The 144,179-nt window shown below is 44.7% G+C and overlaps 4 protein-coding genes across 8 annotated transcripts; 1 reads left to right on the top strand and 3 right to left on the bottom strand.

Moving 5' to 3' along the window:
- Positions 1–7,277: 7,277 nt before the first annotated feature.
- Positions 7,278–17,443, bottom strand: nrros (negative regulator of reactive oxygen species). Of its 2 annotated transcripts, XM_038973176.1 has the most exons (3): positions 17,341–17,443; positions 15,699–15,819; positions 7,278–9,380 (listed from the first exon to the last, which is right to left on the bottom strand). In XM_038973176.1, exons 2-3 carry the CDS (start codon positions 15,804–15,806, stop codon positions 7,428–7,430), a joined length of 2,061 nt encoding a protein of 686 aa, XP_038829104.1. In that variant the 5' UTR covers positions 15,807–15,819; positions 17,341–17,443; the 3' UTR covers positions 7,278–7,427. The 2 variants fall into 2 exon arrangements, with proteins under 2 accessions (XP_038829104.1, XP_038829105.1); XM_038973177.1 differs by lacking the exon at positions 17,341–17,443 and having other exon boundaries at positions 15,699–16,058.
- A 5,461-nt stretch (positions 17,444–22,904) lies between these two features.
- Positions 22,905–25,547, bottom strand: fbxo45 (F-box protein 45). 2 transcript variants are annotated; one of them, XM_038973156.1, is made up of 3 exons: positions 25,122–25,547; positions 24,320–24,676; positions 22,905–23,923 (listed from the first exon to the last, which is right to left on the bottom strand). In XM_038973156.1, exons 1-3 carry the CDS (start codon positions 25,437–25,439, stop codon positions 23,717–23,719), a joined length of 882 nt encoding a protein of 293 aa, XP_038829084.1. In that variant the 5' UTR covers positions 25,440–25,547; the 3' UTR covers positions 22,905–23,716. The 2 variants fall into 2 exon arrangements, with proteins under 2 accessions (XP_038829084.1, XP_038829086.1); XM_038973158.1 differs by having other exon boundaries at positions 22,905–23,902.
- Positions 25,548–28,313: 2,766 nt separating this feature from the next.
- Positions 28,314–38,990, top strand: LOC120027988 (myelin-associated neurite-outgrowth inhibitor-like). Of its 2 annotated transcripts, none has more exons than XM_038973089.1 (7): positions 28,314–28,443; positions 28,998–29,092; positions 29,239–29,322; positions 33,542–33,684; positions 37,802–37,988; positions 38,136–38,248; positions 38,547–38,990. In XM_038973089.1, the coding sequence occupies exons 2-6, from the start codon at positions 29,017–29,019 to the stop codon at positions 38,234–38,236; spliced, it is 591 nt and encodes a 196-aa protein (XP_038829017.1). In that variant the 5' UTR covers positions 28,314–28,443; positions 28,998–29,016; the 3' UTR covers positions 38,237–38,248; positions 38,547–38,990. The 2 variants fall into 2 exon arrangements, with proteins under 2 accessions (XP_038829017.1, XP_038829016.1); XM_038973088.1 differs by having other exon boundaries at positions 38,108–38,248.
- Positions 38,991–48,963: 9,973 nt separating this feature from the next.
- Positions 48,964–123,275, bottom strand: LOC120027954 (rho guanine nucleotide exchange factor 4-like). 2 transcript variants are annotated; one of them, XM_038973047.1, is made up of 13 exons: positions 120,032–123,275; positions 118,551–118,829; positions 116,109–116,238; positions 65,509–65,660; positions 55,358–55,537; positions 54,735–54,935; positions 54,187–54,366; positions 52,047–52,279; positions 51,680–51,809; positions 51,334–51,465; positions 50,702–50,945; positions 50,019–50,096; positions 48,964–49,683 (listed from the first exon to the last, which is right to left on the bottom strand). In XM_038973047.1, exons 1-13 carry the CDS (start codon positions 121,790–121,792, stop codon positions 49,526–49,528), a joined length of 3,858 nt encoding a protein of 1,285 aa, XP_038828975.1. In that variant the 5' UTR covers positions 121,793–123,275; the 3' UTR covers positions 48,964–49,525. The 2 variants fall into 2 exon arrangements, with proteins under 2 accessions (XP_038828975.1, XP_038828976.1); XM_038973048.1 differs by lacking the exons at positions 116,109–116,238; positions 118,551–118,829; positions 120,032–123,275 and adding exons at positions 109,913–110,032; positions 110,063–110,461.
- Between the last annotated feature and the right edge of the window lie 20,904 nt (positions 123,276–144,179).

Below are 144,179 nucleotides of genomic sequence, written 5' to 3'. Positions count from 1 at the left end.
CTTCTGGATAGCCTGAGTGCACTTATTTCTCATTTGCCTGAACGATAGCCAGTCAGCTTGAGTATGCGTGTGCCGAGCCTTTCGCCAAATGCAATTCTTGAGGTGGAGCAACTCTGCAAGATCACGGTCAAACCAGGGGCTGAACCTGTTTTTAATTCTGATTTTCTTTATGGGGGAGTGTTTGTTAACAATACCACTGAAAATATCAAAAAAGAAGGTCCAAGCGTCTTCGACAGAGGGGATCAAGCTGATTCTATACCATTTTACAGAGGCCAGTTCATGAAGGAAGGCTTGCTCATTAAAGTTTTTTAGCAAGAGTATATGACAAATCAGGACAGGTCGTTTCACTGAGCAGCCATTACGAACACAGCCTGTAAAACAGTGTTCACTAAGGTTATTACAGAAAACACCAGACTGGTACCTGTCAGGATTATTTGTGAGGATAACATAGAGGAGAGTGGTGTTTGGAGTCAAAGCTTGTGGGATTGGTGATAATCTGAGAAAGATTTAGGGAGTCCCATTGCTTTAGGACTTGGTCAGGTGGTTTAAGCATGTCGCAGTTTAGGTCACCTAGCAGGACAAATTCAGACTTAGTGTAAGGGGCCATGTTACGTTCCCCAGTTTCTGTGTTGTATTTGAGTGTGTGTGTTTCAGGAGATAGATTCCTGAAAACTCCCCAAGCAGCTGATTGGTCGACCCCAGGCTAATTGATGATTGGAGCTGACCCCGCCCCCTCGTCAAGAAGCAGCTGACTCTAATCACCATTGCCACCAGAAGATATAAAAGCCAGTGTTCTGTTCAGAAGAAGAGAGATCATGAGAAAGATTAGAGAGAGAGAGATTTTTTTTTTGCTGGAGAATTAGATTGTGATATAGGTTTGGTTGTTTAACAGAAAGTGTGGTATGTAATGTGTTAGTTGTTGTTGGTAGCAGCTTTGATATGTTCTGTGTTTGTTGCTTTGTCAAAGCTTCTTTAGTGGCCTGAGTTAGTTTACTCAGTTTTGTTGTAAAGTGTTTGTGAAATTATTAATAATTATTCTGTTTCATTTGTTCCCAGGGGGGAAGGGGAAGGCACTTAGGGAGTGCTTAGGCAAGAGGCCCGAGGGCATACATATACCCGTAGTATATTCAATGTCTAGGCACACTAGGTAAGACCTGGGTGGACCACCCCCTGTATTTTGGTTAGGGCACCAGGTGGTGCTAAGTTAGGTAAGTTAAGTGGGTAGGCAGGTTAGATAGGAGAGGGGGAGCTTTGATATTTACTTTCTTTCCTTTGGTTCCGTCCAGCCCCTTTTCCCCATATTACCGTGTAGGAAATAAATCCTAGTAACGGTAAATTCTGACTTTTGTCATCCTTATTCGCACCTACAGTCCATACCTCTTTCGCTTCACGGGGAGTTGAGTTGCAGCAGGGAGTTGCGTTCCCTCTTTATAGAGGCGTGCGTAACAGGCCATGAGAGAGTTTAGGGCAGGTAGGGTACAGGCCGGTGCTGATGGAGGACGATAGGACCCAGCAACAGTCAACAAAGAGCTATTTGAAAGTTTAATGCTTAAAACCAGCGAATCAAATTGTTTGGGGACAGACTTGGTGGAGACAACCGAGCACTGAAGGTGATCCTTGGTAAAGATTACCACTCCCCCACCTTTGGAAGATCTGTCTTGCCGAAAAAGGTTATAAACAGAAAGGGCCACATCTCAGTAATGACCAACACATCTGAATTGGAGCTGTGAACCCACACTTTCAATTGAACCATTTTTGGTAATAAGCTTCTAGTGTTAACGTGCAGAAAACCCAGGCTTTTATGAGAACAGAAGTCAGTGAAACCGATATCAGAGCACAAGTCAGAATTGTGGCGAGCAACTGTAGATGGGCCAGGGTGTACACGCACGTTTCCAGATATCATCAACAGTAATACAATCAAGGCACAGCACAGGACAGGGAGAGCTCTGCAATGCTGATTTATGACATCTGAGTGTGCATCAGATGGGAACAAGATCATAGTGTACAGCATAATCATCAGGTAACATGAATACAAAGAGGTGGTTAGAATAAGATGGGAGGCCAAAAGTCACTGTAACCAATAGAGAGTCATAGTCCCGAGTGTGGGAACAAACATAGTCTGTCCCACGGTTGGGTAAAGAAAGTTTGTAGTCATCAAAGTATGCAGGAGTCGAGGCAGATAGCAAAATGCACAAGAAAAAAATGATATATATATAAAGACTTGGGGCTAGCCATTGTAAGTTCAGAGTCACTCGCCCCAACAGTGCATGTGTGCTGGAGGCGAGCGAAAGCTCGGGAGAGAGGGGTGAGTGTGGTGGAGGTACCTTTACCAGACAGGGGGAGACAGGCCAGGGCAGACGGTGACCAGATCGCCAGGTGGAATCCAAGCAGCAGTGTAGCAGGCAACGGGAGTAGGTGTCACACCCACTTGGGAGAAGCTTTTATTTCTGGAGGCAGATTTCTTGTAGAAAATGCCAGTGACTGGTCTTTGAACAGCAGGAGGGGGCTTCAGAGGACGCTTCAAAGACTCCTGACACTTGTTGGGACCAAAGGCCTTTTACTTCACACCTTAGTGCTAATTGAATTTGTATCTGTCTCAGTTCCAGGTTGGAATGGTGTCCTCAGTTCTCTGCTGTTTGTTGGCTAGAGCACCCTCTGTATAGCTTGGGGGGAAAAAAACCTTGAAAGCAGTAATCTCTCTGATAAATTTTGGTTAAAATTAGGTTGCAGGTTTGGAGTTTTGATCTGGAGCGAAGGTCATGTTGTGGAGTGTAGCATCCTGCATATGTACCTGCCGAAAAATTAAAGTTTGTCTAACTCCAAATCTATCCTTTTGTAAAAACATGTTGAAAAATATGAGAGCTCACATTAAGCTGTGTCTTAACTTTGGGTATAACTCCAAAGTTGGCAATTTACTGCCACCTGCAGTTATAGAATGTTTGCTCACGAGTATAATTCATTGGCTGATCCCTCCTGGTGACCTGGATGGAATTATGTGATCCTTCTCTAACCCATAGGAAGTACCACCCAGTTGACTACTTCAAAATTGTGAAAGTTTTTAATGGCACTGCCAATGCTAAAATGGGATTTTGGGCACTAGAGTCCTCTATCTATCTCTATGGTTCCAACCACCATGACCTACAGCCACAGCATAACCACAGTGGTAATCTGGTTACGCTCTGGTTAAGCCTTCACTCCACGTCACGGTTGCTCTACACTCCACAGCTCCACACAGCCATCCTGACCGGCACCCAGTACTGCCTGCCTGCCAGTAACCCTGAGGGTCCTGAACTGATACACACACACCAACACTCTACATACCAGAGCTAAGGTAGCTGACTAAACTCAACTCCATGGTGAAGGAAGTTTCTGATGAACTCCACCAACGGAATTGAGCAGAGACCAGGCATTGTGGAATTCAGATCCGCCTACATCGGTCCGCCCAAGGCCAATACTTTAAAATATGTAATTTAGTTCTCTGTAATTGTGTGCCTTTCTTTGTTTGCTGAAATTCATACTTTTACTAAAATGTTAATCAAATACAACCACTGACACAAAAAGATCCCATCATGTCAAACGAACAAATTGTCTGTCGACATAAAGACATATAAGATGCTTTTAGCCCCGTCAGCAACCCTCCTTCCTGTGACAGAAATGTTTGCCATTTTTTATATGATATCTCCTTCTGAGTGAGTCTGACACAATCATTGGGGTCCCCCTGGCCGGTAATTCGACCATGATAACAAGTTTAGATAGCAGGCCTCTAAACTAATTTAGCAATCTAAACAATTTTAGCTGACATGGGCTTATTGACTGATTATCAGTGACTGACATTACAAGAGAAAAACTGATGATGCACAAACATATTTAGAAATGGCATCTTGTGTATTCTACTATTCTAACTCTGAACAGTAAATTGAGACCTCGACTGAGTTCCTTTTTGGGAAATTGATCCAAGGGCCTCCCTGTTTAGTATCATGATGTGAATGTGTCTACTGCTAATACCATATAAAATACCATTGCATTTTAGGTAAGGGGTTGTGAGAAAATACAACAATAATTATTGTCATCAACTATACCAATCAAAAGATCTCATCTTACTGATCAAAATTATTTATGATTAGAAAGCCTTCATGGGGAATGTTGCACAGGTCAATAATCAAAAATGAGTGGCAGCAAGAATATTTAGAATTAGGCCAGAATTTTTTTTTTTCTTGTCAATTCATTTATTTATTTTTATTCATGGATTTAAGCAAAACTTCCCAGGAATGTAGATACACTATTTAGTTGTTACTTTGTGCCCTGTGTTACTTTGTGCCCCGGTCTCCCCTAGATCTATAGGATTCCCTTTTTTTGCCAAGGTTTTTATTCTGTAACTTTGTTTTAAGCAGTTAGGCCTAAGGTCTGTGTGGTGCAGTGATTAAGAAACATAATAATACAGCATTTTCTCGTGTAACTACTTTAGAGGTTTACAACTGTGTGGTTGTTTGGTAAAGTCAAACGTTTAAAGAAAATGTGTGTTGATTCAACTGTCTAAAGGATGAATTCGCTATTTGACTGTAATTCACTGTTCTGATATCTGTTTCATTTTATTTGGTCTTCCAGACCATCTCAAGCTATTTAAGCCGTTCAATAGTTGTTGCCATTTAAACCACTCTTAGTAGCCCTAGGCCTAATTTGGTCCCATTGAGCTGGTTGGTGGCCATTTTGAAAAACTGCTGCCTGTGGAGTAGGCCTAATGCGTAAAATCTGTGTTTATTTAGACTTTTGCTGGCTTTCTATAAAGGTTAAGTGGTCTCATCAAAGGTATTTTGTGAAAATGGGTTTCCCCTCTGCTGGATTCTGCATTTCTATTTAATTATTTGGGTGTCTACTGTCTACATGGCAGGTTGTTTATTTTTTAATAAACAAAAGTCTATGTACTTTCCAATGTAGGCTAAGAACATGAAGAGGATTTTTTATATTCACTGAAATCAACCGGTTGCCCCTATCCCTTCCATTGATTGTTAGCTAGCTGTGGCTAAGGTTAGCTGACGTTTGTAGTGGCTGTGGATTACAGTTTCACCTGGCTCATAGACTACTTTCAGTGTGAGCAAAAATAAAATACTGAACTTTGGCTTTAAATTTGGACTGAAATAATGAACTGGTTAATTTAACCAAACCATTATTTTATTAAATGTACATGTAATTCAATCCATTTCTAATTTGTAATTTCTCCACTCATAGGTTCACTTATGAGGACCAGCTCAGGAGTGACACCGGACTGGAGGAGGAGATTACATCTGCAATGGAGGACAGGCAGCAGTTAAGTCGAAAACATACAGGATATGTTAACGTCGTCACAAATCTGGGACCAGCACCGTTGTTAACTACCAGCACTGTTGCTAACTAGCAAAGCTGGTCCCATTGTTGCAAAGAGCTATGGGATATTAGAATCCTGTTGTCTTAACCTTTGTCATCTTCAACCTAGAGCTATGGAAGACCCACTTTTCATCACATCATGCCCAGATGACCAGATTAAGTTAAAGGTATACGAGCACACACTAAACTAGAGCTGAAGTGAAGAACATGAAGATTAAAGGTATGTGCTGTTTCTTACTTACTTGTATTATTTTTGGCCCATGTGCCGATCGTGAAATGTGGCCCGTGTGCCAGTTGACTGTTTCTTTACTGGGGTGCAGTCCAAAGCAACTTACAGTGTGTGTGTGTGTGTGTGTGTGTGCGCGTGTGTGCGTGTGTGCGTGTGTGCGTGCGTGCGTGCGTGCGTGTGTGCGTGCGTGCGTGCGTGCTGAACGACTGTGTCTCCTGAGATAGGTTGTTAGTGCTTTCTGAGCTGTGTAATTTCTTTCATCAGGTGTTGATTGGTGCTTCACTTTAGGCAGGGTTTGTTTGTACGGAGCATAGTGATTGTCAGTTTTAAACACAGTGAAAGCACAATACTTTTAGGAAATCCCTAACCTTTAACTGCTCTTAGTTCAGTACATAGGACTGAACTGACAACATAGCAAATGTGAAGGATAATGTTGTGCCGTAGTCTAACACACTTTTATACAAAAATTGTACCTTTCAAACCCATATTGCTGGAATACTGGATGTGGTCCCTGTGGCCAATGTTGTAGCTGTGCCTCACAAATGCGACTCGAGGCCAACCCCTCCTTTCTGAGATAAAGAACTGGGCAGTTGCTGCACATCTCAGCAAAACAGGAAATTTCATGTTTCCTCTGCCACTTTTAGCAACAGTTTGCATCACAAGACTTCTGCACACACATACACACATCATGTGCACACAATAGGCCCTTAGAAGCAGGGATTGTGTGAACCAACTACACATTGCGCCATCAGATTATAACAATGCAAAAAGGTCCAGCAAATTTATGGGAAATCCTGACTGGCTTCCGAAAAATGTATAGCACGCAGTTATTTATCACATCTGGTTTATTTTAGCAGGATACGGTATGTTTGTTTTATGTTTCCTCAATATGAGAAATCACCACATGTAGAGGAGAGTGGGGTTACATAATCAGAACTCATTTTTACACTTCATCTCCAAATCATCCTAAAGTATTTGATAATTTAAATGATGTGATTTATAGATGATTTGGATATGAAGCGCAAAAATGCTACTATAGGTACCATTGACTTGCATTGGATATGGTAATATCAGGAGAAAGGTTATAAACCTAACAAAACAACTTCAATTACTAATTTCACTGAACAACCAAATTCACTGAGAATACATTACATAGGATGAAGAAACAATACTCAGAGCCGCAACTCCATACTACACGTCAAACATAGAGAACTGATACTATATACTGATACTGATACTATCGTTGCTGGGTTGGGATTGGTGTGAGGATTTCTCATGTCTTACTCATTGTTAGAAAATAATTTGGTACTATAATTATTGAATATTATAATGAATCCTATAAATTAAAGTGGCCAATTTGGGTGCAATCAATTAGCTTAATTTCTCAGAGATCAAATTATATTTCAACAAAATAATGTTTCCGGAATGCTTATCTTATTTAACTAGGCAAGTCAGTTAAGAACAAATTCTTATTTTCAATGATGGCCTAGGAACAGTTTCTGTAGATAGAAACAGATACGGAGTGGCAGGTAGCCTAGTGGTTGGAGCTGCCTTGTTCAGGGGCAGAACGACAGATTTTTACCTTGTCAGCTCGGGGATTCGATCTTGCAACCTTTCGGTTACTAGTCCAACGCTCCAACCACTAGGCTACCTGCCACCCCCGTATCTGTTTCTAACTACAGAAACGATTTCAGAACAATCTGAGATGGTGGATGTCATGACTTGCTGAAATGACATGGAACGACCCATGTGCAAAACATCACACTTGGACAGAATGTACCATATTGTCTTAATCATTTGACCTTTCATCCACAACACAAGGAAGGTGACTGAAATGTCAGTATGACGTGGGCCTCCGGCATTTATTTTTAATGGCCTTGGGAAGCAGTCTGGGCCTGAAGGTGAGCAGGAAGATGACAGAAATCCCAACCAGGCAGAGGACAGGTACGATAAACAACAGGATGTACCAGTACACAGACTCCTCCTCACTCCCACCACATATTAAAGGGTTTAAAAACACCACTTTGTGTGTATTTTTTGTCATATCCTGACATGAAATGTCTGAGAGGTCGATGATATTGACCGTTTTCGCCCTCTCAAACGTCCTGTACCAGTCCAACTGGCAGCAGTTGAAAGTGTTTCCATTAAGAAAAACAGTCTGTAGTTTCAAGGCTAATGTGTTAGCCTGATCTGAGGGGACAGTGTTCAGTTTGTTGTCCCTCAGGTCCAGCAGCCTCAGCTCAAGGTGTTGCAGTGAAGCAGGGAGCTGAGTAAGAGAGTTTCTGGAAATGTTCAAAGACTTTAAGTGGTGGAAAGGAGAGAAGTCAAAGTCTCTCAGGCCTGTGTTTCCCAATCCTAGATGGTGTAAAGTTCTGCTGAGGCCTACTATCGATATGGGCTCAATGTTGAGTTCTGGGTTGTTAGACAGCTCCAGGTGTGTTAGAGGTGTCCCTGTGAACGCTAACGGTGGCAGTCTCCCCAGGTTGCACCCTGATAGGTGGAGCTGTCTCAGAGAGCTGATGTTTCTCCAAACAACACAGCCACCCCTGTTCCCACCCCCTTCCTCAAGGGAGCATATGCCAACTCTGTTAAAGCTGATATCCACAGAGCTGATGCTGGTAAGAGAGGAGAACAGTCTAGGAGGTAGACTCTGCAGGTCATTCTGGCTCAGGTTGAGATAGCTCAGTTTTCCTAACTCACTTAAACTACCTTGGTCAGCATGGAGCTCCGTCAATCTATTGTTGCTCACATCCAACTCGTACAACGTCCCTGGAAGTTTTTCCAGTGTTAGATTTAAAACCTCGAGACAGTTTGTCTGCATCCTGAGCCTTGCCAGGCTAGGCATTTTGCTGATAAACCCTTGGGGGAAGTAGCCCACCTGATTTCCACTCAGATCCAGCAGGTCCAGAGAGGAGATGTCACCGTGCAGGCTCTCGTCCCACAGCTGGGCTGTGACATTGGTCACGTTGCCCCTCAGGTTGAAGAACTGGACACTGTTGGTCCAGTTTGGGTAGCCAGCGGTGTCTGCCAGGTGTTCATAGAAGCTCAACCTGTTCTGGGAGAGATGGAGGTTCCTCAGGTGGCTCTGGATGGGCAGGAAGGGGAAGAAAAGGAGGTTGTTGTTGGTGAGATCCAGGGTCTCCAGATGGAAAGTTTCCTGGAGGTCCTGGTTGGCTATGAACCACTCAATGTTGTTGTGACTTGCGTTGAGCACCACGAGCTGGGTCATTTCGAAGTCCATCAGGCAGGCCAGGTGGTTGAAGGCCAGGTTTAGTCTCTGCAGCTTGTGCAGGTGGTCGAAGGCATCAACGATCTCAAACAGCATGTTCCTCTGCAGGTCCAGCTCTCTGAGCTGGTGGAGGTCGCTGAAGGAGCTTTCATCCAGCCTCAGCAGGAGGTTCCTGGAAAGGTTGAGGTACTCCAGGGACGTCATATTCTGGAGGAGGACCGAAGCTATGTCGTTTGTAAGCTGGTTTTCTGACAGATCCAGAACTTTGAGTCTAGACAGGGTGAGCAGTGCCCTGCTAGTTTCCTGGTATCCAACGTGAAGTTGATTGGCAGCTAGATTGAGGCTCTCTAGATGAGGTGAGTTGTGAAAGAATTTTGACCCCACTGTCTCCAAGCGGTTTTCTGCACAGCTTAGAGTGCGAAGGGAGATGTAGCGGGAGAGGGAGTCATCTTGTAACATCTGAATGTGGTTATGGGTCAGGTGGAGTTCCTCTATGTTGTCTGGTAGGTCCCTCGGCACAGATGAGATCTCACTATCACTACAGAGAGCAATCTTTTGGGTCTGCAAAGAGAAAGGGAGAGAAATTCAGTGTATGCGAGATCAATACAATTTAAAATACTTCATTTTATATGTTAAAATACTTTAAACAGCAAAGACAAAAAGTATTGTACCACAAATCAGACCAGAGAGTATACGAGGGTATAAAAGTATTTCATGTATGCATGAACGGAAACCCTGAGAACCAGCAGTAGCAGCAGTTTCCATGATAGAATTACCTTTGCTTATATCTATTGTGGTAACTTATGCTCTCTCTTCCCTTCAGAAATCAGAGTGTATGCTGCATTTCTTATGAAAATGTCATCAGAGGCACTTTTTCACAGCTTTCAGTGAGAACCACAAGCTCTGAAATTCATAATTCAAAGGAACTTTCTTTACTTGGTATTGTATGTTTATTATTTTTATTGAGAGTTACAGTGGGGCCTGAAATTATTGACACCCTTTATCAAGATGAACAAAAATGACTGTATGAAATATATATTTCAAATACTGAGCTATGTTGTAGGCTCCAAAAACTGAGCCTTTTTCTGAAATATTTTATGAGTTGGAGAACACATTGGGAGAGATCATAGACCAGGGTTATTCAACCGGGTGTCCGCAGCCCGAGAAACTGCAGGGGGTCCTCAAAAATAGTGCATAAAAAAAGGAATATCGCTAGCAATAATTTTGAATTACATACCTACAGTAGAAAAGAGGAGGATCTTATTTCTAATGATGTCAACTTATTTTTTAAAGTACCAATGCAGCCGCTTTTATCTCAATATCAAATAATTTCTGGGTAACAATTAAGTACCCTACTGTGATTGTTTTAAATTAAAATCATCAAAAAGAATCAAACATTTATTCTTAGCAAAGAGCAATTTCTCAAGCAAGAATTTTGCTAAGAATGTCTGGGAGTGGTTTGAGTGGGGAGAGGAAAACTGAAAATGTGCTGTTATTGGCAGAGAGGCTTGGAACTCTTTCCTATTGGTCAATTAACTAATTAATCGCATGGTGATGTCACCATGGAACGCCAAACTCCCTCCCACCAAAACAGGCAGAAATTTCAGGCGGTCTTTTCAAACAGCTCTTACACTAAAAGGGCATTATCATCATTTTCACAATTTCACAGTATTTTTACAGTTTCCCGTTGTGTATCAAGAATGGTCCACCACCCAAAGGATATCCAGCCAACTTGACAAAACTGTGGGAAGTCAACATGGGCCAGCATATCTATGGAACGCTTTCTACACCTTGTAGTTCATGCCCTGACAAATTGAGGCTGTCTGAGGGCAAAAGGGGGTGCAACTCAATATCAGAAAGGTGTTCCTAATGTTTTGTACACTCAGTGTAAGTAAAACACAGAGAAATCACAATTTTGACTGCACTGGACCTTTAACTCCTAATATTGACCAAATTACACTAATTGGAGCCAATTACACTCACACACCCATGAATAGTCTACCAATGCAGCAAGTGCCGCTGGATGCTGGTAAGTTTCCTTACCTTGGACATACATTTTTGCGAACGCAAGGCTAAACTTTGTTTAACCAGCTAAACAGCTGCAAAAGTGTTTGGAGTAACTTTCTATCTAATAGGCTATGTTAGAGTTGACATTTTAGAGTTGTCTCTTCCAATTATAATGTGGGGGGGGGGGTCAAAATAATGAAAAACTATCTACCAAGTCTATTCATGTTACTTCATTTACTTGATAAGACATTTTTGCTAACGTATGATGGGGGGGGGTCCCTGGGCCGCCGGTTTACCTGGGTACATTCATATTTTACATTATGGGTTTTTTTCTTCTTTTTTTTCTCTCATGTACTCTCATTTTGACGCCAAACTCACCACTGGTGTGCTCTATTTTCATGTCATCTGACCAATGCACCAATTCCTATCCAAGTGCCAATGCTGTTTAGCAAACTCCTGTCGTTTACATCAGAGCTCTTTGGCCAGTTTTGGGTTTGGGGTTTTGTGTCTGCAGGAGCAGAAAATAACCCATAAAATATAGTGGTGGATTTTTGATGTTAGTGGGCTATTTTGCTTCCACTGGTCCTTAGGCTCTTGTTAAGGTCAACGACATCATGAACTATACCCAGTACCAGGATATTTTAGCCAAAAAGCTGGTTGCCTCTGCCAGGAGTGGCTCTTCCAAATAAAATAAATCACATTTTATTGGTCACATACACGTGTTTAGCAGATGTTATTGCGGGTGTAGGAAAATGCTTGTGCTTCTAGTTCAGACAGTGCAGCAATATCTAACAATATCACAACAAATACATAATACACATAAATCTAAGTAAAGGAATGGAATTAAGAATATATAAATATATGGACGAGCAATGTCAGATCGGCATAGACTAAGATACAGTTCATAGTTTAGAATACAGTATATACATATGAGTAATGCAAGATATGTAAACATTATTAAAGTGACATTATTCAAAGTGACTAGTGTTCCATTTATTAAAGTGGCCAATGATTTCCAGTCTGTGTATGTAGGCAGCAGCCTCTCTGTGCCAGTGATGGCTATTTAACAGTCTGATGGCCTTGAGATAGAAGCTGTTTTTCAGTCTCTCAGTCCCAGCTTTGATGCACCTGTACTGACCTCGCCTTCTGGATGATAGCAGGGTGAACAGGCAGTGGCTCGGGTGGTTGTTGTCTTTGATTATCTTTTTGACCTTCCTGTGACATTGGGCGCTATAGGTGTCCTGGAGGGAAGGTAGTTTGCCCCCGGTGATGCGTTGTGGAGACCGCACCACCCTCTGGAGAGCCCTGCGGTTGTGGGTGGTGCAGTTGCCGTACCAGGCGGTGATGCAGCCTGACAGGATGCTCTCAATTGTGCATCTGTAAAAGTTTGTGAGGGTTTTAGTTGACAAGCCAAATTTCTTCAGCCCCCTGAGGTTGAAGAGGCGCTGTTGCACCTTCTTCACCACACTGTCTGTGTGGGTGGAACATTTCAGTTTGTCAGTGATACAGTTGAAGTCGGAGGTTTACATACACTTAAGTTCGAGTCATTAAAACTCGTTTTTCAACCACTCCACAAATTTCTTGTAAACAAACTATGGTTTTGGCAAGTCGGTTAGGACATCTACTTTGTGCATGACACAAGTAATTTTTCCAACAATTGCTTACAGACAGATTATTTCACTTATAATTCACTGTATCACAATTCTAGTGGGTCAGAAGTTTACATACACTAAGTTGACTGTGCCTTTCAACAGCTTGGAAAATTCCAGAAAATTATGTCATGGCTTTAGAAGCTTCTGAAAGGCTAATTGACATAATTTGAGTCAATTGGAGGTGTACCTGTGGATGTATTTCAAAGCCTACCTTCAAACTCAGTGCCTCTTGCTTGACTTCATTGGAAAATCAAAAGAAATCAGCCAAAACCTCAGAAAAAAAATTGTAGATCTCCACAAGTCTGGTTCATCCTTAGGAGCAATTTCCAAACGCCTGAAGGTACCACGTTCATCTGTACAAACAATAGTACGCAAGTATAAACACCATGGGACCACACAGCCGTCATACCGCTCAGAAAGGAGACGTGTTCTGTTTCCTAGAGATGAACGTTCTTTGGTGCAAAAAGTGCAAATCAATTCCAGAACAACAGCACAGTAAAACGACCTTGTGAAGATGCTGGAAGAAACAGGTAAAAAAAGTATCTATATCCACAGTAAAACGAGTCCTATATCGACACAACCTGAAAGGCCGCTCAGCAAGGAAGAAGCCACTGCTCCAAAACCGCCATAAAAAAGCCAGACTACGGTTTGCAACTGCACATGGGGACAAAGATCGTACTTTTTGGAGAAATGTCCTCTGGTCTGATGAAACAAAAATAGAACTGTTTGGCCATAATGACCATTGTTATGTTTGGAGGAAAAAGGGGGAGGCTTGCAAGCCGAAGAACACCATCCCAACCGTGAAGCACGGGTGTGGCAGCATCATGTTGAGAGGGTGCTTTACTGCAGGAGGGACTGGCGCACTTCACAAATAGATGGCATAATGAGGAAGGAAAACTATGTGGATATATTGAAGCAACATCTCAAGACATCAGTCAGGAAGTTAAAGCTTGGTCGCAAATGAGTCTTCCAAATGGACAATGACCCCAAGCATACTTCCAAAGTTGTGGCAAAATGGCTTAAGGACAACAAAGTCAAGGTATTGGAGTGGCCATCACAAAGCCCTGACTTCAATCCCATAGAAAATGTGTGGGCAGAACTGAAAAAGTGTGTGTGAGCAAGGAGGCCTACAAACCTGACTCAGTTACACCAGCTCTGTCAGGAGGAATGGCCCAAAATTCACCCAACTTATTGCGGGAAGCTTGGGGAAGGCTACCCAAAACGTTTGACCCAAGGTAAACAATTTAAAGGCAATGCTACCAAATACTAATTGAGTGTATGTAAACTTCTGACCCACTAGAAATGTGATGAAAGAAATAAAAGCTGAAATAAATAAATTCTCTACTATTATTCTGACATTTCACATTCTTAAAACAAAGTGGTGATCCTAACTGACCTAAGACAGGGAATTTTTACTAGGATTAAATGTCTGGATTTGTGAAAAACTGAGTTTAAATGTATTTGGCTAAGGTGTATGTAAACTTCTGACTTCAACTGTATGTACACCGAGGAACTTAAAACGTTCTACCTTCTCCACATGCTGTCCTGTTGATGTGGATAGGGGAGTGCTCCCTCTGCTGTTTGTTAAAGTCCACGATCATCTTCTTTGTTTTGTTGACGTTGGGTGACAGGTTATTTTCCTGACACCACACTCCCAGAGCCCTCCTCACTGTAGTCTGTCTTGTTGTTGTTGGTAATCAAGCCTACTACTGTTGTGTTGTCTGCAAACTTGATGATTGAGTTGGAGGCGTGCATGGCCACGCAGTCATGGGTGAACAGGGAGTACAGGAGGGGGCTGAGCACGCACCCTTGTGGGGCACCAGTGTTGAGGATCAGCGAAGTGGAGGTGTTGTTTCCTACCTTCACAACCTGCGGGTGGCCTGTCAGGAAGTCCAGGACCCAATTGCACATGGCGGGGTTCAGAACCAGGGCCTAAAGCTTAATGATGGGCTTGGAGGGTACTATGGTGTTGAATGCTGAGCTGTAGTCAATGAACAGCATTCTTACATAGGTATTCCTCTTGTCCAGATGGGATAGGGCAGTGTGCAGTGTGATGGCGATTGCATCGTCTGTGGACCTATTGGGGCGGTAAGCAAATTGAAGTGGGTCTAGGGTGACAAGTCAGGTGGAGGTGATATGATCCTTGACTGGTCTCTCAAAGCACTTCATGATGACAGAAGTGAGTGCTACGGGGCGATAGTCATTTAGTTCAGTTACCTTTGCATTCTTGGGTACAGGAACAATGGTGGCCATCTTGAAGCAAGCCAATAACCCCAAGCACACATCAAAATGCACAAAAATATATTTTTGCAAAGGCCATCTGTCTCCGGATCTGAAACCCGTTGAAAACCTGTGGTTTGAATTGAATAGGGCAGTCCATAAGCACAGATCGAATTATATCAAGGATCTAGAAAGATTCTGTATGGAGGAATGGTCTAAAATCCATCCCAATGTGTTCTTCAACTCATAAAACATTTTAGAAAAAGGCTCAGTGCCCCTAATCCTCGCAAGGTGAAGTATTGAAAGGTATTGTCAATCATTTTAAACAATCTCTTTCTCTGAGCAATTTTATTAGTATAAAACATTTGCTCATCTTTATCAAGGGTGTCAATTTCAGACCCTCACCGTGTACAATTTAGAAACCACTTAGAAAAGCTGTTATTCAATGTGCTACATGCCTATGAGTTTTATTATTGACCTGTGAAATATTCTCCATGTGTCTAAACATATCATTTTTATCAGTAAAATGGGGTATTTTGATTTGTCTAGTTGATGACAATAGTTATTGTATTTTCTCACAAGATTCAGATTAGTATAGGCTCCTATCTTGTAGATACACATTAAATATGAATGTTTGTCAATGTTTGGCATTGTACTTTATTTATTGATTGCATATTTGGATTTCTGTGACTTTCAAAGTCAATCAAATTAATTTGTGACTTTAAAAGTGTGCCACTCAATGTTATTTGTATTATTATTGTTAATAGTATTATTATTTATATTATTCATAATAGAATACATGGGACATAAAAGGTTCCTACAGGATCCTTAAAACCCTAAAAGGTTCCTCAGGGAAAAGGTTCCAGGAGGCACCTTTAGGGGTACCGCTGGTGTTACAATTAGATGAAGCCCTGAAGGTGCCTACAGGAACATTCTTTTTAGAGTGTATATTTTCTCCCTCTACGCTCTAATAAGCTTGTTCAAGAAATGTAGCTCTTACCAGTCTGCAGAGGCTGTGGTGAGGGTGGCAGAGGGCAGGTATTAGCAGGCTCCACAGGGTCCAGATGGTGAGATAGACCAGGGTAGGGAGTAGGCCTTGGATGGGCATCTTAACATCCTCACTGTGGGGGAGAGAAGGGGAGCAGGAGAGGACTGAGACTCAGAAAAGGAGAGGTAATCTATGTCAGGGTTTCCCAAACTCAGTGGTGTGACAAACAAAAAATGTCCAGTCAGCGAAAGTCCTGTGGGCGAAAACAGCTCGTTGATGACAGGTTGAAGGAGAATGACAAGAATAGTGCAAGTTACCAGACGAGCCACAAACAGGCAAATAACGGCATATTACAACAGTGGTGTGCAGAACGACATCTTGGAATGCACAACTCGTCGGTCCTTGTCACAGATGGGCTATTGCAGCAGACGACCACACCGGGTTCCACTCCTATCAGCTGAAAACAAGAAGAAGCGGTTCCATTGGGCACGTGATTGCCAACACTGGACAATTGAGGAGTGGAAAAACATTGCCTGGTCTGACGAATCCCGGTTCCTGTTGCGTCATGCTGATGGCAGTCAGGATTTGGCATAAGCAGCATGAGTCCATGGCCTAAAACCTGCCTGGTGTCAACTGTACAGGCTGGTGGTGGTGTAATGGTGTGGGGAATGTTTTCCTGGCCCACGTTAGTTCCCTTGATACCAATTAAGCAACGTTTCCACGCCACAAAGAATTCAGGCTGTTCTGGAGGCAAGGGGGGGGGGGGTCCGACCTGGTACTAGATGGCTGTACTTAATAAACTAGCCACTGAGTGTATTCCAGACAATATAACACCCACAGTCTCTCAACCATAAAAACAGAATAACAGCTGTATATCTCCATTATCTTTTAACCTTGATAAAGTTTTCAATGAATTATTTTCATACTGTAACCATTAAATCTGATCAATACTGTACTGTAATACTGTATATACCGAGAGTTCAAAAGGTATTCACACTCAAACCATAAGGACTAACCCAAGGAGGCTGAGATACAAAAAGAACATACTTAATTTAATACATGCTTGTCTGAAACGTAAGTTATTTTATTTTTAACACATTTCACTGTCACCCTTTGTATTCTTTTGAGCATTGATTAAATTAAGTAGGCCTAAATCATTTTTGCATCTCAGCCTCCTTGGGTTAGTCCTTATCATGGTTTGAGTGTGAATACCTTTTGAACTCTCCACTACTGTAGTAATCAAATACATTAATTAGGAATAATATATAAATCTACTTATAAATCCAAAATATTGAATTGACATATTACATATCTGAACAGATAATGCACAGTATAATGCTTTACAAGACGTTAACTAAGTGAAATTAACAAATAAGTTTTATCAATTTATAAGCAGATTGAGAAATACAACGAATTAGCATAGACTGTATAACGATAAGGATATTAAGCTACAAAGTAACATTCCTTGACTTAAGAGCATGAATGACAATACATTCAAAGTCACACTTTCTGTTCTGATATTACAAGCACGTACTGAGAAGTGTTCCATTTGCGCTGATGTTATTCATTCATTACTTTGTCAGACGCTGTTGAGTGTAGATAGGTCACGCACAGGTAGAGCAAGTGCACAGTGCACCATGCATCTACTACTTACGCTGGTGGTTAGGTGTGTGTTATTCAAGCCACTGACGGTTGAGCTCCTGACCATATTCTCTGGTTTGTTCGACGCAGCGTCGGTCGGTAAGTCGGGTTCTCATCTATGTGGAGCAGTGTGTGTTCTCTACATAGCGGAGCGGTGCTTTTAGTATTTGCGGAAGCAGGCAAGCAACGGAAACCAAAGTCACATGGACAAGCAAGATCATACATATAGGTTCGCAGGCCTAGGTCAGAGACATGCATGTCCTGTACTGCATTACACATATTCCATTGGAACTAGAAGATTCCCTATATTTTTATGTGATGCATTTCATGCATGCCCATAGTACATAAGTGTCAATTTATGTTATTTGCAGATAATAGACTTACATCAAATGCAACTTTATCACCTATCTGTTTCTATTTGGGAATTCTGGGTTAAAATACCTTTTTCAAAGTATTTTTTTAAATACTGTTGCAATGTGAAGCGCTTCATCCTCTCACAAAAAAACTGGTATAATTGGAAACCTGCCATCCACACCATGATTTGTGTGTGCATGTGTTTGTGTAGGCTTATCTTGTCTACTACGAAAACCTACCGACAAACCCCATTCTCACCTCTCACTCTCCAACTCCTGTTTCTGAACATCAGATACTACAGAGAGGAAACCACTCAACACTCACACCCTTCCTGCCTAGCTGACACTTTTGCAACAGCCAAGGGAACGATTTGATTCTTTGCATTTTGTTCAGCTACTTTGACACGTCATACTGACATTTACACTGTAAATACTCAACCAGCCCTCTCATTTACCATGAACCATTGGAAGAGAAACACAGCTTTTTTTCAGTAGCCTAGTACCTGGTTGTGGTCTTACTGACCATGACATACGAGTTTACCACCAAACAGATTAAAATTGGTGCAGCCCACGTGCTCTCTCTCTCCACACACACACACACATTGAGAAAGTACAGGTAATTACGTTTAATTCTGTGGCCTACAGCGTAGTTTGTGTCATGTATTTTCTCATAGTTCTGGAATTAGAATAGGGAATTAGAATCAGGAAGTGATGGAGCTGCCATCGCAGTGGTGATTTGTTGGGGCTTCCTTCCTGTTTTCATGCAATGAGTCCTCTCCTTTCGTTCTAATTTCTGACTTGATTAAGTGATTGGCAGCTGAAGCCAGCTTTATGCTCAGTTGAATTCATTAATTCAGTTGACATTCATTTTTCATAGGCTTAGCCTCCCTTCAAATATTAAGCCTAGATCTCTTTTCTTCCAATATCCCATTTAGAAAAACACATTTATGCCTGTTTTAAAAACTGTACACAGTACAAACTACACACATAGACATCCCTCATGGGCTCCTGAGTGGCGCAGAGGTCTAAGGTACTGCATCTCAGTGCTAGAGGTATCACTGCAGACACCCTGGTTCGAATCCAGGCTGTATCACAACTGGCTGTGATTGGGAGTCCCATAGGGCGGCGCACAATTGGCCCAGTGTCGTCCGGGTTTGGCCGGTGTAGGCCGTCATTGTAAATAAGAATTTGATCTTAACTGACATGCCTAGTTAAATAAAATACAAAAAATTAAATGCTCCCTCATCAAAAGTGTGTGTGCAGCATTGAGGGAGAACCCCACTGACATGCTAAGCTTTCGTGTGGTTGAAACACACACACACCCAGGAAGCTTGACAAACTGGTACATTATTGTCGCAAACTATACTGAACAAAATTATAAACATATCATGCAACAATTACAGTTCATATAAGGAAGTCAGTCAATTGAAATAAATGTATTAGGCCCAAATCTATGGATTTCACATGACTGGGAATACAGATATGCATCTGTTGGTCACAGATACCCTAGAAAAAGGTAGGGGTGTGGATCAGATAACAAGTCAGTATCTGGTGACCACCAGTTGCCTCAGGCAGCGTGACACATTTCCTTCGCATAGAGTTGAACGTTGTCCTACTCCTCTTCAATGGCTGTGCGAAGTTGATGGATATTGGCGGGATCTGGAACACGCCGTTGATCCAGAGCATCCCAAACATGCTCAATGGGTGACATGTCTGGTGAGTATGCAGGCCATGGAAAAACTAGGACATTTTTAGCTTCTAGGAATTGTGTACAGATTCTTGCGACATGGGGCTGTGCATTATCATGCTGAAACATGAGGTGATGTTGGCGAATGAATGGCACGACAATGGGCCTCAGGATCTTGTCACGGTATCTCTGTCTTTTCACATTGCTATCGATAAAATGCAATTGTGTTCGTTGTCTGTAGATTATGCCTGCCCATACCATAACTCCACCGCCACCATGGGGCATTCTGTTCACAACGCTGACATCAGCAAACCGCTCGCCCACACAACGCCATACACACAGTCTGGCATCTGCCCGGTACAGTCGAAACTGAGATTCATGGCTCTCAGGCTCTGGGCGTGGTCCCCATCCCACCATAGTCAATCCCCGCTTTTTTATCCCCCTCTCAATGACCACCCTCCAAATAACCCCACCTAAATTAAGGGGCATCACCGGGATAAGGAGCAGCACCGGGATAAGGGGCAGCTCCGGACTGAGGGACGGCAGCTCCGGACTGAGGGACGGCAGCTCCGGACTGAGGGACGGCAGCTCCGGACTGAGGGACGGCAGCTCCGGACTGAGGGACGGCAGCTCCGGACTGAGGGACGGCGGATCCTGGCTGGCTGGCTCTGGCGGATCCTGGCTGGATGACGGCTCTGGCGGATCATGGCTGGATGACGGCTCTGGCGGATCCTGGCTGGATGACGGCTCTGGCGGATCCTGGCTGGATGACGGCTCTGGCGGATCCTGGCTGGATGACGGCTCTGGCGGATCCTGGCTGGATGACGGCTCTGGCGGGTCGTGGCTGGATGACGGCTCTGGCGGGTCGTGGCTGGATGACGGCTCTGGCGGGTCGTGGCTGGATGACGGCTCTGGCGGGTCGTGGCTGGATGACGGCTCTGGCGGGTCGTGGCTGGATGACGGCTCTGGCTGGTCGTGGCTGGATGACGGCTCTGGCTGGTCGTGGCTGGATGACGGCTCTGGCTGGTCGTGGCTGGATGACGGCTCTGGCTGGTCGTGGCTGGATGACGGCTCTGGCTGGTCATGGCTGGATGACGGCTCTGGCTGGTCATGGCTGGATGACGGCTCTGGCTGGTCATGGCTCGCTGACGGCTCTGGCTGATCCTGGCTCGCTGACGGCTCTGGCTGATCCTGGCTCGCTGACGGCTCTGGCTGATCCTGGCTCGCTGACGGCTCTGGCTGATCCTGTCTGGCGGAAGGCTCTGGCTGATCCTGTCTGGCGGAAGGCTCTATAGGCTCATGGCAGACGGGCGGCTTTGCAGGCTCATGGCAGACGGGCGGCTTTGAAGGCTCAGTACCGACGGGCAGTTCATGCGACGCTTGGCAGACGGACAGTTCAGACGGCGTTGGGCAGACGGGCAGTTCAGGCACCGCTGGGCAGACGGGCAGTTCAGGCGCCGCTGGGCAGACGGGCAGTTCAGGCGCCGCTGGGCAGACGGGCAGTTCAGGCACCGCTGGGCAGACGGGCAGTTCAGGCACCGCTGGGCAGACGGCAGACTCTGGCCGGCTGAGACGCACTGTAGGCCTGGTGCGTGGTGCCGGAACTGGAGGTACCGGGCTAAGGACACGCACCTTCAGGCTAGTGCGGGGAACAACAACAGGGCACACTGGACTCTCAAGGCGTACTATAGGCCTGGTGCGTGGTACCGGCACTGGTGGTACCGGGCTGAGGGCACGCACATCAGGGCGAGTACGGGGAGAAGGAACAGTGCGTACAGGGCTCTGGATACGCACAGGAGGCTTGGTGCGTGGTGTAGGCACTGGTGGTACTGGGCTGGAGACACGCACCATAGGGCTAGTGCGTGGAGGAGGAACAGGGCTCTGGAGACGCACTGGAAGCCTGGTGCGTGGTGTAGGCACTGGTGGTACTGGGCTGGAGCGGGGAGGTGGCGCCGGAAATACCGGACCGTGCAGGCGTACTGGCTCCCTTGAGCACTGAGCCTGCCCAACCTTACCAGGTTGTATGCTCCCCGTTGCCCGACCAGTGCGGGGAGGTGGAATAACCCGCACCGGGCTATGTAGGCGAACCGGGGACACCATGCGTAAGGCTGGTGCCATGTAAGCCGGCCCGAGGAGACGCACTGGTGGCCAGATGTGTAGAGCCGGCTTCATGGCACTTGGCTCAATGCTCAATCTGGCCCGGCCGATACGAGGAGCTGGTATGTACCGCACCGGGCTGTGCACACGTACAGGAGACACCATGCGCTCTACTGCGTAACACGGTGTCTGCCCGTACTCTCGCTCTCCACGGTAAGTACAGGGAGTGGGCGCAGGTCTCCTACCTGACTTCGCCACTCTCCCTCTTAGCCCCCCCCCCAAGAAATTTTTGGGGTTTACTCACAGGCTTCCTACCGCGTCGTCGTGCTGCCTCCATTCGCCGGTATCCCTCCTCGCACTGCGCCAGAGAATCCCAGGCGGGCTCCGGCACTCGCCCTGGGTCGATCGCCCACCTGTCGATCTCCTCCCACGTAGTGTAGCCCAGATCCTTCTCCTGCTTCCGAGCTAGCTCCTCGAAACGCCGCCTCTCTGCTTTCGCTGCCTCCAGCTCAGCTTTGGGGCGGCGATATTCTCCTGGTTGAGCCCAGGGTCCCTTTCCGTCCAATATTTCCTCCCAAGTCCACGAGTCCTGGTTCTTTGGCCGCTGCTGCTGGTTCCTCTCACGCTGCTTGATCCATGGTTGGTGGGTGATTCTGTAACGGTTGTCCTCCTCCTCTTCGGAAGAAGAGGAGTAGGGATTGGACCAAAGCGCAGCGTGGAAAGTGGACATAATGAAGTTTATTAAAGAAAAGACGAAAACCGAAAACACTTCAACAAACTACAAAATAACAAACTACGTAGACTGACCTAAAACATGTGAACTTACATATAACACGAAGAACGCACGAACAGGTACAGACTACAACAAACGAACGAACAAACCGAAACAGTCCCGTGTGGCGCAACATACACAGACACGGAAGACAATCACCCACAAACAAACAGTGTGAACAGCCTACCTTTATATGGTTCTCAATCAGAGGAAACGTCAAACACCTGTCCCTGATTGAGAACCATATAAGCCTAATTACACCTGACCTAACCATAGAAACAAAAAACATAGAATGCCCACCCCAACTCACGCCCTGACCAACTAAACACATACAAAATTAACAGAAAACAGGTCAGGAACGTGACACAAAAGAGAAATCATTTGATTGTAGAGAAAGGGAGAGTAGAATATGACTAGAGACATTGAAAGGTGGCTTTCAATTTGAGAAATAAGTAAAATAATGTCCTATTTGTACTTATTATGGATCCCCATTAGCTGCTGCCAAGGGGTCCAGCAAAATTAAGGCAGTTTATACAATTTTTTAAAAAACATTACAATACATTCACAGATTTCACAACAAATATCATTGGGTGGTTCTTATTTTATATAGAATATAGAAGTCAATGATTGCCCTCTTGTGGAAGCATTATGAAACACTCAATCAATCATTACAGACTGGCACCAGGTAGACTTTATTTTGAAGGTTCCATGACCTCTTCAATAGTACCACGAATTAAAACCTATAAATAAATATAATGAAATAGTATGATGAATACCACCACAATTAAAATGGATTCACAGTAGCATAGTCTCCTCACTTCTGCTCTCCTATACAATGTATCTGAAGAGAGGAGACGTTTCAGTTTCACTGCAATGACTAGCTTTTCTACTGAAGCAGTCTTTTCCAAGTGTCTCATACGGTATAGTCCTCTGAAGTGTCCCCCTTGCTGTTCCATCCATGGCAGTTACACGTGTACTCTAGAAATGTTACAGCTTGCATTGTCACACATACGTTATGATTTGTGATTTGTCTTTATTTGCCACAGTTCATATTTGGTTTTGCCTCATAGGAACAGACATCATAAAACCGTCCGCATGTACAGGACTCAGTGTTGTTACTTCATAAAATAACAAAAAAATAAGTAAAGTCCTCCCGTACTGTAAATAAAATGGTCCAGCAGCTGAAGTGGATAGGATCCACGTTGTGTCAGAAACACCTTTGAAACAGCCCCCAGTCCCCCACCCTCCATCAATCATCACTTCCCAAAACCCTAGTCAAACCCTCTTGTCCATCAATGATCACTTCCCCCACTCTGGTCAAATTCTCTTGTCCATCAATAGTTCACTCTCATCCATGTTGATTTTGTAGTCCATTCCTGTGGTTGTGGAATGTTGGTTGACACCGAGATGATTCTAAACTATCAGTCATTATCCTTGGCACACCTGATGTGACGTGGCACCAGCTGGTGTTGTGGCGGTGCTACCCATCCAGAGGCTTGCCAAGGTAGACCATGGTCACCTCAGTGTTGCCATAGACAGCTGAGACGGCCGGGAAGAGGCAGGCTTTAGGCAGCCCTCTGAAGGCCACTCCCAGAAACTCAAAGCCTCTCTCGAAGGCCAGGGTCTTGTTATCCATGTCAAGAATCACTCGTATCCTCTCCCCAATCTGTGGACGGACACCATTACACTAGAAAGTAATATAACAATAAGTAACAGCTACAATACAGGGAATGGCTTCTCTTTCACGCTACAATTAAAACATGATTACTGTTGAGAGAACTTCTAATTTAAGGTAGCGTTCTTCTTGACATGCATTCGACCTCACAGGCCTAACTCATCCCACAAATAAATGTTTATAATATTTCAACTAGAATCACTTCATTGGGATGGGTCATCAGCCTAAAACAATGGCTTAGAACTTCAATTGAACATTTTTAGTTCATGCATACAGATATGTTGTCTGTTCCTGTCTGCAGCCTACCCCATGGTGACAAAGTCCCTGAACTCCGGCACTAATCTCACTGCTTAGCTGTCGTTTCCGTTGCAATTATCAATATGACCCAGGAGAAAAACGTTAACCTACCTGGTATTTGGGTGCGTTGTTGCACTGAGGGAAGTTCCCGTTGACCTCCCCATTGTGGAGCAGGTTGTTATCCACCAGATTCCAGCCCCAGCTCTGGTCGTCACTGCCCAGGAGGGCCACATAGCCCTGGCATTGTATGGCAGCACGCTTGGTGGCAATGCCGATCACTGCCACGGTCCCCAGGGGCCCCTCCCACCAGATCTCCCAGGCATGGCGGCCCTCATAGAAGCCGATCTTGCCGCGGGCTCCGTCGGTGCTCTGGGCAATGGGGTTGCGGTGAAGGGTGAAACCGTTCTTCTTCACGTAGACGTTGCGTGAGCAGTCGTGGGAACTCAGAGCGTGCAGGTAGGATTTGAGCTGCAGGAGAGGCAGACAAAGATGTGCTAGGGTTTTGAAGAGGACATAAATCCAAGTGATTGAGAGCAGAATCAACATGCATACCAGCAACCAAAAATCATTGCTATTCCATTTTACTTAAAATATTATCTCATTCAAGGAAATGATTGCACCATGCTTATGGATCGTATTTAATGCTGGCGTTGCTGCATAAATAAACAACTGGGCGTGTGTGTATAGACGGCTAGCCACTAGTCTGTGCATGGCAGACAGGGTGACTCATACCATTGATGAGTAGCCTAGGCTATGATTGAATGGCAAGTTAATGTGTGCTGATTGGGTTTGTGATCTTTCCACAATGTGGTATCTTCTGGATTGAAATCTAAATCTGTAACAACAGCTATAGGCCTTCACTTCGGTCTTCAAATAGTAAACAAACGTTATTAGCTTAGCTAGTAGCTGCTACCTTTCCCTTGTATGTTGTCAGATTGCAAAGAATGTCGGAGCGAAGTGCCTCTTCACTAAGAGAGCGAGCGCACAGACTCCGCCACACCTCGCTGTTCTCATCGGCGAGGCAGTTGTTCCAGTGCCAGCACACAAACGAGCACCGCATCAAGTCATACAAGTCCAGATAGGAGAACACATGGTCCAAAACCCGACTAGGTAGCCTGCCTACTATTCCCACTTCTCCGCCCGCTGCAGCATAGGACGACCCAGCTGAGCTACAACTGGCAGCGGCTGCGCCGATGCAAGAGGACGCCCCTCCGGCGGCCGCTCCCGACATAATTTGCTAAATTGAGAATAACGACCGATGAACAGTGTTTTACAGCATAAATTGTTAACTAAAATGTATTAAAATTGACCATTTCTAAATACTAGCTAAATCACGGCAGTGATATTGTCACGCATTTAATTCGATGGACCCAGACCCGGTTAAAGTGGGAAGACAAACGCGAAATCCAGTCAGGTCCCGGACATTTTTGTATGGCAATGATAAATCATACATTTCTAAATTAAATATTTATTCTGATCCGCCATCTTCAATTATAAAGAAGGAGACAAAAGATAATCCCATGATCAACGTTTTGTCTTAAATTATAATAGGTGTATTTTACTTTGTGTACCTGTTAGGACCTTTGTCGGTCATACAGCGGCCCTCGCAGCTGATCTACAGTCAGTTTAGATTTGTACCTTTTTAGAGTTCATCCTCAAATTTGTAGTATGGTTTACTGATTGATCCTAGATCTGTTCACAGGGTCAATTTCTATTCTGTGGGTTGCCCTAATTAAGTGATAATGCCCTCGAAGGTGTTGTTTGGAGGATATTGGCACGGGTGCCATATCCTCCAAACACCGGCTTCGAGGGCATTATCACTTTTATACAACTGGTTACCAACAAATAATGATTGACAGATGTTCATTAAAAACGTTATTTTGATGAATTTATTCATACTATTTCTTCCTTCCACAAGATATAGTCCAGAAACAAATCTATGGTTGCTACCCAAGCCGGCTGGTCGTGCAATTGGTTCGGTTGCCAGAGACAAAACCCAGAAGTTCAATCTTTTTGTTCTGTATCTATGGACGCGACCCAGTCGTTCGTTCTAAATGTTCCATCGCCATACTGGCTGGTAACGTTCTTATCCCTTGCTCGCCAGCTAGCCAACTACGGCTAACTTCAAACAGTGCAGACAGAATAACAGTAGCTGCATTTGTTTAAACTGTTTTCTAGTGACATTTATTTGGATACATCCATAACAATAAGCTAATGAGGCACGATTTCGCCTGGCATAGAAAATGTGTTTTCTCGTTAGGACACTGTTGTTCAGAGGAGCTAGCCAACAACACAGCTAACACAAACTGAAGCTGGAAAGACCGCAAACTAGTTGCACTTCGTTTCGTTTTACATTTTTTCAATTGACATTTCTTTGTATATATTCATGAAAATGATGCCAGCTGATTCATGGTTTCGACTGGCTGAATGTTAGACTAAAAGAAATGTGATCATGTCTATATGCTTTTTTATAGTGGAGATCAAGTTTATAACTTCCCTGCCTGGGCTGATGAGACAGTCGATTGCACAGTCAGATGGAACAGACTAAATAGGCATTTTAACCTTCCTGTTATGTTCATTTCATGTGAATTAATTCTGTGTTCCCGGTCCAAAATGACCACCCCAGCTATAAATCCATAATAATACATATATTAACACCTAATGTTGTGTTAAATCTTTTTATCAACTGAAGTTATTGTGAACAGTACGGTTTTGAACTTCTATTTGCTATTTATGGCCTGTAGGCCTCATTGACCTGAGCTCATACAACTCGTTTTTGAGTTAAAAAAAGCATAATGTATGGATTATTTTGACTACAACAAATACTCAGATGAAACAAATTGTGCTATTTATCAAAGACTACTTTGTGTCAAAGTTTAACAAGGACTCTCTCCTCCTCACCAGTGTCATGATCAAAGATATGATCAAGAGCCTCACATACAGTAAGTATATCGTTTGGTCATTGTGCCGCTACAGAATTAATTTTGAGCAAGGCCTAAAAAAAGCTTTATATACCAGAGCTGCGAGAAAAGTTCCTTAAACTATTGAAACAATGTTGCGATTGTTTGTGAGAATGTCAACAGGTGTGGTTTCCGTGGGGGAAATATTCTATTGGGGAAAGGTTCCCTTGGGGGTTGCCATGGAAGCCAAGAAGGGGAGTGAGGTGTGTATGTGCTCAAACACACGTTCATGTGGGGGTCTGGGAGAGGAAATGTGTCCATCTGATGAATGGGCATGTGCCTGAACTCAATTTTATACACTAATTGTAGTCTCACCCAATCATTTCTATTGACTGGTCAAAATGACCGGGAACACCACAGGTGTAAAAAAGTTAAATAAAACACCCAAAATGTAATGAAATCATCAAAATGTACTTTGTGTGTTCAGATGCCCTGTGTGGACAAAGTCATGGAACCTTATGAAAATCAGATTAAAATAACTACATTTTTTCAGAGAACTTGTAAATCGGTCCAATTAGACCGGAACACAGCAAGAGGGTTAAGGTCATATATTTAGCCGGTGGTAACTTGTGGAATAGACACCGACTGGAATGCGCTTTTAACCAATCAACATTCAGGATTAGACCCACCCGTTGTATAATACTCATGGTTAGAATTGTTATTCGATGGATGCAAGAATGCTTCTTTCAGGTTTGATACCGAGTTGATGAGTTATATAATGGTGTATAAAATGTTTCACATAAATGCCGTCCCAGACCCAGAGAGACAGTAAAGCGAAAGTCAACATTTTACACAGTACCACATCAGGTGACATGGGCAAGATGAGCTTCATACAGCTTTCAAAACAACTGGGAACTCGGAACTCGTAAATCCCTGAATTACAATATCAATGCTTTCAAGATTTACATTTAGATAAGATAAGATAAGATAACTGGGAACTCGGGAAAAAACGAGCACCGATTGGGAAAAATGGTTTTGAACGGTCATCCAACTCGGAATTCCATGTCGGAAACTCGGGCATCTTTCTAGAGCTCCGACTTTCCGACCTAAAGATCACTAACGTCATGATTGTACCTTGTTTTTCCTGAGATCCCAGTTTTCTTGAAAGCGCCACAAACTGTACTCGGAAGTGACGCCAACTGCTGGATAATTTGTGTCCAGTGAGCCAAGCATAAAAAAGTGTCAACTCAACCAGACAGTGAGAACCAAAATACAATACCCAAAAGTAAAGAGTCGAGCCAAAGAACAGCAGTCGGAAACTGAGAAATTACAACTGTGAGTATCATTGAAAACTAGAGCTAACATCACAGTTGACATCTATTGTTAAACATGTTGCCAATATTGGCAAAGACGAAGAGATAGTTGAAGGGTGACTGGAAGAGCCAGTACAAGATAAATAGAGAACGTTAGATGCTAAACACCCGGCCCTTGTGTTTTTGTGGAGTTACTGCATCGCCTATTGATAAACGCATGTCTGTTAGGTAGCTAGCTAAATTAGTATAGCTACCTGATGGAATTTATCAGCACAGACGGACATGTTTTAAATCTAGTTTGTTTAAATCTAGCTTGCTAGCTACGCATTTTATATTTCGATAACCAACATACATTTAGCTAGCTAACGTTAGCTACTGCTGCGATCAAGGCAAGGGTCCCATTACGTTTAACCACAGGCATCAAGCGAAAGGGCGCCGTATGATGGCTAATTATGAATGACAAAAATCATTGATCAATGTAACGTTAGCTAGTTACTTAGCCACTGAATAATAATAATAATACTTTTTTACAATCTGAATGAATTTTCTCAACAATGTGTCTTGTCTTTGTTGCAGTATCTGAAAGGAGTGCATTATGAACCCAGTCTACAACCCTGCACCGACAGGGGTCCCCTATGTCAACCCTAAGGGACATTTAGTAGGATACCCAGGTAAGCAGTGTAACTAGTGTGTAATGGATTGGGAAATGTATACCACCCAAACAGACCAGTGGGTAATTAACACACACTATTTCTCTAAATGTATGTCTGACGCTTCTGATTTTCTTGTCACTTATATATGACCTTTGACTCTGCAGCTGGATTTCCTGCAGGGTACTCGGCTGGCCCTGCTTACACTCCCAACATGTACCACCCACCCAACCACCCAGCCTTCCCCACAGGTAAGTTATCAGTCCCTCTCAGAGAGCTGCATGTAGCCTACTCTTGTACAGTGAGTGCATAGATTGTTTTTGTATGTGATCCCTAGGAATTGAACCCACAACCTTAGTGTTATGCATGACACAACTCGGAGTGCCTGGATACAGCCCTTAGCTGTGGTATATACTGCCCATATACCACAAGCCCCCAAGGTGCCTTATTGCTATTATAAACTGGTTACCAACGTAATTAGAGCAGTAAAAATACATGTTTTGTCATACCTGTGGTATACAGTAGTACCAGTCAAAAGTTTGGATACACATACTCATTCAAAGGTTTTTCAGCACTCCATCACTCTCCCTCTTGGTCAAATAGCCCTTACACAGCCTGGAGGTGTGTTTTGGGTCATTGTCCTGTTGAAAAACAAACGATAGTCCCACTAAGCGCAAACCAGATGGGATGGCTTATTGCTGCAGAATTCTGTGGTAGCCATGCTGGTTAAGTGTGCCTTGAATTCTAAATAAATCACAGACAGTGTCACCAGAAAAGCACCATCACACCTCCTCCTCCATGCTTCACGGTGGGAACCAAACATGCGGAGATCATCCGTTCATCTACTCTGTGTGTCACAAAGACACGGCGGTTGGAACCAAAAATCTCATATGTACTCCTCAGACCAAAGGCCAGATTTCCACTGGTCTAATGTACATTGCTTGTGTTTCTTGGCCCAGTCAAGTCTCTTCTTCATATTGGTGTTCTTTAGTAGTGGTTTCTTTGCAGCAATTTGACCAGGAAGGCCTGATTCCACGCAGTCTCTGAACAGTTGATGTTGAGATGTGTCTGTTACTTGAACTCTGTGAAGCATTTATTTGTGCTGCAATTTCTGAGGCTGGTAACTCTAATGAACTTATCCTCTGCAGCAGAGGTAACTCTGGGTCTTCCTTTCCTGTGACAGTCCTCGTGAGAGCCAGTTTCATCATAGTGCTTAATGTTTTTTTTGACTGCACTTGAAGAAACTTTGAAAGTTCTTGACATTTTCTGGATTGACTGACCTTGATGTCTTAAAGTACTGATGGACTGTTGTTTCTCTTTGCTTATTTGAGCAGTTCTTGCCATAATATTGACTTGGTATTTTACCAAATAGGGCTATCTTCTGTATACCACCCCTACCTTGTCACAACACAACCGATTGGCTCAAACGCATTAAGAAGGAAAGAAATTCCACAAATGAACTTTTTAACAAAGCACAACTGTTAATTGAAATGCATTCCAGGTGACTACCTCATGAAGCTGGTTGAAAGAAAGCCAAGAGTGTGCAAAGCTGTCATCAAGGCAAAGGGTGGCTACTTTGAAAAATGTCATGTATAAAATATATTTTGATTTGTTTAATACGTTTTTTGATACTACATGATTCCATATGTGTTCATAGTTTTGATGTTTTCACTATTATTCTATGATGTAGAAAATAGTCAAAATAAAGAAAAACCTTGGAATGAATAGGTGTGTCCAAACTTTTGACTGGTACTGTGTGTGTGTATATATTTACATTACATTACAGTTGAAGTCGCAAGTTTACATACACCTTAGCCAAATACATTTAAACTAAAAAATTTCACAATTCCTGACATTTAATCCTAGTAAAAATCCCTTGTCTTAGGTCAGTTAGGATCACCACTTTATTTTAAGAATGTGAAATGTCAGAATAATAGTAGAGAGAATGATTTATTTCAGCTTTTATTTTTTTCATCACATTCCCAGTGGGTCAGAAGTTTACATACACTCAATTGGTAGCATTGCCTTTAAATTGTTTATCTTGGGTCAAACGTTTCATGTAGCCTTCCACAAGCTTCCCACAATAGGTTGGGTGCATTTTGGACCATTCCTCCTGACAGAGCTGGTGTAACTGAGTCAGGTTTGTAGGCCTCCTTGCTCGCACACACTTTCAGTTCTGCCCACACATTTTCTATAGGATTGAGGTCAGGGCTTTGTGATGGCCACTCCAATACCTTGACTTTGTTGTCCTTAAGCCATTTTGCCACAACTTTGGAAGTATGTTTGGGGTCATTGTCCATTTGGAAGACCCATTTGCGACCAAGCTTTAACTTCCTGACTGATGTCTTGAGATGTTGCTTCAATATATCCACATCATTTTCTTCCTCGTGATGCCATCTGTTTTGTGAGGTGCACCAGTCCCTCCTTCAGCAAAGCATCCCACAACATGATGCCACCCCCGTGCTTCACGGTTGGGATGGTGTTCTTCGGCTTGCAAGCCTCCCCCTTTTCCTCCAAACATAACGATGGTCCTTATCTTCTTAAGTATAGGGGCAGTATTTTCGTTTTTGGCTAAAAAACGTACCCATTTGAAACTGCCTATTTCTCAGCCCCTGAAACTAGAATATGCATATAATTGTCAGATTAGGATAGAAAACACTCTAAAGTTTCCAAAACAGTCAAAATTTTGTCTGTGAGTTAAACAGAACTGATATTGCAGGCTAAAACCTGAGGAAAATCCAATCAAGAAGTGCCCTTGTTTTTGAAACCTCTCTGTTCTTATGCATCCCTATTACCCATTTAAAGGGATATCAACCAGATTCCTTTTTCTATGGCTTCCCTAAGGTATCAACAGCCTTTAGACATAGTTTCAGGCTTTTATTTTGAAAAATGAGCGTGAACGACCACATTGCGTAAGTGGATAGGTGGGGGCTCTCAGAGTGAGTTGTGCGCAAAAGAGAAAGGCGGCCATTGTTACTCCCGGTCCTAGTGAAAAACCAACAGTCCTGGTTGATATATTATCAAATAGATATTTGAAAAACACCCTGAGGATTGATTATAAAAAAACGTTTGACATGTTTCTGTGGACATTATGGATATAATTTGGAATTTTTGTCTGCGTTGTCGTGACCGTTCTTTCCGGTGGATTCCTGGGTATAACGCACCAAACGAACGGAGGTATTTGGATATAAAAAATATCTTTATGGAACAAAAGGAACATTTGTTGTCTAACTGGGAGTCTCGTGAGTGAAAACATCCGAAGATCATCAAAGGTAAACGATTCATTTGATTGCTTTTCTGATTTTCGTGACCAAGTTACCTGATGCTAAGTGTACTTAATGTTTTGTCGAGCGATCGATAAACTTACACAAACGCTTGTATTGCTTTCGCTGTAAAGCATAATTTCAAAATCTGAGACAACAGGTAGATTAACAAAAGGCTAAGGTGTGTTTTGCAATATTGCACTTGTGATTTCATGAATATTAATATTTTCTAGTAATATTATTTGACTGTGGCGCTATGCTATTCAGCGTTGCTGATGACAATTATCCTGGATCCGGGATGGGTGGTTCAGAAAGGTTATGGCCAAACAGTTCTATTTTTATTTCATCAGACCAGAGGACATTTCTCCAAAAAGTACGATCTTTGTCCCCATGTGCAGTTGCAACCCGTAGTCTGGCTTTTTTATGGCAGTTTTGGAGCAGTGGCTTCTTCCTTGCTGAGCGGCCTTTCACGTTATGTCGATATAGGACTCGTTTTACTGTGGATATGGATGCTTTTGTACCTGTTTCCTCCAGCATCTTCACAAGGTCCTTTTTTTCTGAGGTCTTGGCTTATTTCTTTTGATTTTCCCATGATGTCAAGCAAAGAGGCACTGAGTTTGAAGGTAGGCCTTGAAATATATCCACAGGTACACCTCCAATTGACTCAAATGATGTCAATTGACTCAAATGATGTCAATTAGCCTATCAGAAGCTTCTAAAGCCATGATATCATTTTCTGGAATTTTCCAAGCTGTGTAAAGGCACTGTCAACTTAGTGTATGTAAACTTCTGACCCACTGGAATTGTGATACATTGAAATAATCTGTCTGTAAACAATTGTTGGAAAAATGACTTGTGTCATGCACAAAGTAGATGTCCTAACCGACTTGCCAAAACTATAGTTTGTTAACAAGAAATGTGTGGAGTGGTTGAAAAACAAGTTATAATGACTCCAACCTAAGTGTATGTAAACTTCCGACTTCAACTGTATATATTTTTGTTGCTCAGAACGTGGTGGGCCAAATAAAACCACTGGCGGACCAAATTCGTCCCACGGGCCACCAGTTGGGGAACCCTGCCTATGGACAAAGGCCTAAAATGTGCTTTTTGGGGGGTTTTCCCTGTTAAAATGTGTTATACCCTAGACGGTGTGTTAACAACGCCTTTCCTTGCTGTGTGTTTATATCTCTGAAACCCTCTCTTATAGGTTACGCTCCGGGCACTTCTTTTAAAATGACCTGCTTGCCCACCACGGGGGCTGTCCCAACCTACTCCTCATCACCCAACCTCTATCCTGCAGCAGCCTTCCCTGTGAGGAGCACCTACCCCCAACAGAACCCCTACACACAGGTCAGTTAGTCAGTCAGTTAGTCAACTGACATCATCTGCCTCTGCCGTCTGAAGTAGTATGATGTAACTGAACCTGTTTATCTTATTTGTTGTACTGCAGAATTGGTATTTTATAGCTGCATTGTTACAAGGTCATAAGTTACATAGGTCAGACGGAATGTAATAATATCTGTCTGCCTTAGACAATTCAGATACACATTAGCTTATTGCTGCTGTAGTTGTACTTGTCTCACTGTGGCACTGACATTTGTATTGGTATTTACTCGTTCTGGGGTCCAGCAACATTAAGGCAGTTACAGTTGATGTCGGAAGTTTACATACACTTAGGTTGGAGTCATCCCTGAAACACTTCAGCGAGCAGGCCTTTCTAGTCGACCTGGCCGGGGTATCCTGGAAGGACATTGATCTCACCCCGTCAGTAGAGGATGCCTGGTTATTTAAAAAAAATGCCTTCCTCACCATCTTAAATAAGCATGCCCCATTCAAGAAATTTAGAACCAGGAACAGATATAGCCCTTGGTTCTCTCCAGACCTGACTGCCCTTAACCAACACAAAAACATCCTATGGCGTTCTGCGTTAGCATCGAACAGCCCACGTGATATGCAACTTTTCAGGGAAGCTAGAAACCAATATACACAGGCAGTTAGAAAAGCCAAGGCTAGCTTTTTCAAGCAGAAATTTGCTTCCTGCAACACAAACTCAAAAAAGTTCTGGGACACTGTAAAGTCCATGGAGAATAGAACACTTCCTCCCAGCTGCCAACTGCACTGAGGACAGGAAACTCAGTCACCACCGATAAATCCACTATAATTTAAAATTTCAATAAGCATTTTTCTACGGCTGGCCATGCTTTCCACCTGGCTACCCCTACCCTGGTCAACAGCACTGCACCCCCCACAGCAACTCGCCCAAGCCTTCCCCATTTCTCCTTCTCCCAAATCCAGTCAGCTGATGTTCTGAAAGAGTTGCAAAATCTGGACCCCTACAAATCAGCCGGGCTAGACAATCTGGACCCTTTTTTTCTAAAAATATCTGCCGAAATTGTTGCAACCCCTATTACTAGCCTGTTCAACCTCTCTTTCGTGTTGTCTGAGATTCCCAAAGATTGGAAAGCAGCTGCGGTCATCCCCCTCTTCAAAGGGGGGGACACTCTTGACTGCTACAGACCTATATCTATCCTACCCTGCCTTTCTAAGGTCTTCGAAAGCCAAGTCAACAAACAGATTACCGACCATTTCAAATCCCACCATACATTCTCCGCTATGCAATCTGGTTTCAGAGCTGGTCATGGGTGCACCTCAGCCACGCTCAAGGTCCTAAATGATATCCTAACCGCCATCGATAAGAAACAATACTGTGCAGCCGTATTCATTGACCTGGCCAAGGCTTTCGACTCTGTCAATCACCACATCCTCATCGGCAGACTCAATAGCCTTGGTTTCTCAAATGATTGCCTCGCCTGGTTCTCCAACTACTTCTCTGATAGAGTCCTGTGTGTCAAATCGGAGGGCCTGTTGTCCAGGCCTCTGGCAGTCTCTATGGGGGTGCCATAGGGTTCAATTCTTGGACCGACTCTCTTCTCTGTATACATCAACGATGTCGCTCTTGCTGCTGGTGAGTCTCTGATCCACCTCTACGCAGACAACACCATTCTGTATACTTCTGGCCCTTCTTCGGACACTGTGTTAACAACCCTCCAGGCGAGATTCAATGCCATACAACTCTCCTTCCGTGGCCTCCAATTGCTCTTAAATACAAGTAAAACTAAATGCATGCTCTTCATCCGATCGCTGCCTGCACCTGCCCGCCCGTCCAACATCACTACTCTGAACGGTTCTGACTTAGAATATGTGGACAACTACAAATACCTAGGTGCCTGGTTAGACTGTAAACTCTCCTTCCAGACTCACATCAAACATCTCCAATCCAAAGTTAAATCTAGAATTGGCTTCCTATTTCGCAACAAAGCATCCTTCACTCATGCTGCCAAACATACCCTTGTAAAACTGACCATCCTACCGATCCTCGACTTGGGCGATGTCATTTACAAAATAGCCTCCAATACCCTACTCAATAAACTGGATGTAGTCTATCACAGTGCCATCCGTTTTGTCACCAAAGCCCCATATACTACCCACCACTGCGACCTGTACGCTCTCGTTGGCTGGCCCTCGCATACTCGTCTCCAAACCCACTGGCTCCAGGTCATCTACAAGACCCTGCTAGGTAAAGTCCCCCCTTATCTCAGCTCACTGGTCACCATAGCAGCACCCACCTGTAGCACGCGCTCCAGCAGGTATATCTCTCTGGTCACCCCCAAAACCAATTCTTCCTTTGGCCGCCTCTCCTTCCAGTTCTCTGCTGCCAACGACTGGAACGAACTACAAAAATCTCGGAAACTGGAAACACTTATCTCCCTCACTAGCTTTAAGCACCAGCTGTCAGAGCAGCTCACAGATTACTGCACCTGTACATAGCCCATCTATAATTTAGCCCAAACAACTACCTCTTCCCCTACTGTATTTATTTATTTTGCTCCTTTGCACCCCATTATTTCTATCTCTACTTTGCACATTATTCCACTGCAAATCTACCATTCCAGTGTTTTACTTGCTATATTGTATTTACTTTGCCACCATGGCCTTTTTTTGCCTTTACCTCCCATCTCACCTCATTTGCTCACATTGTATATAGACTTATTTTTGTACTGTATTATTGACTGTATGTTTGTTTTACTCCATGTGTAACTCTGGGTTGTTGTATGTGTCGAACTGCTTTGCTTTATCTTGGCCAGGTCGCAATTGTAAATGAGAACTTGTTCTCAACTTGCCTACCTGTTTAAATAAAAAATAAACTATTTTTTCAACCAGTCCACAAATTTCTTGTTAACAAACTATAGTTTTGGCAAGTCGGTTAGGACATCTACTTTGTCCATGACACAAGTAATTTTTCCAACAATTATTTACAGACAGATTATTTACACTTATAATTCACTGTATCACAATTCCAGTGGCTCAGAAGTTTACATACGCTAAGTTGACAGTGCCTTTAAACAGCTTGGAAAATTTCAGAAAATTATGTCATGGCTTTAGAAGCTTAGGCTAATTTACATCATTTGAGTCAATTGGAGGTGTACCTGTGGATGTATTTCAAGGCCTACCTTCAAACTCAGTGCCTCGTTGCTTGACATCATGGGAAAATCAAAAGAAATCATCCAAGACCTCGGGAAAAAAATGATGGACCTCCACAAGTCTGGTCCATCCTTGTGAGCAATTTCCAAACGCCTGAAGGTACCACTTTCATCTGTACAAATAATAGTACGCAAGTATAAACACCATGGGACCACGCAGCCATCATACCGCTCAGGAAGGAGATGCGTTTTGTCTCCTAGAGATGAACGTACTTTGGTGTGAAAAGTGCAAATCAATCCCAGAACAACAGCAAAGGACCTTGTGAAGATGCTGGAGGAAACAGGTACAAAAGTATCTATGTCCACAGTAAAACGAGTCCTATATCGACATAACCTGAAAGGCCGCTCAGCAAGTAAGAAGCCACTGCTCCAACACCGCCATAAAAAAGCTAGACTACGATTTGCATCTGCACATGGGGACAAGGATTGTACTTTTTGGGGTGCTTTGCTGCAGGAGGGACTGGTGCACTTCACAGAATAGATGGCATCATGAGGTAGGAAAATTATGTGGATATATTGAAGCAACAAACCTGACTCAGTTACACCAGCTCTGTCAGGAGGAATGGGTCAAAATTCGCCCAACCTATTGTGGGAAGCTTGTGGAAGTCTACATGAAACGTTTGACCCAAGTTAAATAATTTAAAGGCAATGCTACCAATTGTGATGAAGGAAATAAAAGCTGAAATAAATCATTCTCTCTACTATTATTCTGACATTTCACATTCTTAAAATAAAGTGGTGATCCTAACTGACCTAAGACAGGGAATTTTTACTAGGATTAAATGTCAGGAATTGTGAAAAACTGAGTTTAAATGTATTTGGCTGTATGTAAACTTCTGACTTCAACTGTATACACAGTTTAAAATATTACATTCTGTTTCGTAAAACTGTACCTATTAACACTTCTCTATCTTTCTCTCTCTCAGCACCAAGGCACTTACTACACACAGCCTCTGTACGCAGCCCCACCCCATGTCATTCATCACACTACAGTGGTCCAGTCCAATGGGATGCCAGCAGCTATGTATGCCCCGCCCATGCATCACCAGTCCCGCCCACACAACGGCGTAGCCATGGGGATGATAGCAGGGACCACTATGGCCATGTCAGCCGGTGAGTTCCATTTAGATTATTTTTTTAATGCGTTTAGCATTTTGTAAAACTTTTTTTAAGGGATACAATTCGGTTGCAACAGTGTTAAATAAATGGGTTTTGCTCTGTCTAATTTCCAGACCTCTCCCACCTCCCTCCTTTCTCCAGGAACTTTGTTGACGCACTCCCCGACCCCCCACCAAGCTACAATGCCCACATACCGACACCCAGGCGTGCCCACCTACAGCTATGTTCCCCCCCAGTGGTAAAGTGATGGCACTGTGAGTACTAAATACATCCTCCATATCATATTCTCTCCGGTCAATATGGATGGGAATGAACATTGGGAAACAGCACTGACACTAGAATACATAATGGTTACAATTTATAGTCAGGAAATATTTAAATGCAGGTAGGGTCTTTTTTTGGGGGGGTGGGGGGGGTTTAACTGTGGGCAATAGCTTCATGTCAATTAGGATAATACCCCCTGTCAGTAGAAGTACTTTTATGTGTAGAAAGACCAACAGTAGGTATTATTACTGTGTATTTAATCAACTGTTTCTCTGCTTCTCTCTTCAGGTCAGAAGATGGTAGATATGGATTCACACTCCAGTTGGTGATGACGCTCTCCGGTGTCTCTTGTCAGCTGTTCTTCCTTCCTTCTTTCCATGCATACTGTGAATCTGAAGCCCAACTACAAAACAACACCAGGTGTGTTCAGAACAGGATGAAGAGAATATTCCTACTGCTGACTATTCCTGTTTTGAATGATACTATCCAAGAATCCTTCACTCACTCTGCTGCATATCTTGTGTCTGACGGCTAAGTTGTGTTTTGTGTACTGCCTTGCGATTTTTATAGCTAACTCTGTTAAGTGGTGAAAAGGGAGTTTGAATTTGTTTTGATGTTGGGATCCATATCGAGTTGAATGCGTGTGTATATACACTGAGTATATGAACATCAGGAACACCTTCATAATATTGAGTTGCACCCCCCTTTGCCCTCAGAAAAGCTTTAATTCATCAGGGGATGGACTCTACAAGGTGTCAAAAGCATTCCACAGGGATGTTGGCCCATGTTGACTCCAATGGTTCCCACAGTTGTGTCAAGATGGCTGGATGTCCTTTGGGTGGTGGACCATTCTTGATAAGCATGGGAAACCAATGAGCGTGAAAAACCCAGCAGTGTTGCAGTTCTTGACACAAACCGGTGCGCCTGGCACCTACCATAACCCGTTCAAAGACACTTCAATCTTTTGTCTTGTCCATTCACCATCTGATTGGCACACATACACAATCCATGTCTCAAGGCTTGAAAGTCCTTCAATAAGTGATCATAGCTTTCACCTGGATTCACCTGGTCAGTCTCATGGAAACAGCAGGTGTTCTTAATGTTTTGTACACTCAGTGTAAAAAAAGAAATAACACTAGCTCAATCTACCTTCCGTGACTAATGCAAAATCATCAAAAAGAAAAATTCAAATGAACTACAAAAGAAAAAAAAACTGCAGTTTTGAATCAATGATGCCATTTCTTAATGTGAAACATTAAAAGAAAGGAACAAGTTTAATTCACACAAACGGTTAACTTGAGTTTACCACACAAAGCTGTGCAGAATAATTTTTTCCGTTGCTTGTTTTTGCTAATGTTGCCAGGATGCTATTATTTCTCTGGGGGAGGTCGTGTTAACATTTGTCTGTTGGCCATTTTTGTATTATGGGAAGGTGGGCCTTTTTGAGTTTTAAGCCTCTGTCTCAGATGTCTGATATCCATTCCAACACGAAAACATTATTCACACTCTTTTCCTATGGAAGATGTGAACACAGACTTGAGTCCTAAAGGTCTTAGATGGGGAAAGGAAACAAAGAGGCCCTGAACAGTGCTTTACTTGGGTAGGAGCTCACCGGACCTGAGTACAGGCACCTCAAATGTTTTACTGCTTGAGCTCCTGTTCCCATTAGCTAAAAAGTATCTGGCACCCAAAATGAGTACCGGAACCAGTTTCAGTTCAAGTCAAGTACTGGCCCTAAAGGAAGCTAGCAAAATGACACATCTATTGTGACATTTCATCTATTTCTGGTCACAAAGGAAAGGATTTGAGAAAAGGAAGCAATTTAGAACTATTTGGACTCCATCCTACAGTGAGTGATGGAGCGAGAGCATTTGTATGCATGTGAGCGTGTTTGTGTATAATTCTATTTGCTGAAAGAGGATTCAAATACTAAAGCCATTGTGCATACAGATGTAATGTATGTATCACACCTGAACATTTCTACAGATTATTTTCTGTTATTGGTTTGGGTTTAACCACACCAAGAGCTACAGACTTTAGAATCACTGCAAAACTGAGACATTTTAACAGGTTTTAAACTTTTATCCTGGATTTATTTTAATGGATTAAATAGATTAGAATTTGCTTTGCACTATTGGAAGAAAATACACATTTGAGATGCTCTGTTTTAAGGAAGCCAGAACTTGACATTGTTTGCTAGTTACCTCAAGGCTCCACCAGAACTCACCAATATATCATTGTCTTTGATTTGCTCATCTATATTGCCTTTTCAAGACGTCACCTCAGTTACTGAATCTGTTTTGGAATGTTTTATGTGTTTTGTTTTTTTTATTTTCAAGAAAGACCAAAAAATACAATTATGAGAATTGTCAATGGTTTTTATTTCAGAATTTCATTGAATCATGTCACCTTCATATTTCTGGGGACCCAGGCTATATGGTGTTTAAGCTGACCACTATAACACATGCTCCAAGCTGTCTTCTGAAGCCTGCGTCTAGCTAGCCCATGGTGATACCTTTGTTTTCAGGCTCACTGCAGTAATCTGGTCAGATAATGCAAGTCATTGTTTAAATGCCCACTAGGTGGACCATATGTCTCATATCTGCCTTCAGCGTCTACAGTCGTGGCCAAAAGTTTTGAATGACACAAATATTAATTTTCACAAAGTTTGCTACTTCAGTGTCTTTAGATATTTTTGTCAGATGTTACTATGGAATACTGAAGTATAATTACAAGCACTTCATACGTGTCAAAGGCTTTTATTGACAATTACATGAAGTTGATGCAAAGAGTCAATATTTGCAGTGTTGACCCTTTTTCAAGACTTCTGCAATCCGCCCTGGCATGCTGTCAATTAACTTCTGGGCCACATCCCGGCGGATGGCAGCCCATTCTTGCATAATCAATGCTTGGGAGTTTGTCAGAATTTGTGGGTTTTTGTTTGTCCACCCGCTTCTTGAGGATTGACCACAAGTTCTCAATGGGATTAAGGTCTGGGGAGTTTCCTGGCCATGGACCCAAAATATCAATGTTTTGTTCCCCGAGCCACTTAGTTATCACTTTTGCCTTATGACAAGGTGCTCCATCATGCTGGAAAAGGCATTGTTCATCACCAAACTGTTCCTGGATGGTTGGGAGAAGTTGCTCTCGGAGGATGTGTTGGTACCATTCTTTATTCATGGCTGTGTTCTTAGGCAAAATTGTGAGTGAGCCCACTCCCTCGGCTGAGAAGCAACCCCACACATGAATGGTCTCAGGATGCTTTACTGTTGGCATGACACAGGACTGATGGTAGCGCTCACCTTGTCTTCTCCGGACAAGCTTTTTTCCGGATGCCCCAAACAATCGGAAAGGGGATTCATCAGAGAAAATGACTTTACCCCAGTCCTCAGCAGTCCAATCCCCTGTACTTTTTGCAGAATATCAGTCTGTCCTTGATGTTTTTCCTGGAGAGAAGTGGCTTCTTTGCTGCCCTTCTTGACACCAGGCCATCCTCCAAAGTCTTTGCCTCACCGTGCGTGCAGATGCACTCACACCTGCCTGCTGCCATTCCTGAGCAAGCTCTGTACTGGTGGTGCCCCGATCCCGCAGCTGAATCAACTTTAGGAGACGGTCCTGGCGCTTGCTGGACTTTCTTGGGCGCCCTGAAACCTTCTTCACAACAATTGAACCGCTCTCCTTGAAGTACTTGATGATCTGATAAATTGTTGATTTAGGTGCAATCTTACTGGCAGCAATATCCTTGCCTGTGAAGCCCTTTTTTGTGCAATTCAGCTAGTTGTCGTCTAGAAGCGACAACTGCTCAGCCACGAAGTGGTAGGCCACACAAGCTCACAGAACGGGACCTCCGAGTTCTGAAGCGTGTAAAAATCGTCTGTTGCAACACTCACGCCCGAGTTCCAAACTGCTTCTGGAAGCAACGTCACCACAAGAACTGTTCGTCGGGAGCTTCATGAAATGGGTTTCTTGACTGGCCTGTACAGAGTCCTGACCTCATCCCCAGTGGCAGTTCAAGCTTGTATGGCTTCCTGGGCGAACCCCCTCCTTCAGCCCCCGCCCCAACAAAAAAAAAGCAGCACCATTATGCATTAACAAATTTTTATTCAGACATTTGGAACAACACATAAATAATCAAAACATTTAAACCTATATATACAAAAATAAGACTCTCAAATATCAAAAAGAAGTAACAAAGACAAATAGAAACAAATTGTAGTATATCAATTTAAATTAAAAAAGAGAATCAAATTATTATGCTATTACCCTATTGCTAACAAAAAACACAAATAAAACTAAATTGCACATTCTATATCACACAAATAGAATAACACACTTATAAAGAAGAGAACCTGATTATTGCACTTCAAACAAGAAACACAAACTAAATTGCACAACTAATTGCATTGCTAATTGCATTAGTACTGTACAAAGTTAGAGGTGTGCTATTTGATAGATTCCTTCGCTCCCCCTACTTCTGGCTTCCAGTGGGGAGACCTGAGGTCAACCTACTACTGCCCCCCACCCCATCTCGTACTTCTGAGTGGGAGACCTTCCCGGGCAGTAGCCTGCCTAGCTCACAAACTAGAATCAGGGCGCCCACTCTGACAAGGCTAATTGACCCACAGTCCCACACGGTGACATGATATCATTGACGTGAGGTGCAAATGAGCGATAGAAAACCGATCGCGCAAATGTCAACATTCAGAATATTTGTTTTTGGTGCGTGCGCCCCATGCCACCCCTGGCAAGATGCTGCCCTGGGCGGCTGCCCATGTCGCCTATGCTTAAATCCGCCACTGCTCAACCCCATCGAACACCTTTAGGATGAATTGGAACACCAACTGCGAGCCAGGCCTAATCGCCCAACATAAGTGCCTGACCTCATTAATGTTCTTGTGACTGAATGGTAGCGAGTCCCCGCAGCAATGTTCCAACATCTAGTGGAAAAAGCCTTCCCAGAAGAGTGGAGGCTGTTATAGCAGCAAAGGAGGGACCAACTCCATATTAATGCTCACGAGCAGTACGAGTCAAAGTTTGGACACACCTATCATTCAAGGGTTTTTCTTTATTTTTACTATTTTCTACATTGTAGAATAATAGTGAAGACATCAGAACTATGAAATAACAATGTAAAATATTGTAAAAATAAAGAAAAACCCTTGAATGAGTAGGTGTATCAACTTTTGACTGGTACTGTATATTGACTTTTTCCAGATTTTGTAACGTTACAGCCTTACAGCCTTCAATTCTAAAATGGATTAAATAAAAACATTTCCTCAGCGATCTACACACAATACCCCATAATGACAAAGCCAAAATGAGTTTTTAGAAATGTTTGCAAATTTATAAAAAATAAATAAATGAAATACCTTATTTACATAAGTATTCAAAACCTTTGCTATGAGACTTAAAATTGAGCTCAGATGCATCCTGTTTCCATTGATCATCCTTGAGATGTTTCTACAACTTGATTGGAGTCAACCTGTGGTAAATTCAATTGATTGGACATGATTTGGAAAGGCACACACCTGTCTATATAAGGTCCCACAGTTGACAGTGCATGTCAGAGCAAAAACCAAGCCATGAGGTCGAAGGAATTGTCCATAGAGCTTCGAGACAGGATTGTGTCGAGGCACAGATCTGGGGAAGGGTACCAAAAAATGTCTGCAGCATTGAAGGTTCCCAAGAGACACAGTGGCCTCCATCATTCTTAAATGGAAGTTTAGAACCACCAAGACTCTTTCTAGACCTTTCCGCCCAGCCAAACTGAGGGAGGTGACCAAGAACCTGATGGTCATTCTGACAGAGCTCTAGAGTTCCTCTGTGGAGATGGGAGAACCTTCCAGAAGGACAACCATCTCTGCAGCACTCCACCAATCAGGCCTTTTATGGTAGAGTGTCCAGACGGAAGCCACTCCTCAGTAAAAGGCACATCACAGCCCGTTTGGAGTTTGCCAAAAGGCACCTAAGAAACACCTGAGAAACAAGATTCTCTGGTCTGTTGAAACCAAGATCGAACTCTTTGGCCTAAATGCCAAGCGTCATGTCTAGAAAAAAACCTGGCACCATCCCTACGGTGAAGCATGGTGGTGGTAGCATCATGCTATGGGGATGTTTTTCAGCGCAGGGACTAGGAGACTAGTCAGGATCAAGGCAAAGATGAACAGAGCAGGACAGAGAGATCCTTGATGAAAACCTGCTCCAGAGAGCTCAGGACCTGACTGGGGTGAAGGTTCACCTTCCAACAGGACAATGACCTTAAGCACACAGCCAAGACAATGCAGGAGTGGCTTCGGGACAAGTCTCTGAATGTCCTTGAGTGGCCCAGCCAGAGCCTGGACTTGAACTCGATCGAACATCTCTGGAGAGACCTGAAAATAGCTGTGCAGCGACGCTCCCCATCCAACCTGACAGAGCTTGAGAGGATCTGCAGAGAAGAATGGGAGAAACTCCTCAAATACAGGTGTACCAAGCTTGTAGCATCATACCCAAGAAGACTCGAAGCTGTAATCGCTGCCAAAAGTGCTTCAACAGAGTACTGAGTAAAGGGTCTGAATACTTATGTAAATGTGATATTTCTTAACACCTCTTTTTGCTTCATCATTATGGGGTATTGTGTGTAAATTGATGAGGGGAAAAAACTATTTAATATATTAGATCCTGAAATTGACACAATTCAGTCAGTGACACATTTGAATAGTTTTATTTTCCCATAATTGAGTGCAAATGTAAACAACCATACAAACAATGCCTTTTTCAATTCATAATTAAAACAAACTATAGTTAAACTTTTTTTTTTTTTACAAGCACGCATATTTAAGTTGAAACATTGGAACTCTCCCTGACTCAGTGTTTTAATGTGTTTCTGAAAATAATGAGAGTGAAAGCAAGAACTCACCCAACCCAGGAAAATAGAAATGTGTACAGCAATATATAAGTTAACAATGACTCGTTGGCAGAACAGTTCTCTTGCAGATGACATTTTATTCTCATTGGACCAGCCCACTTCAAGGTCAAACTGAAGGTCAAATAAAAAATGCTCAGTCACAATTTCAAGGAATTCACCATTCAGAGAAATGTTTGGGGTTGTTTTTATACCACTGAAAGACTGAAGTAGTCTACTGTATCTCCTCTTTCTTCTCACCAGAGGAACATATGACTTTAAAGATGTCTATTCAGAACCAGGTCATCAACGATCCTAGTTAAATAACAATGCCTAGTTAAATACAGATAAAAAACAACAATAGCATCAGTTCAGGTCTAATTACTCTGTCACTACAATGAACAAATGATTGGTGGGAGGGGGCGGTAATCATTTGCTAATTAGTGACAGTGGGAAAGTATTGATTGTATGATGTCTCAATAGATCGAAAATGAGTGTACAAATTGTGGAGAGGCAAACTTTCTGTTGTATACCATCCTGTGCCTTTTGCAGGGGGAGTATACAGTATATTCAACAGCCAATTATAGCTCTAGTAAGAGTCAGTAAACTCCAGACCAACAGACTTTTTGAAAATGTTTTTTTAGGCGTGTTTGGCATGCAGTTCAGTCATGGGCAAAATCGCCTTTGACATTTGAACGACTTTTTGATTGATACTGACATATCAAAGCAGAGAAACTGCCATGTTCTGCAGAGGTTGTAAAAACACTGACTGCATTTTAAAGGCAAAACACAACATTAGCTACAAAACATCTGTTTAGGTCTATGCATGCAGTCTTCAATTTAGTCAAAACATCATGATGTAACATGTAATTCCAATTTACCAAACCTTCTCAAATGTCAAAATAAACAATTTGGGAAAATGTAAGACGAATGCTGCTTTTAAACCAAGGTTATTCTAGCATGCTAGGCCATAGATGCCTGAATGTCCAGCTTCAACATCCATATGGTCTCTGCCTGTTTGAGAATGCTTGTGTGGATCCAAAAGAAACCCTATCAAAACCCTGGTCACATATGAGTTATAGGGATCCATAACCCTCGTGACAGGTGAGTTATAGGGCTGCATAACCCTCGTGACAGGTGAGTTATAGTGCTGCATAACCCTAGTGACAGGTGAGTTATAGTGCTGCATAACCCTAGTGACAGGTAGGGATCCATAACCCTCGTGACAGGTGAGTTATAGGGATCCATAACCCTCGTGACAGGTGAGTTATAGGGCTGCATAACCCTCGTGACAGGTGAGTTATAGTGCTGCATAACCCTTGTGACAGGTGAGTTATAGGGCTGCATAACCCTAGTGACAGGTAGGGATCCATAACCCTCGTGACAGGTGAGTTATAGGGATCCATAACCCTCGTGACAGGTGAGTTATAGGGCTGCATAACCCTCGTGACAGGTGAGTTATAGGGCTGCATAACCCTCGTGACAGGTGAGTTATAGGGCTGCATAACCCTAGTGACAGGTGAGTTATAGGGCTGCATAACCCTAGTGACAGGTGAGTTATAGTGCTGCATAACCCTAGTGACAGGTAGGGATCCATAACCCTCGTGACAGGTGAGTTATAGTGCTGCATAACACTCGTGACAGGTGAGTTATAGTGCTGCATAACCCTCGTGACAGGTGAGTTATAGTGCTGCATAACCCTCGTGACAGGTGAGTTATAGTGCTGCATAACCCTCGTGACAGGTGAGTTATAGTGCTGCATAACCCTCGTGACAGGTGAGTTATAGTGCTGCATAACACTCGTGACAGGTGAGTTATAGTGCTGCATAACCCTAGTGACAGGTAGGGATCCATAACCCTCGTGACAGGTGAGTTATAGTGCTGCATAACACTAGTGACAGGTAGGGATCCATAACCCTCGTGACAGGTGAGTTATAGTGCTGCATAACCCTAGTGACAGGTAGGGATCCATAACCCTCGTGACAGGTGAGTTATAGTGCTGCATAACCCTCGTGACAGGTGAGTTATAGTGCTGCATAACCCTCGTGACAGGTGAGTTATAGGGCTGCATAACCCTCGTGACAGGTGAGTTATAGTGCTGCATAACCCTCGTGACAGGTGAGTTATAGGGCTGCATACTGAATTCTGAGAGACCATGTTCCATATCTCTACCTCGAGGCGACAAGACACACACTTTGTTTTAGAAATCATACACACACATGCACACATCCCTCTGTCTCCCTCTCTCTCCAGACATCACAGTCGATCCCAGGGGAGAGCAATCCATCACCGAGCTACTTTCTTTTGAAGAGGAAAACATCTCCAACTGAAAGCTGGATTCAGGCTTCTTTGTGTCAACCCCATCATATTGTAGGCCTCTTGAAACTGATCAAAGTCAATATACAGTAGCCATGATCAATTGATTGATTATAAATGTGTGTTATATGTATTGAGCCGCAGATGATCAGTTTGTCTTTTTGGAAATGGAAAGGCCAAATCAGAACCATAAAAAAAGCCTAAGCCATCATGTTAAGAAGGCGGCATACAAGGCATGGTTTATGAATCCAGTCTTTAGCATCTTTACGATTTTAGTAGACAGAAACCCACAATGTCTGCAGCGCGCTAACAATTCAGTGCCTCAGAGCGTCTAAAAAATAGGTTACCCTTCTCAAATGTGAATTTGTAGTTCTTTTGGACAGTGAAGCGAGATGAAAAGCATCAGTAGTAGGTGTTGTTTCGCTGTCATCTCGCCCAGCTAACCTACTTCCTGGGACTCTTCAAGCTCCCTGTAGTCTCTTCATCAGCAGGAACACAGAAATACATTTTTGTCACAACAGACAACTTTGTCTTGCCAGAAACTCATGAATATTCATCTACAAATGAAGACTTCTGAAAGGTTTCGCAGACAAACAGAAAACGTCCTGATGAAGCCTCTGGGGACATGGAGGAAATGGGTAGAACTTTCAGAAGGTGATCCACCCTGTTAAACTTGTATGGAAAAGAAGTAGCCTGGATACCAGTCTGTTTCTGTGCTCTTGCCAACTCCTTGTGGAATTGTCATGACAGCAATGGAGTTGCCAAAAGCACAACAGATGTGGGACCAGGCTAGAAAAATCTAACATTATATTTTCAACATGCAATATTTAAAGTCTGTTAAATGTCCAGATTATATGAAATCATGTGGTATTGTGGCATTACACTTACCAGGGGGACGAAAGTGCAGTTGTACCATTTCAATCAAGCTCCCGACTGGCGCCGCGGTCTAAGACACTGCATCTCAGCGCTAGACGCTGTATCACAACCGGCCGTGATTGGGAGTCCCATGGGGCAGCGCACAATTGGCCCAGCGTCGTCCGGGTTTGGCCGGTGTAGGCCGTCATTGTAAATAATAATTTTTTCTTAACTGTGCCTTGTTAAATGAAGGTATAAAAAATATAAAAAACGAGCCTCATTTTGCCACAGTTGGAGAATACATCTTGAATTTGAAAATGTTGTTAAATTAATGTAAATGCAGGGGTTGATAAAAGGTAAAACATACTCTTCACACTATTTCAAAGCATCCAGGACACACTTCAGATGGCACTTCCATAAAGAGGTTAATTACTCATATGCACAGTGTAAGGCTAATGACAAAGGTCAGGTGTGTGTGTGCGTTTGTGGGCTGCTGCAACTCAAACGGTAGATTTGTGAAGAATTGAGAATCGAATCTGGGTACCATTTGTTTTTCTCAGACTTTGTTTACACAAACATTAAGACCCCACCACACCCAAACCCTTAAGTATCGACTGTTATGAAATGCTCAAAATAAACCAGGAAAACATCTTTGCACAAAGAGAAGTACAATAAACTTTATCCCCCTTTTTCACCTTTTTTTCAATAGCAGACACAGCACAAACTTAAATACAAAAGCAAAATTGATCTGGCACTGTGAACAGTTGGCATTTGTCGAAACAAAACAAAAACACTGGGGAAAAAATCATTTAGTTGCGTCAGTCAACGTCTTTCCAAAAAGAGGAGCCTCATTGGCAGTCACATGATCACACAGCAGTAGTAATATTAGTACCAATCGGTGCTTGGTTGAAGTTGTAGTAGCAGTAGCAGGTATAATAGTCCTAGTAACATTCTCCCAACGTATACACGATGTCCGGGAGAACTATTCCCAAGTCTGATTGTAACCAACCTATAAAGTGCTTTCTCAAAGAAAAAATATCATCATCATCATCATCATCATCATGTTGATCTTTCACAATAATCAGTATATGAATTAGGATAACATCATGTATAACAAAGAACAAACGAGAGAAGGAAAAAAAAGGATCGGGGATAAAAAAGTCAGTTCAGGCGTTAGCCTTTCTCCTCTAATCCTCCTCTCCTCTCCGACGTTTCACTTCTTGAAAGGCGTCAGTCTGCCGATGTTTTGCCAGAAGGTGGTTGCCTTGCGTTTGGGCTCAGCCAGCATGAAGACCTGCTGCTGGGGTACGGTGCTGGGCAGAGACGGGTGCTTCTGACGCAGCAGGAAGTCATAGTAGGGCCGAGTCACCGCTGGGGGAGAGGAGAACAGAGCGCGGTTAGTAATCCTGGCATCCAGAATCAAATCAGCTACTAAATGTTTTACATGATAATGTTAAGGCTGTGACGAGAGACTAGGGGTTATACATATCCATAGGGAGGATGGGGGAGTGATTACGACTGCATTTTAATCTAAAGTGGTTTATATGAATATTAAGCACATATGATAAACAACATTTGTATAAATATTGGCAAACGTAATCTTCTTTAAAAAAATATAAAAACCACACACAACATGTAATCTGCTACCCATCCAAACAGCCATGGAAATGGAGTTTTCCTGCCATGCACTCATTACCCAGACATACCTTTGGGCTTCCCAGCTGGATGGCTTTTGCAGGCGTTCAGCATGGCCTGTTTCTTCTGGACCTCAGTGATGGAGAATCCTGGAGGAGGAAACCACATAGGTCACAGGTCAATGTGGATATCACAGATTCATTCTGCCAGTGCCGCCTATCAATACCCAGCTATTAAGAGGGAACCGAATAATAGAAGGCCAGATTGTTGGATGAAAAGTTTCGGTAATATCCGCATGCTCTGTTACAGCCCAGATAAAACCCAGAGACTATGGCGGAGAAGCGAAGGGGGCAGCAGCTCACTGGATTTATAGCTCCTTTTATCTGAGGGATTAACGGCATTCTGATCCATTAGCTGCTACATATTACACATACACTTCTCTTCCCTGATTCTCTGACCGGAGCCACTGTCAGAAACGTTTATCACAAACTATTAATACAGCAGTAGTCTGGGGCAGAGAGAGACAGGAGGACACAGCTCATGTTTTACTAATAGGAAAGGACACACACCCAGTGGCTTTGTACAGCTGACTAGTAATACTACAGGTAAGCAGTTCATCGCAGTCTCCTAGTATCCTATTGGTGTTTTCTACTCATTCTGTATGTCTGAGTTGCTTTAGCCTATCAAGCTAAGTAAGAATGGGTCCTTTTTCAAATTGTGGCACGTCAGACAGAGAGACGGATAACTGTTTCACCTGTTTCGAGGTCGTGCTGCACCTGCGTCCTCTCGTCCTGGAAGGCTCGGCGCCAGCGTTGTTTCTGCTCAGGCTTCTTGGCACACAGAAGGTGGACCTCGTCCCCCGCCAGCGAGCGCAGCTTCAGAGCGTTCTTCACCGACACGTTGAAGTCCTTCTCCTTCCCATCCTCCACATCCACCACCTCCATCTGGTCCATGTCCATACGACCCTTATAGTACAGCATGTCCCTGCGCAGGAGGTCCTGAAAAAACCATAGGGATACGTGATAATGCTGTTATATATTACTGTTACTAACCCTAATCATTATAGTACAGCATGGTCCTATAGGGGGGAGAGAACTGCTACTAACCCACTTCATAAACTTAACCCTACACTCTATCTAGAACCTAAAACGGTTATTTGGCTGTCCCCATAGGAGAACCTTTGAAGATCCCTTTTTTGGTTCCAGGTATAACTTTTGGAGGTTCCATGTAAAAATCTACACGGAACCCAAAAGCGTTCTACCTGGAAACTAACCGTAACCCTAGCTTAATGTCCACATTACGGTTCAATCACAACCGTAGCCTCAACCTTAACCGTTACCAGCTTCATGTCCACATTATAATAATCATTTTAACAGTGCTGCTCGCCTTTTTGCAGTAGACCATCTGGTGGTCGAAGAGGAAGAACATGCGCTGCTGGCTCTTGGCCTGAGGCTGGGAGAGTTTTGTCAGCTCTCCAGAGAAGATCAGATCTGAACTCATACTGAGGATGTCTTCTCCCTGAGGATGTTCAAACACACACCAAGCATCTGTTAGAGCCTACAGACATATGACAGACAGAGATTGTTCAGGCCAAAAAAGTTGTATAGCTGGGGCCATGTGTCCTGGCAACATGACATCAAGCGTTTTTTCCAGAACAAGTCACTTAGTCAGGAAAACTTCCTGGCCCTAGTCATGGATTCTGTTCCATTACCCTCGATGCACTGTTACTCACCTCCCAGTCCTCTATGGAGCTCTGCCATTGGGCGATCTTGTCGATGTTCTCCAGGCGCCGCTTCCTCTCGTTGATCAGCCTGGCCACGTTCTTCATGGCGTTCAAGGCAGCCTCCACGTCCTTATAGTCCCTGGGTTGCCCAGAACAGACATTCACATCAGGCCCTCTCGGTCTTACATGATTGTTTTAGTCTAATGATAGACTTGTAATAACTTTCGACTTAAAAACGAAACACAACTAATAACCTATCAGTGTCATGCAATTTCTGAAAGAAATTTCAGCGATTTCAGGGAGCGAAATTGGTAGATAAGAAGGAATATGTGCAGCTCCTTGCATGTGTGTACAGTACACGTGTGTGTGTGTTTACCTATGCTGAGGGTTGGTGTATTTCAGTAGCTCGGCCAGCTGCAGAGGGTACTTGCAGATCTTCTGGACGGGTGTGAGCAGGAACCCATCCAGCGAGATGTCAATCATCTTCTGCAGCAGACGACAAGCCTCGAAGAAGAACACGTACTTGTTGGTCTTCATCAGTCTGGACAACTGCACACAGGCGTTGGGGTGGTTGTTACAGTACTCCGAGTAGATCTGGAAGTCTGTTTGCTGAGGAGGGTGAGGAGGAGACAGGAAACGTTAACATGACAGTTTAAAATGGCAAAATTGATGGTTGCTGGAATGTTACATGAATGTTTGGGCTCTAGAGAGGTTGCTTGACTTGAATCCCCAACATAAAGTGTGTATAATAATACAGTAATTATCTATTAAGCAGATTTGATTTCCCTTATTACGTCATGCTATGTCATGTTTATGATAGCATTATGTAGCGTTATGCAGGCCATATGTGACTAGCTTCATGAAACTAGGTGTATGCCGCACGTCACTACTTTACAGGAGCAGCATTAGAACGTAAACATAGATTTTTTTTATCAAAATGCGTTTTTTGTTGTTGTCAGAAATGCCTTCTGGAACATGTGAACTTTCATGTGCCTTAATAACAAACTTGTATTCCATCCATAAATACGAATAAAGTTGTAACATTACAAGCCTAGTTGGTTTAGCCATGGAAAAAGATGGAACCTTCCTACTAGCCATGATTGGTTGAGATAATGTATGGGCTGGACATGCCGGGAGATGAGTTTGGATTGGTCTGCCATGTAGCATGCTTCTGTCTATAACGTGAGCTGTTCAGTATGTGTTGACAGTCCTTTCTACCATGCCGTTTTTGAAAGATATAACGTTAACTATCGATAACTACAAAAGTTTTGGTACTTTTCTCAACAACATTAATACCCTGAATTTAGCAGGCACTATCGACAGATCAGTAGGAAAAAGTGATGGGCTAATTTCTGCACATGCCATGGTCAGTGTAAACCATTGACTTCACACAAAGCTGGCCAAACAAGATGTAGCTACAAACAAAACATAGTTAAAAGGTTCCAGTCTGCCGGGAAGCATTCATCAATATATACAGGTAAGAGTCTAGCTACATTTTCCAGATATAAGTTTCTAATTTTGTCAGAAAGTCATTATTTTTGCAAGTTAAAGAATACTACTAGTTAGCTAGCAAACGTTAGCTTGCTGGCTTGTGTATGATCTGTGTAGTAATATTATTTGAATCAGAAATCCATTTGCATTGCTAGTTATAGCCTAATGTTAGCTAGTTAACATTGAACCTAGTTTGTTAGCTTTAGCTACCTGCAGATAGCTACCTTTAGCTACCTGCAGATTTACCTTTAGCTGCCTGCAGCTACCTACAGCTATGACAATGTTTGTATTGGTAGTAGCATGAGTTGGGGTTATGACAGTTCATTGTTTAGCTAGCTATCTACCTAGCTAGCTACTTGTCTAAACAAAAGATTCCACTTAGGCTGGATTATTATTAGCAGGTGTGTCTGGCGGTGATTACGGTTGTATTTCATGAACATGTGTACAAGTCTAGACAAAAGTGACCCATCCACTTAGCTTGATTTGGCTGGGGGGTGGTCATAGCATTTCCTTCACACGACCCATCAATTTAGACAAGTGTGTCTAATATTTTTTATCTGGACACTTTCTGTTTTTCATATTGCTACTATGCAAGTACTATCACTGTACCATTTACACCTTCTGTATCCTGTGCATGTGACAAATAAACGTTGATATAGCGTGTGTTTACCACATGGTCTCACATGTGAATCCATAAAGAGATATGTGGGACTAAGGCTTAAAGGGTGTGAAGGATGCTGAATAGGTGTAGACAAAGAAGAGCTCTCCAGTAGGTGTACCAAATTATTCAAGGGCCATTTTCTCAAAAGTGGGGTTACAAGTTTACTAACTTTAAAAGCAGAATTACTTTCCCATTGTTCCTCAACTGCAGTGTATGATATATAATTTTCTTTCTCTGAGTCTCTACTTTTATCCAATTTAAAAAACAATTTCAAATTTAGGCGATTTAGAATTTAGGTGGTCGGTCACAGCTGACAGAAGTCAGGTGAAGAATCACAGTGGGTCGGGTGCTGTACAATACTCACGTGTTCCAGGAAGCAGGATCCGATCTCGCTGAGGTGCGGCTGCTCCTTGTTGAACTTCTTCTCCAGACCTTTCAGTAACTTCTTCTGGAAGCGGTAGATGTCTTCGATGTTGCCGAATATACACCGCAGTTGCTCCTCTGTGAACATGTCTATCCTCTTACGGCACTGTTTGATGTAACCCTGAGAGAGGAACAGTAGACTCATGGTACCACATGTAGAAAGACTCATCTACCTGATTTTACATGTTAAGAATTCCCAGAAATAACCAAGTTAAAACTTAAGAATATATTTTGTCTTATTGGACGAAGTCGTATTGTTCAGAAATACAATGACCTGTGTGCTGGTCTGAATAACTGTGCTCCTAACAAGTTATGATGGCACAAAGGCTGGTGTGATGCATTTTGGTGTTATTTAGAGACACTTGAAGACAAAGGCAGATTCTTCCGGGAGTTTTTGATGCAAATAGTTTCTAAGTCCTATAATGGCCTGTATCAAAGGAAAGGGTCTACAGACAGACAGTGATGTTGTCTGAATGGAACTTTACTGACCTCACAGATGTCTTTGAGGTGTTTGATGTAGTCTCTCTCTGTGCTCATGATCTCATTGATAACGTTAGTCCTCATCTGGTCCTTACACGGCAGGCCTGGTCCCAGGATCAGACCCACCCCTGGCCGGTCCTCTTCCCCAGCCCCAGCCTCCTCCAGCTGGGCTAGGTATTCCTCCATGGGCTCATCCTGGTTCACACGCAACTACAGGGACCAAAAAGATAGGGTCATTGTTATAGAATACCCTCACTAACAGATCAGTTTAGATGCTACAAACACTTCTCATACTGTCTTATTTTTCAGTTAGGCTACCTATGTGGATCAACTGAGAACATGTACAAACATTCATTTAGCAAGTAAGGACCATAAGAAAGTCAGCATAAAAAAAAGAAAACAATCTTTATCTTTTAAATGAGCTGGTGCTTCACAGTTGCCCCAAATTGCCGACGACAGCTCTAGCTGCCCATCCAACCCTATACTGTAGCAGCAATAATAGATATCAAAGATAAGCAAGGTAAAGAGTATTTAATTGATGTTGTCTTCAGTTTCCCAGAGAGATGGAGAGAGAAAGAGTGAGAGAAAGAGAGAAGAAGAGAGATAGGAGATATGGAGAGTTAGTTTCTTACCCGAACAAAGCTAGCTGGGAACCAGCCCTCACTGTCCAGGATGCGTCCCCACCACCACTCCTTGTTGGTGGCATCCACTACCTCGATGACGTCCCCCGCCTTGAAGCCCAGCTCCTGGTCATCCATGGTGACATGGTCCCAGAGAGCCTCGGCGTACACACAGCTGCCATCACTGATCAGCTGGGAAGGGGAAAAGGAGAGGGGACAGACAGGGGTCAACACAGGTCAGTATGGGAGGACTTCACAGTGACATAATAAAAAATGTACAACATTTGTAATACATGGTGAACAAGCTTGAAATACTTTACGAAGGCCCACATTTGTATTCTTGACCAGGGAAAACTCTAGTTATGGTCTAACTAGGGGCCCTGGAGGTTTCCCTGGTCAGGTGGTCCAGAAAAACTCTGGCCGTTCTTCATTCAGAATGGATGACTTTGTAAAACAAGGTGAAGCTAGTCTATAAATAACATCAATAACATCACTGGAAGACAAATTGGCTGATAGAGAGAGTAGAGACATGCATGATTTACAAGGTAGTAGGTCTGTCCAGTATCACTCAACTAGAACATGTGACTTTAAGACATGACACAAACAACCTATAAAATACCATTCATCACACAATGGATGACTTTACATTTACAACACAAGATGTACACAATGTTGTTTCAACACAGAAATGATGACTTTGTAACAACAATATGTCTACTCAGTAAGCTACATTTTAGCACAGACACAACATAATAATATTGCTGCTACAGCCCTAGATAAGCTAAGTGAGACATGTCCTAAAGCATTGATTGCTCTGCTGAGCCAAGCCACTGAGTCTGAGAGGGGCTTGACAAAGATCAATGTGGAGATAAGAGAGATAGAGAGTGAGAGAGAGAGAGAGAGAGAGAGGGAGGGGGAGATAGAGGGAGTGAGAGAGAGAGAGAGAGCGAGAGAGGGAGGGAGGGGGAGATAGAGGGAGAGGGAGTGAGAGAGACAGAGGGAGTGAGAGAGAGAGAGGGGGGGGATAGAGGGAGTGAGAGAGAGAGAGAGAGAGAGAGAGAGAGACAGAGAGAGGGAGAGAGAGAGAGAGAGAGAGAGAGAGAGAGAGAGAGAGAGAGAGAGGGGGGGGATAGAGGGAGTGAGAGAGAGAGAAAGGGAGTGAGAGAGAGAGAGAGAGAGAGAGAAAGAGAGAGTGAGAGAGAGCAAAAGAGAGAGATCGAGAGGGAGAGAGAGAGAACGAGAGAGCTAAAAAGCCTGCGTTACTTATAAATGTACTGCAGTGCTCGTATTTCACACAGCCACATACACACACACATTACTGCGTCAACATCATGCTGGCGTCAGAGGGGCATTTGTGTCATTCTTCCATAGTAGCAGTAAGCCTTATCAAAGCCAGAATGGCCCATAGGGCAGGAGCCTATCTCCTGTTTCTATAGCATGAGCAAATACAACACTCTGGAAAGGATGCTTGTCATAATTGTATTATTGCTCAAAAAGCCACAACTAACTAACTATAATGTAACTCCTCAAATGCAGGCCCCTATACTTATGCTAGGCCTCAGAAGGTCAAGCAGAGGCTAAATGATACCAGAACACGATCTCTGTGTCTATTTCCATGTCGGTTCTATGGGGGCTAGGGTAATCTATGTGTTTCTATTTCTACGCCTATTCTGTTGGTTAGGGTGATCTACTAAGTGTCTATTTCTATGTCTGTCCTGCCATCGATCCATCGTCATGGCGAGGAGGTCTTTGGGCCTGTTGCTAGGCGACACACCCACCATCTCGCCTCTTCTCTCCTCTACTGATCCTGCCATCATTATACAACAAAACACCAGAATATCTCCCTTCACAGAGAGTAGAAACCAGGTTGAAGACATAAATATTGTAGTATTAGCTGTACTGGGACATCAATATGAGTTTGTATAGAGGGGGAACATAGAGGGAGAATCCAAACATAAAAACACACTGTAATGTGAGTGTATCTCTGCCAGGCGGTGGATGTAAACAGTGCACTTCTCTCTGAGTCTCCTGGTCAGTAGCTCTAGGCCTTGTTACTGCCCCTCTCACCTGCCCCTCTCATCACACCCCTGCCTCCGTTACAAACCAGCCTCTCTGTGTCTTGAGCTGCAACGCTCCAAGGCCCTAATGCTCCACACACACACACACACACACACACACACACACACACACACACACACACACACACACACACACACACACACACACACACACACACACACACACACACACACACACACACACACACAGCTGATCCCCCTCGCTCTGTGCAGCTGAACCCTAGCGAGAGCAGCCGAGCGGTAAACACACACATCTGACACAACCACATGGATCATCCACATGCTTCCTTCCACTGTATGACGATTATATACAGTTGAAGTCGGAAGTTAACATACACCTTAGCCAAATACATTTAAACTCAGTTTTTCACAATTCTTGACATTTATTCCTAGTAAAAATTCCCTGTCTTAGGTCAGTTAGGATCACCGCTTTATTTTAAGAATGTGAAATGTCAGAATAATAGTAGAGAGAATGATTTATTTCAGCTTTTATTTCTTTCATCACATTCCCAGTGGGTCAGAAGTTTACATACACTCAATTAGTATTTGGTAGCATTGCCTTTAAATTGTTTAACTTCGGTCAAACATTTCGGGTAGCCTTCCACAAGCTTCCCACAATAAGTTGGGTGAATTTTGGGCCATTCCTCCTGACAGAGCTGGTGTAACTGAGTCAGGTTTGTAGGCCTCCTTTCTCGCACACGCCTTTTCTGTTCTGCCCACAAATTTTCTATAGGATTGAGGTCAGGGCTTTGTGATGGCCACTCCAATACCTTGACTTTGTTGTCCTTACGCCCTTTTGCCACAACTTTGGAAGTATGCTTGGGGTCATTGTCAATTTGGAAGACCCATTTGCGACCAAGCTTTAACTCCCTGACTGATGTCTTGAGATGTTCCTTCAATATATCCACATAATTTTCCATCCTCATGATGCCATCTATTTTGTGAAGTACACCAGTCCTTTCTGCAGTAAATCACCCCCCACAACATGATGCTGCCACCCCCATGCTTCACGGTTGGGATGGTGTTCTTCGGCTTGCAAGCCTCCCCCTTTTTCCTCCAAACATAACGATGGTCATTATGGCCAAACAGTTATATTTTTATTTCATCAGACCAGAGGACATTTCTCCAAAAAGTACAATCTTTGTCCCCATGTGCAGTTGCAAACTGTAGTCTGGCTTTTTTATGGCTGTTTTGGAGCAGTGGCTTCTTCCTTGCTGAGCGGCCTTTCAGGTTATGTCGATATAGGACTCGTTTAACTGTGGATGTAGATTTTGTACCTGTTTCCTCCAACATCTTCACAAGGTCCTATGCTGGTGTTCTGGAACTTATTTTCACTTTTCACACCAAAGTACGTTCATTTCTAGGAGACAGAATGCGTCTCCTTCCTGAGTGGTATGACGGCTACGTGGTCTAATGGTCTTTGTACTTGCGTACATTTGTTTGTACAGATGAACATGGTACCTTCAGGCATTTGGAAATTGCTCCCAAGGATGAACCAGACTTGTGGAGGTCTACAATTTTTTTCTGAGGTCTTGGCTGATTTCTTTTGATTTTCCCATGATGTCAAGCAAAGATGCACTGAGTTTGAAGGTAGGCCTTGAAATATATCCACAGGTACACCTCCAATTGACTCAAATTATGTCAATTAGCCTATCAGACGCTTCTAAAGCCATGACATAATTTTCTGGAATTTCCCAAGGTATTTAAAGGCACAGTTAACTTAGTGTATGTAAACTTCTGACCCACTGGAATTGTGATACAGTGAATTATAAGTGAAATAATCTGTCTGTAAACAATTGTTTGAAAAATTACTTGTGTCATGCACAAAGTAGATGTCCTAACCGACTTGCCAAAACTATAGTTTGTTAACAAGGCATTTGTGGCATGGTTGAAAAACAAGTTTTAATGACTCCAACCTAAGTGCATGTAAACTTCCGACTTCAACTGTACGTGCTAAACATTGTAACCTACATATATCTCATAGAGATCTCATGTTTAGCACATAACTGGTGCTAAACAGTGGCCTATACAAAACACATTCTGTAAATTCACACAGGACCAATTATCATTCAAGCAATAACTCACACCTTCTCAACGTACAACACCGTATTGTTAAGAATTAGACCCAACAACAGAGAAACGGATTATGTTCAGACACATAAATAACACAAACATACACAAATAACAAACACAACCGGTTCTTCTTCTCACACATTCACAACACAGGCATAGAAAAACACTGAACTACAGACCAACATTTTCAAAATGTACAAGACAGAATATTTGCTACCGTCCACGGTTTGTCAACAACTCCCATGGTGCAAGCTAGCTAACCCATCCGACACACTCTCTGGGCTAAGCAGCAGCATAGTGGTCCTATACTCTACCCAGTCTAGCTCATCCATTGCTCGGCTTTACCTGTGGTCTCGTCCTTTTATCCTGGACTCCCATCCACAGCTGTACCCCCAACTCTCCACCAGGGAATCCTCCCTCTCGCTTCCTCCTCTCAGTCTTCCTTGATCGATGATACGTGGCGTGTGTGTGTGTGTGTGTGTGTGACGTCGGCGTGTGTGTCTCTCTACTAGAAGGCCAGGAGGAACATGAGCACTACGTTGATGATGACGAGCAGCATCATGATCATGAAAACCACCACCTTCTGAGTCTCTGGGTGGAGGTTGCAGCGCAGCAATGTGTTGAGGTAGCCCAAACGCTGCCGGGCGCGGTGAGCGCCACCACCGCGAGCCATCACGTAGGCCCCGGCAGGGCCCTCACCCCTCCCCCCCTGTCCGTCTCTCTCCCCCTCTTCTTCTCCTCCTTCACTAGCCAGCCGGCCTGTCCTCCGCCTCTCTCTTCCTCTTCTCTCCGCCAGGCTCCCCTCGTTCCGCTTCACTGCGACGCCTTGCTGCCTGTGTCTGAGCACTCCCCTCTTCTCTCTCCCTCCCTGTTTTCCACGTCCTCTCTCTCCCTCTCTCTCTCTCCCTCTCTCTCTCTTCCTCTCGCCGTCTTCGCTATTTCTTCGTCTTGTCAGGATGTGAGGTAGAGATGATGCTGCATCTTTCTTAATACAATCCTCATTTCCCCTCCACCTCCTTTAGTTTTTCTTGTCCTCCGTCCTCTTCTGTCGTTCCTCGTCCCGTATCTGGGTTACGTCCACACAGCTATTTGTGCTCCTCTAACATGGCAGCTCTTTTCCCTTTATCTCCCTCTCTCTTTCTCTCTCCCTCCCTCTCTTGCGCTCCCTTTTAAGTGTACTCTGAAGCTAAAATGGTGCTGGGGTCTGCCTGAAGCTACACTAGCACAACCATCCATCCAACTCCCTGGATCGCAGTTTTTTTTTCTTTCTTTCTTTTTTTTTACCTTCCTACCGCGAGCAGCCAATCAGGCGGCTGAGTGTGTCTCCGTATCCTGGATACCAGAGTGGATGAGGAGGGCCTTAGCAACCCCAGGGAGGGTGGGGGATGGGGAGAGGGAGGAGGGGAAGGAGGGAGCAGGAGGATGCAGAATAATAGACTGTGTGTGAGGGAGGGGGTATGTGGGCTGCGTGTGTGTGTGCGCGTGTGAGTGTGAGCTGCCTAGAATTTATTAGCCTCATCAGCTGATGGCTGGCCCGTCACTCACAGACTTAATATGTCTGATTAAAACAGGAGAGAACGGGATTAATGCATCGGATTATTATACAGGATTATCATACTGCTATTTTAGCCAATTAATTAACATTCAATCACTGACCTGATGAAATTATTGGATTCTCCAACTCTCTCCCCCCTCCCCCGGTCCCTTTCTCTCTATTCTCTCTCTCTCTTTCTCTTCTCTCTCTCTGACCTGGATACCCAGGTGTAGCCAAACAGACAGTATTTACTGCAGCCGCCCGTATCCACTCAACTGAACAGAATATGATGAGCAAGGCCACCTCACTCCGACTCTAATTTAGACAGTCTACTACATGGAAGGCCTTTTATTGTATTTATTTTAGGAACTCAGTCTGGGTCTCAATGTACTGTTGCGAGTTAGAATAGTGGAATACACAAGATGCAATTTCTAAATATCATCAGTTTTTCTCTTGTAATGTCAGTCACTGATAGTCAGTCAATAAGCCCATGTCAGATAATTTTTGGGGGATTGCTAAATTAGTTTGAGCGATTAGTGCTTTTTGAGGTCGGTTCGGTTTCAGTTCGATTATGAAAAAATGATCATGTTTTTTTATTTCGGTTTTGTTTTTTAACATGAAATGCAATATGTGGGTTGAATGCTGTAACAACACAGAATAAAACAAAACAAGTCCCGTGATGGTAGTGACTGTCCATTACTGCTGATCACTTATTAACCATCACATTACTTTACTCAAATATTTCAGGTTGTTGTGTATATTATATTTGTGTTATTTTATGATTTTATTATTTCATTCCAGGTCATCATCTCTATAGAGCTGTTGCCTATGCTGTCTGATAAAATCTTCTAAGTAAATCAGGCATACTTTTAGTACTGCTGAATACCAACTATCAATCACTTTGATCCTGCATTTTCAGGTAGAGATACCTCATGAAGCAACAACTGCTCTCTATATCCCCTCAAGATAGCGCAATCTTCTGTCTCTTCCGTAGCAGTCACAGACCGGACAAGTAGATGCGCAATGGATTATGGTCATTGTAGTTAATGACCACGTTTTATGCACTAAACTACGTAGAATATTGGCCATGTTGGAAACTGCAACTCCTTACTAAATCGCACAGTTCAGGCTGGATCTGATTTCTCTCTAGATGTGCACATTGAGCTCACATAATTTTTTAAAATAAAAATGAAATTCAAATAATTGAACCTATGTCGGTCAATTAGTTGATTAAAAAACAAAAAATAACCGACATTCAGGTTAATCGCTCAGCACTAGCGGCCAGCTATCTAAACTTGTTATCATGGTCGAATTACCCACTGGGGGGCCACCATTGATTTTGTTAGTCATTCTATAGGAGGAAGGTGGAATCCTATTACACCGGCTCCGACGCTCGTCGTATGTGGCAGGGCTTGCAGATGATAACGGATTACAAAGGGAAACCCAGCCGTGAGCTGCCCAGCGATACAGAACTCCCAAACGAGCTAAATACCTTTTATGTTAGCTTGTAACAATGTGCCTTGCGTGAAAGCCCCTATTTTTCCCGGATGAATGTGTGATCTCGCTCTCCGAAGCCGATATGAGCAAAACGTTTAAACAGGTTAACAATCACAAAGCGATCAGGCCAGATGGAATACCAGGGAGCGTTTCCTAAAGCATGCGCGGCAGGTGTCTTCACAGACATTTTCAATCTATCCTTGTCCCAGTCTGTAATCTCAACATGTTTCAAACTGACCAAATGACCATCACCCTGTAGCATTCACATCTGTAAATATAAAGTTCTTTCAAAGGCTGGTCATGACACACATCAACACCATCATCCCAGACACCCTAGACCCACTCTGATAAGGATACTGCCCCCAACAGATCCCCAATTTGTTGGACCCGTCAAGACCTATAATACATACAGGGCCTTAAGAAAGTATTCATACCCCTTGACTTATTCCACATTTTGTTGTGTTACAGCCTGAATTCAAAATTGATTAAATAAACACAATACCCCATAATAACAAAGTGAAAACATGTTTTAAGAAATCTTTGCAAAGGTATTGAAAATGAAATACTGAAATATCTAATTTACAAAACTATTCACACCCCTGATTACAGCCGTGAGTCTTTCTGGGTAAGTCTCAAAGGGCTTTCACCACACCAGGATCGTGCAAGATCTCAGCCACTCAGGAACATTCACTGTCTTCTTGGTAAGAAAATTCAGTGTAGATTTGGCCTTGTGTTTTAGATTATTGTCCTGCTGAAAGGTGAATTCATCTCCCAGTGTCTGGTAGAAAGCAGACAGAACCAGATTTTCCTCTAGGATTTTGCCTGTGCTTAGTTCCATTCCATTTTTGTTATCCTGAAAAACTCCCCAGTTCTTAACGATTACAAGCATACCCATAACATGATGCAGCCACCACTATGCTTGAAAATATGGCGAGTAGTACTCAGTAATGTGTTGTATTGTATTTGCCCCAAACATAACACTTTTTATAAAGGACATAAAGTCAATTGCTTTGCCACATTTTTTGCAGTATTACTTTAGTGGCTTGTGGAAAATAGGATGCATTCTATTCAGGCTTCCTTCTTTTCACTCTATCAATTAGGTTGGTATTGTGGAGTAACTACAATGTTGTTGATCCATCCTCACTTTTCTCACAGCCATTAAACTCTGTAACAGTTTTAAAGTTACCATTGGCCTCATGGTGAAATCCCTGAGTGGTTTCCTTCCTCTCCGGCAACTGAGTTAGGAAGAACGTCTGTATCTTTGTAGTGACTGGGTATATTGATACACCATCCAAAGTGTAATTAATAACTGCACAATGCTCACAGGGATTTATTTTTATACCCATCTACCAATAGGTGGCCTTCTTTTCAAGGCATTGGAAAACCTCTCTGGTCTTTGTTGTTGAATCTGTGTTTGAAATTCACTGCTAGACCAGATAACTGTATGTGTAGGGTACAGAGATGAGGTAGTCATTTAACAATCATGTTAAACACTATTATTGCACACAGAGTGAGTCCATGCAAATTATTATTTGACTTGTTAAGGAAATGTTTACTCCTGAACTTATTTAGGCTTGCCATAACAAAGGGGTTGAATACGTATTGATTCAATACATTTCAGCTTTTCATTTATAATTAATTTGTAAAAATGTCTAAAAACACATTTCCACTTTGACATTATGGGGTATTGTGTGTAGGCCAGTGAAAAAAAATCTAAATCTAATCAATTTTAAACGCAGGCTGTAACACAACATGTGGAAAAAGTCAAGGTGTGTGAATACTTTCTGAAGGCACTGTACACATTACACATTACACACACACTTTTACACTCATCATTTGCTGCTGCTACTCTGTTCTTTATTTTACTCTTATTATTATCTATCCTGATGTCTAGTCACTTTACCCTTTATCCTTCATGTACAGATCTACCTCGTACCTCTGCATATTGATCTGGTACTGGTACTCCCTATATATAGCTTCATTCTTATGTATTTTATTTTATTCCTCTTGTGATACTATTTCATTTTTTAAACTCTGCTTTGTTGGGAAGAGCTCGTATGCAAGCATTTCAAGTCTAAACCAGTTGTATTCGACGCATGTGTCAACACAGCTCATTTTACTATCCGCCCCATGGCAAAATGAGTAGAATTGCAGGAAACGTGCTTTCAATCTGCAACATTTTCTCTACATCGCATGGCAAATGTGTATAATTGCACACAATTAACTGTAAAACATAAAAAATGTCTTGCCACTGTCAAAGAGGGGGCCACTAAAATGTTCAGCTTGTAATGTGTGGAGTAGACCTTCCAACATGATGGGAAATTATTCATTAACGTGCACATTTCTCTGGACATTATACTCCCGGACACAGATTCATTTTAATCCTGGACTATAAAGCTATTTCCATGGAGGTTCTCCATTGACCATACTTTGTAGTCCAGCCCTAGACTTAATCTGTGAGTGGGAAACCGGACCTTATCCTGAGCTGTTCTAGAGATCGTATTTCTATGGTGTCATATATCACAGCCCTGAACGGGTAACCACAGCAACAAGACCCTAACCCAGCATTCCCTGCTCTCTCCTGGGTTTACAGCCCCTCTCTCCTCTCTCTCCTGCCACAGAGGCCATTTTCATCACCGTGCTAAGACTGGGTCCCATTGCTCGTCATACCTTTATACCTCCATCCATGTTAACTATTGAATGAATGTTTCTAACACATTATGTAATACCTGTGTTGTGTGTGTGTGCGCGCACGTCCGTGTGTGTGCGTACACGTGTTTATTTGTGTGCAATGCAGCAAGTCAGACAGCGAATAGAGAGAGAGAGAGAGAGAGAGAGAGAGAGAGAGAGAGAGAGAGAGAGAGAGAGAGAGAGAGAGAGAGAGAGAGAGAGAGAGAGAGAGAGAGAGAGAGAGAGAGAGAGAGAGAGAGAGAGAGAGAGAGAAAGAAACAGACAGGCAGGCAGACAAAACAAAAGTCTACCTCATTTATGGCCAGTTGTTCTCCACCTCCCCCTGGGTGTCCACAGCGATGTCCGGAGCTGCGGAACTCTTCATACAGGTCTTCATCACTGCCTAGATCATCACCCAGACCCAGACCGGCCTTCTCTCCACTTCCATCTGGTACTATCACCGCTGAGGGAGAGAGAGGAGTGAGAGAAAGAGAGAGAGAGGGAGGCGTTATATAACAACATACCCTACATTAATATAAATACAATGATACAGGCCACAAAACAAAACAAATGGTTACCACACAATCAAGAAGTCTGATGAAAGGGTGTGCTATTTCATTTGGTTGAGTTACAGTTGAGCTGCAGCGGAGTTCCAACCTATCATCGTTACTCACAGCCTAGTAGGAACATGCACCTCTCACTGAGACAAACTGGCATGACAGAGAAAGGAGAAAACCCCATGGCAGCATGTCAGTGACCAGCGGCCTTTGGGCCTCACCCTACCCTCACCCCAACCTCACCCAAAACCTTACGCCAATTCTTCCCCGGTCACAGTCCCTGTCTCTGTACCTAAGCCTCTGATGGAACTCCGCTCCAGTTTGTGCACTGACTAGAAACATTGCTTTTACAAAGAGAGATTACTAAAAGAGATGGCCATGGGAATAAACTATAAACACACATTATCTCGATAGCTGATCTTTACATCTTTCATAGTGAGAATGAGTATGGGGTTAGGGTAAGTTTATACGTTTACACAGAGACTTAATATATGGATGGGCTATTATGAAGTTATGAAGGTATACTTGCTGTTACACAAACAGACACAGACACACGCACAAACAGACACACATGCGCGCACACACACACACACACACACACACACACACACACACACACACACACACACACACACACACACACACACACACACACACACACACACACACACACACACACACACACACACACACACACACACACACACAAACACTCCTTGCCCTCTCTTCCTGACTGTAGGTACCTGCCATGAAGATGCAGCTATAAATATTCTCCTGTCTGTCTGTTGAACCTCATCAACACATCCCTGCTCTACAAACAGCTGTTGCCACGCCGAGAGTCTCCGTGGTGACAAATCACCCTGGAGACAGGGAGCCGGGCATAATGAGAGAACACAGAGTGTTCAGACCCCCTCAGGCGATCAGGAGAAACGGATTCGGCACATCACTCGGCTATTAAAAATATACATATTCAACGCCTAGAGCTGAGTAGTATTTTAGGACTATATTCTACTGTCTTTTCCACTTCAGCAGTCTGTAAGGATGAAGAAAACTTTGTGTAAAATGATTCTACACAATCTACCTTTTCTTCTCTGAACCTAAAGGACAACCACCAAAACTCACACGGTACCCTATACGGCCAGAGAACATACACACCAATCATAGTTTATCTATAGCGTTTTAATCTAACGTCATAAACTACTATTTTATTATCGTCATTTACATCCAGATGCTTTAATCAGTGTTTTTACTTTAGCCATCAAATAACAAGTGAATGAAATTGAATGTCAATGATAATGTCAATGACAGTGCATATAGGAGCAGCTATCCCCTATGACAGGGTTCCCCAACTGGTGGCCCGCGGGCCAGCTGGTTTTCTTTAGCCTCCAAGTTTTCTGAGCCAAAAATGTGCCTTTTCATTGTTGGACATGAAAGACTGTAAAAACAAAAGGAAATCCGCTCCAAGTGATTTTAATTTGGAAAATCTGTTCCCAAGTATTCCCACGCATAATTGAGAAACACGTGATCGTATACAAAAAAGTATTGAAATTATGATGTTTTAGTCAAATATTATATCTGTTTGGGCTTCTTGCGGTCAATTTGCAGTCTACAAATTATTTGTAATTATGTTCCGCCACCCAAACCATCCGTTCAAGAACAAATCGGCCCACGGCTGAATCTAGTTGATGATCCCTGCCCTATGACGTCTTTTATGATTATGCAGTACCAGTCCTGTCCTCTGGGGGTCAGTGTAACCCACAGTGACTGACTGTACTACTATCTGCCTGCCTGCTGTAGACTCAGACAGTCCATGGCAGACTGGCACTACTCCAGGTATCGAGTGGCCTTTATTTATGTGAGCCTGTAAAAGGCTGGGCCAGATTGCTCTTTGCGTCCCGTTTATAAAAGGATGGAGGGGGCAGGCAGTATATGAAAGATCCCACAAGATGTTAGTCAAACTGGCATCTGGGGGCCGATAGCGAAAAACTAAACCTAGAATATCAATGATAATATCAGAGTACCTTCTTGTTTTCAGACTTACAGTGCTTTTTGAGTAAGTGGTAACCATTGAGGTACATTGAAGAGAATGATAGTATTTCTGGTACAACTTCTGTGATAATGGAACAGTAAATGGAGGTAGTTATATGGGACAGAACTAGGCCTCTGCCAAGATGTTGTTTGATACTGAATGATAAGACATCCAGACAGGCCTTCTCTTCCTCTAGTCTCTGCTGTACTTAGCCAATCCTTGTCTGCTCAGCGACAGTGATTGCTTTTGCTGTATTAGCCATTGCTAGAATCCCCCTGAGATTAGAACAAAGGATATCCAACCTTGAACAAATATATCCTTTCAAAGGTTTCCAATTGTCTCTTCACCTGTCAATCATACTGTTTAACTCTCTCTGTGTGGGTGCTCTGTTTACCTTGAATGACACTCTCCTCCCACTCTGTATCTACGTACACAACACTTGAAAATATTGAGTTTGTCCTTAAAGCAATTGTGTGTGTGTGTGTGTGTGTGTGTGTGTGTGTGTGTGTGTGTGTGTGTGTGTGTGTGTGTGTGTGTGTGTGTGTGTGTGTGTGTGTGTGTGTGTGTGTGTGTGTGTGTGTGTGTGTGTGTGTGTGTGTGTGTGTGTGTGTGTGTGAGTGAGTGAAAGAGTGGCCAGAAAAGAGAGAAAGCGTGTTGGTGTGTGAGCTGTAAGTTTTCCCTGCATAGATAATCATCCTGATCTCTTGTATGTGGGCTAGCATTATTACCGAATCAGAATTTTCAGCATAGAGAACACTCACTACTTCCTGGCCGCTGGAGAGGAGTGTGTGTGGCTGGCAGTAGTGTTGCACGTGTACGTCTGGGTCTGCGTGACCGGGGGACAGCCTGGCTCACATTGCTGCACTGACCAACTTAGCCCGCTAACCGGGAGAGAGTGAGAGAGTGAGAGAGGGGGGGAGAGAGAGAGAAATATATATAGAGCGAGAGAGAGCGGGAGAGAGAGAGAGAGAGAGAGAGAGAGAGAGAGAGAGAGAGAGAGAGAGAGAGAGAGAGAGAGAGAGAGAGAGAGAGAGAGAGAGACAGAGAGAGAGAGAGACAGACAGAGAGAGAGAGAGACAGAGAGAGAGAGAGAGAGAGAGAGAGAGAGACAGAGAGAGAGAGAGACAGAGAGAGAGAGAGACAGAGAGAGAGACAGAGAGAGACAGAGACAGAGAGAGAGAGAGAGAGAGAGAGAGAGAGACAGAGAGAGAGAGAGAGAGAGAGAGACAGAGAGAGAGAGAGAGAGAGAGAGAGAGAGACAGAGAGAGAGAGAGAGAGAGAGAGACAGAGAGACAGAGAGACAGAGAGAGAGAGAGAGAGAGAGAGAGAGAGAGAGAGAGAGAGAGAGGGGGGGGGTACCCTCAGGGCAGCGCAGCACGAGGGCACGAGGCTCCACATCGAACTACTTTAATGAAAAATACTCCCTCCCCTCCCTCTTCAGCGATGAGCGCATAGCTAGCCCTGACTGATGTTTCACTGAGAGAGGAATAGATGGAGAGAGGAATAGATGGAGAGAGAGAGAGAGAGAGATAGATATAGCAGTGCTAATATTCAGAAGAGATTATCACAGTTTAGGTTTACTCTACTGAGCAGCTCAGGGTGTGTCTGTGTGTGTGTGTGTGTGTGTGTGTGTGTGTGTGTGTGTGTGTGTGTGTGTGTGTGTGTGTGTGTGTGTGTGTGTGTGTGTGTGTGTGTGTGATGCAGGCAGACAGTGATAGAGCGAGCTCCGTGTGTTTGGCCCTAGAGGCAGTCCCACACTAACTCCCTCTCCCATGAGTCTCAGCTGCAGATGAACACTGGGACAAGCAGAGCAGAAGTAGCCCCTGACTACCCTGACTTCAATCACTCTGCTCTTCCTCTCTCTTTCTATCACTCCCTCCTCTTCCTTACCTTTCGCTTCTCTACTGTCCATATCCCTGTCTCGTCCTCTCTCTCTTCCTATCACTGCATTTCTTCTCTCACACGATTCCTACCGTTTTCTCTCACTCTCACCTTGTTTCTAATTTTTTCTCTCTCTCTCTCCCTCCCTTACACATACCTCTCCCTCCATCTCGCTCTCTCACCTCTACCTCTCTCTTACACACACACCTCTCCCTCCATCTCACCTCTCTCCCCCATCCTCTCAGAAGCCCCCCAGAGAGGTGCAGGACTGGATGGCTGGTTGCCATGAGAAGAGTCGTCCCTCTCAGCCCTAAATGATGTCCCGTCCCTGCTGTCTGTGTCAACCAAACTGCATGACATGAATATTCATCCATGAGTCAATGGATGTGAGCGTGCAGCCTGCAGCTACTGTAGAGCATTGATTTACCCTTCAATCCATACTGTGGATTAATAAGCATCACAGACAGTGAACTCTACAGTGCAGCTGTTCGGGAAAACTATGGGAAAACTGCTAAACCAGTCGATTAAAGAAAGTGTACTGTATTAACAGGCATCAGTTATACAGCAATTAAACAGTGGATTGGTTTGGAATTATAATAACTCTGTGCGTTGAAATCAACAACTTCTGTGAGGTTTAGCAGGCCATGCTGGGTAACTTTGCCCTTGTACCTCCCTGTCCTGTCAGTGTGGTACACCAGGGTAATAGGTCGGTGTGTAATGGCTCGACCTGGGGCACTATTTGGCATGATGTGTGTGTGGCATGACTTTGCTCCATGTTTCCCTTATAGGACGTGGCTAAATGGAGTCGGCACTTTGCCATCACTTCTCTGCTCGTCCAAGGTGACCAAGCCTTCTCTGTGTGAAACCGCATCTGTCACATCCTTTTCTCTCTGTACACACACACACACACACTAATGCGCGCACACCCACACATATACACTCAAACACACTCAAACACACATACTATTTAAAAAGAGTGAGCGAGGACTCCCTCTTTGATAGCTGAGGATAATGGATAATGGATACTGGATAATGGATAATGGATAAAGAACAGAGCTCCTTCAGGTCTATAGGTCATGGGTTCTAGTCCCTGTCCGGACTCTGTCATGCCCTAAACCCCACCACCAATTATAGTAATGGCTTCCCCTAGTCAGGACTGTAAAATTGCAACTGTCATGTAGTGAGTTGCCACTGGCAAGAGAAGCTGCAAAGTTAGCAAATAAAATTGTCTGAAATGTAACGCAGACATGACTGAAACACACTGACACAGACACACACAGAAACACACACTTTAGCCCCCAGCGACTGTCTGTGAGGTGAGGGGACGGACGGGGGGGGGTTAATTGAAATTGGTGACATCTGTCACTAGGAAGTCAAGGAGATTGGATGGAAATGACAAAGCCGTGTCAATCGTGGAGAGTGATTGTGTGTGTGTGTGAGAGAGAGAGAGAGAGAGAGAAAGAGAGAGAGAGAGAGAGAGAAAGAAAGAGCCAATTGCCACTTCTCTGTTTAATTTAAATGTTTTTATGAATATTACTAGCAACAATAGGACAAAAATAATTTTGAATTACAAATAGAGATACAACAGTATCTCATTTGTTTTATGTCAATTTTATTTCTCAACTGCTAATATTGAGCAAATTACGTTCATTGGAGCCAATTACACTCACTGGAGTATCTGACAGTAGGCTCTGAAAAAGCACCCGTGAATACGCTGGCTCAGGGCTCTACACTGCATCCATTTTACTCGCATATCTGCCCAAATATTTTGCTGTGAGATCTGACATTTTTATTGAGGAGCACCAGCGCGCCTAGAAACAAATCACCCAGATGATAATTGTTGCAATGACTACTTCACTGTACCGCAGCCCCTGAGCGACATCGAGAATACACTGAGGGCAGATTCATGATCGTCATGCTTGTGCCTTTACTACAAAGAAAACAGCCTGTTACCTCCTTATTGTTCTCCTACATATTGTGCTCCTAAATCTTTTAACTTAGGCGCACAAGTGCTTCTTGTAAAAAAGTTCAGCTGCTGGCAAGCTTTCTTGACTTGGACATTAACACATTGCTAACCTTTGTTTAACCAGCAAAACTGCTGCCATTAGCAAACTTGTGTTTGGAGTAGGGCTGGCACAATTATCGTATAATAAACGTCATAATCATATTAATGGTTCATTTTAAGAGAAGAGGGGATTCAACTTTATATTCAAGAACACATATATTACATGACCAAAAGTATGTGGACACCTGCTCATAGAACATCTGATTCCAAAATAATGGGCATAAATATGGAGTTGGTCCCCCCTGTGCTGCTAAAACAGCCTCCACTCTTCTGGAAAGGCCTTCCACTAGATGTTGGAACATTGCTGCAGGGACTTGCTTCCATTCAGCCACAAGAGCATTAGTGAGGTCGGGCACTGATGTTGGGCGATTAGGCCTGGCTCGTAGTCAGCGTTCCAATTCATCCCAAAGGTGTTTAATGGGGTTGAGGTCAGGGCTCTGTGCAGGCCAGTCAAGTTCTTCCACAGCAACCTCGACAAACCATTTCTGTATGGACCTCGCTTTGTGCATGAGGGCATGCTGAAACAGGAAAGAGCCTTCCAAAACTGTTGCCACAAAGTTGGAAGCACAGAATCGTGTAGAATGTCATGGTTTGCTGTAGCGTTAAGATTTCCCTTCACTGGAAATCAGGGGCCTTACCCAAACCATGAAAAACAGCTCCAGACCATTATTCCTCCTTCACCAAACTTTGCAATTGCGACTATGCATTCGGGCAGGTAGTGATTTCCTGGCATCCACCAAGCACAGATTCATGAAGCGGTGTCATCACTCAAGAGACAAAGATTTTTTCTTCAATAAGCAGGACGCACAGGACATACTCCAAACACCCGACAAGGCCAACATCCCAGTTATTTGCAAGAGGAAGAGACGCAGGCACAGAGGACACCGAGCGGGATGCCTCGTTAGGATCCACCGACGGCGAGTGGAAAAGCTGCCGTTACCGTCAATATTACTCACCAACGTGCAATCATTGGACAATAAATTAGACGAGGTACGATCACGAATATCCTACCAACGGGACATCGAAAACTGTAATATCCTATGTTTCACGGAATCGTGGCTGAATGACGACATGGATATTCAGCTAGCGGGATATGACGCTGCACCGGCAAGATAGAACAGCACACTCCGGTAAGACGAGGGGGGCCGGTCTGTGAATATTTGTAAACAACAGCTGGTGCACGAAATCTAAGGAAGTCTCTAGATTTTGCTCGCCTGTTGTAGAGTATATTGTGATAAATTGCACTACTTAATTGCACTACTACACTACTTGCCTAGAGAGTTTTCAGCTATACTTTTCATGGCTGTTTATTTACCACCACAGACAGATGCTGGCACCAAGACCGCACTCAGTCAGCTGTATAAGGAAATAAGCAAACAGGAAACCACTCACCCAGAGGCGGCGCTCCTAGTGGCCGGAGACTTTAATGCAGGGAAACTTAAATCAGTTCTACCTAATTTCTATCATGTTAAATGTGCAACCAGAGGGCAAAGAAATCTAGATCACCTGTACTCCACACACAGAGACGCATACAAAGCTCTCCCTCGCCCTCCATTTGGTAAATCCGACCACAACTCTATCCTCCTGATTTCGGCTTACAAGCAAAAATTTAAGCAGGAAGCACCAGTGACTTGGTCTATAAAAAAGTGGTCAGATGAAGCAGATGAAGCCTCTGCAACTGGATCCTGGACTTCCTGACGGGCCGCCCCACCCAGGTGGTGAGGGTAGGTATTAACACATCTGCCACGCTGATCCTCAACACTGGAGCCCCCCAGGGGTGCGTGCTCAATCCCCTCCTGTACTCCCTGTTCATCCACGACTGCATGACCAGGCACGACTCCAACACCATCATTAAGTTTGCAGACGACACAACAGCGGTAGGCCTGATCACCGACAACGACGAGACAGTCTATAGGGAGGAAGTCAGAGACCTGGCCCGGGTGGTGCCAGAATAACAACCTCTCCCTCAACGTAACCAAGACTAAGGAGATGATTGTGGACTACAGGAAAAGGAGGACCGAGCACGCCCCCATTCTCATCAACGGGGCTGTAGTGGAGCAGGTTGAGAGCTTCAAGTTCCTTGGTGTCCACATCACCAACAAACTAGAACGGTCCAAAGACAGACAGTCATGAAGCAAGACAGTCATGAAGAGCTGACTTGTGATGAACTGACTTGTTGGAAAGGTGGCATACTATAATGGTACTGCCAATGTTTGTCTATAGAGATTGCATGGCTGTGTGCTCGATTTTTTTTTTTACACCTGCCAGCAACTGGTGTGGCTGAAATAGCCGAATACACTAATTTGAAAGGTTGTCCACATACTTTTATATATATAGTGTAGTTTACCCAATAGCAGTTTTAAATTTTTACATGAAGTGGGTAAAGCTGCTAATAATTTTACGAGCAGAACGGCATGGTTGGGAGAAGCTTCATATTCAAAAGTTCTAAGCGGTCAAAACCATTTGTTTTTGAGTCCGGGGTGTCCCTGGAGCTGTGTTGTATTTATTAGGCATGTCGTAACTCATTTTCAAATATGCATTATGATGCATTACAAGCTCAAAAAAATTTCAACAAAAATGCCAATAACTGTTCTCATTTGCATGACAATGAATCATTACCCAAAATTCCATAATCGTCAAAGCCCTAGTTTGAGTTACCTTTCTAGCTAATAGGCTATGTTAGAGTTTACACTTCTTCCAATTATAATGTGGGGAAGTCAAAATAATGAAAAACTATCTACCAAATCTATTCATTTTAAAATGTTGATTACTTCTCCTTGCCATTATCATTCACTGGGTGATATGACAAGACTTGGAAAAACATGTTTTTCTAACATATGATGGGGGTCCCTGGGTTGCCGGTTTGGCTGGGCGGGGTTCCCTGGTCAAGAAAAGGTTGAAGACCCCTGCTTTAGAAAAGCAAGCAATAACTAAATGTACTGAATAAGACTCACATTCCTTTCAATCTTTTACCCAAAGTTTAGCAGAGAAGCAGAGAAGCAAATTTAGTTAATTAAAAAAAAATAACTACCAGACAGGAGGATACAGACAGCTCAAGAGGTATGCTTAGATAGGCAGAAAAATATACATGTTTTTGACAGAATTAAGCATAATTATTATTGTCTCAAGCCTGCAATAAAAAGCCGTTTCAGGGCAACCCCCATCTATCCTCACGTACTTTGTGCAGTCAGGTCACCGGTGATACAAGTTAGTATTCAACGTTCATCCATGTCTGAGGACGTCGGGAGATGACGTAGAAACCGGCTACTAGGGGCAACAGTGAGCACTGTTACCTTCAAGTAGGTTTGGGTTTTGCTAGGGCCTTGTGGACGGGGATGGTGGATGGGCGTAAGCATCTGCCTCTGATTCTTGCCCAGGGAATCCAGCGTTAGAATGTTGGTTTTGATATTTTAGTTTTAACCATATCAAAAACCTTTACCCTTACCTTAACCATTCAGAGTTAATGCTTAACCTTAAGAATTTGGAGTTAATGCCTAAACTTAACCTTAAACACTTTCAAATTTGACGTTTGGAACAACTTTGAAATTTGATGTTTTAGAAACATGAATGAACGTCTAATTCTGACGTGAGACTGTGAGAGCTGGTAGATTTTGTGGCCCCTCATATTTCTGGGCTGCATAACGCCCCTGTATCCTGGTATACCCCCTCCACTCCCATCAGTCCATCAACCTAGTTGTGTTTCAGACTGTTCTCACTGATCACTTTCCTTACGTTTGTTTAATTTGCTTTTTTAACAGGCTTTGTCGCAGCCAGCATTATATGGGATGCCTGTGTAGGCAGCAGTATATTATGGGATTCCTGTGTTGGCAGCCAAGACAAGACTGGGCATCAGGAGGAAGAATCTTTGCTATCAGTGATGAATTATACTGTATTATTTCACTATAACCTTGTCGAAATGACAAACATTGTAAAGACTTCCCAGACAAGCCTGCTTCCATTCCAGTATTTGCCCATAAACTCGTTTGAAACCCCTCCTTCCAGGCATCCTCATTACAGAGACGTTTCATCTCATTCACATCAAACCCAGACAGCATAGAAGGATATATTGTCAGACTGTGTCTGTTTGCATAAACTGCTGCTCTGACAGTAGGCTGAATGCTTAGCGGCTAAAAGGTTAGCGACTTGAAGCAAAACAAATCTTGCTCAGCTGTAGATATTGAAATACTTCTTGTCACACAAGCTTTCATCACCTGAGTACAAATTTTCCAAACATTATTTGCGTGCCATCTAAAATACTTAAGTGATTTATGGCAATGTCAACATGTTTGCCCATGGTAGAAGTGGTGAGAAAGTGACTTTTTGAACCTGAATACCAAAGCAATCAGGAGAAAGGTGTTCAAAGTTGACCCATTTTGCAAACCCCACCCTACCATGAGACATCCACGTCTTCATCACTGGAGAAGATAAACGGTTGACTTTGATATCATTTAAAATCTTTCAAACAAGGCTGTCAAACTATTTCATTGTTTCTTAAAGAAACCAAATATATATAAAGAATTGCCATTTTATAACCTTTATCGTCAATTATCTAAAAACAGATTTGTCTCATTTTCGCATATGTTATATCTTAGACCCTATTTTACAATTTACATCATCTGATGTTGGTGCATCATCACATTGTTGGTGCCGTGCCTGCCATCGGTTGAATACATGGTGGGTGTCATTTCACTCATAGAAACATCATTCATAGAATGGACCTTTCCCTTCAGACCACTGCAATTTAGCTAGTATCTAATCTACACGTCTATCTTTTCCAGTGATGAATACGTGGATGTCTCATGGTAGGGTGGGGTATGCAAAATGGGTCAACTTAAGGCACCTCTATCTACTTAAATAAAGGTTCAATATTTATTTTTTTACAAAAAATCTCCGGAATGTTTTGGCATTTAGGTTAAAAAAAAGTCTGACTATTTCTTCTACCACGGCCACAAAGGGGTGCTGTCAGAAAGTGATTGAAATCATATGGAACGACCATAGACCGATAGAGTGATGAGAGAGAAACACACTGACCTTCTAAAATCCCTATCCCATGATAACGCCACATCACCACCCACCCCTGCCCCAACCAATCCCCTAACTCCCATGACACTAATCCCAGAGATGCTTCTGGGATTTCACACACAATCCAGAATGTTCTGCAACCTGGATGGATTGATAGTAATAATACCTACAAGTGGAGGAATGTTGAATAAATGATGAGACATAAACGCAGCTCAACATCCGTGGGACATAAACCACCTCTAAAGCAGGGCACACACACACACACACACACACACACACACACACACACACACACACACACACACACACACACACACACACACACACACACACACACACACACACACACACACACACACACACACACACACACACACACACACACCCTGGCCGTGTTGACCCAGGTGATATACGACCTTCCATTGATCTCTGTCTGATTACAGTGCGTTGAGGGGTGGAGTCACGGAGGTCAAATACACCTTATTGGACCATTAGAGCAGCGAACAGAGCGTGACGAGCACTTGGGGAGCCAAAATGGCCGCCTACTGTAGCCCTCCCTCTCCCTGGGGAAGGGGAAGGCCTGTATGTTTGAGGTAATAGCTGTGACTGCGAGCACGAGCACAGATTAAACCCCCTCCAAGATTAATGTCTCCACACCCTGAACCTGTTGGGTTGCTCATATACTATACACTGCAGCAATTTGTCACTGTGGTGGGTCTGTGTTCTCTGTGACAACTGCACACAGCCGGAGCTCTCTGAGGTCTATGGGAGGCAGCTTTATTTTATGTGTGGCTTGGAGGGTGAATGGAGAGAAATAGGTGTGGTGAGTTAGGGTTTAATAGGGCTTGGGATGTGGTTGAGGCCTGATATATCAAACTCGACTAGCCCTGTATCTGTGGGAGGACCAAAATGATGAGCGAATGTACATGTGACTATTAAACACTCTGAATCTAAAAAATTATGTAGGCTACAATGCCCAGGTCAGCCACATCGACTGTACAGATGTTTGGTCTCAGTATCACAGTCTGTACACACATTCACAGTACCAGACCAAACCATTAATAGCACAGTAACGACCCCTTTCAGCTATAATAACCCCGCTATTGAAACAGGTCTTTTTTTGGCTGATACAGTTGCAGACGAAATGAGAATGGAGTGACTATACTATTGTGGCCACAGTTCTGTAAACATATGGTGCATTTAAAAAGGCGGGCAGAGCAGAGTGGAGGCTTCCCTGCCCACCTGCCTGCTATCCGCATTGAGATTCCAGGCAGACTTTGAACAAATGGTGCTCTAAAACATAACAGGCTGGTGAAGCCTACAGGGGGAACGGAGAGAGGAGTGGTGTGTGAGAGAGAGAGACAGAGAATGAGAGAGATAGAAAGGGAGAGAAGCGAGGGAGTGTGTGTGTGTGTGTGTGTGTGTGTGTGTGTGTGTGTGTGTGTGTGTGTGTGTGTGTGTGTGTGTGTGTGTGTGTGTGTGTGTGTGTGTGTGTGTGTGTGTGTGTGTGTGTGTGTGTGTGATGGTTTACGTGAGCAGAAGACACATCATATACACTAGACAAGAGATAAAGCCTAACCCTACACACACTGCACCCCTCCATCAAAGCCCTATTAAAAAGAACAGGAATACATCAATGTCACTTCTCCCTCTCAACCCAATGCACCTCGTTCTAGACGGTCGTACTGTATTACAGTGGGGGAGGAAGCGACACCATAGAACTAGAATGACAATCTGTTCTACCATGGTGTGATAAACAGTAGCGGTGGAGGAAGAAAGTCCCTTGTGGCCAAGTATATGTCACTGAGCCACAGGATATAGCAGGGAGAGTACCCTTTCCATTCAATCCAGCTATAATTGACAATATGAAGGTAGATAAAAGGACAGGGGGACAAAAGGGAGTGGGGAGAGAGGAGAGGAGAGAGAGAGAAAAAAGGAGAGCGAAAGAAAGATAGGGGAGAGGAAAGAGAGAGGGAGAGAAAGAGAGAGAGAGAGAGAGAGAGAGGGGAGGAGAGTAGAGAGAGTGAAAAAAGGAGATGGAGAAAGAAAGATAGAGGGGAAAAAGAGAGAGAGAGAGAGAGAGAGAGAGAGAGAGAGAGAGAGAGAGAGAGAGAGAGAGAGAGAGAGAGGAAGAGGGAGAGGGAGAGGGAGAGGGAGAGATATGAAAGAGGATCCTCTTACTCCCCTCAGTGAGGTGTGACAGAGTGCACACGTGGCATTTTTAAAATACCATTTCATTCTAAACAGAAGTACTGCAGAAATATCACAATGCAACTAAACATCAGCAGGAGTGAGGGTCAACAAAGACAGACAATGTGGGATACAGACAGACAAGCAGACAGAAAAACATGTCATCCACACAGACAGACACATTAGACATGATAGCCCTACTCCAGGCCCAATTTAGCAAGCATCAAATTTTTACGGAACCCAAACAAACTGTGGGAGTCAGTCTGCCCTTTAATAACTGTCTGCCAGAGAACACACTACGCAATAGGGAGGATCTCAAAACAACATGGGAATGTGGACAGATATACTGTGGACAGATATACTGTGTACACAACTTCCCTAGTACAAATGATGTCCTGACATTCAAACTGAAACATGCTGTTTGACAGTGGGATATACAGTAGAAGGTTTCACTAATTATCTAATGACAGAAAACTAAGCAGGATTTGGTGTCAGAATTCCATGACACTTATAGACAACAACTGAACGCACAAATGTATGACTGTTCAACCTTTTCTTTCAGTTTCTTTATTGAATTGTCTAAAATAGGAACTATTGACCTAAAACCTGGCATAATAACACAGGAAGTCACATGTCCTCTCTTCAGCCACTGTCAGGGAGGCTGGTAATGTGGATCTGATCCGTTAATACTACAACACAGCACACAACCAGCCTCTCAACCAGCCTTCTACAGCTGACCTACAGGGCTAGCGGGACTCTTGATATAATTAGGAGAGCTCGTGTGTGTGTGTCCATGTAAGTGCGTGCGTTCTTGCGTGTCCATCCGCGTATGTGTGTGTGCTTGCGTGCGTACATGCGTGCGTATGTGTGTGTAAAATGTGAACGCACGAGTGTGTGTTTTGTAGTGTAGGGGTAAAGTATAGGAGGTCAGGCTGATAACTATTACTGCTAGGCTGCTAGGCAGGAACTGGGTTTGGGGGGGTAGACATCATGTGCAAAGGCCTTTACTGAAATCACTGTTAAACTGAGGACATCATATTCAACTGTCATTATAATCGGCTGCCACTCTGTGTAACTTGAAAATCAAAGGTGTTGGAACTCATTTTCACCATTTTCCAGCTCTATATCAACCAATATTCCTCAGGCTATGTTGAAGAGAAGACAGACAGAGACGGAAAAGGAGTTGGGAGATAATCAAGGGATCAACAAGTATTTCTGGATCCCAGGGCGTACTTCAGTCTCTAACCAGCCACAGACGATACGACTCCATAGATGGAATGATGTGGAAGGAAATAGGAAAATACTATTCAGACACTGTTTGTTTTCACTCTACGTCGCTTGACTTAGACTGAAATAGGTGCCGTCCTTATTCTTGGGTGCCGGTGCTGTTTATATTTAGGTGCAGGAACTCTGCAATACTTTTGAGCTAATAATTCTATAAGAGGTGCAGGAACTCAAGCAGCAGAACATTTGAGGTAACGGTACTCAGTTCCAATGAGCTCCTGCCCAAGTCAAGCCTGAGTCAGGCTCCATCCCAGTGAGAAGAAGGATGGCTGCCTTCAGAAAGTATTCAGACCCCTTGACTTTTTCCACATTTTTGCTACGTTACAGCCTTACTCTAAAATTGATTTTTTTTAAATGATCCTCAGCAATCAACACACAATACCCCATAATGACAAAGCAAAAACAGGTTTTTAGAAATGTTTGACTAAAACAGAAATACCGTATTTACGTAAGTATTCAGACCCTTTGCTATGAGACTCGAAATTGAGCTCAGGTGCATCCTGTTTCCATTGATCATCCTTGAGATGTTTCTACAACTTGATTGGAGTCCACCTGTGGTAAATTTTATTGATTGGACATGATTTGGAAAGACATACCTGTCTAAATAAGGTCCCAAAGTTGACAGTGCATGTCAGAGCAAAAACCAAGTAATGAGGTCGAAGGAATTGTCCATAGAGCTTCAAGACAGGACTGTGTAGAGGCACAGATCTGGGGAAGGGTAGCAAAAACATTTCTGCAGCATTGAAGGTACCCAAGAACACATTGGCCTCCATTTCTTAAGTGGAATTAGTTTGGAACCATCAAGACTCTTCCTAGAACTGTCCGCCCGGCCAAACTGAGCAATCGGGGGAGAAGAGCCTTGGTCAGGGAGGTGACCAAGAGCCCGATGATCACTCTGACAGAGCTCCAGAGTTCCTCTGTGGAGATGGGAGAACCTTCCAGAAGGACAACCATCTCTGCAGCGCTCCACCAATCAGGCCTTTATGGTAGAGTGGCCAGACAGAAGCCACTCCTCAGTAAAAGGCATCTAAAGACTCTCAGACTATGAGAAAGAAGATTCTCTAGTCTGATGAAAATCAGATTAAACTTTTTGGACTGAATGCCAAGCGTCACATCTGGAGGAAACGTGGAACCATCCCTACGGTGAAGCATGGTGGTGGCAGCATCATGCTGTGGGGATGTATTTCAGCAGCAGGGACTGGGAGATTAGTCAGGATCGAGGGAAAGATGAACGGAGCAAAGTACAGCGAGATCCTTCGAAAATCTGCTCCAGAGCGCTCAGGACCTCAGACTGGGAGAAGGTTCACCTTCCAACAGGACAACGACCCTAAGCACGCAGCCAAGACAACACAGGAGTGACTTCAGGACAAGTCTCTGAATGAACCCAACTTGAACCCGATCCAATATCTCTGGAGAAACCTGAACATAGGATCTGCAGAGAAGAATAGAAGAAAATCCCCAAATACAGGTGTGCCAAGCTTGTAGCGTCATACACAAGAAGACTCAATGTAGCAATTGCTGCCAAAGGTGCTTCAACAAAATACTGAGTAAAGGGTCTGAATGCTTTTGTAAATGTGATATTTCAGTTTTTGTTATTTTCAATAAATTAGCAAACATTTCAAAGAAACAGTTTTTACTTTGTTATTATGGGGTATTGTGTGAAGATTGATGAGGGAAAAAAACGTGAGGGCAGTGGGTAATGCAGTGTAAGGCTGTGTGAAGAAGATTGGCTGTCTTTAAGGCTGTGTGAAGAAGCATGGCTGTCTTTAAGGCTGTGTGAAGAAGCATGGCTGTCTTTAAGGCGGGCCTGTAAGGCTGTGTGAAGAAGCATGGCTGTCTTTAAGGCGGGCCTGTAAGGCTGTGTGAAGAAGGATGGCTGTCTTTAAGGCGGGCCTGTAAGGCTGTGTGAAGAAGCATGGCTGTCTTTAAGGCTGCCTGTAAGGCTGTGTGAAGAAGGATGGCTGTCTTTAAGGCGGGCCTGTAAGGCTGTGTGAAGAAGGAGGGCTGTCTTTAAGGCTGTGTGAAGAAGCATGGTAGTCTTTAAGGCGGGCCTGTAAGGCTGTGTGAAGAAGCATGGCTGTCTAAGGCTGCCTGTAAGGCTGTGTGAAGAAGGATGGCTGTCTTTAAGGCGGGCCTGTAAGGCTGTGTGAAGAAGGAGGGCTGTCTTTAAGGCTGTGTGAAGAAGCATGGTAGTCTGTAAGGCTGCCTGTAAGGCTGTGTGAAGAAGGATAGCTGCCTGTAAGGCTGTGTGAAGAAGCATGGCTGCCTGTAAGGCTGTGTGAAGAAGGATAGCTGCCTGTAAGGCTGTGTGAAGAAGGATGGCTGTCTTTAAGGCTGTGTGAAGAAGCATGGTAGTCTGTAAGGCTGCCTGTAAGGCTGTGTGAAGAAGGATAGCTGCCTGTAAGGCTGTGTGAAGAAGCATGGCTGCCTGTAAGGCTGTGTGAAGAAGGATAGCTGCCTGTAAGGCTGTGTGAAGAAGCATGGCTGTCTTTAAGGCTGTGTGAAGAAGTATGGTAGTCTGTAAGGCTGTCTGTAAGGTTGTGTAACCAGGGATGGATAACGTATTCTACATCCCCTCAGGTTCTCCATCTATCCCCATAGATCTATCCCCACCAGATTGATGGATGATTGGATCGCTATCTGAGTCAAAATGCAAGCCGAGATCTACCGCTCAGGCAACATTAGCCAACTAAAAACAGTTCTGTAGCAATGAGGTTGTACAGTAAGCTATAGGCCCAATACATTATCACTGCATATTGGCTATTCTTAAATTGCCTTGCCAATGTTGTTCTTTTCAGACCATTTTCAATTTATATAAAAAAAAATGTATGTATATGATCACATTGGTAATAGATCATTTGTTGTATTACTTGTGAGGCACAGCTCAGTGAGCATAATAATGAGCTTTTTCTTTTTTTACTGGACTAATGGCATGAATCTAATGGTCTGTCTGAGGGGAGGGAGGGAGCAGCGGTGATGCTGCCTCTCACTCGACTTACCGTCCCGCCACTCTTCCTCCCTCCACTGAGAAAAGGGACACTGTATTCCAGCTGATGGCAAAACGCAAGTCGCACTGCATTATTTCTGCCTCATGCACCAATTCATGTTGTTACTCCTATGACCAGAGAAAGTGAAATAATAACCACTAATAATAACGCAAGCTTATCGGAAAGTCACCATCCCCAAAAAGGAAAAGTTTGGGTTTAGTCAAGTCTTTGGCTCGTCCGTTGGTCCGAGGTATTGATTCAGCAGTTGAGAAACCGGATCCTGTTTATGCTCCGTTTATCTCTACCGGTTGTGTTTCCTTAACTGGAGAACAAGCTGATCAAAAGCCAATTAAAATCTTACGAGACACTGGGGCGGCACAGTCAGTAATCATTACTGATGCTTTACCCTGGTCTCCTGAAACATATTGTGGCTCACATGTTATATTACAGGGCATAGAGACAAAAACAGTACCTGTACCATTACACTGGGTCCACTTAGTGTCAGACTTGGTATCAGGACGTTTCCGTGTTGGTGTAGTGTCTACACTGCCAGTAAAAGGAGTCACATTGCTACTAGGGAATGATATTGCTGGTGGTAACGTTACTCCTGTGTTAGAGGTAGTAGACAACCCAGAAATCAGAATTGCAGATGAGAAATTGGTTCAAGCATTTCCCCATGTTTTTCCAGCTTGTGTGTTAACGAGGGCACAATCTCGCAAGCTTGGCGACGTGGTGGATTTGGCTAGTTCCATTTTTGAGAATGTTGAAGTAGACAATGCATCGAGTATTCCTTCTGCAAGTCCGACAGTTTTTACAGGAGTAAAAACTAAGGCAGGGGACTGCGAAATCGCGCCCCAATTACATGACATTCTTTTGTCTGTCACCCCTGAGAAGGTGATTGAATGTCAAAAAGGAGACACCAGTCTTAGTAAGTGTTTTGCTTCGGTAATTTCCATTGAAGAAGCTAAAACTAGAGAGACTGCCTACTTTATGGAAGCAGGAGTTTTGATGCGTAAATGGGCAGCTCATGACACCGTTAATGACTGGAGTGAAGTGTGTCAAGTGGTTGTTCCTACACCATTCCGACAGCAAGTGCTGTCACTCGCCCATGACCAGGCGTGGTCTGGACATTTGGGGATCACAAAGACTTATAACCGGGTCCTTCGTCATTTTTTCTGGCCAGGTTTGAAGTCTGATGTGGTCCAATTTTGTAAAACATGTCACGTATGTCAACTCACTGGGAAAGCGAATCAAACAGTTCCTCGAGCACCGCTCTGCCCGATTCCTGTGGTGGGGGAACCGTTTGAAAGAGTGATAATTGATTGTGTAGGTCCATTGCCGAAAACCAGGTCAGGTAACCAGTTCCTACTAACAATAATGTGCAGTGCTACTCGATACCCAGAGGCTATTCCTCTCCGTACTATAACGGCTAAGACTGTGGTAAAGGCACTGGTGAAGTTCTTCTCTACGTTTGGACTCCCTAAAGTAATCCAAACTGATCAGGGATCCAACTTCATGTCAAAGCTGTTTTCAAATGTGTTAAAGACATTGTGTATTTCCCATCAGGTCTCAAGTCCGTATCATCCAGAGAGTCAAGGGGCTCTCGAACGCTGGCATCAGACGCTGAAGGCAATGCTACGCAAGTATTGTATGGATACCAGTACCGATTGGGATGAGGGGGTGCCCTTTGTCCTATTTGCTATAAGGGAAACGATACAAGAGTCTTTAGGGTTCAGCCCTGCTGACCTTGTGTTTGGACATACCCCAAGGGGTCCGCTGAAAGTGTTGAAGGAGCATATCTTATCTCCTACACCCAGTAGCGCCCCTAAAAATGTGTTGGATTATGTCAGTAAGATGCGGGAGAGACTGCACGCCGCATGTGCGTTGGCCCAAAAGTCTCTTTCCTCTTCGCAAAAACGCATGAAGGTGCATTATGACAAAAAGGCTGTTGGCCGTTCTTTTGCACCAGGGGATCAAGTTTTAGTTTTGTTGCCAATTCCTGGCTCATCTGTCAGCACGTTTTTCTGGACCATATCTGGTGGAAAAGAAACTCAGTGACACCAATTATGTGATAAAGACTCCAGATCGAAGGCGTTCTTCCCGTGTGTGTCATGTTAACATGCTAAAAGCATATTATGTACGTGACTCTCCAGACAGCTCCTCAAGTAAGCCGGTCCAGCCCGCCGTCTCCAGTGTGGCTGCGGTGGTGCTGAAGCCTGGCTGGGACCTAGAGGAGGATAAGGAGGATGGGTTGGAGTTACGCCATACGTTACAGCAGTGTGAACGCCTATGTAATTCAGAGATGCTGAAGAAGTTACCCTCTCAAATGGAACATTTGGATAACGATCAAACTAAGGACCTTATCCTATTGATAAACAGTTTTCTCAGTGTGTTTCAGGACGTTCCGAGTCGCACGTCCATCTTGGAACATGACGTGGATGTAGGGAACGCTGCTCCTATACGTCAGCATCCGTACCGGGTTAATGCAAAGAAAAAGGAGGTAATGAAAAGTGAGGTAGCTTATTTATTACAGAATGACATGGCAAAACCCAGTAACAGCTCCTGGAGTTCCCCATGTATTCTTGTTCCTAAGCCTGACGGTACGTCCCGCTTATGCACGGACTATCGTCGAGTAAATGCAGTTACAAAGTCTGATTATTTTCCTCTACCTCGATTAGATGACTGCATTGATAGAATTGGCTCTGCTGCTTACGTTAGTAAGTTAGATTTGTTAAAAGGTTATTGGCAGGTGCCTCTGACCTCTAGAGCTTCTGACATATCGGCTTTTGTTACGCCTGATAACTTTGTACAATACACTGTGATGCCCTTTGGCATGTGTAATGCACCTGCTACTTTTCAGCGGCTAGTTAACATTGTGTTTGCAGATGTGCCAAATTGTACTGCATACCTTGATGATGTGGTGATACATTCGTCTACTTGGTCTGATCATCTCTCCACTTTGAAAAGTGTGTTTCAGCGGTTGGAGAATGCTTCTTTAACCCTCAATTTGGCCAAGTGTGAGTTTGGAAAGGCTACGGTGACTTACTTAGGGAAACAAGTGGGACGAGGTCAAGTGCGCCCAGTAACTGGCAAAGTGGAAGCAATTGTTGCTTTTCCTGCTCCCACGACTCAACGCCAGTTGCGCAGATTCCTAGGGATGGTAGGGTACTATCGTACATTCTGTAAAAATTTCTCGACGGTAGTAGCTCCCCTTTCATCTCTGCTTAGTCCCAAGGTACCATTTAGGTGGTCCAAGGACTGTAACCATGCTTTTGAGTCCGCTAAAGCGCTACTTTGTAGTGCCCCAGTGCTTGCCGCCCCCAACTTTGACAAACCTTTTAAGTTGGAGGTTGACGCTAGTATAGTGGGGGTGGGTGCGGTTCTCTTACAGGAAGATGAAGACGGAGTGGATCGGCCCATCAGTTTCTTCTCCCGTAAGTTCAACTCGTGTCAGTCAAGGTACTCCACAATTGAACAAGAGACGCTAGCTTTATTGCTAGCCTTACAGTTCTTTGAAGTATATGTGGGATCCAGTGCCTTGCCTGTAATGGTCTTGACGGACCATAATCCATTAGTGTTCTTAAAGCAAATGTACAATCAGAACCGCCGCCTTATGCGGTGGGCTCTGATTGTACAAGGATATAATGTACAGATAGCCTATGTGAAGGGCTCAGCGAATGTGGTTGCTGACGCTCTTTCACGGGTTTACTAACTGGGGAAGCGTTGGGTTTTGTTATTACAAACTATATTTGCAATTTTTGTGGTGGGCGTGTTACGTTCCCCAGTTTCTGTGTTGTATTTGAGTGTGTGTGTTTCAGGAGATAGATTCCTGAAAACTCCCCAAGCAGCTGATTGGTCGACCCCAGGCTAATTGATGATTGGAGCTGACCCCGCCCCCTCGTCAAGAAGCAGCTGACTCTAATCACCATTGCCACCAGAAGATATAAAAGCCAGTGTTCTGTTCAGAAGAAGGAGATCATGAGAAAGATTAGAGGGAGATTGAATGTTTTGGAGAAATCATTAGAAAGAGTTCTATGTTTGTTGCTTTGTCAAAGTTTCTTTAGTGGCCTGAGTTAGTTTACTCAGTTTTGTTGTAAAGTGTTTGTGAAATTGTTAATAATTATTCTGTTTCATTTGTTCCCAGGGTGGAAGGGGAAGGCACTTTGGGAGTGCTTAGGCAAGAGGCCCGCGGGCATACATATACCCGTAGTATATTTACTGTCTAGGCACACTAGGTAAGACCTGGGCGGACCACCCCCTGTATTTTGGTTAGGGCACCAGGTGGTGCTAAGTTAGGTAAGTTAAGTGGGTAGGCAGGTTAGATAGGAGAGGGGGAACTTTGATATTTACTTTCTTTGCTTTGGTTCCGTCCAGCCCCTTTTCCCCATATTACCGTGTAAGAAAATAAATCCTAGTAAACGGTAAATTCTGCCTTTGTCGTCCTTTCTCGCACCTGCAGTCCATACCTCTTGCACTTCACAGAGAGTTGAGTTGTAGCAGGGAGTTGCGTTCCCTCTTCTCAGAGGCGTGCGTAACAGGAACACTTTGCTATACAGATTCACTGCAGCTGCAGTGAAAGTAGGGAGAACGCACATTTTATGGCTTATAAAAGTATTGAACAAAATGTTGAATAACAACTTAAACATGAACCTGCTCATAAAAACAGCAGCTCTTTTCTGTACTCATTGAGTCTCTCTCTAGTCATGGTTTTAAAAGTTTAGAAATCTCACAGTATCAACTTTGCTGTGCGTTCGAGGCTTCTTTTTTCAGTCTATGGCTCAAAGAAACTGATCTATCTGATTGGCCAGTGGAAGGCAAAAACGTGCACTTGATTTGCTCTCTGGGCCTGCCGGGTAGGCGGAGCTCCTTCAGACACATGAAATGGTTCAAAATGGGAACACTTTGTCTTCCTGGTGCTAGGGCTGCTGAATCAAGTGCACCTACCACCAACAGCACTAGGGCTGCTGAATCAAGTGCACCTACCACCAACAGCACTAGGGCTGCTAAATCAAGTGCACCTACCACCAACAGCACTAGGGCTGCTGAATCAAGTGCACCTACCACCAACATCACTAGGGCTGCTGAATCAAGTGCACCTACCACCAACAGCACTAGGGCTGCTGAATCAAGTGCACCTACCACCAACAGCACTAGGGATGCTGAATCAAGTGCACCTACCACCAACAGCACTAGGGCTGCTGAATTAAGTGCACCTACCACCAACAGCACTAGGGCTGCTGAATCAAGTGCACCTACCACCAACAGCACTAGGGCTGCTGAATCAAGTGCACCTACCACCAACAGCACTAGGGCTGCTGAATCAAGTGCACCTACCACCAACAGCACTAGGGCTGCTGAATCAAGTGCACCTACCACCAACATCGTGAAACAAATGAAAAAAATAAGAACGCAAGGCTTTATCGTTGGATTTTTTACAGAACTGTTTGGTGATCGACTAGGAATGCCTTGGAAATAGACCAGTTGATCGCAATCGATCAGTTGGTGACCACTGACATAGATCCTTACTTTTGGGAAATCACATAGGCTCCCTATTCCCTATAGTGCACTACTTTTGACCAGGGCTCTTGTCAAACGTAGTGTACTATAGGGAACAGGGTGCTATTTTTGACGCGGCCATAGATCCTTACTTCTGAGAATTGTTTGTGCCTACCAAGCACAGTGGGGGAAGCCTGGTCTGAATGGTAGAAGCCTGGTCTGAATGGTAGAAGCCTGGTCTGAATGGTAGAATTCTTTATCACTGTGCTGTATATTGTTTTCATCCTTCAAACCAGACAGTCACAGAGCTTCTGTATATTAAACAAAACAGAGAAGTTTACTTTACCCACTGTAACTTTCTGTTAGGTCTTGTCTGTTATTAGATTATATAGCAGCAGTATCATGTGCGCAGTATATTGGTTTAGTATTACTTACAGTTCAAGTTGGCTTAAGTTATTTTGTCTCTGAGTTTATTTTTAACTGCTTGTGTTTTTCTTTCCATAATATCATTTTCTTGTATCCTTGGGGTCAGAATACAGCCTAACCTTTAGTCGCCAGAGGCCTCTATATCCCGGACCATCATGCATTGCAATGCTGAACGCATCTGCAAAAGGTCAGACAGTAATGGAGGGATGGAAGAAGAAAGATCTCAATGCATTCCTCTCTGGAGGAAGAGAGGAATTAGGAGGAAAGCACAAACCCAGGAGAGGAGAGAGGAGATGAGCATAATGTATAAACTGCTGACACCACCCTGGCTTCTGCTTCTATCCTACTAGAGGTGGCCTGGTTCAGAAACATAACCAACAGAGGGACAAGTGATGAATACGGCGCTGTAAACATCAGCATTCCTGTCTGATTAGCATTCCGCTAAACTGAGCTACTGTACTCCCTGATGGCCACGTTCACTGGTAGTCAAGATAGGAATTACATTTGGGGAGGGAGGAATTGTGAAATATGTAAACAAGTATAATTCTGTACTTTCCACCAATAAAACTCGATAAATCTGAGGGAGATGCAGTGCTCAATAACAAGCTGTTAGAAAGAAGACAAACACTCCCTTCTAACTGTCTGTCTAACACCTCCTCTCCTTCTCCCTTCTTCCCAGTAGCCACATACCCGCTAGGCCTGTGTGTGTGTTGGTTTAACTGGGAATCAGAAGGGGTTGTCCTGACATCAGATACCTTGACAGAGAAAGCATGGGTCTAGACAGCTGATGCCTGAACAAGGCCTCCTCTATCAGACAGATGAAACTACTAGCTACTGATAACCCTCTCTATCTGGTTCACATTGATGTATTACTGATGTTATTACTGTCTGTCTGTCTGTCTGTCTGTCTGTCTGTCTGTCTGTCTGTCTGTCTGTCTGTCTGTCTGTCTGTCTGTCTGTCTGTCTGTCTGTCTGTCTGTCTGTCTGTCTGTCTGTCTTCAGGCTGCTCTCCTCTTCTCTCAACGCTCTCTAACTGTCTGTCTGTCTTTAGGCGGCTCTCCTCTTCTCTCAACGCTCTCTAGCTGTCTGTCTGTCTGTCTTCAGGCTGCTCTCCTCTTCTCTCAACGCTCTCTAACTGTCTGTCTGTCTTCAGGCTGTTCTCCTTTTCTCTCAACGCTCTCTAACTTTCTGTCTGTCTGTCTTCAGGCTGCTCTCTTCTCTCAACACTCTCTAACTGTCTGTCTGTCTGTCTTCAGGCTGCTCTCCTCTTCTCTCAACGCTCTCTAACTGTCTGTCTGTCTGTCTGTCTGTCTTCAGGCTGCTCTCATCTTCTCTCAACGCTCTCTAACTGTCTGTCTGTCTGTCTTCAGGCTGCTCTCCTCTTCTCTCAACGCTCTCTAACTGTCTGTCTGTCTGTCTGTCTGTCTGTCTGTCTGTCTTCAGGCTGCTCTCCTCTTCTCTCAACGCTCTCTAACTGTCTGTCTGTCTGTCTGTCTGTCTGTCTGTCTGTCTGTCTGTCTGTCTGCTCTCCTCTTCTCTCAATGCTCTCTAACTGTCTGTCTGTCTGTCTGTCTGTCTGTCTGTCTGTCTGTCTGTCTGTCTGTCTGTCTGTCTTCAGTCTGCTCTCCTCTTCTCTCAACGCTCTCTAACTGTCTGTCTGTCTGTCTGTCTGTCTGTCTGTCTGTCTGTCTGTCTTCAGGCTGCTCTCCTCTTCTCTCAACGCTCTCTAACTGTCTCTGTCTGTCTGTCTGTCTGTCTTCAGGCTGCTCTCCTCTTCTCTCAACACTCTCTAACTGTCTGTCTGTCTTCAGGCTGCTCTCCTCTTCTCTCAACGCTCTCTAACTGTCTGTCTGTCTGTCTGTCTGTCTTCAGGCTGCTCTCCTCTTCTCTCAACGCTCTCTAACTGTCTGTCTGTCTGTCTGTCTGTCTGTCTTCAGGCTGCTCTCCTCCTCTCTCAATGCTCTCTAACTGTCTGTCTGTCTGTCTGTCTGTCTGTCTGTCTGTCTGTCTGTCTGTCTGTCTGTCTGTCTGTCTGTCTGTCTGTCTGTCTGTCTGTCTGTCTGTCTGTCTGTCTTCAGGCTGCTCTCCTCTTCTCTCAACACTCTCTAACTGTCTGTCTGTCTTCAGGCTGCTCTCCTCTTCTCTCAACACTCTCTAACTGTCTGTCTGTCTTCAGGCTGCTCTTCTCTTCTCTCAACACTCTCTAACTGTCTGTCTGTCTTCAGGCTGCTCTCCTCTTCTCTCAACACTCTCTAACTGTCTGTCTGTCTTCAGGCTGCTCTCCTCTTCTCTCAACGCTCTCTAACTGTCTGTCTGTCTGTCTGTCTGTCTGTCTGTCTGTCTGTCTGTCTGTCTGTCTGTCTGTCTGTCTGTCTGTCTGTCTTCAGGCTGCTCTCCTCTTCTCTCAACGCTCTCTAACTGTCTGTCTGTCTGTCTTCAGGCTGCTCTCCCCTTCTCTCAACGCTCTCTAACTGTCTGTCTGTCTGTCTGTCTGTCTGTCTGTCTGTCTGTCTGTCTGTCTGTCTGTCTGTCTGTCTGTCTGTCTTCAGGCTGCTCTCCTCTTCTCTCAACGCTCTCTAACTGTCTGTCTGTCTGTCTTCAGGCTGCTCTCCTCTTCTCTCAACGCTCTCTAACTGTCTGTCTGTCTGTCTGTCTGTCTGTCTGTCTGTCTGTCTGTCTGTCTGTCTGTCTGTCTGTCTGTCTGTCTGTCTGTCTTCAGGCTGCTCTCCTCTTCTCTCAACACTCTCTAGCTACCTTTCTTCCTCCTACTTTCCACTCTCCTTCTTGAGCGAAACACAAACATTTCAAGTGTAGTCATTCAATTACATGAAGAGACTTACTCTGAGAGTACAAAACATTAAGGACACCTGCTCTTTCCATGACATAGACTGACCAGGTGAATCCAGGTGAAAGCTATGATATCTTACTGATGTCACTTGTTAAATCCACTTCATTCAGTGTAGATGAAGGGGAGGAGACAAGTTAAATAAATAAAATAAAGGCTCAAGGCTTTAAATAAAGCCTGAGACAATTGAGACATGGGTTGTGTGCATGTGTCATTCAGAGGGTGAATGGGCAAGACCAAAGACTTAAGTGCCTTTGAACGGGGTATGGTAGTAGGTGCCAGGCGCACCAGTTTATGTCAAGAACTGCAATGCTGCTGGGTTCTTCACGCTCAAAAGTTTCCTGTGTGTATCAAGAATGGTCCACCACCCATAAGACATCCAGTGTATACAGTATGTACAACTACCAGGTAGTTTATACAGGCCGCACCCTCTCTCCCATCCCTCTCTCCCATCCCCCTCTCTCCCCCCCCCCTCTCTCCCATCACCCTCTCTCCCATCCCCCTCTCTCCCATCTCTCTCTCCCATCCCCCTCTCTCCCATCCCTCTCTCCCATCCCTCTCTCCCGTCCCCCTCTCTCCCGTCACCCTCTCTCCCATCATCCTCTCTCCCATCATCCTCTCTCCCATCCCCCTCTCTCCCATCCCCCTCTCTCCCATCACCCTCTCCCCCATCACCCTCTCCCCCATCACCCTCTATCCCATCACCCTCTCTCCCATCACCCTCTCTCCCATCACCCTCTCTCCCATCATCCTCTCTCCCATCTTTTATAGAGGAATAGAAACAGGACATTCTCCCCGTCTGGCTGTTTGTGCCACCCTCCTTCTGCGGCACCACCACCACCCTGGCTGGTCTGGCTGTGCTAGCCTGTGCCACCCTCCCTCTATAACACCACCACCCTGGCTGTGCCTTCCTGTGCCACGCTCCCTCTGCAGCACCACCACCCTGGCTGGTCTGGCTATGCCAGCCTATACCAACCTCCCTCTGCAGCACCACCAACCTGGCTGATCTGGCTGTGCCAGCCTATACCACCCTCCCTCTGCAGCACCACCACCAACATCAACTCAGCATTCCAGTGGCAGTGCCTCCTCCTCCTATCCAAGTGACAGTCCCACCACACCTGAGGAATCCTAATTAAGAAGGAAGCGGGGAAGCAGGGTTTTGTCAATGATACTTCTGGGTAGGCAGGGCACAGACCGGCAGAGGGATGGAAGGGGAAAGAGAGTGGCTCAGGCGCGCACACAGGCACGCACACAGGCACGCACTCAGGCACGCACTCAGGCACGCACTCAGGCACGCACTCAGGCACGCACGCACGCACGCACGCACGCACGCACACACACACACACACACACACACACACTCTCTACTGGTGCAGTGGTATGTGTATGTCTTCAGGTAGAGGAACTGTGAGGCAATGACCAGCCAGTCCGATGCATATGGAAATGATAAGCCTGACATGAGACTGATAATGTCAAGCATTCCACCCACACACCACACACTGACAGCCTGAAAGAAAACCAGATGTTCCCTTCCCTTCCACAGCTGACTGTACTGGGGGGCAGTGGGAACCAGTGTGATCCGGTCAGTGTGTGGTATATTAGGGTTTATAATTAGAGTAGGACATGCTGTCCTCTGTCCTCCAGGACACTACTACCCCCTGGGTCTCCGACTGGAGGGGGGGGGTCCTGGTGTGGCTTGATCTGTTTCCTTTAATGGGGGTTTCCTTCCATCCCTCCATCTTTCAGAGGGAATGTTCACAACCACGGAACCTCTGGAGACGGATAATTCCAACATTCCGCTCTGGAATGTTGAAGTCAATTCTTTAATCTAGCATCCCAAATAAACACGATGATAGCCACAGTGTCATTACCAACCAAACAGGCAGGGTTGGAAACCAAAATGGGGAGTTTGAAAAAGCCTCCACAGATATAGCACTTCTATTTTGAAATGTCTCTGTGATCTAATGCAGGATTATGTTGTGTGTGTATTATTATTATTTGTCAAATGGACGGATGGATGAAGGGATGGATGGATGGAGGGATGAGCAGATCACGTGTGTTTCTAAGTGCAGCCTTTAAACCTGGTGGCTACTGCCCTGGTATCACAGTAGAAAGGATTTCAGCCCTCTCTCTGTCTCTCTGTCTCTCCCTCTATTCAATTCAAGGGGCTTTATTGGCATGGGAAACATATGTTAACATTGCCAAAGCAAGTGAGGTAGATAATATACAAAAGTGAAATACACAATAAAAATGAACAGTAAACATTTAACATACAGAAGTTTCAAAAGAATAAAGACATTACAAATGTCATATTATGTATATATACAGTGTTGTAACGGTGTACAAATGGTTAATGTACAAACGGGAAAATAAATAAGCATAAATATAGGTTGTATTTACAGTGGTGTTTGTTCTTCACTGGTTGACCTTTTCTTGTGGCAACAGGTCACAAATCTTGCTGCTGCTATGGCACACTCTATCCATCCATCTATCTATCTATCTATCTATCTATCTATCTATCTATCTATCTATCTATCTATCTATCTATCTATCTATCTATCTATCTATCTATCTATCTATCTATCTATCTATCTATCTATCTTCTGATATTAAATAGACAGTGTATAGCCAGTCTCTAGTGTCTCTTTAGCCTGGCCCTCTCAGACACAGAATGGCTCAGCTCTGACCAGCGGCTACTCTACTGTCATCTTGTGACTCGCTCTCATCCTAACCGCTTCAGACTGCCTGTCTCTGACATACGCGCGCGCGCACGCACGCACGCGCACACACGCACGCACACACACACACACACAAATGGGACCAATATTTACGGGAGGTTTTTAAAGTGGCACACATCTCTGAACCCAGCAGAGCGATTGATTCATACGCTGGGAATGTGACTTCTCTGATTCTGATGAGTATTCCCTTTCCTTCTTTTCCAGGCACTTGAGATGAGGAAACGAGTGGGTGAAGTGAAGAGAGAATGGAGAGAGAGAGAGAGATCCCTCTTAATGTGGCTTTAATACTGGGAGGTGTGTATGTATGCCTGCAGTACATGCATGCAGATATGTAGGAATACACACACAGACAGACAGACACGTGGGCATAGTGGCACATGCACACATACACACTATGCATTTCAGAGGATGTCTCTCACTCAGTCCCCTCGCCCTACTGCTGTAATGAGGCTTGACCCACAGGACCACACACACAGGAACAAGAGAGTGGGAATCAGAGAGAGAGAGAGAAGGGAAGAGAGGGAGGAGAGGGGGAAAGATAGAAAGGGAGAGAGAGAGAGGAAGAGATAGGGGGAAGTGAGAGAAAGGTGAAGAGAGGAGAGGGAGATAGAGGACAGAAGAGAGGGAAAGAGAGGGAGAGGGAGAGAGGTGAAGAGAGAGGGGAGAAGTGAGAGGGGGAGATGGGAGGAGAGAGTGAGCGAGAGAGGGAAAGAGCGAGGGTAAGGGGAAGAGAAAGCGGGAATGGGGGAGGAGAGAGAGAAAGGTGAAGAGAGGAAGAGGGAGAGAGAGAGAGGAAGAGATAGGGGGAAGTGAGAGAAAGGTGAAGAGAGGAGAGGGAGATAGAGGAGAGAAGAGAGGGAAAGAGAGGGAGAGATTCCTCCATCTTCAGATCCAGTGTAGGAGAGTGTTCTGTGAGGCTGACATTCAAAGAGAACAGATATGACTGCAGAATCACATTTTGGCTGACATTTCACTTCAGACCCAGCTCCCTCTTTCATCTCCCATCTTCTCACCTCTCTCTCTCTCACACTCCTCCTTTTTCTCCCTCATTCCCTCTTCTTCTGACTGTACTGTATGTCTCTCTCTGATCTCTATCTATCTCATCTCTTTCTCTTCTCTCTCTCTCTCTCTCTCTCTCTCTCGTACCCAGAGGTAATCCGTGGCACCATGTGCCTCCCTCTCAGAGATAGAGTCGACCTGTAAATGTCAGGTTCAGTATGTAGACGTATCAGTCTGTCTTCCTCCACACTGATAAACCAAGCTGGCCTTCACAACCAGACATACTCACAAAGGAACGCCTACACACAGATGCACCAATCCCGCACAATTATGAACACACACACGCAGATGCACACACAAAGCAAACAACGCAGACATACAAAGATTCATACAATGACAATTGCTGAAAATAACCCCCCCCCCCCAAAATAATACATGATAGAGATGTCTAATATCCTCTCCTTCAGCCCAGCGTTTAAATGACTCACAACTCAATCTCCTTCACCTCCTTCAGCGCCTCCTCCTGTGCCTCCTATCGCCAGTCCCAGGGTTCAGCTCTGAGGTGTGATCCTTTAGAGACTAACATGACCACAGTCCTATCACACATACCACACATTCATACAGTCTTACAGCTGGCTACAGGCTGCTTCACGGTGCTGTAGGGATGGCCACTTATGGGGAAAGAATGGTGATAGCTCCAGGTCAGGTTGGCTGATATGATTGGATCGAGAGGGATTATTTCAGATCACCGCATTCCTAGGATGTCAAAACAAATCCAAGAACACTGGTTTTTAATCCGGTGGCGTAGTGGTAGCGCTAACGCTAGTTAGCATTGGCTCACGAAAGACCCTCTAACTTCCTTCATACTGGACACTGAGACATAAAATGGTATCCACGAGTTCATCTGACTCTGGGGATGTAGACTGACATTGTCAAAACCTTGATGTATCCCTTTAAGAGGCTATTAACAAACTATACCTTATCTAGAGATAGCAGGATCAGAGATCTTCAGTAGACATCATGTAAAGCACCAGTAGCATATACACTGAGTGTACAAAACATTAAGAATACCCCCCCTTCTGCCCTCAGAACAGCCTCAATCCGTCGGGACATGGACTCAACAAGGGGTCAAAAATGTTCCACAGGGATGCTGGCCCGTGTTGACTCCAATGTTTCCCACAGTTGTATCAAGTTGGCTGGATGGACCATTCTTGATACACACGGAAACTGTTGAGCATGAAAAATCAAGCACTGTTGCAGTTATTGACACACTCAAACCGGTGCGCCTGGCACCTTCTACCATACTCTGTTCAAAGGTACTTAAATATTTTGTCTTGCCCATTCACCTTCTGAATGGCACACATACACAAATCATGTCTCAATTGTCTCAAGACTTGAAAATCCTTCTTTAACCGGTCTCCTCCCTTTCATCTACACTGATTGAGGTGGATTTAACAAGTAACATCAATAAGGGATGATTGCGTTCACCTGGATTCACCTGGTCAGTCTATGTCATGGAAAGAGCAGCTGTTCCTAATGTTTGTACACTCAGTGTATATGTAGTGGTGTGACAAATAAGTTGAATCTGATAAATTACATATGCCCACGACCTTCATTTCCCAACTTGCCTGCAGTTTAGGAAATGCTCTTTAACAGCAGGTTGCCAACGGCAACACATCTCCACCCTCCTTCTCGAACACCCACCCTCCCCCACCTCCCCTGAGACCTGAATGTGAAAATATGTTTTACACCAATTACAGGGGTGTAAAGGGGGTCAGCTGCACCTGCCTGTTACACCCTAACTAACACATGGGAGGATGCCGGGCAGTGGGGTATTCTCAGATGTGCCAACACCGCACGCACGCACGCACGCACGCACGCACGCACGCACGCACGCACGCACGCACGCACGCACGCGCACACGCACACGCACACGCACACGCACACGCACACGCACACGCACACACACACACACACACACACACACACACACAGTCTTAAACTAGACTCCAGAGGAATGCCGATGGAGAAAGATACTACTGCTAAGTACTTCTAACATAAGGCCAGGATACCAAAAGGGATTCACGTAGAAGCAAATACTGCTAAACTTTATGCACGTAACACCAAGTAAGTATTCAATCTTCTACCAATAGGCCAACCGTTTATCCAAACACAGATTTTCATCTTATATTTAGAAAGTAAATTGTTTTAATTATTCAATTAGCTTGTATGCAGCATGACTAATACGCAATGAAACAAAGCGATCACTGTACTGTACAAACTGTAGTCCACAGAGACTAATGAAAATGTTGTTCCCAGTTCAGTTCCAACTCACGATGAGTCCTGTCTCGTGAGAAATGAGAGAGCGAGAGAGCGAGAGAGAGAGAGAGAGAGAGAGAGAGAGAGAGAGAGCGAGAGAGAGAGAGAGAGAGAGAAGCAGGGGCTGGGAGGGAGGGAGGGAGCATCAAAGAGACTAAATATAGAGCAAAAGAACTCAAACTAATGATCGTAAAAGCACAAGTGCAGGGAGGGATCTGGGAGTCATCAACATGAGACACTGAGGCCCATGACTGAACACACAGCCACCCCAGTGATCACTGTGACAAGCCCCGGAGGAGAGGCCTTTGGTCCAGCCTCAGAACCGGAGGAGCTTCACACGCTCTACACTCCGCCCTGTGTTGACCCTGGTCAACTAGTGTGGAGGTCAAAGAGGTACACAGGTCACAGAGAAAGAGGGAGAGAAAGAGAGGTGGGGGGGGGCTCTGATCTCTCTCTCTCTGAGATTTAAATTCAAAAGGATTTATTGACTTGGAAATGTAACCACATACTGTACATTGCCAAAGCAAACATATAGAAACATACACTACCGGTCAAAAGTTTGGACACACCTACTCATTCAAAGGTTCTTTATTTTTACTATTTTCTACATTGTAGAATAATAGTGAAGACATCAAAACTATGAAATAACACATATGGAATCATGTTATATATATCATGTAATAGTTATCAAAAAGTGTTAAACAAATAAAAAATATGTTATATATTTCAGATTCTTCAAAGTAGCCACCCTTTGCCTTGATGACAGCTTTGCACACTCTTGGAATTCTCTCAACCAGCTTCTTGAGGTAGTCACCTGGAATGCATTTAAATTAACAGGTGTGCCTTGTTAAAAGTAATGCTAATTCTTAATGCTTTTGAGCCAATCAGTTGTGTTGTGACAAGGTAGGGGTGGTATACAGAAAAAACAGAATTTGGTAAAAGACCAAGTCCATATTATGGCAAGAACAGCTGAAATAAGCAAAGAGAAACGACAGTCCATCATTACTTTAAGACATGAAGGTCAGTCAATTTCAAGAATTCTGAAAGTTTCTTCAAGTGCAGTTGCAAAAACCATCAAGTGCCATGATGAAACTGCCTCTCATGTAACCGCCACAGGAAAGGAAGACCCAGAGTTACCTCTGCTGCAGAGGATAAGTTCATTAGAGTTACCAGCCTCAGAAATTGCACCCCAAATAAATGCTTCACAGAGTTCAAGTAACAGACACATCTCAACATCAACTGTTCAGAGACTGTGTGGAATCAGGCCTTCATGGTCAAATTGCTGCAAAGAAACCACTACTAAAGGACACCAATAATAATAATAAGAGACTTACTTGGGCCAAGAAACACGAGCTATGGACATTAGACCGGTGGAAATCTGTCCTTTGGTCTGATGATTCCAAATTTGTGATTTTTGTCTTTGTGAGACACAGAGTAGATGAACGGATGATCTCTGCATGTGTGGTTCCCACTGTGAAGCATGGAGGAGGAGGTGTGATGGTGCTTTACTGGTGACACTGTCTGTGATTAATTTAGAATTCAAGGCACACTTAACCAGCTTGGCTACCACAGCATTCTGCAGCGACACGCCATCCCATCTGGTTTGCACTTAGTGGGACTATCATTTTCTTTTCAACAGGACAATGACCCAAAACACACCTCCAGGCTGTGTAAGGGCTATTTGTCCAAGAAGGAGAGTGATGGAGTGCTGCATCAGATGACCTGGCCTCCACAATCACCCAACCTCAACCCAATTGAGATGGTTTGGGATGAGTTTGACCGCAGAGTGAAGGAAAAGCAGCCAACAAGTGCTCAGCATATGTGGGAACTCCTTCAATACTGTTGGAAAGGCATTCCAGGTGAAGCTGGTTTAGAGAATGCCAAGAGTGTGCAAAGCTGTAATCAAGGCAAAGGGTGGCTACTTTCAAGAACCTAAAATCTAAAATATATTTTGATTTGTTTAACACTTTTTTGGTTACTACATGATTCCATATGTGTTATTTCATCGTTTTGATGTCTTCACTAATATTCTACAATGTAGAAAATAGTAAAAAATAAAGAAAAACCCTTGAATGTGGTGTGTCCAAATCTTTGACTGGTACTGTAGATAATAAGAAAAGGAATACTCAATGAATCTCTCTCTCTCTCCAACCCCCCTCTTCCATAGCAGGTAAGGAAATATTCAAGGGATGAAGGGAGCAATGAAAGAGAAGAACAAGGCCAGTCACTTGTGTCAACCTATAATTACCCACTGACATAGAGCAGTTCCCTTCCCCCTGGTGTGCCTGCCTCTCTGTCTGCCTCTCTGTCAGCCTGCCTCTCTGTCCGCCTGCCTCTCTGTCCGCCTGCCTCTCTGTCCGCCTGCCTCTCTGTCCGCCTGCCTCTCTGTCCGCCTGCCTCTCTGTCCGCCTGCCTCTCTGTCCGCCTGCCTCTCTGTCCGCCTGCCTCTCTGTCCGCCCGCCTCTCTGTCAGACCGCCTCTCTGTCAGACCGCCTCTCTGTCAGACCGCCTCTCTGTCAGCCTGCCTCTCTGTCAGCCTGCCTCTCTGTCAGCCTGCCTCTCTGTCTGCCTGCCTCTCTGTCTGCCTGCCTCTCTGTCTGCCTGCCTCTCTGTCTGCCTGCCTCTCTGTCTGCCTGCCTCTCTGTCTGCCTGCCTCTCTGTCTGCCTGCCTCTCTGTCAGACCCACTCTCTGTCCACCTGCCTCTCTGTCCACCTGCCTCTCTGTCAGACCGCCTCTCTGTCAGACCGCCTCTCTGTCAGACCGCCTCTCTGTCAGACCGCCTCTCTGTCAGACCGCCTCTCTGTCAGACCGCCTCTCTGTCAGACCGCCTCTCTGTCAGACCGCCTCTCTGTCAGACCGCCTCTCTGTCAGCCCTCCTCTCTGTCAGCCCTCCTCTCTGTCAGCCCTCCTCTCTGTCAGGCCGCCTCTCTGACAGGCCGCCTCTCTGTCAGGCCGCCTCTCTGTCAGGCCGCCTCTCTGTCAGGCCGCCTCTCTGTCAGGCCGCCTCTCTGTCAGACCGGCTCTCTGTCAGACCGCCTCTCTGTCAGCCCTCCTCTCTGTCAGTCCGCCTCTCTGCCTGCCTCTCTGCCTGCGTTTATGTCAGCCTGCCTGCCACTGTCAACCTGCCTCTCAGCCTCTCTGTCAGCTTGCCTCCCAGCCTGCCTCTCTGTCAGCCTGCCTCTCAACCTGCCTGCCTTTATATCAGCTTGCCTCTCTATCAGCTTACCTCTCAACCTGCCTGCCTCTCTATCAGCTTGCCTCTCAACCTGCCTGCCTTTCTGCCAACCAGCTTGTCATGTGAGAGTGACAGTATGAACGCTGGCCCTGTGGTCATATACTGTGCTTCCTATATGACTACTTATCACAAGCCACCACCTAACCACCTGTCAAACACAGTTACCCCAATCTTCTACTGTTCCTGCATGGCAGGGGTGGAAAGAGGGAAAATAATGACAAAAGAGGGGAGGAGGAGTGGGGTTGGAGACAGCAGCAAGATTTGTGACCTGTTGCCACAAGAAAAGGTCAACCAGTGAAGAACAAACACCATTGTAAATACAACCTAAATGTATGTTTATTTATTTTCCCTTTTGTACTTCAACTATTTGCACATCGTTACACCACTGTATATAGACATAATATGACATTTGTGAGTGTAATATTACTCTAAATGTTTTATTGATTATTTCACTTTTGTTTATTATCTATTTCACTTGCTTTGGCAATGTAGACATATGCTCCCATGCCAATAAATCCCCTTTAACTGAAATGGATAGAACCAGATCCTTCCTGGTTTGGAAGGAAACAGAGAGGAGGATGGGGGGATGATGTCTATTTAAGGAGAAAGAATTCCAGCTACTCCAGCCAATGAGAGAACAAACAACAGTTTTTTCTTTCCTTCATTCCCAAAGACGACAAAGGAAATAATACCAGCTTTCTACATAGTTGGGCCGCTGCCAGCTCTGCAAGGGAGGTAGTCTATTACGCATTGTCTGTGAAATGAAACCTCCTAATGCAGTATAGACTGTCTTCAGTAGATTTATACGCTCCCACAGCATGTACACAATCCTGTAAATTCTACACTAAATACGCCAGAGGGGTGTGGCCACAGTACAGTACGACAGGGGTAATAATGTCATGGATGTTGAAATAATACATTGACGATGACTTCTCTCAGCTAACTGCATTCTAATGGGGGACAATTAACCTACTGACATAGAGGGGGACATAAACCAATACAAATATGGCTAATTAACTAAATGATTACTACAGGCAGATGGCTACAGTACTACTGGGTACAGATGTGGAGAAATTACATATTATGACCTGCTCTTTATAGATCTGGAGGCAGAGTGAGAGAAAAGGACATTGTCAGAGAGGGGGAGTTACTGTGTCATATAAACATATTATGGATTTTAATCATCAGATTGAAATTGAGTGAAAGTTTGATCTTATAGCAGTGATGACCATTGCATTGTCACTGGAATAACACATGAAATCAGCACACTCTGACAGTGATGAAAGACAATATTATCAGTAAGGTTGATTTTTAATCCATCATAATTGCGGGCAGAACATTGAGAGATGTTGATTCGCGGACGTGTTCCACTTCCTGTAGTTAGATGCATGACATCATGTGAGAAGGTTCACCAAACAACAGCTCTGGTAGTATTACATCTGTTTTATGGCATGTCCGGTGCTCTAAGCAGTGACCTAATGTAGTGCCTTGGGTCCTATAGGCTTATATACCACCATTAGCTAGTTAATTGCCTCCCAGCGCCCTAACACTCTATCCCTGTAACACTTCTAACACCTCTACCCAACACACCAGAGAACCTGTAACACTTCTAACACCTCTACCCAACACACCAGAGAACCTGTAACACTTCTAACACCTCTACCCAACACACCAGAGAACCTGTAACACTTCTATCCAACACACCAGAGAACCTGTAACACTTCTAACACCTCTACCCAACACACCAGAGAACCTGTAACACTTCTACTCAACACACCAGAGAACCTGTAACACTTCTAACACCTCTACCCAACACACCAGAGAACCTGTAACACTTCTATCCAACACACCAGAGAACCTGTAACACTTCTAACACCTCTACCCAACACACCAGAGAACCTGTAACACTTCTACTCAACACACCAGAGAACCTGTAACACTTCTAACACCTCTACCCAACACACCAGAGAACCTGTAACACTTCTAACACCTCTACCCAACACACCAGATAACCTGTAACACTTCTAACACCTCTACCCAACACACCAGAGAACCTGTAACACTTCTAAAACCTCTACCCAACACACCAGAGAACCTGTAACACTTCTAACACCTCTACCCAACACACCAGAGAACCTGTAACACTTCTACCCAACACACCAGAGAACCTGTAACACTTCTAACACCTCTACCCAACACACCAGAGAACCTGTAACACCTCTACCCAACACACCAGAGAACCTGTAACACTTCTAACACCTCTACCCAACACACCAGAGAACCTGTAACACTTCTAACACCTCTACCCAACACACCAGAGAACCTGTAACACCTCTACCCAACACACCAGAGAACCTGTAACACTTCTAACACCTCTACCCAACACACCAGAGAACCTGTAACACCTCGACCAAACACACCAGAGAACCTGTAACACATCTAACACCTCTACCCAACACACCAGAGAACCTGTAACACCTCTACCCAACACACCAGAGAACCTGTAACACCTCGACCCAACACACCAGAGAACCTTTAACACCTCGACCCAACACACCAGAGAACCTGTAACACCTCGACCCAACACACCAGAGAACCTGTAACATCTCGACCCAACACACCAGAGAACCTGTAACACCTCGACCCAACACACCAGAGAACCTGTAACACCTCGACCCAACACACCAGAGAACCGTCCATACATCACTTAAATCTGTCATCTCACTCAAACGCACCACAGAACCATATCACTTCCATTTTTACTTTAACATTGTTTGTAATTTAGCCGACACTCTTATCCAGAACGACTTACAGGAGCAATTGTGGTTAAGTGCTTTGCTCAAGGGCACATTGACAGATTCTTCACCTAGTCAGTTTGGGGATTGGAACCAGCAACCTTTCGGTTACTGGCCCAACGCTCTAAACCGCTAGGCTACCTGCTGCCCTGCTTACACTGTACATAACACAGAATGGTGAGACAACACACCACATCAAGTGTCACAGATGACTGTTTTGTATTCAGCATTAAAAGTACAATCAATTGAGACCGGAAATATGTTATCACATATTCATACCTCTCTAGTGACAACCTTCACCCATTGGTCAATATGACTGGAGAAACAGGACATCACACATAGGGTGTGACTACATAACAAGGCCTACAAAAAAGAAGAACAAGACATTTCTTTCTAGAAAATCGTCACAGCAAATATGCATGTAGCTGTATTGTACTAAGGGGAAATTGTCCCTGGATAGAAGTGATTTGAGTTGAGATGACAGTAGTGTGATGAAGCGAAGGCCTTTCTTCCCTCTCTGCCCAGTACACACTGAGAGGAGCAGCCAAGCTGCAGTACACACTGAGAGGAGCAGCCAAGCTGCAGTACACACTGAGAGGAGCAGCCAAGCTGCAGTACACACTGAGAGGAGCAGCCAAGCTGCAGTACACACTGAGAGGAGCAGCCAAGCTGCAGTACACACTGAGAGGAGCAGCCAAGCTGCAGTACACACTGAGAGGAGCAGCCAAACTGCAGTACACACTGAGAGGAGCAGCCAAGCTGCAGTATGCACTGAGAGGAGCAGCCAAGCTGCAGTACACACTGAGAGGAGCAGCCAAGCTGCAGTACACACTGAGAGGAGCAGCCAAGCTGCAGTACACACTGAGAGGAGCAGCCAAGCTGCAGTACACACTGAGAGGAGCAGCCAAGCTGCAGTACACACTGAGAGGAGCAGCCAAGCTGCAGTACACACTGAGAGGAGCAGCCAAGCTGCAGTACACACTGAGAGGAGCAGCCAAGCTGCAGTACACACTGAGAGGAGCAGCCAAGCTGCAGTATGCACTGAGAGGAGCAGCCAAGCTGCAGTACACACTGAGAGGAGCAGCCAAGCTGCAGTACACACTGAGAGGAGCAGCCAAGCTGCAGTATGCACTGAGAGGAGCAGCCAAGCTGCAGTATGCACTGAGAGGAGCAGCCAAACTGCAGTACGCACTGAGAGGAGCAGCCAAGCTGCAGTACACACTGAGAGGAGCAGCCAAGCTGCAGTACACACTGAGAGGAGCAGCCAAGCTGCAGTACACAGGGGCTGTGTGTACTGGTGTAAAAGACAACCTATTTTCCAGAGTCCACATCCCTCCTGTTTGGATGGATGCTTTCAGACATCTCTCCTTTGTTTCCTCCTCCTCCTCCTCCTCCTCCTCCTCCTCCTCTATCTGTGCTAGCTGACAGAGAGTGTGCTTGGTGGAAGGGTTAGCGTGAGGTCCCTGGACCCTGACCAACTGGCCTCGCTTCACCTCAGAGTGGCCATCACACATGCATGCACAGTCCACACACTCTGGCATTTTACGGAATATGGTTGTTTTTACTGTTGGATCAAGAAGAAGCTAATATTTCAGTATCAGCTGACAGAAAGTTTGAGAGTGGACAATGGCACGGCCGTGACGTGAGTAATCCTATACTCAGAGCGTGACAAAGCTGTGATGTCTGCTGTGTGTAAGTGCCTGCCTGCCTGCGGAACCACATCAAAGTCTGATTCAGTAGCTAGCAGCAACAGCTACAGCATGGACTGAGTGTCATGTTATCATGGCATCTGAATGGGGGTGAATCACCAACCCTGAGAAGAGTAAGAGATAACGTCACCCCGTCTAAGAGCAGCGAGAGAGGGAGGGGGAGGACATTGCCTGTCACTAGGGCTCTGTGTTTCGGGAGGGGCACTAGATCCACCGTTCTCCTCTGTCCCCATGTCAACTCTGGAGCACTCACAGTCACCTCGCCTCCCAAAACAACTAGCCGGAATACGATTACACTTCTCTTTGAATCAATGTCTGGCTGTTTCCTACCTCTTCCTCCTCCTCTTCCTCCTCCTCTTCCGTCTCCTTCTCTTTCTCGCAAACACCCAATACCCTCCTTCTCAAGGGCAAACCTGATGCACATCAATCGTCTTTCTATCTGTTTGTTTCTGGTTTCCTGGCCAGGTTACTACATACATCCGTGACCTTTCATCTTCACCCTCTCAGAGGTCAATGAAGCTCAAATCAAAGCTGCTATGAAATTCCATTACCAGCCGCCTGGCTATCTTCCACAAACACAGCTCTGTCTTAGGACGGGTTGCCTTTTGACTGAGGCATACAGCAGGCTGCTAGCCAGGCAGGGCAGAGGAAAGACAGGCTCATACAACATAACAAGCCCATAAAAGCTTCCCGAGGTCCAGTTTACAGCTGGTGTGCTACAGGGCTGTGCTTTTCAGGAGAGGGGAAAACTGGCTGTGTGACTGCACAGCCAGGGAGAGTCTGTTATAACTGTTATGGTGAGAGCAGCCAGGGTTTCTGAATGGACGAGGTGTTTGAGTCTCAACTGTATTTCTCTCACTTTTCACTACCTCTCTTCCCTCCATCCCCCTCTCACTCTCTCTTATTGGTCTTTCCCTTAAAGACATAGGATCTTAATTTGTCCTATATAATCCTGCAGCAACAGGATTTGAACATTTAGTCCATAATGTTGCTTGATCAGTGGTTAGGCTATTAGCTGGCCAAAAGTAAGCTACATGAATATTGCAATAATACAGTGGATTGCAAAAGTATTCATCCGCCTTGGCATTTTTCCTATTTTGTTGCCTTACAACCTGGAATTAAAATAGATTTTTTGGGGGGTTTGTATCATTTGATTTACACAACATGCCTACCACTTTGAAGATGCAAAATATTTTTTCTTGTGAAACAAACAAAAAAACTGAAAACTTGAGTGTCCATAACTATTCACCCCCCCAAAGTCAATACTTTGCAGAGCTACCTTTCACAGCAATTACAGCTGCAAGTCTCTTGGGGTATGTCTCTCCAAGCTTGGCACATGTAGCCACTGGGATTTTTGCCCAATTCTTCAAGGCAAAACTGCTCCAGCTCCTTCAAGTTGGATGGGTTCCGAAAGTGTACAGCAATCTTTAAGTCATACCACAGATTCTTGAGGTCTGGGCTTTGACTAGGCCATTCCAAGACATTTAAATGTTTCCCCTTATACCACTCGAGTGTTGCTTTAGCAGTATGCTTAGGGTCATTATCCTGCTGGAAGGTGCACCTCCGTCCCAGTCTCAAATCTCTGGGAGACTGAAACAGGTTTCCCTCAAGAATTTCCCTGTATTTAGCGCCATCCATCATTCCTTCAATTCTGACCAGCTTTCACAGTCCCTGCCAATGAAAAACATCCCCACACTATGATGCTGCCACCACCATGCTTCACCGTGGGGATGGTGTTCTCGGGGTGATGAGAAGTGTTGGGTTTGCACTCAATTTTAGTCTCATCTGACCAGAGTACCTTCTTCCATATGTTGGGGAGTCTCCCACATGCCTTTTGCCGAACACCAAACATGTTTGCTTATTTTTTTCTTTAAGCAATGGCTTTTTCTGGACAGTCTTCCGTAAAGCCCAGCTCTGTGGAGTGTACGGCTGAAAGTGGTCCTATGGACAGATACTCCAATCTCCTCTGTAGAGCTTTGCAGCTCCTTCAGGGTTATCTTTGGTCTCTTTGTTGCCTCTCTGATTAATGCCCTCCTTGCCTGGTCCGTGAGTTTTGGTGGTCGGCCCTCTCTTGGCAGGTTTGTTGTGGTGCCATATTCTTTCCATTTTTTAATAATGGATTTAATGGTGCTCCGTGGGATGTTCAAAGTTTCAGATATTTTTTTATAACCCAACCCTAATCTGTTCTCCGCAACTTTGTCCCTGACCTGTTTGGAGAGCTCCTTGGTCTTCATAGTGCCGCTTGCTTGGTGGTGCCCCTTGCTTAGTGGTGTTGCAGACTCTGGGGCCTTTCAGAACAGGTGTATATATACTGAGATGTGACAGATCATGTGACACTTAGATTGCAAACAGGTCGACTTTATTTAACTAATTATGTGACTTCTGAAGGTAATTGGTTGCACCAGATCTTATTTAGGGGCTTCATAGCAAAGGGGTGAATACATATGCACCCACCACTTTCAGTTTTGAATCTTTTAGAGTTTTTTGAAACAAGTTATTTTTTTCATTTCACTTCACCAATTTAGACTATTTTGTGTAAGTACATTATCTCTCTCTCTCTCTCTCTCTCTCTCTCTCTCTCTCTCTCTCTCTAGCTTTTAATGTTTACCATGTATCAGGTTTCACAAGCAGTGAGAGGGAGAGAGAGAGTGAGAGAGACAGAGAGAGCGCAATGTGTGGGTGTGTGAGAGAGAGAGAGGCAGAGACAACACCAGTTTAGATTCTGACCAGGGCCATTCTGAAAACCACAGCTTTCTCCAATAACATTCCGTATGTGTGTGCGTATGTGTGTGTGAAAGTGCACTTGGCAACAAACATCAAGGATTCTCTCCTACTGTACCCCCCCATATAACATGTACAGTACAGACAGTTCATCAACTGAAACTGAGCAATGCAGTGTAGATATTAGCCATATATACATAACAAACATCCACCCCACACTCAGATCACTGTTACCATGACGCCGCTGATTGGCACCTGTTTGATAAGAGACTAACCCTTGATGTGGGGTTGATGTGACAAACAGTAGCTAGCCTATTAGTGTCTCTTCCCTTCTACTGCTTTAATAACAGCTGTGGCCTGACATTTTAGCCTGTAGCTAATGGGGCTGCCGTCACAAACACATGCGCACGCACGCACGCACACACACACACGCACACACACACACACACGCACACACGCACACACGCACACACGCACACACGCACACACGCACACACGCACCCACACACAGTGGCATTTTAGCCTGTAGCTAATAGAACTGCCGTCTCCTCTCTCCTGAATCATTACACTCCAAGCCTGGCTGCACCCGCTCAGATGACAACAGCAGAAATAGCAAACAGGTACTGCACAGGCACTTATAGTGTGCAAATTCACACACTCACACATGCTAACACACACACACATATGTGCACATGCACACACACAGGCACATGCACGCTCAAAGATACACACACACAAACACACAGCCCTCTGCCATAATGACAAAATGACTTAATCCTCCGTCTGCTGTATATGACCAATACACCATAATATCACACGTCGCTATGTCAGTTGAGGGCAACACCCTCAATATCTTCCACCATTAACAAACAACCTCATAAGCTCTGTGTGAAAATATCTCTTACCTAGAGACCTTTGTGCTGGATAAACGCTAACCTGATACACCTCATTAAGTGAGCAGAATCATCTGACACACCTCGTACTCTGTCATAAGTCTTCCTACAGAGAAAACATGCAGAAGATGTTAGCAGCAAAACGACACAGGCCTGTGTCTAACGTAAGACAACACCAACTCAATGCATCCTTTATCTGAGCCAATAGGAGATGAAGTCATATCATATCACAGACTGAAGCATGTTCACTAATGCCAAGACAACAATTACACGGCCAGTGCATTTAAGCCATGATTGACAACTCCTCAACAGGTCTGGTCAAAACAGACTGACAGTCGCCAGCACCACAAAACCATGACAACCATCACACTCAGAATGACTGACAGGTAACACCCCTCCCTTCTAAACCCGCCAGGCCAAAAACACACAAACCCTTTAACCCTACTCCCACTGAGGAGTGTGTGTGTGGTGTGTGTGTGTATGGTGTGTGCGTGTGTTGTGTGTGAGGTAGGTACCCTCTTACCAGTGGTGGAGTGCAGGCTCTCCAGGCTCCAATAGTGGGAGAGGACCCCCCTGAGAGTACCTCCTAGGCTCCCCATCCCTCCTCCTCCTCCTGCCCCCCATCTTTCCCCCATACCCCCCCCTCCTCCTCCTCCTCCTCCTCCTCCTCCACCCCCCCCCCCTCCTCCTCCCCTGGTGGGGGTACCGCTGTCCGAGTCCGAACCAGGAGATCCAGGGGAGAGTCCAGAGCTGGTGCTGCCGCTGCTGCCACAGCTGCCCCCGGGCAGGGACACGGGCCCCTCAGAGCCCTGCTGGGTCCGCATCAGGACAGGAGGGCCCCCGAACACAGACCTGGAGCGGGGCACTGGAGCCTGGTAGTAGTGGTGGTCAGGTAGGTGGTTTCTCCCAGAGACAGGTAGGTAACGCTGGGTATGTAGGTAGGCAGGGTGGTAGGTAGGTAACGGTGCTGTAGCCTCTACCAGGCCTCTCTAGCCAGGTAGGTAGGCTGTATGTGTGTCAGTCGGCTCCACAGCCAGTCAGTGAGTGCTTCAGTCTCTGCTGTTGCTCCTCTCTCTGGCTCTGCTCTGCTCTCGCCGGCTGCTGCGCCTCCCTTCTCTTTCTCTATCGCTCTCTCTCCATTCTCCGCTCGCTCGCTCGCTCTCCCTCCCTCCCTTCCTCCCTCCCTCCCTCCCTCCCTCGCTGTTGCTAACTCACATAGCCGAGCGGTCGCACACACATCCACACTCAGGCTACAGCCACACAGCTACAGACAGACATCAGTGGGGGTCCTCTAGGGGGGCTCGGCAGCTCTGCAGTGCCGTTTGCCTGGGAGCTGACTGGCTGCCGCTGATGGCTGATGACTCTCTAATGTTATGGTGCAGTGCCATTAAGGTGGGACTGAAAAAATCCCCCCTCCTCCCCCCCATCTCCCCCGCCTGCTGTTTCTAAAGCACTGTGGGGGTAATTGAGAAAGGAAGAGACAGATAGGGAGAAGAAGAGAGGAAAATAGATAGAGGGGAGCTAACCTGATCACCATTCTATTTAACTACATAAACAGTAAACACACACCTAGTTGAATCCTACTGAGTTATATCCTATGCAATGATTCAACAGCGCCCTGTCATAACTTTGCAAAGGTACAAAACAGTGTTATTTCAGGTTCTGCTCCACGATTCACAAGTTAGATCAACACAGGAAGATAAACGGCGCTCTGGCTGGCTAGACAGCAACATGTACAAACTCTTCAAAGTAAAACAGATAAATGATTTGTTTCCACTGGAATGGGATTTCTCTGTACCTCAGGATATATTACACACAGAACACAGGGAACTACACACGAGGGAGATGTTCCAGGCATTCCCACTACACTGACCCTCATCACACACACACACACACACACACACACACACACACACACACACACACACACACACACACACACACACACACACACAGGAGGAGGAGGGGGGGCCCAAGGGCAGTACAGCCCCCTGACAGAACTAAGAAGAGTTCGGCACTAGAAAAATACTGCAATGGCATTCTCATAGAAACAGTCAGCAACTCTCTCACACACACACACACACACACACACACACACACACACACACACACACACACACACACACACACACACACACACACACACACACACACACACACACACACACACACACACACACACACACACACACACACACACACTCCTTCACAATGACTGATTAGAGCTCTTTGAGAATGAGACGGCGAGAGCAGGCTATTCAACACCAGCCAGTCAGCCAGTACACTACAGTAGATGGAAACTCTATTTCCTGTTTCTATCAGAGTTGAATAAGATGAACAGACTGACTGGACAGAAAACCCCATAATATTGATGCACCACTCACCGCACCTACAATAATCTAATAGAATATTCTGGATGTTTAGTACATAAAGGAATCCTATAAACTTACCTCCTACATCTTAATGTTTGAATAGCTTATGTCACTAGTGCCAATGATTGGTATTGAAGACCTCAGTCTTGACCTCAGCACAGCATGAATAGAAACAGTGAGACTGTGGTAGCCTGGTGAGACTAATCCCAGATACACTGTAGTGCTGCTGTCTCTCTCTGTCTCCAAAACACTGGGAAATGGTTGGTCCTACTGAGTCCTGTGGAGGCTATAGAGACAGAGAGACACCTGGTGAAGATAAGGCTGGTAGTCCTGATGAGGATACATGCAGACAAGCACGCACGCACGCACGCAGGCAGGCAGGCAGGCAGGCAGGCAGGCAGGCAGGCAGGCAGGCAGGCAGGCAGGACCGCACGCACGCACACACACACACACACACACACACACAGAAGGCTATGCAGACAGAGCCACTGAGCTGTGACCTTGGAGCCTTCAAACATAAAGCCAGTAAAGTTCAGATAGGAGAGAAAATGTATCTCTCTCTCTCTCTCTCTGTCTCTGTCTCTGTCGCTGTCTCTGTCTCTGTCTCTGTCTCTGTCGCTGTCTCTGTCTCTGTCTCTGTCTCTGTCTCTGTCTCTGTCGCTGTCTCTGTCTCTGTCTCTCTTTCTCTTAGGTATACTGGATAGAAAACGCCTACAAGCCGACGGATACTGAGGCTTAAGTTATAACTGTTCTTTTAAAACTGATTTATAAACTATGAATAAACCAATAACTAAGAGTCCGTAAACTAATTATAAACTACTTATACACCCTTTAGTGTGTTGCCAACTATAATGTCAGTTTGCAATCATCCTTGCATGGGCTATAACGAATGACCCTGCTACATGGAATAGGAATGTAGACGAGTATGGTGTTAGAAGGTGAAAAGTGACTTACCTCACTGCACGGTATATACCACAGAAATATAATTACACAATCAACATATTGACTTAAATGGGAATTCCCATTCTAGTAATTATATTTCTATGATCCACAGCCCACAGTCAGTCAGCTAAAGAGGTTGCCATTACACTTGTCTTTTGATTCATCTTTCAATTCAATTAACTCAAATGAATCGAATTACACGGAAGGCATCTGGTGCAAGAGCACTGACCTCACTTTGAGTGGCATGCAATCTGCCTCCTCTGAGTGTGTGCGTGTGTGTGTGTGTGTGTGTGTGTGTGTGTGTGTGTGTGTGTGTGTGTGTGTGTGTGTGTGTGTGTGTGTGTGTGTGTGTGTGTGTGTGTGCGTGCATCTGTGACTACAGCAGCTTGACCACCCAGAGACATTGAGTCAGGGTAATATCATTTCAGCACTAGCCTGATGTCCACCCATCACCAGTCACCACTTTCATACCCCAAAGATATCAAACTGGTTCAGTGACCCCAACCTTTCACTGAGTAGTAGGCTAGGCTACCCTAGGCACCCTCACAGTCAGACCTAACTCATAGTGCCTTCTTTTTTCAAATTGCCTTGAAAGAAAGCTTAAAATTAGTAGATAATGAATTACTGATATTTTCCCTCACACCATATTCCACTTCCTACATGCCTCTCAGACAAAGAGAAGAGCCTGACAGACAGCCTGACACACACACGCACGCACGCACGCATGCACACACACACATTCCAGGAGCACTTTGTGTTCCCACTAAGTGATGGCTGGTTTTAGAAAAGGACTGATAAGACAATGCAAAATAAGATCTGTCTGGAGACACCAGTTCATGACCAAGCATACCTTACAGAGGCTAATCACTGTGGAAACACAGTGTTTCTATATTGTTCCCAGAGAACCTCATTGCTCGGGATTTAAAACCTATGACGACACTGGCTCTCATCCCGAAGGACTGTCAATACAAATGGATAAAGTGGGTCTGTCAATGCAAATAGTACAATGCCTTTACAAGCTCAAACAAACTGTGGGACCACTGACGTGTAGAGGATGCGGTGACCTCTTCTGGTGGTAAGCGGAACTACAACAATACTCTGCCCATGCCAAAGCTCAGAGACTAGTCTGAGACCTAGCTCCAAAATAAAGTTGTTGTTTCACAACAGATGTTGCATGATATCGCCGGGCTAATCCAGGATTTGGTGAGTACATAATTTTAAACACGAAACTCAAACCAAATTGTATTTGTCACACGCGCCGAATACAACAAGTGTATACTTACCTTGAAATGATTACTTAAGAGCCCTTCCCCAGCAATGCAGAGTTAAAAATAGAAAATAGTAACACAAAAAGAACAATAACGAGGCTATATACAAGGAGTTGAGATAATACTGTATGTACATGTAGGTCGGGGTAAAAGTGACATGGCAATGAGGATAGATAATGAACAGAGTAGCAGCACTAAAACTCAGAGCCTGGCTACGGCCGTGGGAAAGACATTATGCTTGGAGTTGGAGTCTGAGATTGAGGTGGGGGCCAAGACCACACAGACTTAGATTCAAGTTACTACAGTGCCTTCAGAAAGTATTCACACCCGTTGACTTGTTCCACTTTTTGTTGTATTACAGCCTGAATTTAAAATGGATTCAATTTAGATGTTTTTGTCACTGGCCTACACACAATTCCCCATAATGTCAAAGCGGAATAGTTTTTTTATTTTTTTTATTTTTTACAAATGAATTGAAAATGAAAAGCTGAAATGTCTTGAGTCAAAAAGTATTCAACCCTAAATAAGTTCAGGAGTAAAAATGTGCTTAACAAGTCACATAATAAGTTGCATGGCAATAATTGTGGTCAACATGATTTTTGAATGACTACCTCATCTCTGTACCCCACACATACAATTATCTGTAAGGTCCCTCAGTCGAGCAGTGAATTTCAAACACAGATTCAACCACAACAAACAGGGAGGTTTTCTAATGCCTCACAAAGGGCACCTATTGGTAGATGGGTAAAACAAAATAAGCATAGTGAAGTTATTAATTACAGGTTGGATGGCGTATCAATACACCCAGTCACTACAAAGTTACAGGCGTTCTTCCTAACTCAGTTGTCGGAGAGTGTCACGTTCCTGACCTGTTTTTCCTTTTTTTTGTATTTATTTAGTTGGTCAGGGCGTGAGTTGGGGTGGGTTGTCTGTGTTATTTTCTATGTTGGGGTTTTGTGTTCGGCCTGGTATGATTCTCAATCAGAGGCAGCTGTCAATCGTTGTCCCTGATTGAGAATCATACTAAGGCAGCCTGGGTTTCACGTGTGTTTTGTGGGTGTTTGTATCTCGTGTCAGTGTTCGTGCCACACGGGACTGTTTTCGGTTTGGTCACGTTTGTTGTTTTTGTATGTGTAAGTGTTCAGTTTACGTTCATTAAATAATGACCACTTTCCACTCTGCGTGTTGGTCCGATCCATGCTCCTCCTCGTCTGAGGAGGAGAACGACTATGACGACCGTTACAGAGAGGAAGGAAACCACTCAGGGATTTCACCATGAGGCCAATGGTAACTTTAAAACTGTTAGTGTTTAATGGCTGTGATATGAAAAATTTGAGGATGAATCAACAACATTGTAGTTACTCTACAATACTAACCTAAATGGCATAGTGAAAAGAAGGAAGCCTGTACAGAATACAAATATTCCAAGACGTCATTCTGGCACTAAAGTAATACTGCAAAAAATTTGCTACAAATTTACATTTTGTCGTGAATACAAAGTGTTATGTTTGGGGCAAATCTAACACAACACATTACTGAGTATCAGTCTCCATATTTATGTTATGGGTATGCTTGTAATCGTTAACCTAAAACACAAGGCCAAATCTTCAGTGGAGTTGCTTACTAAGAAGTGAATGTTCCTGAGTGGCCGAGCTACAGTTTCTTTGACTGTTTGAAAATATATGGCATGACTTGAAAATGGTTGTCTAGCAATGATCAAAAACCAACCAAAAAAAATTGAAAAAAATAATGGGCAAATATTGACAAAGCTGCCAAAGATGATTCTAACATGTATTGACTCTGTGCTGTGAATACTTATGTAAATGAAATACTGTATTTCATTTTCAATAAATGTGCAAAAAAAAATTGCATCATCATTATGGGGTATTGTGTGTAGATGGGTGAAGTAATTGTTTTGATCCATTTTGAATTCAGGCTGTAATATAACAAAATGTGGAATAAGTCAAGAGGTATGAATACTTACTGAAAGCACTGTAAGTGGTCATCATGAGGAAAGGGAGCCATTTTAGAGTATTGGAACCAACCCAGGCACAGCGAGTGAGAGAGCCAGCAGTGTGCAGTAGTATGCAGTACTCCCAGGGGTAGGAGGATGTAAAGGGAGGTAGGAGCTACTCACAGGGGTAGGAGATGCGTCGTCTCCAGCCCAGACAGTCAAGTCCGATGGGGGTGCTCTGGGAGAAGCAGTGGGCCTTCAGGGGAATCCCGGAGAACTCCTCCATGGTCGACAGGGACACTCGAGCCCGTGCCTGTGGGGAGGAGGAAAAAAATCGAGGCTTGGGATCCAACAAGGCCTAGGCCTACCTCTTAGCAGTCTATTGGTGTACAGTAGTTAGTGTACTGCTAACTTGCTATGTTAAGACCCTACCTTTCTTTTTTTGAAAAGTAACAGTCAAAAGTTTGGACACCAACTCATTCAAGGGTTTTTCTTTATTTTTACAATTTTATACATTATAGAATAATAGTGAAGATATCAAAACTATGAAATAACATGTATGGAATCATGTAGTAACCAAAAAAGTGTTAAACATGACAGCTTTGCACACTCTTGGCATTCTTTCAACCAGCTTCATGAGATAATTGAAATGCATTCCAGTTGACTAACACGTGTGCCTTGTTAAATTTATTTTCTTCTGTGTGTTTGAGCCAATCAGTTGTGTTTGAGACAAGGTAGGGGTGGTATACAGAAGATAGCCCTATTTGGTAAAAGACCAAGTCCATATTATGGCAAGAACAGTTCAAGTCAAATCAAATCAAATCAAATTTGATTTGTCACATACACATGGTTAGCAGATGTTAATGCGAGTGTAGCGAAATGCTTGTGCTTCTAGTTCCGACAATGCAGTAATAACCAACGAGTAATCTAACCTAACAATTCCACAACTACTACCTTATACACACAAGTGTAAAGGGATAAAGAATATGTACATAAAGATATATGAATGAGTGATGGTACAGAACGGCATAGGCAAGATGCAGTAGATGGTATAGAGTACAGTATATACATATGAGATGAGTAATGTAGGGTATATAAACATAAAGTGGTATAGTTTAAAGATGTAAGCAAAGAGAAATGACAGCCCATCGTTACTTTAAGACATGAAGGTCAGTCAATATGGAACCTTTCAAGAATTTTGAACGTTTCTTCAAGTGCAGTCGCAAAAACCATCAAGTGCCATGATAAAACTGGCTCTCATGAGGACCACCACAGGAAAGGAAGACCCAGAGTTACCTCTGCTGCAGAGGATAAGTTCATTAGAGTTACCAGCCTCAGAAATTGCACCCCAAATAAATGCTTCACAGAGTTCAAGTAACAGACACATCTCAAACTGTTCAGAGGAGACTGTGTGGAATCAGGCCTTCATGGTCGAATTGCTGCAAAGAAACCACTACTAAAGGACACCAATTAGAAGAAGAGACTTGCTTGGGCCAAGAAACACGAGCTATGGACATTAGACCAGTGGAAATCTGTCCTTTGGTGTCCAAATGTGAGATTTTTGGTTCCAACTGCCGTGTCTTTGTGAGACGCAGAGTAGGTGAACGGATGATCTCTGCATGTGTGGTTCCCACAGTGAAGCATGGAGGAGGAGGTGTGATGGTGTGGGGGTGCTTTGCTGGTGAAACTGTCTGTGATTAATTTAGAATTCAAGGCACACTTAACCAGCATGGCTACCACAGCATTCTGCAGCGATACGCCATCCCATCTGGTTTGCGCTTAGTGGGACAATTTTTTTTCAGCAGGACAATGACCCAAAACACACCTCCAGGCTGTGTAAGGGCTATTTGTCCAAGAAGGAGAGTGATGGAGTGCTGCATCAGATGACCTGGCCTCCACAATCACCCAACCTCCCAATTGAGGTGGTTTGGGATAAGTTGGACTGCAGAGTGAAGGAAAAGCAGCCAACAAGTGCTCAGCATATGTGGGAACTCCTTCAAGACTGTTGGAAAGCATTCCTCATGAAGCTGGTTGAGAGAATGCCAAGAGTGTGCAAAGCTGTAATCAAGGCAAAGGGAGGCTACTTTCTAAAATATATTTTGATTTGTTTAACACTTTTTTGGTTACTACATGATTCCATATGTGTTATTTCATCGTTTTGATGTCTTCACTATTATTCTACAATGTAGAAAATATAGAAAATAAAGGAAAATTAGTAGGTGTGTTAACATTTTTGACTGGTACTGTGTGTGTATTAAATGTAATAATACTATAGCAATAGTAATAATATGTTTGTCCAGAACAGATTGACCTGAAGGTTCATACAGGTTTAGGCTAAGAGTAGGCGCTGAGAAAGACTGGCACAGAAACATGAGCGAGCGAGAAAGACATCCAAAAAAGACAGAAGAGAAAAAATGTAAACAAAGGACAGATGCCAAGACTCCAGGGAGAAAACAGCTGGCGAAGGAGAGAAGAGATGGAGGAGAAAACACTTCCTTGAGACAGTACGTAGACGAAGAGGAGCAAGGAGGAGGAGGAGAAGAGGAGGAGGAGGAGGAGAGAGACAGGTTCCCTCTCTGCTAGGCTGTAAGTTGTTTTGCAGCGGTAAGCATGGTGGAGTCTTACTTTCTCCAGATCTTCAGGACAGTGGGTGTTGAGTTGTCCCAGGCTGCCCCTCACGACTCGGGCCAGCTTCCGCTTCCGTCTCTTTTCCTCTTCGATCCACAGGTCGTCTGAGGAGCAGCGGTGGCGTCTTGGACCCCTGTCCCTCTCCCTGTTCGGCCTGTGGCCTCGTGGTGGTCTGAGGGCTGAGGCAGTAGTGACGAGTCCAGACCCAGGAGTCTTCAGCTCTGCTAGCCTCTTCTCTCCTCCTGCCTGGCTGGTGGGTCTACAGCCACCCTGAGTCTTTAGGTGCATAGTCAACTGGTTAATGGGATTGGCAATGTCACTTTCACTCCCGACTATAGTACCGGGCCTCTATGGAACTAATATGCCGTCTCTCTGTGTACATGACATCATATCATTCTTACTGGTACATGATTGTAAACAGTTGTTATGGAGGGTTGATAAGTATGATGTAACAGGTGTATGAAATTGTCTTATTGGTGTGCTTGATGTAACTGATGCACCTTGACAGGTAATTCCACTGATTAAAATAGCTCCTTCTAGTTCCTGTGTGCATAAATACTGAGCTAAGTCACATGACTTGTAATCATGCTGTGGATTAGCTTCTTTTTCCCTGCTTGGCTGCCTGCTAGGTGCTTCCTGCAGGCTCCACTAGGAGGGGCTAAAACACACAGTCCGCCTCCCAGCTGCCTGCTGTGTAAGGCTGGGCTGGCTGAGCTGTTTCAGAGCTGTCATGCGGGATGGGACGGGAGCAGACTACTAACTCACAAAATGGAAATGCACCACGCCACGCCAGTGACAGCAGAGCACAGTGGAGGAAAGAAAGAGCTGACTCTGCCGTTTCACTCCTCCTCATCTCTCTTTCAGGAGAGGAGAGAGCGGAGGGAGGGAGGGAGATAAAGAGGGGCTTGTTCTGCATTTCATCTGAACGAACACACATGCACAAACACACACACAAACGCATAAACACACAGAATCTCTCACAGGCACGCACGCAGACACACACACATACACACACACACACACAGCGAGATGGATGAAGTGCCCTAGGCCCAGGCTGTTATTTACATTCAGTCCGAGGCTGGGCTGAGGCAGGGCCAGTGAAAGACAGAGTCAACACTTTATCCCATGGTGCACCTTGCCTGGCCTCCCCTCTACATCTTGATAGATTGGTCAACAAGGCTGCTTTATCATGATGTTAAACAGACAAACAGTCAGGCCATTATATCACAATGGGGACAAAACGTTGGAACAGCAGACCCCAGTGAAGACTGTTCTCTCACACAACCTACTCATGTCAATCAAAGATGGATCGGCCCTGGGTGAGCGTCATCACACACAGTATGGATGGCTAGCTGAGAATACATTGTTTATTTTTGTTCAATAGATTACATTTTTGGGGCTGTTTAACACATGCAATTCTTCAGACGAATGATAACAATGAGGCATTATTAGCTTGTTATCATATAGCTGTGTCTTACCTCAAACTGGTTGATGGACATAGGTGTAAGCAGGCTGATCTGTGATTGGCTGTCCACTCCACTGTCCTCCAATGGACTGAGGGAGGAGGAGCCTAGCGGCCCCGCTCTGGGCTTCAGGGTCTTGGGCTTCTCTGGTGGGTCAGACAAGCCCTCTACACTGGCTGACTGGGGCATGAGGACCAGGGACAGGGCTGAGGCCCGGGCTGAGGCAGAGTGGGGGTAGCGGAAGGGCCTGTGCTGGGCAGCCGGTCTGGGGCTGTGGGGCTTGGGGCTCATGGGTCTCACTGGGGTGTCTGGTGTTGCTGCCATGCTAGACGCTGTGCTCTCAAAGGCTCCTCCTGGGGACCTGGAGCTGGACCAAGACAGCTGATTGGCTAGGGTGGCCAGGGAGGCGGGGCTCATGGGCGACAGGGGGCTGGAATCGTTTGTGGGTGGGGCTTCAGAGTCGTCCGAGGAGGGCGGTCCGGAGTCAGAGAAGTTTATTGACAGGCCGTTGGGCAGGACTTTCCCTTTCCTCCTCTGGCCCTCTGACTTGCAGCCCAGTGGGGTGTTCTCCTCGGCCACGCTGTGACTGTCCTGGAAGCCCCTCTTAGTGAGGGGGTCGGTGAGACACAGGGCCCTGAGAGAGGAGGGGGACCCAGGGACACTGAGCACTAAGGCAGAGCGGGACGCATAGTCACTATGGATCTGTCTGGGCGTCCTCACACCCCCATCCTCACCGTCCCCTCCCTTGTCCCCGTCCCCGACCGGGACAGACAGGGTCCTCCTCAGCAGTTCCGCCTCCTTGGCCCTCTCTCTCTTTAGCCTCCTCCAGGACTGTTTGGCTCGCCCCACCTCCCCTTCGCTCCCAGTCTCAATGTTCACCTGCTCCTCCTCGTTCTCCTTGTCCATGGAGCGAGACTCAAACAGGCTGGACAGGGACTTGTGGGCCTGGGCGAAGCGCATGCGAAGGTTGAGGCTGTCAGAGCTCTTGCTCCTCTTGTAGCCGTGCAGGCCCTCGGGGGCCCCGGTCTGGTTGTGTCTGAGACCTCCGGGCTGGGAGGTCAGGGGGGTGTCCCCAGGCCCATCCCTGAAGAGCAGGCGGACATGGCGGGTGCGCGGTGTGGAGGGGAAGAAGCCGTTATCCTCCTGCTCTGTCTCGTAGCGACCACCCAGACCGGAGGAGAAGGACTGCTGAACCGTCTGGTTCAGGATGTCCCCCTTCAAGAAAACATTGTCATCATCCGAGGTGTCTCCCCCTTGTCCCACCTGTCCTCCCCCCATATCCCTGCTCAGGCCCAGGTCTGGTGAGTCCTGGGGCAAGTCCTCCCCCTTGGCATTCTTCAGACTCTTCCCCTTCCTGAAAGAAGGCATCTTGGCAAAGACAGAGAACTTGGAGCTCTTGGACCTCCCTGCCTGGCTGCCTTTAGACTTGCTCTTCATGGGTTTGAGGAGGTTGGTGTTCCCCCCCGAGACAGGCAGGATGGACTCTTCCATCTCCTCACTGTTAGTGCTGGTGGTATCAAAGTCGTAGGACACAGAGGTGGGGGTTGGACTGGAGCGTCTCTCGCTGCTTGCATGGTCCCTGTCGTTTGGTAAGGTCATAACCCTGAGGTCATCGGGGTCAAAGGTCAACGAGTCCAGTTGGTGCTCTGATGACTCGATACTGGATGAGTCCTCGGGGAGACACAACGACGGGCTCTTAAGGCCGGAGGTGGAGTTGGACAGGATGATGTCACCAGACAGGACAACACTGTCCCTGTCTTTCTCAGTGGGCCTCATCCTAACACTCTGTCTTCGCTCCTCCTCCTCCTCTTCTTCCTCCTCCTCCTCCTCCTCTACTCCAGTCACATCCTCCACAATACTAGGGTTGTCCAGGGAGCGGTCGGAGTCTGTCTCTAGGATGGGCTCGAGGCTACTGAGGGAGAGCAGGTTGAGACTGACGTCGGAGTAGGGGTACCTCACAATCCTCACACCACGATCTTGCTGCAGGAGGGCAGGGTGAGAGCTGGTCTGGAGGTAGGAGCTGTACGAGCTGGACTCCTCAGCAAACAAACTGTCTTCTAATCCTAAAGCCCCAGGTGATTTGCTACAGTCCTGTCTGTCTCCATCTGAGGGAGTGTTAGGGGATTGGTGGGGGCTGGACTTCTGCACCTCCTCTTTCTCCGCGCTGTCCAATAGCAGGCCTCTGGTCTCCAGGTAGGAAGCTAAGGGTTCAGAGAGGTCTGAAGGACTGTTAGCAGCACAATTAGAATTAACTACCCCCTCTACAACCTCCCCACAGCCTATAGTGTCTGTATGGTTAGAGATATCTCTCCTACAGCCTATAGTGTCTGTATGGTTAGAGATATCTCTCCTACAGCCTATAGTGTCTGTATGGTTAGAGATATCTCTGCTACAGCCTATAGTGTCTGTATGGTTAGAGATATCTCTCCTACAGCCTGTAGTTGCAGTATGGTTCTGATAAAGGACGTCTCCAAGGCCCTCTCCCTGTAGCCTCTCTAGCTCCTCCACCTCAGCCAAGCTGAAGTGACACTCGTCCCCCAACCCGGACACGGCTGAGTCCTCACTGCTCCAATAGTGCTTGTAGGCAAGGTAGGACAGGAACTCCTCAGAGTCCTCAGGGGGGCATTCTAGGGGGCTGTCTGGTGTCTCTGTGGTCTCCCCCAGGAGGTCAGAGGTAAACGTGGAGGGCTCGGTCAGGGAAGGGGACTCATCAGGGGTTTTATCCCCACCCTCCTCTGAGCTGCTCTGGGGGGCTACCTCTACCTTGGAGGACCACTGCTCTGGCCCCTTACCCCTTGTACTGGGAGACCCCGACACCGACCCTTCGCTGGCCTTGGTGTTGTTGTTGGAGTCAGAGAGGCAGGACAGAGACAGGATGGAGGGTGGCACGGTGCAGGGAGAGGGTTCAGGCCCAGAGATGCTGTGATGGATCTCTAGCTCCTTCAGCTGGCTCTGGACCTCGTTGTTACACACAGTAGAGTCTGTTCCCACGGTAATCTTTATCCTCCTCAGCGGCGTGGCTTCCTGATCTAAGGCAGAGGGTTCTGTGCTGTCTCCCTGAAGAGATTCAGTCTCTGTAGGTTGGGTTGACCCCTGGCCTATGTCACTAGACACACCCTGTGAGCGGAGGTCAACACGCAGATCACTGGTGATCTCTATGAAGACTCCTGTAGGGCTGACGGGAACTATAGCATCCTCTGTCTCCTCTGTGCTTGGCAGCCCAATATGGTCAGAGTCAGAGAGTTCTGCTGTAACAGTGTCTGTATGGTCAGAGAGTTCTGCTATAACAGTGTCTGTATGGTCAGAGAGTTCTGCTATAACAGTGTCTGTATGGTCAGAGAGTTCTGCTGTAACAGTGTCTGTATGGTCAGAGAGTTCTGCTGTAACAGTGTCTGTATGGACAGAGAGTTCTGCTGTAACAGTGTCTGTATGGACAGAGAGTTCTGCTGTAACAGTGTCTGTATGGTCAGAGAGTTCTGCTGTAACAGTGTCTGTATGGACAGAGAGTTCTGCTGTAACAGTGTCTGTATGGTCAGAGAGTTCTGCTGTAACAGTGTCTGTATGGACAGAGAGTTCTGCTGCTGTAACCGTGTCTGTATGGTCAGAGAGTTCTGCTGTAACAGTGTCTGTATAGTCAGAGAGTTCTGCTGTAACAGTGTCTGTATGGTCAGAGAGTTCTGCTATAACAGTGTCTGTATGGTCAGAGAGTTCTGCTATAACAGTGTCTGTATGGTCAGAGAGTTCTGCTGTAACAGTGTCTGTATGGTCAGAGAGTTCTGCTGTAACAGTGTCTGTATGGACAGAGAGTTCTGCTGTAACAGTGTCTGTATGGACAGAGAGTTCTGCTGTAACAGTGTCTGTATGGTCAGAGAGTTCTGCTGTAACAGTGTCTGTATGGTCAGAGAGTTCTGCTGTAACAGTGTCTGTATGGTCAGAGAGTTCTGCTGCTGTAACCGTGTCTGTATGGTCAGAGAGTTCTGCTGTAACAGTGTCTGTATGGTCAGAGAGTTCTGCTGTAACAGTGTCTGTATAGTCAGAGAGTTCTGCTGTAACCGTGTCTGTATGGTCAGAGAGTTCTGCTATAACAGTGTCTGTATAGTCAGAGAGTTCTGCTGTAACAGTGTCTGTATGGTCAGAGAGTTCTGCTGTAACAGTGTCTGTATGGTCAGAGAGTTCTGCTGTAACAGTGTCTGTATGGTCAGAGAGTTCTGCTGCTGTAACAGTGTCTGTATGGTCAGAGAGTTCTGCTATAACAGTGGCTGTATGGTCAGAGAGTTCTGCTGTAACAGTGTCTGTATGGTCAGAGAGTTCTGCTGTAACAGTGTCTGTATGGTCAGAGAGTTCTGCTGTAACAGTGTCTGTATGGTCAGAGAGTTCTGCTGTAACAGTGTCTGTATGGTCAGAGAGTTCTGCTATAACAGTGGCTGTATGGTCAGAGAGTTCTGCTGTAACAGTGTCTGTATGGTCAGAGAGTTCTGCTGTAACAGTGTCTGTATGGACAGAGAGTTCTGCTATAACAGTGGCTGTATGGTCAGAGAGTTCTGCTGTAACAGTGTCTGTATGGTCAGAGAGTTCTGCTGTAACAGTGTCTGTATGGTCAGAGAGTTCTGCTGTAACAGTGTCTGTATGGTCAGAGAGTTCTGCTATAACAGTGGCTGTATGGTCAGAGAGTTCTGCTGTAACAGTGTCTGTATGGTCAGAGAGTTCTGCTGTAACAGTGTCTGTATGGTCAGAGAGTTCTGCTGTAACAGTGTCTGTATGGTCAGAGAGTTCTGCTGTAACAGTGTCTGTATGGTCAGAGAGCTCTGCTGTAACAGTGTTTGACTGTGTTGAATAAGGACAGGACGTGCTTTCTACTGCCTTCTCCTGCTGACTGTAAACATGACTATCTTCCTCCTCCTCCTCCTCCTCTCTCTCCACAGACAGGGAATGGGTTGATCCTGTCCTGTACTCTCTGTCTGAGGTCTTCAGCTGGGAATGTTCTGAGTCTTCTGACCCTAAGCTGTCAGAGCAAAGCGGCCTGTCTATGTGGGGGAGGGAGTAGGGGTGGGGGGGTAGGCATTCCTCAATGCCCCCCTCAGTGTCAGACTGGGGATGAGCAAAGCCAGGCTTGAGCTCTACAGAGGTGGAGCCTTCCCTCAGCCAGGCCTCAGCCCACTTATTCTCCCCAGGCGAGTGCTCACTGTCCCTGGGTGTCTCTGTGCTAGAGCCCCCCTGGTCCTGGAGCTCAGGGATTAGGCCCTGGGTTTGAACGGCTTCCTTTTCCTGGGGTCGTGAACTGGAGCGCTGTGCTTGTTGTTGTTGTGGTTGTTGTGTCTCTGTAATTCCTCCACTCTCTAGCCCAGTAGGTAGGACAGGTGAGGCTAACTGGGATTCTGACTGGTTGATCCCCTTCCTGTCTAGTGACGGTGAGAGATACGGGTCGGGAACGGGTATAGGCACACGGGCGTCTAGCAAGCAAGGAAGTCCCACCTCTTCAGGAAGTCCCACGTCTACAGTAAGTCCCGCCTCTAAAGGAAGTCCAGCCTCCACGGACGATATAATTGGACAGATCCCGTTCACCGTATCTGACGGTTCAGTTGGCTCTGCTGAGTTCCTGGTGGTGACACACACCTCGTGCTCTTCCTGGCAGCGGACACCCGATACGCATGCCTCAATGTGGAGCTTTGTAGCACCGAGGCAGGCCTGAGGCTGGGTCTTTGTGACAGGTCCGTTGAGGATACCCACACATGGACTGGCTGAATGGACGGTCCCTGTGGTTTCTAAAGTGTGTGGGACTGGGCTGTTTGTCTCTGTGTTGGGTGTGCTACTCCTCTCTGTCTCTGTGTTGGGTGTGCTACTCCTCTCTGTCTCTGTGTTGGGTGTGCTACTCCTCTCTGTCTCTGTGTTGGGTGTGCTACTCCTCTCTGTCTCTGTGTTGGGTGTGCTACTCCTCTCTGTCTCTGTGTTGGGTGTGCTACTCCTCTCTGTCTCTGTGTTGGGTGTGCTACTCCTCTCTGTCTCTGTGTTGGGTGTGCTACTCCTCTCTGTCTCTGTGTTGGGTGTGCTACTCCTCTCTGTCTCTGTGTTGGGTGTGCTACTCCTCTCTGTCTCTGTGTTGGGTGTGCTACTCCTCTCTGTCTCTGTGTTGGGTGTGCTACTCCTCTCTGTCTCTGTGTTGGGTGTGCTACTCCTCTCTGTCTCTGTGTTGGGTGCGCTACTCCTCTCTGTCTCTGTATTGGGTGTGCTACTCCTCTCTATCTCTGTGTTGGGTGTGCTACTCCTCTCTGTCTCTGTGTTGGGTGTGCTACTCCTCTCTGTCTCTGTGTTGGGTGTGCTACTCCTCTCTGTCTCTGTGTTGGGTGTGCTACTCCTCTCTGTCTCTGTGTTGGGTGCGCTACTCCTCTCTGTCTCTGTGTTGGGTGTGCTACTCCTCTCTGTCTCTGTGTTGGGTGTGCTACTCCTCTCTGTCTCTGTGTTGGGTGCGCTACTCCTCTCTGTCTCTGTGTTGGGTGTGCTACTCCTCTCGGTCTCTGTGGGTTGTGTGTCTGTACAGATTGTCTCTGTGGGTTGTGTGTCCCTACAGATTGTCTCTGTGGGTTGTGTGTCCCTACAGATTGTCTCTGTGGGATGTGTGTCCGTACAGATTGTCTCTGTGGGTTGTGTGTCCGTACAGATTGTCTCTGTGGTGTGTGTTTCTGTTGTGGGATGCTCCGGGATAAGTTCACTTTGTGTGTCAGATAAGTGTATGTCTGAGCTGTGATTGTTGTGCGCAAGCCTACAGTGTGTCTCTGCTTTGAGTGTGTTGGGTGTATCTCTGCGAAGTGTCACGTGTGTGCCAGATATGTCCGAACACTGTGTGTCTGTTGTGTTGTGTGTGTCTATGCAGTGTGTCTCTGAACTGTGTTGATTGGCTGTCTCCTCTCCATAGGCTCTAGATGTATTCTGGCTGGCAAGGCTTACCTGCTCTAGGTGACTGGTGTGTATTTGTGAATTCTCTTTCTCTACACTGTGTAGAGTGGACAGCAGATCTATACTTTGTATATCTATGCTATGTTGTTTACATATCCCTGTGCATTTAGTGCTTGTGCTCTGTTTCTCTGTGCTAGCTGTGTTTTCGAACCCTGTGCTCTGTTTCTCGGTGCTGCTCGGCGTTCGTGTCTCTCTACTAGTTTCCTCTGTGCTGTTTCTCTGTGCAAATGTTTCTGTGCTATGTGCGATGTCGATTTTGTGTCTGTCTGAGCTATTCGGTTTGTGTGACTCTGTGTGAAGCACTAACGTTAGTGCATTCTGATTACCTGTGATTTCAGTGATACAAACCTCTGTGCTGACTTTCCCTTGGTTGTGCTGGGTTGTTACTCCTGTCTTATGTATCTCTGTGCTGAGCTGATTGTGCAACTCTGTGCTGTGCTGTGTTTCTGTCCTGTGATTGTGTTGCTTCTTCTCTGTGTTGCAAGGCTGACTCTGTGCTGTCTCTATGCTGGTCTGGTTGTGTTTCTCTTTGCTGGGTCCGTGTACGTCAGTCCCTGCATTCTCTGTGCTGTGGCTGTGCTGGCTCCTCTCGGCTGTGCGTCTGGCTCTACAGTCCCCAGCGGCGTGGTACCTGCTGTTCTTCCATCTCGTGCGTACGTCCTCCACCCCCAGTATGGCAGACAGAGAGTCCTCGCTGCTGTCCGGGCTCAGGTCTGACAGAGTGTCACACAGCGTGTCACTGTGCCACGACCGCGAGTCAAAGTACTCCTCCGATGACGTAATGTCAACCCCACCGTCCCTGGTTCTCCCCCTGTCCTCGCTCCAGTTCTGGGAGTCACTGGCACCCAAATCCCCGTCCTTCACCTCTAATCCTAATCCCTCTGGGTTCCTGAGTCCCTCCGAGTCTTCAAGAGCTTCCTGGGTCTGTCCAGAGAGAAAACAAGAGAGAAAAGACCAGTGAATGAGATATAAATCAACGAAAGAATGGGTGAGAAGGGGAGATGAACTGAATACTGCTAAGAGTGTGACAGAGTTAAAAAGATCTTGTACAGGCTCTGATAACTCTTCCTGCATACCACACAGTGCATTCAGGAAATCAGAGAAAGATGCAGGGTCAGGCACCAGGAAAGAATAGTTGACTAGAAGCCCTGGTATAAAAAGGAGGAACACATGTTATTCTGTAAACAGCTGAGGTTATCTAATTGCTGAACTTCCCTACTTGGAAATATCTACGTCACAGAGGATAAATAATAGATATAACTACAGAACTATTTCCACTGAAAACGCTACACATCCATATTAAAAGTTCTCTCTCTCTCTCTCTCTTTCAAACATACACTCTCTGCTTACCTTCCTGTTTCAAACCACCTCTCATTCAATGTACATTTACATTCTGCAAACATGCTGTGTAAACACACTGTACGTTTAAAAATGGCATGTTTGCAATAATGACAATCCATGAATCACTCTCTCTGTATGAAGCTCCAAAAGTCAACAGCACAATAGGCCCTGCCCTATTCCTGTCTCATGGCTCACCTCAGGAGTACCAGGGAAACACACACACACACACACACACACACACACACACACACACACACACACACACACACACACACACACACACACACACACACACACACACACACACACACAGTAAAGATAAGGCAGAAGTTCCACAGCAGAAGATACGGGATGTCCCTATTCCTCTCTGTAACAGCCCGGGCTACCACAGACAGCAGTTAAATAAAGGTTCAATAAAAAAAACAAAATAAATATGCATCCACTCATCAGTGAGTGGCCACCAGGGGGAGAGACCGGGGTAATCCCAGTCCAGTCATTGTCTGAGGGAGTTACTGTCATCCCATCCATTCACACGGTCCGGTTGGTGTGATTTCTTTCTCCTTCTCTAATTAATGAGAGTTGACTGTCTAAGAAGGCTTAAGGGCTTACTGCTCCGGCCCAGATTTCTCTTCATGCCACAGAGAGTGAAGAGATAGACGGCGTCTAAGGATATCAGACAGTCCTCAGCCTTTTATACAAACAGTCTGAAAGAGCTGAGTGATCCCAGCAATTAACTCCACTTTCTCTTTGCTCTCCTGTCTCTTTCATTAAAGGGATAGTTGATGGGTCCATATATTTGGTAGGAAGTGAGAGTGTACAGTTATGAGCATTAGGCCAACTCTCCCTTTAACCCTAAACATTCGCTCCACAGGGGTATTGTATCATGTTGTGCTGTATGTCAAGTTGACCTTAGTGATACAAAATCCTTGTCGTCTAAGTGAATGAAATGAACAAACATGCAACAAGAGCTGGCGGAATACTCATAACACACGAAGGCCAACAACATTTTCAGCAGCAACCTGTAACCTCATTCTGTGACCTGCATCTTTGTGTGTGAGCTCTGTGCGTGTCAGGAGAAAGAGGGGGAGAAAGGGGGAGGGATGGAGAGAGAGGGAGAGGGAGGGAGGGGGAGAGAGGCCTGGAGAGGGAGGGAGACAGAGAGAGAGGCCTGGAGAGGGAAGGAGAGAGAGAGAGAGGCCTGGAGAGGGAGGGAGACAGAGAGAGAGACCTGGAGAGGGAGGGAGACAGAGAGAGAGCCTGGAGAGAGAGAGCCTGGAGAGAGAGGCCTGGAGAGGGAGACAGAGAGATAGCCTGGAGAGAGGCCTGGAGAGGGAGGGGGAGAGAGAGGCCTGGAGAGAGAGGCCTGGAGAGGGAGACAGAGAGAGAGCCTGGAGAGAGAGGCCTGGAGAGGGAGACAGAGAGAGAGCCTGGAGAGAGAGGCCTGGTGAGGGAGGGGGAGAGAGAGCCTGGAGAGAGAGGCCTGGAGAGGGAGACAGAGAGAGAGCCTGGAGAGAGAGGCCTGGAGAGGGAGGGATAGAGAGAGAGAGAGGCCTGGAGAGGGAGGGATAGAGAGAGAGAGGGGCCTGGAAAGGGAGGGAGACAGAGAGAGAGGCCTGGAGAGGGAGGGAGACAGAGAGAGAGCCTGGAGAGAGAGGCCTGGAGAGGAAGGGAGAGAGAGAGAGAGGCCTGGAGAGGGAGGGAGACAGAGAGAGAGCCTGGAGAGAGAGAGGGGGAGAGAAAGAGAGCCTGGGGAGAGAGGCCTGGAGAGGGAGGGGGAGAGAGACCCTATAGAGAGAGGCCTCCCAGTTTATTTTCCTGAGCCCCATAATGAGCTGCTTGGCATCGGTAGAGGAGTAGAGGATTGAGCCCAACAGGCCTGTGTGTCCCCAGAACCGTCAGTCAATACAGCGTAATCCTCCAGGGCCCAGAAAGTGTGAGAGAGGGAGGTCCCAGATCACACGGGTCAATCTCCTCTGTCACCTCACACCAGCCTAGTACTGACCTTAGAGAGCACCAGGGGCCTTAAGCACCGATCTGAAATCAGATTAACTACACACCAGTCATGCCCTTAACCATTATAATGTTTCAATTACAACTTACCTAAGATCAGTGCATAGCAATGCCAAGAGAGAAAGAGAGATAGAGATGGAAAGAGAGTGAGAGAAAAGACAGAGTGAGAATCCTAACCTCATCACCTCACTCACGGCTCCCAATGGCCCTGACCCAAGGTCATGACCCAAGTGCTGTTGTGTATTGCGGGGTTAAGAGGCGGCGTCAGAGAGGTCACCAGACATCCACAAGTCAGATAGTCCATCTACTGGAGACCGATGAAGAATCAAGGCTAACTAACTGCAGAATGTGAATAACTAGATTCTAGAATGTGTCATGTCAATCTAGTTTTTTTATTGTTTTAATTTAACCTTTATTTAACCAGGTAATACCCCATTGAGGTTAAAAACCTATTTTGTGAGGGCGACCTGGCAAAAAGGCAAAACAGGGAAATAGCAGCGTGTCCATAAAACATTACAGAAAAAATACAGAATACACACAAAGGACAAAGTGTCACAAGTTAAAGATACAATTGAAGATCAGAAACAACTGCAAGCACTCATGCCATGAGGTTCTTCTAGGTCCATGATCATCTTTCATTTATTATGAAATGGGAGGGGAAAAAACGGCTGCCTGTATGTTGTAATGGCTGAGTGGGAGGTCACGGGATCTTCCATTGGAACGTACTGTAGATAGTTATGTAAACCAGGTGTGGTGCTGGGGCTCTGCCAACAATAGGAGAGTTGTTGAGGCATGCAGACAAAGTTGCACTGACACACACAGACCGACACAGACCGACAACCACGCACATGGGCCCACACAAACACACAGAAACAGACCGACAGGGCTGCATTCAGGTGTGCCTTCCTAACTCTACCAGCTACACAGTGAAACCAAGCCAAGGCACGAACTGGCACTGGAGCCCTGAAAACAAAGACATCTGTTGTTCTTAGCACTAAATCTGGGGATGGCACCAAGATCCCATCTCGGCCCAACACAGTACCGCTTCACTGGATTCTGGGAGGGGAAAAGATCTGTACCCTTTCAGTTCTTATAGGCAAGGTCTGGGCTAGGGAGGAGGGGGGTAGTGATAGAATCTGTGATATAAAGTGCAGCTGTCTGGCTGTGCATGGTTGAATTTGAACAGAACATCTTAATTGGCACGAGAGACTTAAAGAGAAGGATATTGCAGTAAAACAGGCTTGATTGGGGCCACAGAAATCCCGCTGGGATTTTGTTGTTGAAGAATGAACTATATTTTGGTGGCCCAGATTGGTAAAAGGAGTTGTGGTATTGAGCAGAAAGACATAACTTTACAATTAAAATGACTGAAAATGTATTCATTCAGTGTGGTATTGGTTGTTTTGGATATCGTCTAGGTATAGGCTATTTTCTAAGTGAGACAACTTTTATTAAACATTAAACCTGTCCTCTATCGAGATTAAAGTCACATGTACAGTTTTGCTACAAGATATGAATTTCCACAATGATGTTTGCTCTTCAAATTATGTATTTTATTGGCTCTGCTGCTGTGGACACTTATGGTAAGGAAACCAATGTGTTATTAAGAAATAAAGCCTAAGGGGGTGTGGTATATGGCCAATATACCACGGCTGAGGATTTTTCTTAAGCACGACGCAATGCGGAGTGCCTGGATACAGCCCTTAGCAGTGGGAAATTGGCAATATAACACAACCCCCCGAGATGCCTTATTGCTACAGTATTGTAAACTGGTTACCAACGTAATTAGAGCAGTAAAAACAAATGTTTTGTCATACCTGTGGTATACCGTCTGATATACCACTGCTGTCTGCCAATCAGCATTCAGGGCTCGAACCACACCGTTCATATTTTGTAATTTGGGTGAACTATTCCTTTAACAGTTTGGCCTGTCAATCAATCACTGAGGGTGGGATTGTCAGGGGAGAGGGCAGGATGTTTGTGAGTCACAGAGTTGGTAGGGTTTCAGACCTGTCAATCAATCACTGTAGGTGGGACTTTGGGTAAGGCAGTAGATTACTAATCTAGTCAGAAAAACGAATCTAGTTTACTATTTCAATTTCATTTATTGTGGCAAAAACTAAATCTAGTCTACTCTTTCAATGTAGTTTATTCTGGCAAAAACCTAAGAAAAAAGGTTGTGTTCTGTCAAGTAAACATGGATTCCGATAGAGAAATGCAGGAACATTTTTATAAAAGTTGTAATGTTTTCAGAATGTATCTGCAGAGAATCACCAAAAAGCAGTAGTAGCCTACCAGTATACAAATTAGGGAGCCAAATGAATGGCTCTCTCACGGATGCGATTCGGTTCCGTTCACCTAAATATCCGTTCAAAAAGAGCCGTTCGTTTGCGCACAACCCATCACTAGGCTACACTGACGAGCTACTATTCTGGTTAATAGCAATTGTAGACATGGGGTTCGAATAAATACAAATATATTTGGTTTAATTGTCCGGATGCGATACCATGGACATATAACTAAGTTGTATGATTTATGAATAGAAAAAGGATAGAGGAGATTTCATTTATTTAGTCAGTTCGACATTTTTGACTAGTTCTATAAATTTGTCAACACTTGCTGTTCGGATGTCAAAGCACAGTAAATAGCCTATGCACCTGTCACGTTCTGACCTTAGTTCCTTTTTTATGTCTCTATTTTGGTTTGGTCGGGGCGTGAGTTGGGGTGGGCATTCTATGTTTTGTTCTATGTTTTGTATTTCTGTGTTTGGCCTGGTATTGTTTCCAATCAGAGGCAGCTGTCAATCGTTGTCTCTGATTGAGAACCATACTTAGGTATCCTGTTCCCACCTGTGTTTGTGGGTAGTTGTTTCCTGTTTTGTGTTGTGTCACATGATAGGACTGTTTCGATTTTCGTTGTTTCACTTTTGTTATTTTGTATTCAGTGTTCAGTTGTAATAAATTTAACATGGACACGTACCACGCTGCAGTTTGGTCCGATCTTTCATATTCCTCGTCCGAAGAAGACGACGAGCGTTACAGCACCTCGACTCCATGGCTGGCTATAGCGAACAGCCATATGAAACACGCAAAATAAATTAGTCTAACTGAATGTGCCACAAAATAATAATTAAGTGGATTTAATAAATTCACTCACAGGAGACGATGAAGTAGCATCATGCTCTCCCTCCTCTGTGAAAATAAATTTGACTGCAGCCAACCACAGCGCACAAAAATAACAGGTACCGAGGGCCGGGACAGACAGCAGACTGACAAACCAGCAGCCTTTCCCTGTCAACGCTCGCTTTGTGATTGACAGGTGCATGTCCTATCAATAGATTGCTAAAAGATGCATGTTGTTCATTTTGGCTGGAGAAGGTTATACAGATTTTTCTGATTCGTTTATTTATGACGAGAAAAAAGTACCCGACTGACAAATTAGTCTTTTATCAGCTGTTTAGCAGATACCTGGCGCTGATGGAAAACACTCACACACGTCTCATGTTACTGACCAGTGGCGACTCGTCATTTAGGGCAGGTGGGCAGAGCCTGTTTTGAGCCTTTTTTTTAAAATTATTTAACCTTTATTTAATTAGGCAAGTCAGTTAAGAACAAATTCTTATTTACAATGACGGCCAACCAAAAGGCAAAAGGCCTCCTGCGGGGACAGGGGCCTGGGATTAAAAATAAAAAATAAAATCAATATAAATATAGGACAAAACACACATCACAACAAGAGAGACAACACAACACTACATAAAGAGAGACCTAAGACAACAACATAGCAAAGCAGCAACACATGACAACACAGCATGGTAGCAACACAACATAACAACATGGTAGCAACACAACATGGTAGCAACATAACATGGTACAAACATTATTAGGCACAGACAACAGCATAAAGGGCAAGAAGGTAGAGACAACAATACATCACACAAAGCAGCCACAACTGCCATGATTGAGTCTTTGAATAAAACTGTCCAGTTTGAGTGTTTGTTGCAGCTCGTTCCAGTCGGTAGCTGCAGCGAACTGAAAAGACGAGCGGCCCAGGGATGTGTGTGCTTTGGGGACCTTTAACAGAATGTGACTGGCAGAATGGGTGTTGTATGTGGATGACGAGGGCTGCAGTAGATATCTTAGATAGGGGGGAGTGAGGCCTAAGAGGGTTTTATAAATAAGCATCAACCAGTGGGTCTTGCGACAGGTATACAGAGATGACCAGTTTACAGAGGAGTATAGAGTGCAGTGATGTGTCCTATAAGGAGCATTGGTGGCAAATCTGATGGCCGAATGGTAAAGAACATCTAGCCACATGAGATCACCCTTACCTGCCGATCTATAAATTGTCTCCGTAATCTAGCATGGGTAGGATCTGAATTAGGGTCTGTTTTGAGCCACACATTTGAGCCACACAAATATTATTATTTTAAACATTTTGGGGGGGGGCTTGTTTTGCAGGTTATTTTTACATTAATATGTGTCACATATCAGTTTGCAAACAATGTAAAAAAACATGGTCTCTTGTTTTTACAAACATGGTCTCTTTTTTGTTTTCTTAAAACCTCTTAAGGATCTCTACAGATTGGTGTCTCACCCATGGGACGGTTGAGCTAATGTAGGCTAATGCGATTAGCATGAGGTGTAAGTAACAAGAACATTTCCCAGGACAGACATATCTAATACTGTCAGAAAGCTTAAATTCTTGTTAATCTAACTGCACTGTCCAATTTACAGTAGCCATTACAGTGAAAGAATACCATGCTATTGTTTGAGGAGAGTGCACAGTTATGAACTTGAAAAGTTATTAATAAACCAATTAGGCACATTTGGGCAGTCTTGTTACAAAATGCTGAACGGAAATGCAATTGTTCATTGGATCAGTCTAAAACTTTGCGCGCACACTGCTGCCATCTAGTGGCCATCTAAATTGCACCTGGGCTGGAATAATACATTATGGCATTTCTCTTGCATTTCAAAGATGATGGTACTAAAAAATACTACAAAAATGGCAGATTTTTTCTTTGCATTATATTTGACCAGATCTAAAGTGTTATATTCTCCTACGTTAATTTCACATTTCCACAAACTTCCACAAAGTGTTTCCTTTCAAATGGTATCAAGAATATGCATATCCTTGCTTCCGGCCCTGAGCTACAGGCAGTTAGATTTGGGTATGTCATTTTAAGCGAAAAATGTATTGAAAAAAAAGGAGCGGATCCTTATTAAGTAAGCCATCTACAAAATGCAGGTGTTTCAGCCCAGCTCAGTGCTTTCTGTGGTGGTGGGGCAAGCCAGCAGAAAATACGGAGCGTTGCACCGTGATTGGCTCAGTGTTCTGTCACTCATGGGGAAACAAAGTCACCGCAAAGATTCTAGCCCTTTGGGTGCTGACATAGAGATACATAAAAATTCCCATTCAAGAAGGCTCAAGGTCATTGGCCACAGATAAAATGATGTCAAATCATGTTATACGTACAGTAGCTTTGATTGGACTGATCATGTCAACATCATACTACTTCCGGCGCCGACAGAGATGGCCGCCTCGCTTCGCATTCCTAGGAAACTATGCAGTATTTAGTTTTTTTACGTGTTATTTCTTACATTGGTACCCCAGGTAATCTTAGGTTTCCTTACATACAGTCGGGAGGAACTACTGAATATAAGAGCAACGTCAACTCACTATCATTACGACCAGGAATATTACTCTCCCGAAGCGGATCCTGTGTTTTGCCTTCCACCCAGTACAATGGATCTGATCCCAGCCGGCGACCCTAAACAACTACGCCGTAAAAGGGGCAAACGAAGCAGTCTTCTGGTCAGGCTTCGGAGACGGGCACATCGCGCTCCACTCCCTAGCATACTACTCGCCAATGTCCAGTCTCTTGACAACAAGGTTGATGAAATCCGAGCAAGGGTAGCATTCCAGAGAGACATCAGAGACTGTAACGTTCTTTGCTTCACGGAAACATGGCTCACTCGAGAGACGCTAACGGAGTCGGTGCAGCCAGCTGGTTTCTTCACGCATCGCGCCGACAGAAACAAACATCGTTCTGGTAAGAAGAGGGGCGGGGGGGGGGGGGGGATGCCTTATGATTAACGAGACGTGGTGTGATCATAACAACATACAGGAACTCAAGTCATTCTGTTCACCTGACTTAGAATTCCTCACAATCAAATGTCGACCGCATTATCTACCAAGGGAATTCTCTTCGATTATAATCACAGCCGTATATATTCCCCCCCAAGCAGACACATCGATGGCCCTGAACGAACTTTATCTGACTCTATGTAAACTGGAAACCACACACCCTGAGGCTGCATTCATTGTAGCTGGGGATTTTAACAAGGCTAATCTGAAAACAAAACTCCCTAAATTCTATCAGCATATCGATTGTGCTACCAGGGCTGGTAAAACCCTGGATCATTGTTATTCTAACTTCCGCGACGCATATAAGGCCCTCCCCCGCCCTCCTTTCGGAAAAGCTGACCACGACTCCATTTTGTTGCTTCCAGCCTACAAACAGAAACTAAAACAAGAAGTTCCCGCGCTCAGGTCTGTTCAACGCTGGTCCGACCAATCTGATTCCACGCTTCAAGACTGCTTCGATCACGTGGATTGGGATATGTTCCGCATTGCGTCCAACAACAACATTGACGAATACGCTGATTCGGTGAGCGAGTTCATTAGAAAGTGCATCAGCGACATAATACCCACAGCAAAGATTAAAACATTCCCAAACCAGAAACCGTGGAATGATGGCAGGATTCGCGCGAAACTGAAAGCGCGAGCCACTGCTTTTAACCAGGGCAAGGTGACCGGAAACATGACCGAATACAAACAGTGTAGCTATTCCCTCCGCAAGGCAATCAAACAAGCTAAGTGTCAGTATAGAGACAGAGTAGAGTCACAATTCAACAGCTCAGACACAAGAGGTATGTGGCAGGGTCTACAGTCAATCACGGATTACAAAAAGAAAACCAGCCCCGTCGCGGACCAGGATGTCTTGCTCCCAGACAGACTAAATAACTTTTTTGCTCGCTTTGAGGACAATACAGTACCACTGACACGGCTCGCTACCAAAACCTGCGGGCTCTCCTTCACTGCAGCCGAGGTGAGTAAAACATTTAAACGTGTTAACCCTCGCAATGCTGCAGGCCCAGACGGCATTCCCAGCCGCGTCCTCAGAGCATGTGCAGACCAGCTGGCTGGCATATTCAATCAATCCTTATCCCAGTCTGCTGTTCCCACATGCTTCAAGAGGGCCACCATTGTTCCTGTTCCCAAGAAAGCTAAGGTAACTGAGCTAAACAACTACCGCCCCGTAGCACTCACTTCCGTCATCATGAAGTGCTTTGAGAGACTAGTCAAGGACCATATCACCTCCACCCTACCTGACACCCTAGACCCACTCCAATTTGCTTACCGACCCAATAGGTCCACAGACGACGCAATCGCAACCACACTGCACACTGCCCTAACCCATCTGGACAAGAGGAATACCTATGTGAGAATGCTGTTCATCGACTACAGCTCAGCATTTAACACCATCGTACCCTCCAAACTCGTCATTAAGCTCGAGACCCTGGGTCTCGACCCCGCCCTGTGCAACTGGGTACTGGACTTCCTGACGGGCCGCCCCCAGGTGGTGAGGGTAGGTAACAACATCTCCACCCCGCTGATCCTCAACACTGGGGCCCCACAAGGGTGCGTTCTGAGCCCTCTCCTGTACTCCCTGTTCACCCACGACTGCGTGGCCATGCACGCCTCCAACTCAATCATCAAGTTTGCGGACGACACTACAGTGGTAGGCTTGATTACCAACAACGACGAGACGGCCTACAGGGAGGAGGTGAGGGCCCTCGGAGTGTGGTGTCAGGAAAATAACCTCACACTCAACGTCAACAAAACAAAGGACATGATTGTGGACTTCAGGAAACAGCAGAGGGAGCACCCCCCAATCCACATCGACGGGACAGTAGTGGAGAGGGTAGTAAGTTTTAAGTTCCTCGGTGTACACATCACGGACAAACTGAATTGGTCCACCCACACAGACAGCGTTGTGAAGAAGGCGCAGCAGCAGTACAGGTGCATCAAAGCAGGGACCGAGAGACTGAAAAACAGCTTCTATCTCAAGGCCATCAGACTGTTAAACAGCCACCACTAACATTTAGTGGCCGCTGCCAACATACTGACTCAACTCCAGCCACTTTAATAATGGGAATTGATGGAAATTTATGTAAAAATGTATCACTAGCCACTTTAAACAATGCCACTTAATATAATGTTTACATACCCTACATTACTCATCTCATATGTATATGTATATACTGTACTCTATATCATCGACTGCATCTTGCCATCTTTATGTAATACATGTATCACTAGCCACTTTAAACTATGCCACTTTATGTTTATATACCCTACATTACTCATCTCATATGTATATACTGTACTCTATACCATCTACTGCATCTTGCCTATGCCGTTCTGTACCATCACTCATTCATATATCTTTATGTACATATTCTTTATCCCTTTACACTTGTGTGTATAAGGTAGTAGTTGTGGAATTGTTAGGTTAGATTACTCGTTGGCTATTACTGCATTGTCGGAACTAGAAGCACAAGTATTTCGCTACACTCGCATTAACATCTGCTAGCTATGTGTATGTGACAAATAACATTTGATTTGATACTTTCAAAATCTTAGCTAGCAAGCTAGACAATCAGTCATCATCATGAATGAAGTCGACAATCTACTGGCAAATCCTTTTCAATCCTTGCCATATGAAGATAAATAATGAAGAGAAATTATAGATAAAACGTATCGGTGCTCATCGGCCAATGTATACAAACATTACACAAAGTTGGAAATTGCAAATTCAACAATGAGTGGTTTGGGAGGAAGTGAGCACAGCATGAACAAGGTGAGTCCAAAAATGTATTCTATGCTGCTGCATAAATTATGTAATATGCCAGGGAGATATGTATTCTGTAGCTAAGAAAGTAATACTAAGTGTATGTTGTATGGTAAACTGTTAGTAGCCCATGTGCCTCACGCTAATAATTTGGTCCTTTTTTCCCCCTTTTGCCTACTGTTCTGACTTGGTGGTGCACATGTAGCCTATAGCCTGTTTTAGAGAAATGTAATCATTGAAAGGGCTTTCATTGTCTGCTTATATGGCCCTGTTATTTATCCTACGCTTCTGACTTGGTGTACAGGGAAAATACTGTAAGAACGGCCCATGTTCTGAATTCTGTCGCTGTACATTTCAAAAGTGCTGAACAAATAGTTATATTGACAACGTCCGTCCTAGCTCGCTCATTATTGTCTTAATCGAAATTACAGATTGCCTCTTATGTGCTTGTCGTTCCCTTATGCCATAGTTTGTACTAGAGGTCGACCGATTAATCGGAATGGCTGATTAATTAGGGACGATTTCAAGTTTTCATAACAATCGGAAATCGGTAAATTTGGACGCAGATTTTGCCATTTAAAAAAATACTTTTTTACACCTTAATTTAACTAGGCAAGTCAGTTAAGAACACATTCTTATTTTCAATGACGGCCTAGGAACGGTGGGTTAACTGCCTTGTTCAGGGGCAGAACGACAGATTTTTACCTTGTCAGCTCAGGGATTCAATCTTGCAACCTTACGGTTAACTAGTCCAACGCTCTAACCCCCTGCCTCACAAGGAGCCCGCCTGTTACGCGAATGCAGTAAGAAGCCAAGGTAAGTTGCTAGCTAGCATTAAACTTATCTTATAAAAAACAATCAATCAATCATAATCACTAGTTATAACTACACATGGTTGATGATATTACTAGTTTATCTAGCGTGTCCTGCGTTGCATATAATCGATGCAGTGCGCATTCGCGAAAAAGGACTGTCGTTGCTCCAACCTGTACCTAACCATAAACATCAATGCCTTTCTTAAAATCAATACACAGAAGTATATTTTTAAACCTGCATATTTAGCTAAAAGAAATCCAGGTTAGCAGGCAATATTAACCAGGTGAAATTGTGTCACTTCTCTTGCGTTCATTGCACGCAGAGTCAGGGTATATGCAACAGTTTGGGCCGCCTGGCTCGTTGCGAACTAATTTGACAGAATTTTACGTAATTATGACATAACATTGAAGGTTGTGCAATGTAACAGGAATATTTAGACTTATGGATGCCACCCGTTAGATAAAATACGGAACGGTTCCGTATTTCACTGAAAGAATAAACGTTTTGTTTTCGAGATGATAGTTTCCGGATTCGACCATATTAATGACCTAAGGCTCATATTTCTGTGTGTTATTATGTTATAATTAAGTCTGATTTGATAGAGCAGACTGACTGAGCGATGGTAGGCACCAGCAGGCTCGTAAGCATTCATTCAAACAGCACTTTCGTGCGTTTTGCCAGCAGCTCTTCGCAATGCTTTAAGCATTGCGCTGTTTATGACTTCAAGCCTATCAACTCCCGAGATTAGGCTGGTGTAACCGATGTGAACTGGCTAGCTAGTTAGCGGGGTGCGCGCTAATAGCGTTTCAAACGTCACTCGCTCTGAGACTTGGAGTAGTTGTTCCCCTTGCTCTGCATGGGTAACGCTGCTTCGAGGGTGGCTGTTGTCGATGTGTTCCTGGTTCGAGCCCGGGTAGCGGCTAGGAGAGGGATGGAAGCTATACTGTTACACTGGCAATACGAGAGTGCCTATAAGAACATCCAATAGTCAAAGGTATATGAAATACAAATCATATAGAGAAATAGTCCTATAATAACTACAACCTAAAACTTCTTACCTGGGAATATTGAAGACTCCTGTTAAAAGGAACCACCAGCTTTCATATGTTCTCATGTTCTGAGCAAGGAACTTAAACGTTAGCTTTCTTACATGGCACATATTGCACTTTTACTTTCTTCTCCAACACTTTGTTTTTGCATTATTTTTTGCATTATTTAAACCAAATTGAACATGTTTCATTATTTTATTGATGTATTATATTAAGTTAAAATAAGTGCACATTCAGTATTGTTGTAATTGTCATTATTACAAATACATTTTAAAAAATTGTCCGATTAATCGGTATCGTCTTTTTTGGTCCTCCAATAATCGGTATCGGTATCGGCGTTGAAAAATCATAATCGGTCGACCTCTAGTTTGTACATCTCAGTAGAAACCACACTTGTTTTAACAAGTCAGCCATATCAGCTATGTTTTTTAAAAAGTCAGTAAATGAGGCTGAATTAACTGTTTCGCTGCCAGACAAGGGTCCGCTGATAGCCAGGTGTACTGTAGGCAGTGATAAGGTGTTGGCACTGCTGTTGGGACTCTGCTGTTGGGACAGCTTTATGTCGGCCCTAACAGTTTGTGGGCACTGTTTGTCTCCGTTATAGTGCAATTAATGTATTGTTTAGTGTTGTGTTGGGTAGTTGCTTTGCTGGCATGCATATTTTTATATATATTTTTCCCCCCACCAAGATGCTAAAATCGCCACTATGACTGACATGCATGCACGAATGAATGCACGCAAGCACACAGACGAGCAAAGAGACTCAGACACATGAGTGAAATAGAAGCTGTGATTGCAGAAATAACTGCTCATGTTTGTGGCTGGGGTGACGGTTGCTATGGAGGCGCAGCAGGCAGGTGTGAAATTCATCAGCTCATGACTCAGTGGCTTTACACAGTACACACACACACAATATATATATATATATATATATATATATATATATATATATATATATATATATATATATATATATATATATATACTTAGTGTACAAAACATTAGGAACTCCTTCCTAATATTGAGTTGCACCCCCCAATGGCCTCAAAACAGCCTCAATTCGTTGGGGCCTGGACTCTACAAGGTGTCAAAATCATTCCACAGGGATGCTGGTACATGTTGACTCCAATGCTTCCCACAGTTGTGTCAAGTTAGCTGGATGTCCTTTGGGTGGTGGACCATTCTTGATATACACAGGAAACTGTTGAGCATGAAAAACCCCAGCAATGTTGAAGTTCTTGACACACTCAAACCGGTGCGCCTGGCATCTACTACCATACCCTGTTCAAAGGCACTTAAATATTTTGTCTTGCCCCTTCACCCTCTGAATGGGACGCATACACAATCCATGTCTCAACTGTTCCAAGGCTTAAAAACCCTTCGTTAACATGTCTCCTCCCCTTCATCTAGACTGACTAAAGTGGTCTTAAAAAGTCACATCAATAAGGGATCAAAGCTTTCACCTGGTCAGTCTATGTCAAGGAAAGAGCAGGTGTTCCTAATGTTTTGTACCCTCAGTGCCAATGAGTGCCTTCAGAAAGTATTCACACCGCTCGACTTTTTCCACATTTTGTTGTGTTGCAGCCTGAATTTGAAATGGATTAAATTGAGATTTGTTGTCACTGCCTACACACAATACCCCATAATGTCAAAGGGGAATGATGTTTTTCGAAATGTTTACAAATGAATGAAAAATGAAAAGCTGAGTCAATAAGTATTCAACCCCTTTGTTATGGCAGGCCTAAATAAGTTCAGGAGTTTTGGACTCACTGCATTGACTCACTCTGTGTGCAATAATAGTTTTTACATTATTTTTTGAATGACTACCTCATCTCTGTACCCCACACATACAATTATCTGTAAGGTTCCTCAGTCGAGCAGTGAATTTCAAACACAGATTCAACAACAAAGACCAGAGAGGTTTTCCAATGCCTCGCAAAGAAGGGCACCTATTGGTAGATGGGTATAAAAAAAATATCCCTCTGAGCATGGTGAAGTATTGAAGTATTAATTACACTTTGGATGGTGTATCAATACACCCAGTCACTACAAAGACACAGTTACCGGAGAGGAAGGAAACCGCTCAGGGATTTCACCATGAGGCCAATGGTGACTTTAAAACAGTTACAGAGTTTAATGGCTGTGAGAAAACTGAGGATCGATCAACAACATTGTAGTTACTTCACAATACTAACCTAATTGAGAGAGTGAAAAAAGGAAGCCTGTACAGAAGAAAAATATTCCAAAACATGCATCCTGTTTGCAACAAGGCACTGAAGTAAAACTGCAAAAAATGTGGCAAAGCAATTCACTTTCTGTCCTGAATACAACGTGTTTGGGCAAATCCAATACACCACATTACTGGGTACAACTCTCCATATTTTCAAGCATAGTGGTGGCTGCATCATGTTATGGGTATGCTTGTAATCATTAAGGACTGGAAAGTTTTTCAGGATAGAAAATAAACGGAATGGAGCTAAGCCCAGGCAACATCCCACAGGAAAACCTGGTTCAGTCTGCTTTCCACCAGACACTGGGAGATGAATTCACCTTTCAGCAGGACAATAACCTAAAACAAGGCCAAATCTACACTGGAGTTACTTACCAAGAAGACATTGAATATTCCTGAGTGGCCGAGTTACAGGTTTGACTTAAATCTACTTGAAAATCTATAGCAAGACCTGAAAATGGTTGTTTAGTAATGATCAATAACCAATGTGACAGAGCTTGAAGAATTTAGAAAAGAACAATGGGTAAATGTTGCACAATCCAGGTGTGGAAAGCTCTTAGAGACTTCCCAGAAAGACTCACAGCTGTAATCACTGCCAAAGATGCTTCTTCAAAGTATTTACTCAGGATTATGAATACTTATGTAAATTAGATAGTTAGTAATTCAATTTCCAATAAATTTGCTCAAATGTCTAAAAACATGTTTTCACTTTGTTATTATGGGGTATTGTGTGTAGATGGTTGGGAAAAAGCATACATTTTATCAATTTTGAATTCAGGCTGTAACACAACAAAATGTGGAACAACTCATACTTTCTGAAGATACTGTAAGTACTGAAGTAGGATC

Source organism: Salvelinus namaycush, chromosome 33, assembly GCF_016432855.1.
Source record: "Salvelinus namaycush isolate Seneca chromosome 33, SaNama_1.0, whole genome shotgun sequence".
NCBI classification, from domain to species: Eukaryota; Metazoa; Chordata; class Actinopteri; order Salmoniformes; family Salmonidae; genus Salvelinus; species Salvelinus namaycush.
Note: the sequence above shows the minus strand (reverse complement) of the source record. Positions and strands in the feature narration are given on the sequence as shown.

Bases quoted from the DNA above. Each gene is read 5' to 3' on its own strand.
- nrros (XM_038973176.1), bottom strand. From the start codon at position 15,806: ATGCCCATCCAAGGCCTACTCCCTACCCTGGTCTATCTCACCATCTGG. The intron at 9,381-15,698 runs GTAAGAGCTACA...TTCTCTTTGCAG, and splicing joins ACCACAGCCTCTGCAGACTG to ACCCAAAAGATTGCTCTCTG.
- fbxo45 (XM_038973156.1), bottom strand. From the start codon at position 25,439: ATGTCGGGAGCGGCCGCCGGAGGGGCGTCCTCTTGCATCGGCGCAGCC. The intron at 24,677-25,121 runs GTAGCAGCTACT...CCTCTCCTGCAG, and splicing joins TGACAACATACAAGGGAAAG to CTCAAATCCTACCTGCACGC. The intron at 23,924-24,319 runs GTAGGTTAACGT...ATTACTTTCTAG, and splicing joins ACAACGCACCCAAATACCAG to TGTAATGGTGTCCGTCCACA.
- LOC120027988 (XM_038973088.1), top strand. From the start codon at position 29,017: ATGAACCCAGTCTACAACCCTGCACCGACAGGGGTCCCCTATGTCAAC. The intron at 29,093-29,238 runs GTAAGCAGTGTA...TTGACTCTGCAG, and splicing joins ACATTTAGTAGGATACCCAG to CTGGATTTCCTGCAGGGTAC. The intron at 33,685-37,801 runs GTCAGTTAGTCA...TCTCTCTCTCAG, and splicing joins AACAGAACCCCTACACACAG to CACCAAGGCACTTACTACAC.
- LOC120027954 (XM_038973047.1), bottom strand. From the start codon at position 121,792: ATGAGGCCCACTGAGAAAGACAGGGACAGTGTTGTCCTGTCTGGTGAC. The intron at 116,239-118,550 runs GTAAGACTCCAC...TCCTCCCCACAG, and splicing joins GTCCTGAAGATCTGGAGAAA to GCACGGGCTCGAGTGTCCCT. The intron at 55,538-65,508 runs GTAGACTTTTGT...TCCCCTTCCCAG, and splicing joins AACAACTGGCCATAAATGAG to CTGATCAGTGATGGCAGCTG.